Source organism: Diceros bicornis, chromosome 9, assembly GCF_020826845.1.
Source record: "Diceros bicornis minor isolate mBicDic1 chromosome 9, mDicBic1.mat.cur, whole genome shotgun sequence".
Lineage (NCBI taxonomy): Eukaryota > Metazoa > Chordata > Mammalia > Perissodactyla > Rhinocerotidae > Diceros > Diceros bicornis.
Genome location: NC_080748.1, coordinates 39,759,860 through 39,904,038, shown reverse-complemented (window position 1 = coordinate 39,904,038; position 144,179 = coordinate 39,759,860). Strand labels below are relative to the sequence as shown.

Here is a 144,179-nt window from a genome sequence, read left to right as displayed (position 1 = left end):
GTACTCATGTACTCCAACCCTCTCTACTGAGTTACGAGCTACTAACTGGAATAATACCACTAGTTGTTCAAATGTGGTAGGCTATTTGTCATGTTTTACTGTTTTTCGTTAAATTGGGAGACTTCTAACAAACAATGGGTAGAGAAAGTTGGAAAAAAGACACCAAGGAAATGCTAATATTGAATCTACATGATCTTGAAAAACTTGAGTATCCAACAACACATTTCTAGTCAAGTTTATTTGTTAGTAAAATAAATAAAAGACATAATTATTTGGTAAATCTAGTGAGTTTATACAGACACTGTAAATAAATAACCAACATTATTTGCCAATCATTTTCCTTGAAAATACACTAAGAAAAATTATAAAGATTTAAATATATAGACATTTTTTAAATCATTCAAATTGGTTGTTTGCTGTAATGAAGCCAAGCTACTTGGCTGATCATTTGATATTTAAATTTTAACTGTATGCCACTCAAAAACCTGCACATGGATGTTTTAGCAACTTTATTCATAATTGCCAAAACTTGGAAGCAATCTAGAATGCCCTTCAGTAGGTGAATGGGTAAACTGTGGTACATCCAGACAACGGAATATTATTCAGCACTAAAGAGAAATGAGCTATCAAGCCATAAAAAGACACGGAGGAACCTTAAACATATATTACTGAATGAAAGAAGTCAATCTGAAAATACTACAAACTGTATGATTCCAACTATATGACCTTCTGGAAAAGACAAAACTATGAAGAGAGTAAAAAGGTCAGTGGTTGCCAGGGGTTGGGAAGGGGGAGGATGAATAGGTGGAGCACAGATGATTTTTGGGGTGAAAATACTCCATATGACACCATAATGGTGGATATACGTCATTATACATTTGTCAAGACCAATAGAATGTACACCAAGAATGAACTGTAAACTGTGAACTTTGGGTGATTATGAGGTGTCAATATAGGTTCATCAATTGTAACAAAGGTACCTCTCTGGTGGGGAATGTTGATAATGGGGGAGGCTATGCATATGTGGGGGCAGGGAGTATTGGGGATATCTCTGTACCTTCCCATTACTTTTGCTGTGAACCTAAAAGTGATCTAAAAAAATTTATTTTAATTAAAAAAATTTTTAATTGTATCAAGTAGAAGTATTTTTTTCTCAAATGTTTTAATACATTCCCAAGTTAATAGTAAAAATAACATGCTCAATAACATCTGAAGTCTTTAAATTTTTTTAAAATATGATTTCTTTCTTATTTTACTTTGAGGATGAGTAAAATTTGATCACTTCTTATTGAAGATGATTTAATATCTTAGACCTGAAAAAAAGACATAAGAAAGAAAAATAAAACTTGAAGTATATTTTAACCATAAGCCTAATACTTTAATAAGACAATAGTAAGCTTCAAGCCATAGATCTCCTTGGAAGTATTGCATAGGTCCTGAGCATCTCGGAGAACAAGGCAAGATTCATTAGAGTCACAGATTTCAAACTCAGCATTATGGTTTAAGAATTATCCTTTTGACACAAGGCTGAGGAAACAAGGTAGAGAAAGTCTCCAAGGAACAGCCCTTATTCAGCATGTGACAAGCTGGAAGAAAATACATTTATATATTTATCTTTGTATTTGTACACACTATGTTGTACAGATCTAATTCTACCTGATGTGCCCCGAGATGAAAAAGCAAGCAAGCAAACAAAACACACACACTCACTCACACACAAACACATGAAACAAAAATAAGAGGAAAAGAGCCAAAGGATATCACAAAATCCTTCATAATATGATGGTTCTTAGTATTCGTTGTTTTCACTTATACCCTGCTGTCTTTTCAATTTTCCAGATAACAAACTCAGGCTTTTAAATTCTTCTTTTGTAGGGTATAAATGTTCTATTCCTATTGCTTCCTTTTGTCTCCATCTCAAGAGACAACCAGAGAGATGGAAATATGAGTTGTTTGTCTTTTTGATCCTTTCCTCCTTCGAAAAGAAATGTAGACAAGAAATATAAGATAAAAATTCTCCTTATCCATAATAGCATTAAATAAAGATCTCCCATTAACTTATTGCAAATATGATATTTTTGATTTTCTTTTACACATTATGTAATAAATTAATGCATTTATATTTTATATGTGATATGTATTTTTAAATGTTATTAGGATTGGTGATAATTACTCATACATAGAAGATTGATCACATAAGGAATCATGAACCCAATATTCCTGTAAGCATGCACAGCGCATGCACACACACACACGCATACACACACACACACACACACACACACGGAAAAACAACCATTGGTTTATTTGGAACTTCAGCCATAAGTATAGTCGTTGCCTTTCCTTATGTCTGTGCCTCCTTGCCTGTATCTGATTGATTGAAAAAGGAAGTTAGGATTTGCCTAATTTGTTGGCATCCATGGCATCCTAGTTGTTAAAGGTAAAAAACTTAGTAAACTCAATATTTTGTTTCTGATTTCTTTTTTACCTTTTTTTTTAATTTTGTTGACCAGTTCTTTGACTTAGTGATTTAATCAAATAAAAATGAAAGTCACTGCTTATATAGCTATGATCTTAACCAATAAAACTGGGGAATTGGTGGAAAATGCCAACAAATATTTTTGGTTGATTTTCATTGAGCTGGTAATATGAGTTGCTATGTCATTGCAACCTTTATTTCGTTGGCTCTTCACTTATTCCTAGACCCTAACCTTCCATCAAATCCTGCATGATTTCTCGAATTCAACAGAGGTTTAAATTTGCTCAAAAGAAAGTATATTTACTTCTTACCTGTTCACGGAGTGCTCTGTCTGATTAACACAAGTGCATCCTCGTGGTTTCAATTTTGTTTAGTTATTATAGTGAAGAGGGGGAAACACTTTCTTTTTCATGTTGTCCTCAGTTAGAGGATTATAAAGCTATACCACCTTTGTCTCCATCATTTTAGAATTCCAATAGCAACTGCTTTCTCAGAACTTACTATGGACCCAATTCTGGGCTCAGAGACAAATTTGAGTGCTAAACACACCATGTTGGGTTTTTTTTTGTTGTTTTTTTTTTTGTGAGGAAGATCAGCCCTGAGCTAACATCCGAGCTAATCCTCCTCTTTTTGGTGAGGAAGACCGGCTCTGAGCTAACATCCATTGCCTAATCCTCCTCCTTTTTTTCCCCCAAAGCCGCCTAGTAGATAGTTGCACGTCATAGTTGCACATCCTTCTAGTTGCTGTATGTGGGAGGCGGCCTCAGCATGGCTGGAGAAGCGGTGCGTGGGTGCGCGCCGGGATCCCAACCCAGGCCGCCAGTAGCGGAGCACGCGCACTTAACTGCCAAGCCACGGGTCGGCCCCCCCATGTTGTATTTAGAATCACTCCTTTTTAATGAGTGGATTTTTGTTATTCTGATAGCTTTTCTACCTTACCTCTTTCTCTTAGGGAGACTTTTTTTCTAGGTAGAGAAACGCAAAAGTGCTTCTTGTTGGCTTATTCTATAAATCTTCAAGACATGAATAAGCACATTGGATTTGCCTTGGTGGACACAGCTGGACTTCTCTACTACATGTAGCTGAGGTGTTAGATTTCCTAAATAAAGATGATGATCAGGGGCTGGCCTCATGGCGCAGCAGTTATGTGCGTGCACTCTGCTTCAGTGGCCTGGGGTTTGCCAGTTCGGATCCTGGGTGCGCACTGACACACTGCTTGTCAAGCCATGCTGTGGGGCCTCCCATATAAAGTAGAGGAAGATGGGCACAGATGTTAGCCCAGGGCCAATCTTCCTCAGTAAAAAGAGAATGATTGGCATGGATGTTAGCTCAGGGCTGAACTTCCTCACAAAAAAAAAAAAAAAAAAAGAAAGATGATGATCACTTTTTCAAATAAAAGTATAGCAATTTATCCCTCTTCACTTATCTACTCTTTCCACTGGGAAATGTAGTCTCCTCCTGAGTGTAACCAGAACTGACTGGCTTTATCTTACTATTTTCTGCCTGTACTTACTCTTTATTTAGATTATCTCACTTATATTTAATTTATTTTCTCTGGTAGCATTGTATATAATTTATAAGCATTATTAATATAATCCTAGCAAATAAACAAAAGAATGACTAAACACATTTCCTTAATTAATTTAGAAAAGTCATATAATAGTTCAATTTACAAATAGACAATATGTTGTTAATAACAAGAAGATATATAATTAAAATATGATAATACTATTGGTTGGGATTTAAACTTCAATATATAAACATCTCACATGATATAAGTAAATTCTACCAGCAGTATGTCAGTAAATGTTTAATCATTGGTGTAGGGGAGGAAGAAATATTCTTCTACCCTCCTAGGTTCTTCTGGCTGGTCTAAGAATTAAATTGACATGAGACAGAATAACAGGAGAAAATCAAGCAAATTTAATAGCATGCATACATGGGAGACACCCAAGAAAACTGAGTAACTCACCAAAATGGCCAAAGCCACCACCTTAAATACCATCTTCAGCTAAAGACAAAGGAGGATGTTGGGGATAGTGGTTTGGGACTTCAAAGGTGAGGAAACCAATTCACTTGCAGATGGAAAAGCAAATGTTTGGTAAAAAAATGTTTGCCATGCCTTGCAGAAGACAATGGGACATGGAGAGAACTCTGATCAAATGGGCCTTGTTAGGTTCCTCCCTGTCTACCACACCTACTTCATATTGTACTGTAGTTATTTGTGGTGATAGCTCCTTCCTGGAATAGGCCTTCTATCTTAAATTCTTTTAGGAAGTTAGGGAGGGAGGTCAAAGTTTTTTTCTGAGTCTTTTGTTCTTAAAAATAATCAAGCCAAAGAAACACATTTTGGGGTAGCAAATTCTGCTGCCTTACACTGGCTTTTCAGGGGAAAAAAGCCCCGATTTATAACATTTGCCAATTTCCACGGTGTAAATACTCCCACGTGACTGATTTCAAGCTACCGATATGATGTCACTGAACATGCAGTTGAGAAGAAATGTATAAAATCAGCTTTCACACACTAGCTGATGCAAGCCAGTATGAGCCTGTGGCAAAACACTATTGTTTGTTTTTATATATCTTATAATAAGTATTTGTAAAATTTCCATTTCTAAGCTAATGTATTTTTAATTTTGAAGTATAATTCAGTATATTTTAAGGGCTATCATATAATGGCCTTAAAATGTCAATCACTAGGAGCCTACAGTTGCAGATAACAAGAATCCTGTATCCTGGACGTCAAAGATAAATATTTCCATATGTATGATAAGCAAAAATAATGGGGCAAAACTCTGTGAGTCTGTGAGAATCATAATGCATATCATGATGGAAACACATGGGTGGGGGTTTTCCTTAGAAAATCAGTCCAAAATATTTTCCTTAACACATTTAAGAATGGCCTAGATAACAATTACATTGCATAGAAAAGAATTTAATATTGACCTCTGTTCATTTTACAAGAGAAAAAAATTTACACTATGGTTAGTAAAATCTTAAAAACTTCATTGTTCACGAAATTCTGGCTTCAACTTTCACAAAATATATATATTGCAATTTTATGATTCAAGTACAATCTTTCAAATATTTCTGTCAGAGGATCTATAATACATGAGCTAAAGCAATAAACTAGAAACTTTTGTTTCATAGCCTTTGACACTCACTTCCCTCAATAAGTCTATTGTATGATAAGATATAATTGTATAGAACTTAAGGTCTTGAAGAAAGACATCCAAAAAATATTACTGATTTCCATGAAATTTCCATGGATTTCCAAGAAATTCCATGATAGGATCATAGTATCTCAGGTTTAGAAAGGTCATAAATTTAATTTATTACATCTATTCATTTCATATTTAAATAAACTCAACAAAAACCTCTCTTGTTTAAAACACCTCTGTCGACTGGCAACTTTTACTCTATCTTTGGATGGTTTTGACCATCACAAATGTCTCCCATACAATGAACTAAATAGGTGTCCATTTATCATCTTCATTTTGTTCTTAGCTTTATTGAATATGGCAACATAAAACAATACCGTTAGTCTAAATTCTTCAAATACTGTAAACAGCTTAATGTCATTTAGTCTTTCCTCACCTATCTAAACCTACTTTCTTCAGCCATTAGTTACAAAAAATACTTTTGTATTCCTTTAATATCCTGATTACTTTCTTCTAAATGATTTCCAATTTTTGATATTATTTTTAATGATTTGTTTGCAGAACTACAAATAATTTTCCAGAAGTGGTCTTGCCACTGGAGATTAGAAAAGGACTTATATCTTACTTATTATAGACAATCTCTAGCAATTCTGCTCGAGAAAACTAATAGTCTGTAAAGTATATTTTAAGCCCTCATCAGAGACACACACACACACACCCCTCACACATTTGCATTTTTTATGTCTACGACAGCATGCACACCATACCCTTTTCTCTTGAATTGGGACTTTCTAACAAGGAAAATGGTAGTAGAATCAAACCAAAGAGTTGTCGAAGCTAGGAAGAGCAAAATATGAAGAACAAGAATACAGTCAGTCATCTTTCTCCTAGATCCCTCTGTTTTTTCAATATGTTTTTTCTCTCAAATATGAATCTTCCCAGATCCTTCCCAAAGAATGCCAAACACATTTTAAATTTTTACGTCTATACTCATTACTTTCTTTACCCAAGAAACTAAAAAATTGATGATTTCACCATCTCTATGCTAGCTAGCAATTTTACCATGTGCTTATATACATGAAACTATTTTTGAATGGCTCGCTATATTTTAGCAGAGATTATAAAACACAAAATACTGGTCATTGGATTACAGAATATACCATATTTCAAAATATCAGAATGACATCATCATCCTCTTTTCCTTTCCTCCCATTGGCTGTGCTCCTGAGAGGTCAGATACTTGATGTGTGATCAAAAAGGCGAGGTCCTGCTTCTCTCTCCTGCATTTCTCCCTGGGGATTCTTTCCTCTGCTCTATTCTACTGTTACTTCCTTGCTCTGCATATTTCTCTATTCTGTTTTCTATTTAGCCAGGAATATCTAACTTCTACATATCTAGCTTTAATACTATTTAAATGAGACAGCATACTATAATATTCCCCTTACTCATGAGTGTGAGTGAATATAAGGAGAATGACTCACGTGTCTCCTTAATAAGGTTATGTGTGAGATAATTCAAGAATCTTTAAAGATATTAATTGGAAACATCCTATATTCTTTTTCCTACGTGTAGTTTTGTATTTAATATATGGACAATATTATTAAGTGTGAGTTTTCCATTTGCTAAATTAATAATAGATGTGTGAAACCAAAATTGCAAGATTTGTGAATCATTGCTAAGTGGTCTTAAATTTCTACAAATTCCAAGGGGTTTGATTATATTATAAATCTAGGACCTCCTGATTGAAAAGTGAGCCAAGTCATGACCCATTACTTGCACCTAAGAGAAAGAGGTCATACACCAAAACTTTACTCTTTCTCAACACATCCTGGAAATATTTGCTTGTTCTCTTGCCAGTTATCAGCCAAAATTCTATTAAATTACTTCTATGCAATTTATACCATAAAGTAAATCATACAAGAAGTGACAGCAGTGTTATTTCATATATTGATGCCACTCTATGTAAAGATGAGAGTAAAGACGTAAAGATCAAAGTTTATTTTGATAAGTGTTTCTGGCTCAATTAATGGTACCAACTTTTTTTTCTCACGCTTTTAAAATTTTAATTCTGGATTTTTTCTTCATACTCTATTACTTTATTGTTGTCCTGGTTAACCAGTTTTCTGCACTGATCCTGGATAGATATCCTTTGAAAACTGGGAGGTTCGAGGGGAGGGTTAGACGCTAGAACTTCAAAAAGATTTCAAAGAAATGCGGTGCTGCTAATTAGTGTTGAATCTCATGCCTGCATTTATCTCGGTCCTCTATACCGATTTTTATTCTTTGACGTTTGATGCATTCTCCTTACTGTCTTCTCTTTTTCCCTCTTCACTACTATCCTGCCATATTGATTATAAGTGTCAGTTTCAATCATTTCTTTTCCACATTCCTGGTGTTGAAGTTTTCTCACTGTGATCCATGTTAAGCTTCTACCGGCTATATCTTCTGACCCAGGACCCTTCTTTTGCCTCCCTATACACACCAGTCATCTGTTCTGATTTAAGATGACCCAAAAGGGAATACCTACAGAAAAGAATGGGAAAAGTACTGTGACCATCATGCTTAGGTTATTTTATATGGTTATCATAATGTTCATCTTGCTAATGTTTTGACTTTGTTCATGTTTCAGCATCTTTACAAAAATGTTAGGATTGATTAAAAGCAAGAGGGAAGACATGAGACCATTAGGATGAATCCTATATGACAGTGTTCTTATTTCAATTTTGAATTATTTTATAGGTAAAAATTCAACAATTTTCTTTAAAAGAATACCTAGTATGTCAGTTGAGTGTTTTTCTGTACAGGGATGTTTTGGGACTTTATCCTCAATTTGATATATATGAGCCAAAAATAGCCTTTGGCTGGAAAAGAAATTAAGTGTGAAAATTGCATTTGTAAACTGAAAACAATACTGAATATTCTTCCTTCTTTATTTGAAGAGGAGCACTGGTAAAAATTGGGTACTTGAGATTTACCCTCTGCCTTATATTTTTTCCATCATGATCTTTTAGCAGCAGTTGAGTAACGTGGCAAATTTTACTAAAGTAATTCAGCTGTTGGAATGTGCAATCTGCGGGCTTGTTTGTTTTTCTTGCAAGAGTTTAAACAACTCTATGTAGGTAATAGAATTACCTTTACCATCTCCTCACTAGTCTGAAACCTAAAAAAAGAAGAAGAAGCCATAATGGTAAAATGTGGTAAAGAAACCAATTCAAAAAGCCAAGTGAGTTATAACATGTGCCGAAAATATAATATTCTTTGAGCTGATGCAGCTCAAGCAGACCATAATAACCTGTTGAGGTTAGAAGAGTTCATGCCAAAAATGGCTGATTTCCCTAGAGCCAATCAAAATGATGGAAACATTGGTGCAAAATCACAGCTGAGCAGGTTTAGTCCTCTCTTCACTAGCTACAGATGGCATGTAATTTAGGAATGCCCATTTGGTGAAATTTACCAGTTCCTCTAGAGATCACACATACGGGTTTGCATTTAAAAAGCAATTGCACCACGAATAGCTTTTTAAACAACAGATGTACGTATTGACAGTAAGAGGATGTCCAAAAAGCAGTGTCCACATAAGAGAAAAGGGAGCTTGTCTAATACTTTACAGTACTTTAAGTGGCCTTTTAAGTTAAAGAAAAAAAAAGACAGAAAATAATTATGAAATCAATGCATACAATGATTGTCAACCCATGAATTAGATATGAGATTCTGTCTTCACACTATGTTACTTTCCTGTGTTTTACTTCTTTTTTCCACCTTCCTATACTACAACCACACTCTTAGATCCCCAAAGAATACAGAAGAAACGGGAGGAGGTTGAGATCTGTGAGTCAATCTGAGCTCTCTGCTTTTCACAGCACTGTTTTTGTTGTTGTTGTTTGTTTGTTTGATTGATTTTTCCAGGAAGTTCACAATGAATCTGCGAAAACCTCGTCATCATATAAAAATTGAATGCATGTGTGTAAGCATACACACAGGGGGATATTTGTGACTGCAGATGTGTGCGCTAGTCAGTAGAGGATGTTTGTTATAAGTTGTGAGGTTTCCAATTGCCTGTCCTTTATTGCTTCCTTTAAAGAAGGAAATTAATTGTGTGAAATCGCCTTGCCGGTAAAGTGGTACCAGGTTGTAATAGCAGCACTGACCTAATCTAGCAGTAAAGCAGGCAATCACATCCTCAGTGAACACTCATAGAAATACTTGATTTCAGGAGCGGGCAGGACCAAAGTTTCCCTGGAAAAACACGCACATAATTTCTATTCTTGCATTCAAAGGTGGTTCTGTTGTAGAATTCTCCTGTAGAGTGCAAGCTCTCTCTGTTTTTATTGAAGGATAAGCCTTTGTCCCTCACAGCACAATCCCATATGGAAGGAAGCTATAATTAAAAGGTTAGGTCTGGACATCGGGCTTTTGACACTGATTGTTTCTTGATTGAATAAAATTCGATGTTACTTTTTCTCTCATTCTCTGATGCAATGATGCACTGGAATACTAATAGCTATGCAAATGATGACATTAACAGGAAGATTCCATTTTTCTGGCTGCTTATGACTAGCATCAGGTGAAAAATTGTGGGAGATTAGATTGCTTTTGTTTAGAGGTGCAAAGATGGGCAATTGGTACTATCCTAGGAAGCAAAGGAAAATGAAATTGCTTGTACAAAAGGATGAACAGATTCAGATTAGGACTCAAATATTTATGACACCATTAAATGGGTGTAGTGAGGATGCAGAATACGAAATGCCCATAAAGTACGAATTCAAATAAGAGAGCTGTTGTTATCATGCATCTTCTTCCATATTCGGCTTTATTTTTGTACTGAATATTTACAAAGAAACTACAACATTGCCAAAGCTGTATTAAATTTGTGTATTAAATTAATTCAAGTGTTTTCTTATTTCACAGAACAGACTATATTAGAAGTATAAATGCTTGCATATATTACATATATAACCATAAATGCAATTGATTGTTGTATTCCCATAGTGTTCTAACTGCTACTGTGCAGTTAGATAAAGAGCTCTGATTTTAGAAATTTACAATTTGAGAAAACAAACTAAATAAGGCCTTTGCTTTGGATGCAAAATTATCAATCGTTTTCATTAGATATGGAATAATTTACGTGTAATTTCCTGCATACAGGAATGTGCATTATAGCCAGTTTTGAATGAGGAGGATGTCTGCAGAGAGGAAGACAAACTGAAAATTCTAGGCATACAGAAAACTCCAGAGGTGAAACATAGAAACAAATTGCGTGAGTAATGGGGAGAGGGCTGGCAGTGGGGGTAGCTATGAGAGAGTTGCTCCATTGTGTTCTACATGATGCAAGGGGCTTCGTGGAGTATTTGAAGATCTGATTTTTCCTGCACTTCTAATTACTCTAGGCTCTCTCCGTTCCCTAGAGGTGGGCTGTTAAAGCAGACCCTAAAGTGAATACATACATTTTTGGACTTTAGACTTCGAAAGTGGCACTTCAGGTATAAGAAAAGACAGAAGTTTCAAAAGTGGCATTTCATGTAGAGGAAAATACTAGGAAATAGTCAGAGCAAATATTTGCTACCAATCTCCTTTTCTCTACTCCCTGCTCCCCACACAAACATATGACACATATAAGCCATTTGAAAATCATTTCAAATAGAGAATCGAAGGGGAAGGTAAAATTATGTAGGTAGGTGCTCAGGAGTGCCCCTGAGAAGAGATCATGTGTCCACTAACCATGGTGAAGGGGTAACCACGGCCTGGGAGAGTAGAGTATAAGAGAAGGCAGGTATAGGGCAGCATCATGGAATCTGTGCTCCTTAATGGGGAACAAGGAGAGCCCTCTCTTTTTTGTGCCCGAATGTGGCCTGAACTAGCAGACCATGTCCTTTCAGCCGAGATAACAAAACCACGAGGTGTTCACACATCTGCTCCACCCATCCCCAACCAGGTCACATAAATATCTCAGAACCTAGACGAGCTCCTAGACGAGGGAGAAGGTGGGAAGGTGCGGAGCTGCCATTGATCAAATTTACCCTGAAACAGCTGGGGAAACTCTCAAGAAATTGAATTTATTCTGAATTGGTGACATGAAGTTTTCATTACCAGGTAAAATGGCTCCTTACAAAAATTTATTTCAGTTAGAGAAAAAATAAAGTTACATTTTTGCACATCTAAAGGCATGAAGGAAGAATTCATACTTACTATGTAAATTAATCAGTAAATAAGGATTTTGGAAAATTGCTGTGATTCCTAATTAAGATGTTTTGTGGAGATAAAATTGGTGCACATGAGATAATTAGTGAACAATCATTGATGGTATATGAGTAGGTACTAAAGTGTGATGTAGACCACTAGTACTGTAGATGTTTGGAAAAGAGACTAGCGAAGATTGGAGAGGTCACAAATGGTTTTGTGGAAGTTCTGAAAAGATGGCTATAACCTGGTAGAAAGGACATTTGAGGATGGAAGAGAGACGAAACTGTAATCACCACGAGGAAAAAGGTGCTGCCTTCTACTAAACACTGTGTGGTCAATACTCAGTCTGACATATGGTAGATAGTCAATAAATATTGAATTATTGATTGATGCTAAAATATGATCATCATAAATTCCAAATACAATGGGATTAGCCCAGGATTTCTCAATATCTACACTATTGACATTTTGGACCAGGAATTATTTGATGTGTGCAGCTGTAGTGTGCATTGTTGCATATTGAGCACCATCTCTGGCCTCTGCCCACTAGATACAAGTAGCAACCCCCCCTCCCCCAAGTCATGACGACAATCCAAAATGACATTGCCAAATGTCCCTTGGGAGGACAAATGGTCACCCATTGAGAATTGCTAGATTGGCCTGTGCATACCCTGACAAGGAATGAGGAAATGCAGTATGATAGGTAGAGTAACTGAATATATTTTTATAGATATGTTTACATGTTTTATTTGACTGAGTCACTACTTTGTTTCTTTAATATGGCACCATTTATTGAGTTCATAGTCTGTCCAGGCATTGTATTAAGTGCTTTATGGTCATTATTGCAGCTCTGAAATAGGTATTACTATCTTTATTTTGCAGGCAATGAGTTGCCAAAAGTCACACAGTTAAGATTTGAACACAAATCTGTCTGACACAAGAGCCATACTCAACACTAGGCTATACTTTTCCTCTATAGTGCTATAAGCTTATAGTGTAGTCAGATACTTAGATAATATATTTACACACATATGCATGCATATCTATAGAAAGATAGATGATAGATACATACATACATAAGTACACATACATACATATATAAACATATTTGCTCCATGCCTCATGACAGAGAACACATTGATTACTTTGAGGATGAGATTATTTGGAATGAGATGTATATTTTAATTATTACCTGAGCCAATATTAATCTTCCTTTATTCAATCTGAGTACAGTGTTGACTAACACCACTTCAATTAGTTCCAGTTTGCTTAATTTCACACCCCATAAAAGTTACTGCTGGCTGTGTCTACACAGGCAAAGTGAAGATGAAGTGATTATGGCAAAATCCTAAATAGCAAACACACGTTCTGTTACTGAAGAAAGGTAGCCTGATAATCCTGATCTATTCAGACTGGCTTTCTACATTCAGGTCATAATATTAAGAGACAGAAAAAGTTAATTGTCTCTTGGTGGACCTTACTGTGTGTTATATTTACCTTAGTGAAAGAAAGGAGGGTAAAGTGGAGGATTTCCACTCTACTTTACAACTAATCTTAAAGTAACACAATTCCAAATCTCAATTTCAAATGCAAAATCCAGAGGCTGTGAGAAATAAAAATTTGGGGAAGGCTCCCCTGAACTGTATAATTCTGTTTTACTCCTGCTGTTAAATTAAGCAAGATGGCTGCCAACTGCTCCAGTTAGTTTAAAGACTGCCTCCAAGGTCCTCAGGCCTCCCAGGTCAGATGAATTTAGTCTTTTGATGTGGAGTGACCACAATACCCATTTTTGTGTACATGACACGATAGTCATTCACGTTAGAAAGTAACAACATGGTACTGGGCATTGCAGCTCTCCCACTCAAGCTCAGAGGGCTCAGTTACGCCGTCCTTGAGTTCCTCTACTTAATTCTCCAGCTTTGTCTCTAGTCTCCAGTTTTGTCACTTCAAGCAGAGAATCTGATCAGAGTCTGTTCCAACATCCAAAATTTGAAATCTTATTTATCATTTCTCCTTTTATTTGCATTAGTCTAATCTTATATTGCCTCTCCTTCCACAGAGGTAGTAATACAGAGTGGTCAGGAATATGACCTCTACAGTTTCACTGGGTAGATTTGAATTGTGGTTTCACCCTAACTATTTGAATATCCTTGAGTAAGTTATGAAAGCTCTGAACTTCAGTTTACTCATCAATGCAATTAAAGTAATAATAATATATAACTACATAGGAATGTTGTGAGGAATAAAGAGTTGAAAAATGATAAAGCACTTAGTGCCTAATATATAGTAAGCCTTTACTTAACATTTGCTATTTTATATTATATCATAATATTAGAGAAATAGAAGTTCTAGGGCAGAGATACACAGACAGCAGGAGGGTTGTGAGGACAAACATTTCATATTACAAGATTACTACACTTTAAGCACATACATCATCATGTCTGTGTTTCCTATTCCAACAAATATGTGTGTGTAAAACCATTTCATAAACTGTAAATGCTATGAAAGTTGATTCAAAAAAACCAATTATTTTCAATACCCTGGAAAGCATTAGCACCTCATGTTCATTTATAAATCACCACTTTAGTGGCATAAATATACTTCCTTTATGTTTCTCCAAATTCCTTGAGAAGATTTATTTTTTAGGGAAAGTGAATAATACAGGTATTTTGTTAAATAGTAAACTGTTTTTATTTACCAAGTTCTTTTCTTACTCAATTCACTTTTCTCTAAAATCCATTTCTGAAGCAGAAATTACAACTCTTTTTGTCTTTGCATGAAAGTTCCCAAGGTTACTGGTTTCTGTAAAGAAGAAGGAGAAAATTTTCTTATTCGTGAAATAACTACAAGAGGAGCTTTCATAGCACATGGGAATTCAGGTACTAAGTAACTCCAAGTCATGGTTTACATTGTTTGACTACCCTTGTTTCTTGTCTCCAGGCTTCTTAACTGTCTAATCTTTTTCCTCCCACTATGAAATTAAAAAATTTTGAGACAGAAAATTTCAGATAAGTGTATTAAACACCCATATCCCTAGATCCAGTAATTAACATTTTATCTAATTTCCTTAATATCTATCTTGAATCTTTTAAAAATAAATTGCAGACGTCTTAACATTTAATCATAAATACACATCAAATCCAAAACATAATCACATTGCATTTTATTATTTTGTCTCTTTAGCCTCTTTTTGACAGAACATGCTCACTAAATTTTCTTTTTTTTTAAGCAGGATATTGAATTTTAAAGAGACAAGGCCAGTCACCTTTAAATATCCCTTATTCTGAATTTGCCTGATTGTTTCCTTACGGCTTCACTGAATTTATTCCTCTATCTCTGGAATTTTCTGTAAAGTGAATGTTAGTTCTGGGATCTTGGTTTAAATTAAAAAAAATTTTTTTTGGTAAGAATATAGGATACATAATTCTGGGTCCTTTATATTGTATGTATCAAGGGGCACATAATGTCAGATTGTGCTACTGTTAGTGATGCTAAGTTTGATCACTCAATTAAGGTTGTGACCACAAGATCTCTGTTGAAATTTTGCAAGTAGCAAATGATTATTTTTCTGATTATTTAATTGTGGAGATCAGAGTTCAGTTTTTGGATATATTGAGTTTAAAATATCAATTAGACATAGCAAGTAGAGATATCGAGGAAGGAGCTGGATATATGGAACTGGAATGGAGAGAGAGAGGTCGAGGCTACAGCTGTAAATTTAGGAATCATTTGCACATTGACTAAAGCCATGAGACCAGAGGAGACCACTGAAAGAATGCATATAGGTACAGAAGAGAAATGATCCAAAGACTGAATTCTGAGGTGCCCCAAAGTTAAGAGTTTATGGGGAAAAGTGGAAGTCAGCAATGATACTGAAGGATCACTCAGTGTCAGAAAGAAAACCAAGCGAGTCCTGGAATCCATGTAAAGGAATGTATCAATGAAAAAGGAAGAGTGATCAACTGCATGAAATGCTGCTTATGCAATTGACTATTGTATTTAACAACCTGGAATTCAACCTTGGATTCAGCAACCTTGCCGAGAGCAATGTCATAGGAATGAGAGATGGGAGAAAAAGCCTGATGGGATTGGACTTCAGAAAGAATGAGAGGAGAAGAATTGGAGACAGACCATAGACAATTTGTTCAAGGACTTGCATGGTAAGTGGGAGTAACACCAACAACAAAATATGCAATAGCTGGTGGGAGAAGGGGGATCAGGAGAAATGTGTTTGTATATGTGTGTGTTTATAAATAACAGCACATTTGTTTGCTAATCGCAATGCTCAACAGAGAGGTAACTATTGATGATTCAGAAGAGAGTGACAAGAATTGCGTGAAGTCCCTGAGAAAAGGAAAATTGGTGCAGAAATGGGAGAACTGAGGGCTCATCCATGGTGACAGTGAAGGAGGCAAAGCGTGTGAGTGCGTGTACTATTTTCTCTTTTGGTTGCTCCAATTTTCTTATGAAGTAGGAAGCAACATCATGAGATTTGGGAAAGTACTTTGATATCTGTAAAGAACTGTTCAAGTCATTATAATTTCTTATCAGGACAACTGCCTCACCAATTCACTCTAATTGTTACTCTATTGCACATTATGTGCCTGATGGGCAGTTTCAAAAACATTTCATGATCATCTTTGGTATGAAGTACAAACTCATAACAAAGCTTTCAAGGTCATCCAAATCTAGTACAATCTGAACATCACATTCTAGTTCATTCTTCCGTAGTCCATATTCCAATCACGTGAACGTACCTCCCAATATAGTAAAGTATGAAATATCTTCCAAATAATCTGTGAAATATCAGCCATATGTGTCTTTGCTCTTGGTGTTCCCTTCTACAATTTTCTTCCATCTTCCTACCCATTTAATCTCACGATGGTCTAGTTTGAAGAGTATATCCTTTAAAACATGAAGATGTTCCCCAGCCCCTTGTGTGGAATTCACCCAGACAAAGGTAACATATTGGTGAGAAGGCACATATTTCAAAACTGGGCCTTTGTTAGAATCTTGTGTGGATTAACATGTCTAGGTTTCAGTTCTCTTACCCATTAAAAAAGAGATAATGATAATAATATATAACGAAGTATTTATTTTTAAAATTAAATAGGTTAAAATAGGCTAACTTAATTGAAACAAAGTTTCTCTTTTTACCTTCCTTAGTACTTCTATGTTCACTTATTATATAGCTAAGATTCTCATACATTTGCCATCTTTTTATTTTACGCAGGATCTAGCATATTTCTTTAAAGCTCAATAAATGTTTTTTGTTTGGAAGTAACTTCAATAATGAAGGAATTTCTTAATAATCAGCACTACTGTTTAAAAAGAAATTATCATGAACCAGGAACTGTGTTGTATGTATATTATATCATAAACATTATCAATTTTATCTTCACAATAACCTAATGAAGTAGGCATAATCATACAAAGGAAAAACTGTAACAGATAATTTAAATAAATTGCCCAAGTTTACTCAATTTGCAAGAGTTTGAAGTAAATTTGCACATATATCCTTCTGATTTCAAAGCCTGTGCTCTTAATAAAAGATCTCTAATTATATCTCTTATATTTGAAGTGGAGAAACTTTTCAATGATAATAAAAAAAAAGAAAAGAGCATTTTAGGGTTTATTACACAATGAATCTCAAATATATTCATTCTGCTTGATTGCTTCTAGCCCAAGTAATGGACCTGGTGAAAGAAATAAATATAGATATTTACATTGTTCAATATACATAAATAATATAAACTCAGTATTTTTAAACTAATTCTTTGCAAGAGACACAAAATTTAAAATGTGAAGAGCAAACAGAGAACAATGCAACATCTAAAATTCTGTCTCACAAATGAGACCCAGTGGCACTAAGCCAACAATGGCAAAGGTTATGATTTCAATAGCATCAAATATTTGGTAGAAACTCTCACTTAGTGTAATAAAATGCACTAGTTTGGTATAAATATTTTTTTTCCTAAAATGTTCCCTTAGGGACTACCAGATCTGTTGTTCAAACACTGCCACCCACATCCATATGTATCGTCTTCCTTGCCAAGGTTTTTTAGTTAGTTTTTGCTTTGTTTTTTTGCTTTGCTTTTGGCCACCATGTAGGCCTTAAACAGACAATATATATATACACACATATATTATAAGATATATGTGGCACATAGGACATAACTTCAGAAAAAGTACTTTCCATCAAAGTGTAACCGGGGAATGCTTGCCACGCTCAGGACATTTGAATTCATTGCTAGTTACCAAGTTTCCTAACAATATGAAGTACGACCTTCTAGAATTGGGATAATTAATACAAATAGCACATTTGGAAAACATGCCAAATTATCACTTCCTTTTGAAGGAATCACTTATTTCCTTGGAAAAATATCTGTTTTCTTGGAATAACTCTTTCACTCTAGTTTTAGCACATTGCTGCGGCATTTTATTAAAACTTTGTGTAGGAGTCATACAGAATAGTCTAAGTATCTTGTTTTGCTTTAACACTAGATATCTGTTAAAACAGAACAGATCATGATATTCATTCATCATCATTTGCCTGTAAGGCTGCTGTAAGCCAAAAATAGTCAACACTTGTGGAATATATAGTAATTGAGAGCAACAGTAAATTACATTTTAAGGGCTCATCTAGGTAAGAATGAGACACTTCAATGCCACTTCTTGCTTCCTTGTTAGGAACTTTGCCAAAATGAAGAAATATAAAGATTTGTTAAGCAGTGCCTAATGTCATTGACCTTTCTCTGTTTGGAAGATTATGACTTCACCTGAACTCCTTCTCATGTTGTGGCGATTCCCTGGATGGCACTGATATGCTTTTTTCAACTGAATTGTGGATAAGGCCATCAACTCTACTTATATTCATGAAATCAAATACAATTGCTAAAGCTGGATCATGTATTTCATTATATTTCTATGGCACATTCTATTGTATCTCACAGTTTAATGCTTATCTTTTGGAGAAAATATTATGAAGAATAGGATAATGAGAACAAAAAGAATTCGGACTAAAATAACCTCAGGATAATAAAATGACCACAATAAAAAAGTCCTATAACAGTTTCTCTCAGTTGGGACCCATATGCTTTCTGGGATATGCAGCCATATCCTTGACTGTCAGAATATTTTCTACCAGAGCTGTCAAAGTGTAGGTTTTCATTTTTAAAATCACAGAAAAATTTAGTTATTAAATCCAGACCTATATATCACTATGTTTATTGCAGCAGGCTAAAGAGAAAAGAATCGAGACAGAATTAATATGTAAATGAAGCATTCATTCAGAAGACATCAGGGTATATGTTCTAATAAATGTTTTACACTGGGTCACAAAGAGATAAGTGGTAGGAGGTTTGTGTCATTATAAGATGCACAGTAGTTTAGCAAGGCCAAACTTGAAACCACCTGCACTCAGTCCCTAAAAACAGCATTGAGCCATATTCGTATCCATGTTTGAAGTGACAATATAGTTTCAACAAAACACAGTCATTCACTATCTTAAATTAATTGTGACTAATTTGAGTTTTATTGGATTTGTATTCCTCTTTATATATAATTTGTAAATTTATTTTACTTTTTTTGGTTAAGAACTATCAATGTATGGGATTTATATTTAGTTTTGTATTTATTCTTGTACACAATGAACTAACATAATATCACAAATAATTTTTTAATAAATGAAGACTTTTAAATATGTTTTCCTTTAAGGAAGTAGAGGTGCTCTAACGAAATATGGAGAAATCTTCCTCTCTACCATGCTCACCAAGAAATCATTCAAGGGACTGATACTTTTCACAGCAGTCAATCATTCCAGTATAAAGTTTCCTATTAATATAATTTTCTAAACAAGTCATGATCTTTCAGGCATCCAGGTTTTATATGTGCTGCTTCCATTTCCTATAATTCCATTCTTTCCACCAAATTTTTTTTTTTTTGTGAGGAAGATTAACCCTGAGCTAACATCTGTTGCCAATCCTCCTCTTTTTGCTGAGGAAGATTGGCCCTGGGCTAACATCCGTGCCCATCTTCCTCTACTTTATATGTGGGACACCTGCCACAGCATGGCCTGATAAGCGGTGTGTAGGTCCATGCCTGGGGTCTGAACCAGTGAAGCCCAGGCCGCCGAAGCAGAGTTTGCAAGCTTAACCGTTACACCACTGGGTGGGCTCCGCTTCCAGCAACAACTCTTGATGAAGATGTTTGGGAGAATCAACTTATACATGCCTTGGATGCAAAATTAATTCAGGTTACATTTCCCAACATGGTCCTTGACTGTTCTAAACCAAAACTACCATTAAAATAATTGGCCCTGGGCCGGCCCGGTGGCTTAGCGGTTAAGTGTGTGCGCTCTGCTACTGGCAGTTGGGGTTCGGATCCCGGGTGCGCACCGACGCACCGCTTCTCTGGCCATGCTGAGGCCGCCTCCCACATACAGCAACTAGAAGGATGTGCAACTATGACGTACAACTATCTACTGGGGCTTTGGGGAAGGAAAAAAAAAGGAGGAGGATTGGCAATAGATGTTAGCTCAGAGCCAGTCTTCCTCAGCAAAAAGAGGAGGATTAGCACGGATGTTAGCTCAGGGCTGATCTCCCTCACAAAAAAAAAAAAAAAAAAAATTGGCCCTAAGCAGTGACAATGTTATGGTAAACCACTTGCTTTAGTTAGAGTTCTCCAGAAAAACAGAACCAGTAGGATATAGACAGATAGACAGATAAATACATAGATACATAGATAGATAGACAGATGGATAAATAGATATACGGAATTGACACGTAAGATTAAACATCGCACTCCTTTATATGTAACTCAAAATAAAAATATTCTGAAAACAGAACATATTTGTGAGGAGATCCAATAATTATTTAATCTCCCTGTAATCAGTTTGATCCTTTAAAAAATGTCAAATATGAAAATCACTTTAAAACTTTTTCTTCGTTTTTATACCACTGCTTTGCCAATGTTCTTAACGTGGGCATAGTCTACTACTGGGAGATCCAGCATTGAATGTAACATCTCCACCCCCAACGGATCTCCCAAATGTAGATTCATTTAAATATCGAGTAGTTAATATTAAGTTGTGAACTGCATCTCAAATTTAGCTATTGTTCTTGAGATCTCTGAAATGAAATAGTAATGAGAATTGAGCGGGCATAGTTTCCTAAGAAAAGCCTGAGCCAGGAAACTGAAATGGGATAAAGAAAAATAGCAAAGAATCTAACATTTGATGAGAGAGAGTATATAGGCTTTGTAGTCAATGACTTAATGTTGTCAAAGTATTCAGTAGAGTCTACCAGTGGATATTTAAAAGTGCAGTAACGTGCTGGGTCTGTCTTTGTCAGGTGGGGTGTGGAGCTCTGATTCTACTTGGTGACACAATCCTCTCCTCCCCTCCCACAATGTTCAGTAATGCCTAAACGATTTTTGTTTGACAGAGATGAGAGCATTGTAAGAATTAAAGGGGAATATATAGGGAAATATTGGTTTTCTCAGGCGGTCTTTTTTGTTTTTTTTGGAAATCTTGGGACTGATCTTGCAGACACATACGCATTGAGACATTTATTTTTCTGTAAGGATAATTTGGTCTTAAAAGAAATTAAAAGGACTACTTTTATTGAGTAGAAATATTACTAAAAATATGCGTCTCTTAATTCCAAATTATATTTTATATTTTCAGAAGGGTATTATTTATTTATTTATTTATTTCGGTGAGGAAGATTGGCCCTGAGCTAACATCTGTTACCAGTCTTCCTCTTTTTGCTGAGGAAGATGGTCCCTGAGCTAACATCTGTGCCCATCTTCCTCTACTTTGTATATGGGATGCCGCCACAGCATGGCCTGATGAGCGGTGTGTAGGTCCAGGCCCAGGATCCATACTCGGGAACCCCGGGCCGCAGAAGTGGAGCATGTGAACTGAACCACTACGCCACCAGGCAGCCCCAGAAGGTTATTTTTTAATACTTGATATACATTTGTAAAATACTACTGAAAGTGCATGGTCATATTACATTTCGTATTTGGGTTAAAAAAATCTTTCATTTAACTTTTCTTTTTTCTGTCAAGTCCCATATAAATTGCTCCAATGCAAACTGTTACCAAGATATCTTCTTCTGGAACCCTAAAAGTTCAGGTGTGCCAAAAATACAAGAATTTCTTATGGGAATTTTGTTCTTTCTGCATAAGATTATGAGAATATTTTACTTTCCTTTGGAAAACACAATGGAACAGGTGTTAGGTTTCAGGATTTGGGGAAAACGGAAATTAAGTTGCTGTTTCCAGATTAGATCCTGATTTTTTTTAAATAATGCTGACTTTGCCTATGGAAACTTCACTTAATCCTCTGCCATTATTTTATATAGGCATTTAAAAGTGTTTTAATGAGCTTTACTAGAAAAGGAAACTAAACACTAGCAATTTTTTCCTTAAATTTTCCCTCCCTTAGCATCTTTCCTACTTATTTAAAAATAATTTTGTTGACCTCCAAGAAGACTTACTAAGCTTTTTCTTTGGAGCTATTTTTCTTAAAGAATTCAAAATAAAGAACTATTTCTCTTTCTTCTATTAAATTGTCTCTTCCCTATTCATTTTTACCCTCCCTTCTTTTCAATTCTAAGCAAATCTTTTCAAATTCTTCCCACATTTACCACCTCGTTCATTTGTGATCTTGTAATTTCCAGGTACTTGGTTTCATAGGTTGTGTATGCCACACAAAGCTGAAATCATGTATAATCAAATCAGTGGAACACAATTATAAATGATTTTGAGCATAATCTGAGGAAAGGTCAATTTTTTATTTTAAATCAGAAATAGTTGCAATGGTGATATGTATTTTTCTAAAATTCCATTAAAACAATATTCTTTTCTGCCTGTTGATTTGACTTTGAAAAAAAAATCCATACTTTTAACAACTGAGTTACATAACAGAACTCAATTACACCAGGTGGTATTGACTGATGTAGTTAATAACATAATAAAGATGCCAACCATGACAGAATTGGTTAGTTTGATATTAGGGCAAAATGCCATTTCTTCCACGAAGTTGGCTAATACAAAGTATTGCTTACAATGTGATGAGACCTGTCAAGTAAATTTATGGTATGCAAAATTCATAAGCTCTCAAGTACTTCTTTGGGGTTTGGCAGTACAGGAAGTCTACGGTGTGCTCTCTGTTTGCGTAAGAAACAACCAAATTGAATGGAGGGTGAACGGCTAGTAAGCAGTCTATATTACAATTGATTAATTGAAAATATTTCATGTTCTGCATCCATCTATTACCAAGAATGTTCTTCTTTGGAGAGTTCTATATTTCACGTTCAATTTTTATGCTCACTTGCAAGTTTCTCTGGTCTCACAATTCAAAGAGAGTCTGTTGAAGGGGAAATTAGAGGCTGTGATTCAGAATTCAGTGAGTCTAGCCCCTGTAGAAACTTGGCAGAGGATAGAATCAGTTCTTGGGATGCCAAATTTAGTGGCACCAGGCCAGATGCTAATTTTGAATGCATGGCACACATCACTTTGTGTCTCGATTAAGCCATGTCTGTGAATCCCATGCAAGCCCAGCAACAGATTTTATGCAGCACATGTATTATCGTTTAGTGCATCACAGATTTAATTCTGGCTTTAAACCTGACAGAATTACTTCTTTTACATTATAAATTCCACCTCTTTGAAAAAAAATGAATAAGGAATGTTAATTGAATTTTTTTGTCCATGATTCCTCATTTAAACTTTAATATCAATTTTGGTCATTTCTTATAAAGGCATATTCAAGAAGAAAGAACTAATCTTACACAAATGTAAAAATATGATAGGAATAGCGCAAGATTATTTTCCCCCTCTACTTACTTGCTTCTTTAGTATATACTAGATAGAAATGTATCCAGAAATTTGGATTTGTTCATTAAGCTAATTCAGAAGTCTTAGAGAAGACTAATAAAAATTGTGGAGCAAAGGAAACTAAATGTCAATGTATAAAACTAGATTAAAAAATTTTATTTGACTGTCAGTATTTTTGCCGTATTCAAATCATACTGCTGTTTTAGCACCTGGGCACCTAAACAGAATGTTTCTTTGTTTTCTACTTTGGGAAGCTAAAGATTTCAGCTTATGTAAACCTGTAGAAACACGACCCTTTTCATAGAAGTACTTTTGGCGTCGTTCTTGTTTGAAGTCATTTGTAAATATATATAGTATGTATTTTTATGTGTAAAAAAATTTACTAATATAGATTTTTAAAAATGGGAGTTGGAGCCGTTGAGTGATAGAGAGGATTAATGTGCTGTCTTAATGTACTGAAAGTGAACTGTGCCAACTTGCTCTGTTTTCAGCCCAGATTAAAAAGACGAGGATGAATCAGACACAGCTGGCTCTGTGAGTTACAATAAAACATAAGATTCTTGTAAATCTATTATCTGAGAGCTCTACACAAGAGTCTTCTATCTAGACTAATAATTAAAAAAAAAAAAAAATCAACCCATGTGTGAGAAACCCTGACCTTTTGTTCAGAGAAAAAGTCCATTAGTTAAATGATTGATTCTGTGCTTAATTTTTTTTCTCTATAGCATTTTATTTCCTTTCTGTGTTCCTTTTTAGTGTGTTTTATGCAACTCTGAGTATTTAGTCACTGTTGGATACTTAGCAGAGAAAGGAGAGGAAAAGGCAAGGACCAAATTAGAAACTCTTTTTGAATTGTTGGCTCTTATTCCAGCCAATCTTCTTCTGAGTCGGAAATAATGTTGCTTTTTTTGGAATTACTGGGAAAAAAAGATTTCAGTGTAAATTATATCGTTATTTTACAACATGCTTGCATTGGCCTAAGGAAAACACAAATTGAAACAGAAGAAACTTTTGAAGCACAGTACAAAAAATCTTGTTTTTATCCAACGCTGGTTTGACTTTGAGTGGATCTGGTCTAAATTGCGGGTACCATGGTCATAGATAATGGAGATGAGATTGGGGAGGCCTGACATCTCTTAAGTTATTTATTCTACCAGTATAATGCTAGCCACCTCCTGTTTTTATTATACCAATTTAATGCCAGCCATTTCCTGTTTTCATTAGACCATTGTAATGCTAGCCTCCTACTGTTCTCATTAGTGCAGGACTGTGTAATGGCAGCCACCTCATGTTTTCATTATAACAGAGCTGTATGGTGCCAGCTGCCACTTGTTTAACTTTACTGAGAAGCATTTGACCATGGACTACATACTTCTACAAGCTAGTGGCAAACAAGGTAAAGGTGTCCAGGGTTCTGGTGAAATAGTGGTAAGTACGTTAAGTGACTTATTAGCTATTAATGTGAAAGGAATATAGTGGCTCCTAATGGCTGGGAAACTACCATAAACTGAGTAAACTCTTGAACTGTTTTGTTATTATTGTTGTTTTGTTGTGTTTTGCTTTGGAATAATTTGTCTGACCAAGACCTTCAATAAGATTTTGAATTATGTATTGTGGTTATGTGTGGATAGATTTTTTATCTTACTGAGAAGAGTCCGTTTGCAATAATGGATAGCATTCATCAAGAGTTGACTGTGTCCCCCAAAGGCATTGAAGCTTTTTGTGTATTATCTCATTTATTCCTTACAATTACCTTAGAGGTTAATTACTCATTCACATTTTACAGATGGAAAAATTGAAGTATATAGTAGTTATACTAATGCAGGGGCTGGCAAATTTCCTCTGTAAAAGGCTAGATAGTAAATATTTTCTGCTTTGCGGGCCATGTAGTTTTGTCCTAACTACTCAACTCTGCTGTTATACTGGAAAACAGCCATAGACAATATGTAAATGAATTAATGTGACAGGCTTCCAACAAATCTTAATTTACAAAACTAGGCTGGGGGTTGGATTTGGCCCAAAGGCCATAGTTTGCCCATTCCTGCTATAAAGTTACATGCTAGAGAGTGATGGGTGTGAGTCGTGGCTCTAATTGAGGGAGTTCAGCTGCATAGCCTATGACTTTAACTACTATCCTCTACTTCCTCTCTGTAACTCCGTTCCTGAAAATACTTCCCATTCCATTCATTTGAGAACCTTTATTGTGCAATGATTAAAGTTTTCAAAGAGAAAAATGACTTTAAGTGTGTACTTTTATTTTTTTCTGTTTTATTCTCTATATTTTCATAGTTTTGTCTCTAATGCTTTTACTTATGAAGCATCTAATAATTCTTTTGAATAATAACATAAATATGAAATTTATTATTGAAAATAAAAGGAATCTTTTCCTATGGATAAAAAAACAAACTTTCAACTATATTTTGACCTACGTTTTCTTTTCTTTGTGTAAAAAAGTTATGAGAATAAAATTTTTTAAAAATCTAGCCCTTTGTCACCTCAGATTGCTGTATTATTAACTTTACCGAATAGGGTAATTAACAGATGTGTATAAGTTTGTTGAAATGATTAAAAGCTGTTGAGAATTGTAACCTGTCAATGTTCCCTGGGAAACAAAGTCCTATCCATCTGCTAAGGGACTCTCTAAATGACTGTAATGAGTCACCTTTAAAATGGCAGCTGTCACCCTAGGATTTGAACCTTGAAGCATGAAAAAAAATGCATATGTATATAATGATGCATGTGCTTCAACAAAAAGGGAAAATATATCCCCAAATTTCATGCTCTTGATCACAGAAGGAGGTCAGAAAGCAATGCTTTGTTATATTAGGCTGTGACCCATAGTTTGCACCACCGTCTGTCTGAGGCCAATAAACGTCTGACAACCAGGAGTGATGTTGAAGTTCGGTGAGACATTCCATGTCTGCCTGTAACTTCTCACTTGTCTTTAACATTTCTCAAAATGGATATACCCACACAATGAACTTTGCATGGCTCAGCTTCACCTGTGGAAATTACTTTCATTGAACTTCAACAGTAACGACACAGAAAGAGAAGATTGAAACAGAAAGCCAGTGCACTAGTCATGAGGGTAGAAAGCACTGGGGTTTTTCATGCCCTCTCCCAGCTTCTGGGCTCAGTGTTGCCAAGTGGGGGTGGGTAGATGAGAAGTTTCTTATATTCATTCTCTTCTTTAACTGTTTCTATTTTCTTCCTTAGTTTTGGTGTTTTATCTAAAATAGGGCAGGTGGACTTATAACATTTGCTGTGAAATAAAATACAAATTCCACTATGCAAATAGACCATTAGGAAGTAAATTAGCTTGAACCGTGGTGGTATTTTAGCAATTGTATTGCTTTTTAATATAGAAAGATTCCAGCATAAATAAAACCCAGCACGTTTAAGTATGTGCTGGGGAGGTGACTGAGGCCCCACTGGAAGGAGAACGTTTGAGTCTGCGGCTGTGGTTTTCCCTTCTGCCCTCGAATGCATTTCAAAGTGTTCCTGGTCTGTTGGTAACACCATCATTCACTACAGTGTATAATAACTGTATTTTAACACACTTAGTGCATATTTAGTCAAGTTATACCAAATAAAATCTCAAATGTGGTTTGGCTATGGTAATCACTATTTATATTAATTAGCCTGTCAATGTGCAGACTTTCAACTTTGCCACTGGAGTTCCTGTCACCCTTTTAACACATTACCATTATTATTTTTAAACCAGAGTCATTTCAAGTTCAAATTCATAAAATGTGCATTGGAACCACCCACCCTGCATTACAGACGGGTAAAACAGAATATGTGTCAAGAGAAATAAAACTTTTAAGAAACCATTTGCACTCACCTTCCCCTCACCTCATTTAGAAAGTCAATCTGACATTTTTTGGCATTCCGCGTATTACTTTGAAAGAATTAAAATCAGTATTTATGGTAGAAAGATGCCTAAGAGATCAATAGAGACATTCATTCTATAGCCTCTAGGCACATTTATGGTCACTTAGCTTCTGCTTGAATGTTGCCATTCCTTGATCTGCCATGTCCCTACCATCATCACCTTTTCTACCTGGCCCCCACAAACTCCCAATGTCATGGTGGAGACTGAGTCCCCATACACGTTAAGGATAGGTAACTCGAGGTTAGGGGATAAGGTGATCATGCCAATTGACCTCTAAGGCAAAGTAGACTAGACCCTCAAGATAATCCCAGAGGCAGACTCTTTTCCCTCTCTTTATAGCCGGGGAATTTTGTTTTACCTTCTTAGCACTTCTTAGGGAATCAACTTTAGACCACTTCAGGAAGAGTAAACACCCAACCCAAGCAACACCTTTCTCTTTCACTTGATGGAGAGTCTTGTATTGTATGTGTTATTGGTACTGATCAGAGTTTGAGATAATATTCTCAGCTGCAGGAAGACACTGGCACTGCCAATCTCCAGAGCAGAATATACCCACAAGAAGTTGGAGACAAATTCTCGTGCTAAGTAATTTAGAAGAATTTCCAGGACTCCACGTGAAAATCTGGAAGAAAACATGTCAATCCATTTAATAGTCAATGCCCATTATCCAAAGCCCAATGTTGTTCACTCCTCTTTGCTTAACTATATCCTTTCTCTCTAAGGCAGGATTTCTCAATCCTGAGCATTACTGACATTTTTGACGGGATAAACCTTTTTTGGGGAGGATGCTGTACTGTGCATTGAAGGATGTTTAGTAGCTACCAGATGCTGGTAGCCACCCAACTTCTTCACCTCTTGACAACAAAAATTGTCCCCAGATCTACCAAATATCCCTGCGTGGCAAAATTGTCCTCAGTTGGCAACCACTAATCTTAGGTTATTATTCTCTATTTCAGTGCCTAAATAATCAATAATTATGAGCCCTTCTACTGATATGCATAGAACATTAAGGAAGCACTAAGATAGGACACCTATATCAGCTGAGGGGTTCCTGGGACAGTGGACCCAGACAAAAAATTGTTAGGGATGGAATTATTCTGCCTAACAATTCACACAGCAGATACTAGGAGATGCTTGGAGAATCTGGGAATGTTAAAAAAACCACTTTTCCAGGGATGAAAATCATCCACACTCTTGATCTTCTCCTTTCTCTTCTGTCTCTCTTTGCCTCCCAAATCTTCAAACGTGATTACAGATTTCAAAGGAAGCATTATTTCTGGGAAGTGGGAAACATATACATAAATACTCTGCTGAGGGCTTGAAGCTGAGAATTGCAAGATTCAGCAAAGTTGGCATTGCCTCTAGGTAGTTGGACTCAACCCAAGAACAAGGTGCTATTAGACAGAATCTTATAAAGAATGGATCACCAGGCAGCAGCAAGCTGTCCTAGTGTTATTTTCCTGAATTCACATTCAGCTTGGCAAGGCTTTCACAGAGCTCTCCCAGCTAGTGAGCCTAACACAGGTGTCCTTGAGTCTCTTCTTTCTTGGAATAGGCGTTCATGTGACACCCCTTAAGCTCAGCATTCGATACAATTCCCAAGTGGAACTAACCCACCTTTCCAACCCTTTCTAACTTTCTAATCAGAAAATATTCTGACTGTATTTAAATGTTTTTGCACACACTGCCTCACTCTTCTTCCAGAATGCATTTCCTGTACATCTCCGCTGCCAAAATCCTGTCTCACCTTAAATGCACAATTCAAATGACGCTTTTTCCAAGAAGCTGTTACTGATTCCCTCCCCAACTTCTCATTTCCTCAGCTGAAAGCACTTGCTCTACTTTTTTTTTCCCCACTGCAACTTGCGTTTTTCTCATAGTGCCAGCTACAAACCGTATTTGTGTACATGTCCTCATTTCCCAGTATATGTTAAATTCTATAGAGACAGAGACTGCATTTTGTTCATATCTGTATGCTCCATTGTATTAAAAAATACAACACAGCCTCCATAAAGTAGTGTTGAATTGAATTCAGATGTCACATTCTCAGGAAGGAAAATCACTAGAGAAGCCAGATCTGACCCATTCATTGACTTCCTTTCCTCCTCTCGATTATGAGCAGAGAGCAAATTTGAGCAGTTATCCAAAAGGAAAGAAATAATGAAATATGTATAATAGTTGAATTTGAGAGGTGTTTGGGGAAGCAATGCAGATTGAGAAATCACAAACACATAATCTCAGAGGTAAGGGGCTTATCTTCAATCAAAGCCAAACATTTCACACGATGAGGTATCAAAATGAGGATTTCCTAACGTATAGGAACTAGTAATAATAGAGCAAGATGATTCCCTTTCTATCACTTTTTCAACCTTTCAATGAAGTAGCTAGGCACTCTTGCATACAGATTTTAACTAAGATCCTGCATCCTAACCTATTTACTACCTTGTATACCTGTTATATTTTATTATGCACTTTGTCAACTTTAACACTCCATGTAGGTTACATCTAAAAAATGTTGTTAGTTTTCCTATAGTTAATAAAAGCAGTTCTGATATTTTCTACCTGATTTCATAATTGCATGAGACCACTACTTCCATAATTGATCCATAAACATGAAGACATATGGATATATATATGTGTATGAACATATTCAATGGAAAAATAAATAGATGAGAAAGTACATACTAACGATATTGACAGAAATTATGAAATGAAGATGCGAATAAGAGAATAGTCACATGCAAGTCACATCTATATTTAGTAGATACATATAGAATGTTTAATATTATAAATAGATATAAACAAAAATCAGATTTTAAAGGGGAAAGGGTAAAATAAAAGTTTAAAAATCTTATCCTAGGGGCCGGCCCGGTGGCGCAAGCGGTTAAGTGCGCGCGCTCCGCTGCGGCGGCCCGGGGTTCGCTGGTTCGGATCCCGGGCGCGCACCGAAGTACTGCTTGGTAAGCCATGCTGTGGCGGCGTCCCATATAAAGTGGAGGAAGATAGGCACCGATGTTAGCCCAGGGCCGTCTTCCTCAGCAAAGAAAGAGGAGGATTGGCGGATGTTAGCTCAGGGCTGATCTCCTCACAAAAAAAAAAAAAAAAAAAAAAAAAAAAAAAAAAATCTTATCCTAAAGCAAATTATTATATTGAAGACAGTCTTTCAACTGCAATAGTAAGGGAGAATAGTATCAAAATATGACTTAATATTGCTAAAGAGGTTGTACTGAGATATTTGGGAGATAATAAAACAAATAAATGAATGCACATCCCATCTATTTGAATTTAGATTTACAAAACACAAAATAGCTAATTAATGTTAAAAGAGACATTAAAATTTATTTCTGGATCTTTTGGGAATAAGGTTGGTTTTCTGAAAATTGTAAAGAGAGATATTAAACAATGTTTTACACAGTTAAATTCAGGCAGAATCAGAACAACCTCACTTTTGATTAAGCAGCCTGAAAATGACTTCGATAGCAACCGCAATCCCTCTTGTTCATCTGATTATTGAAGAAGGCAATGCTATAATGTGCTATCCAATGTGGATGAGGCAAGTCATAAATAATAAACTGCACTGTTCATCCCTGAGCCATATTGCTACTGCTTAACTCCCCTCTCTCCTTTATCTTGTGATACTGGCTTTTGAATATTTGACTCTCATGCCTTTATATGTGTATATTAATCCATAGGTATGGATTAATAATAAGAACTTATCAGTATTAATTTAGGTTTGTATGTAATAATTTAGGTATGGATGTAATATTTTAAGTGTCTCTTCAACGTTACTAGAGTTTAGGTAATTATTTCTAAGAAGTCAATTTGTAATCCCACCAATTTAGTACATGCAAAACTTCATGATCTAAAGGAATTCAATAAAGTCTGTATGATTTTGCTTCCTGGTGAGAATATACCATATTTAAGGATAAACTTATGTTCCATTATATTCTTCTGGAATATTTTGGAGAACATACCACCAACATTGTGAAACATCTTTATAGATGGCAATAAAAAATAGAGGGCAATCGTAAGAGAAGAACCATTCTTAAGGTGTCTTTTCACTTTCTTGGAGACTACAAGAAACCCTATTCTCTGCTTTTCAAATCATTCAATAATGTCATGAACTATTAACATAGAGATAATCTAAATTATATGATGTGACTTTCAATATAAAGGAGAAGGCATATTACTGGCATTATTTAATTTTTTCAGATGATAGATTTTAGATCCCAGAGAGGCAAGATATTGAATAGGGCAAGATTGCAGAATTCACAAAATCCAGAACAAGTGAAGGAACTGGAATTTACTAAGTGTAGGCTTAAGGCTTCCTAGCTAATTGACCTTGGATAAGTCCATTTACCTCTTTGAGCTTCAGAATTCTTAATTCTGTCTTGTAAATTTGTGAACATGCTCTGTAAATTGGAAAATTATCTATAAACAGAACTTATCAGTATTAATTTAGGTTTGTATAACTATTCTTTTAGTCAGTCTGCCTGATACTGTAAACCTCTAAGAAAGTACGTAGGATTTTCGTATAAGCAGTGCTGAACACTATATTTTCAACAAAACATAATGATAATCTATATAAGGTGAACAGAAAGAAGTTTCCAAATTTGGTTGTTTGTTTTTAAACAATCTTTGAAAAGTATCATGAAATAATTTGAGTAATGTAACTTCAGGAAACTAGACATTTTTTTTTTTTTTTGTGAGGAAGATCAGCCCTGAGCTAACATCCATGCCAATCCTCCTCTTTTTGCTGAGGAAGACCAGCCCTGGGCTAACATCTATTGCCAATCCTTCTCCTTTTTCTCCCCAAAGCCCCAGTAGATAGTTGTATGTCATAGTTGCACATCCTGCTAGTTGCTGTATGTGGGACGCCGCCTCAGCATGGCCCGACAAGCGGTGCGTCGGTGAGCGCCCGGGATCCAAACCCAGGCAGCCAGTAGTGGAGCGCACGCACCCAAACACTAAGCCACTGGCTGGCCCCAGGAAACTAGATTTTTAAATATAAATCATAATCAAATTCAGTTTATTAAAATGCTATACCTAACGTGTGTAAGAAAAAAGGAGTGGAACAAATAATAAGTTGTTCCTCTTGAAGTAAAATATTTCATTTGTAAGGCAAAAAGTAGAATACCTATCTTGATCTAATGGGTGGTAAGTCAACCTATGTGATACACAATTTGTAAAAGCTTTCTGAAATCTTCCCTCTCTGTTTCAATCCTTGCATGAGATACTCATTACTATTTAAAATAGTTTGAAAAAACTAAGTTATTTCTTGATAACTTTCTGAAATATTAAAAAGTGGGATCAGTAAAAGAAGCTGCATCCTTTTTAAAAAATACTGAGAATTGAATCCCTAATGTACAATGAGTGTCCAGTTTAGTAGTGTAAAATGTCTAAATGATAGTCTAAAATGAATAGAAAATGATATACTTCCTTGGTGAACCACGTGAAACGATCTCCACAAGCATGTTATGAAGAGATTGAAGATGGCCTATTGACTTGCTAATCTATTTCTATGTTCTGTATTGATGCTATAGTGACCTTTAATCATTTGTTCTCTGCACATCCTACAAAGAATTGTTCTCTATGATTGTCAAATAATTATATCTTGCAGACATAACTACCTAAAAAAACATAATTTGAGGGGCTTTAATGACATGCAGGAAGCCTGTAATATATGACCCATCATGACTTCCTCCTAATTGCAGTGTGGCCAGGTAGGGTTCTTCATTGGAATAACTCGGTGCTCCCTCAACCCTGGTCAGATGGTTCAGGTGAGTCAATCAACAGGTTGCTCTACTCTTACACTTGAAAGCAGTGAATGGTATGGTAGACATAAGGCTTTTGCTATTCTTAAAAGTGAAGTTATTTTCATTATAGAAAGGTAATAGCGTCAAGGCAACATAAGTCAGTTCCCATGTTAGTGTATATCACTTAGGCACAAACTATAAGTACCCTGAGGGCAGAATATACTTGGCTTAGTTCTTCATATCTTAGGATCCTTGTAGAGCACCTGACACCTAAGTGGTGCTCAGTGAAAAGAAGCAGACAAGTTAACAAATCAATGAGCAAAAGAATGAATAGATAAGCCATTTAGTCTATCCCAATAGGTCTAAGTCATAAAGATCTTCTTCAATATGGAAAAACAATGCACTCTTCTTGATATCTGCTATACTGTCAGAAGAAAAGTAAAATTAAAAAAGAATCTAAATGGGCAGAATATTATGTAAGTTTGTAATTTAAGAGATGCCACTCACTGAGAGTGAGATGGCAGAAATGTGGGATGTATGAAGTAACTGAGGAAAAATGCAAACAAACCCAATTTATAAAGAGGAGTGTGTATTAGAACTTACCAATTTGTTTCTCCCACCAGACTGTGACCCAGGCACCATCCGTGTTTACTGTTTACTCCTGGGACATAGTAGCCCAGGGCAAACACACAGTGGGAATTCGGTAGATGTTTGTTGATTGAGTAGAAAGAGAGGCTCATTATTTTAAGAAGCCATGGTAAACATGTATTTACTTTAAAATGCCATTTAAAAATATGTGTTTTCATCAGTCATGTAGGACTATGAGAGGGCTTATAAAGATGACTTTTATGAAGTCCTTTAGGATCTTGTACCAAACTATCTTCAAACCAATTCTAAGTATTAAAAGCCACAAGTATGATTAGGCTATGACTCCATGGTGATTATTTGACTAGCCCACTTATCTAAGCTATTGGAAATATCGTTAACCCATTCCCATTGAGAAGCTAGTGACATTATTGTTAAATAAATTTTTTAAAAACCTTATTTAACTAGCAAACAAATAACTAGCAAAAACAGTTGTGATGCCACAGTTGCTTTCCAAAATAATTTCAGGGTCCCTGTGGTATGCAGTGTGTAACACATCACTTGTGTGTTAATGAATTCAAGGGAAAGCAATGCCACTATTAGTAATAGCTTTTTATTCGGAGTCCTCATTTTCCAGATAGGTCACATTAAACACAGCCATTAAACAATAGCATTGAGATAAATCCATACAATGTATGCTGCTTTTGTTGTTGTTGTCCTTGTTCACCAATCACTTGGTGCAGCTAAGAACTTTATGGAGTAATGGGGCTGATAAATGGGAATAGCCAACCTGCAAAACACTGGGGCCAAGAAAGTCAGACTTTAATCAGGTCTCTTTCAATTATGTTTTGAATCAACATATCTTGATAGCCAAAACTCTCATTTGAATTAATGCCTGATAAATGCTGTCTGTTGTCAAAAGAATATAATTAGACAATAATGAGTGGGCATATATTATGCCAGATATCAGTCTACTTGTTGACCTCAGCAACTTCTACTCCATTAGGCAACAAACAGCTTTTAACCTGGTTCTAATAAAGCATACTGCTCTCTTAATACATGACTATTTTTTTTTATGGTGTCATTTTTTAAATTGAGCAGTGCCTAGATCCTTTAAAGGGAAGTCATGTTTTACAAGATCTCAGCTAATTTAGGAAAACAAAACAAGTCAATTTCCCAACCAGGAATTCAATTAACTTATGGAATAGTGAGCCAATCTTTGTATATTGCCTGCAATAAGGTTAAGTATGTCAGATTAAGAAATAAAATGAAAGCATTTTTTGAAATTACATGATATGTCTCTTTAATGTTTACTTTGGTATAGTTATAACTAACACTGATTCTCACTACTTTTAGCTTTCATGAAAAAATCTTTCGTTATTAACATTTAATGAAAAGACTGTTTTGTTACTGATTTTTTTGAGTTCATCAGTAAACAATTTTTAGAGCTTTGACTTTCTTATGAAAATTTCTATAAATTCTTTTTCTGTGCTTGACTTCAGTTACTTAAGGACCTAAAAGATAAAGTATTATCAAACTATTCATTTTGAATGCGTGGGATTTTTCTGAGGGGTTAGTATTTGGAGGATGTGAATTAAGACAATTTTTTTGCACTCTGAATTATGCTGAAACCCCTTGAAATATCACTGTTTGATCATGCATCACCCCTTAGAGCAAGTTGTTCCCCAAAGGGGTGATTTTGGCATCTCATAGACTTCCATGGAAGCCAAGCACCAGAGGTCTGTGATAAAGGCAGTTGCCAGCCAAGTGAACAAAAGCAAAATTCCCTCAACTCAACCATAAAAGCTTCGAGTCCTGACTGCTGAATTACCACCAACTTGTAAATAAATAATCTCTACTAAATACAGATAATGTGTTAAACAGCTAACACTAGTAAATCACTGGTGACAGAGAGCCTAAAGATAAATCCCTCACACATTGGCACAACCAATTCTTAAAATCTTATAGTGTTTTAATGTCTTCATATAATAAATTGAACAACTGGTTACTCAGTGTTAAGAATGTTTTTAAAAATAAATCCTACTCTCTTGGTTGATTTCACTTACATACTGCCTTAGATTTTTACTAAGTGGCTATCCGTCTAGTAAGAGAGGGGCAACACTTGGTAAGACTAAATGGAAATCAGTTTTCCATCAAATTTCAGCTATCAAGCTAAATCAGTCTGTAGTCTCCTGGCAAAAAATAACATCATATAACAGAGACAACACATTTCAGTTACATAAATTGTCCAAAATATAGAGAGTCAATTAGGTTTCACATGTACAAGATCCCTTCTTTGCTAATTTAAACATTTACAAATAATAAAAACCAAGAGTAGAGCTTTGGAAAGGCTGTTACTAGGAACCAAATACAGTTCTCAAGAGAATAAGGCTGATGGGAGATGTCCACTCTTTCCTTTCGAAGCAGTTTTGCAAAAGAGGTACAGTCTAAAATCTTGACGGCATTTGATGGAAATATTTTCAGTTGAATTTTTTTGAGGTTTAAAATTACAAAACTTAATTCAGTTCAATACTTGTTTTTGCTTTTGTTTGTGTTTTTTGATATAAGGATGTTATGACATTTATGCTGTTTCTACACTGGCTTGGTGGCCAGAAAAGAAGGCACAGAATTCTCCACCAGTTTGTAAATAACGCATTTTTCTGCTCCAGTGCACAAACAGCCTTTATTTAACTCAGCACCACATTTTCTAAGGTATGGGCTGGAAACTGTTTGTCATGAAGCTGTAAAATGCCAAAAAATTTAAACGCTGAAGGAAAATGTCAATCAAGGCATTTTCCCATCTGCTGTTACTTCTGCAAGTGCTAATTTTATTTTTCCCAATTCTTGAAATTCGAGGTTTCCTAGTCTCATATGGAAGTAAGTTTGAAACTTGCTAAATGTCACAAGAAAAGATGTGACCAAATGAAGGAGTATAAGGTGTATTGTTCTCAAAGGACACCAGTATAAAGAAGCAGAAAAGCATTGAGAAAAAGGAAATACATTTTAAGACCCAGACCTCTTGAAAAACACTACACAATGTAAGTAACCAGTGCTGGTACCACACATGCATGAAAGCATTGTTCATGGTTTTGAAATATAATGGGAACGCACATCTTGAACCACTTAAGATACTTTTGAGAACCAATCAACAGCATGATATCTACATAGGCAGAAGCTGTATGTTATTGAAAAAACATGAAAAAGTTTCAGATATTAGTACAAATGTAATTCTTGTGATTTAGCATGACTTTAATAAAAGCTTCTACAAGGACTTGCACATAACCATGACTGACGGATGTATTTTTTGACCTTTCAGTTAGCTCCATCAGCTCACTCAAACACATTTTGAACAGATTATGTACTGTAGTACTTGGTAGACTATACATTAAACAAGAGACTTTGCTCTGAGGCACTGCTTCCCACACTCCATGGGGAAAAGGAAGCAGGAAAAAACAAAACTCATAGAGTTCGACAGCTACCGAGGCAACACTTGCCATTTACAATATAAGCCCAAATATTTTTGCAACACAACTATATATTAATTTAATAAAATACACAATATAGCTCTTATACACTCAACAATTTGGCTCATATGCACTGAATCTGCAATAAATCAATAAAAATATGTCATTTGATGTAAACACATTGAATCTTCTTACATTTGCACATTTAAATGGTCACGTGATTTGTGTATGTCTAAGACATTTTCACTTTCCTGAGCTATTTTAGTGTCCACCAATGAATAAAACATATTAATCATGTCAATTTTCTCTGAATATTATCACTCAATGGAAACTATTTTTTCAGAACTTTTCTAAACCAAATTTAAAACATAGCCATCATTATTTATATGTTTGTTGGACACTAAAATGCTAACGAGGCATTTAAACCCTTTAAATTTTCTTCTCCACTCATGAAGTGAATTAGTCTACGTGTGTGCAGGACAAAATGGACTTTATCTTTTTACATTTAACTTTTATACGACATGAGGTGTCTTACAAATGACCAAGTTTTTAAAATTTTTTCGACTAATGATATGGAATGTTCTTTGTGTTTATATGTGTGGCAGGTCACTTTATACAGAAATGTTTACCACAAATATGTGTTAATGTTTGGTGTAGCTTGGACTACTGCAAGGTCTTTTTGGGACTTTCAGTAGAAGCCTATGATGACTGCTAGAAATCCACCACAGATCACAAATTATGACCCTGCTTTGTATGGGGTTTATAGGTAAACAGTTAAGTCAGCATCAATCACGGAGGACAGTCTTAGAGCGATCAGAAATACTTCAATTCTCACACTGCATACCTTCCTAACAGATTGTCAAAAGGTAACTCGCCTCCTCATCCTCCTTTTTCTTCTCTCCTTCTTCTTTTTTTCTTTTCTCTTTGAGCATCATTAATTCTGTCCTAATATAAGTTTGGTCAAAACAAAACCATTGTTATCTCTGAAAAAGAAACAGCAGTGAAAAGAACATACTTGTGGGCACTTCAGATGGTCACTAAAAGCCTTAAAGCAGCATTGGTCTTTCTTCATCCCTGTAAAATGGGTTGTCACCAGGAGGGATCATTTTTAAATCAACAGAAGAGACAAGAAAATGCCAATGCCTTTTTTTTTTTCATTTTCTCACAGCCACAGGGTCATTTCCCCGGCAGTCCTGCAAAAGCTTATCAATTTCTCTCACGACTTCCTCTGCATCCACCGACTCTCTGCCCAGATCCCTGTTGGGGTGGTCAAGCTGCTCGAGAACAGCACCCATCTCACTGGAATCCCGGCTGGCTCTAGAATGCACATCCGCGAAGACCCTTGCCATCTGATCAGAAGCTATGAAGGAAGGGTCTCTTGGTTGCTTACTGGGCGACAGATACTGACTGTCATTGGGCAAGTACTGGCTACTTGCTTCTGCCAGGGCTCCTGGTTTTGCTTCGCAACCATCCAGAGAGCCTTTTGTTGAGGTGCAAGGCTCAATGCATGCCTTGGTTGGGCTGCTTGATGCTGAGGGGACCTCTTGGAGGAGAGGGCTCAGGGCACGTTTGGCTTTTAAATAAGGTTTAACATTGGCAATGAGAATAGTGTGCTCTCGCTTGTCTTTTCCAAATGTACAAAAAGTCTTTTTCCCAGTGGGATTCACAGTTTCGTAAGTCTCATTCTCAACGTTAGCTTCAACTGTGGGTACAAAGAGATTTGTGCGGTAATCTGCATTTTCAGCTTGATTGGCTGCAGGGAACTGTGGCATCCAACACCTGTCAGAATGACCAAGCACTCGGCATTCATCTGTGCAATTAACACACTCTTCTGGTTCTGCAAAACAAAAGAGAAAACAGCAAATCCAATCATTAAGGTTGCCTTTAAATTTCTACTGAGGCTGCGATCAGCTCTCAGTGGGCTTGCTTGACCTCTGGTCTCTTAATTAAAAAGGAAAAGAAAACAATAATTAAAACATTTCAGGATGGTTGCATAAACCTGCTGGTTGAGACAATGGTTTTATTTAAGTCTATTCTCTAGATATTAACGAATTCCCATAGCCCGGGAAAAAGTATAAAGTGGTCATTGGAGAATCATTCCCAGTAGAATACAACATCACTGTAAGCTAATCTCCTGGGTATATCAGTTAGTCTTTGTTCTGTATAACTCATCCTGGAAACAGTGAACATCAAAAAGGATTACCAGGATTAATTTTTCAAATCAAATAACAGGGCAAAAACTGGATTTCAAACTTCCACGACAAGTCCTAAGCTGCTCTTTTTTTTCATGCTTTATTCCTATTTTGCTTGTAATTGTTATTTTGGTGATAGTCATGAAATAAAAGGTTTCCTTTAAAAGCCTACGTTTCCTACTGAGAGTACCAAATGGAATTTTCTATCAGAATGTGTTCTGAATAAGCTTGTCAAAAAGTGCACATTCCTATTTTATTAGATATGTGTATGGATCATGTACTCAGTTTTCTTCACTTCAGCTTTTGGTTTTTGGTGTAAGTAGGTGAAAATGGATTTAGTCAACAGATATAGTTGAGAATGAATGACAAATCATGATTTCCTATTTTAAAAGATAATGCTTTCTGTGAGAATTTTTGCTTCTTCTTGTCAATAGGCATATAGAGAATCTAAATAAAGCATTCTTTAATGATCCCTATTTCAAAGATGCTGAACAAGAAAATATGAAAGAAAATTCCTTCATTGTGACAACAGCTGCATACTTCCATGACCCCGATATTTTAAACTGTAACTTTGAACTACATCTTCCCAGTTGTCCCTTTCGTCTACAAATGGTTGTTCCCCTTATGTTTAATGATCCTTTTTTAAATCAGGGACTCTTTTTTTTTCAGGAGAGGATATTTACAATTACATCTATGTGGTGGGAATAGAATTCCCTACACATTTAGGAACACTTGGGACTGCCTTTTAATTGATGCAAGAGGATCTCTACAGATTTAGAGTGTCCTGTGCAAGGAAAAAAGTCCACAGGAAAGATATTTAAAACAGAAAGCAGCGAATTTAATAGCATTAACAAATTTATACAGTTACTTTTTAAAGTCATATATAAAATCTGAATTTATATTTAAAACACATAAATAATTCCTTATCCAAAAAGAAAAAATAAATCACAACCTATTTTAGCTTGAAAGGTTTTAGGATAAAATAATTTCCCATGAGACTAAAAGTTTTTAGAAAGGAATCAAAATGGTGTCTTGACAGAAAGAAAATATTGTGGTATTTCATAGCATGTATCATTCACACTTGTGAAATGTTAAAAAAGTATATAGATAATTTGCCTCTATTTTAAATTTGTCATGTTTTAAAAAATGTATTTACCTATGAGGGAATGAAATATGTTAAGTTTATTATGTAATGCAGGCAAGAATTCTGAAATGTACTCTCAAACTGAGCTATCCACCCACAGACTCAAATACATACTATCTGTGAGTTGAAAGGTTGTTGACAGATGGGCCCAACAGCAGCAGAAGAAGCTAGGCATATAAAATTTTCTAGGAAGGCTTCCTGTATGGATTTAAAGTACAGCAGAGATTAAAAAACCAAAAAGGATATCAGAAAAGTTTAATGTCAGGTATCCGTTTCCTTTACTTATTCTGAATGGGAATCATAATATTACCTCTCTATCTGTGTCAGTAACTCTTAGAAAAAAATAATATGTATCATTTCATTCAATCAATTTTATCTTTCAAAAAGACAGTAGAAAACTTTACTATCTATTTCACTCGGTAGTACTTTTCTATCTTATAGAATTGTGATTTTTAAAAAATTCATTTACAACCCATACACTCTCTTTGAAATATGCTCACATAGTTTTCTATTCCGATATTGACTGGCCCTCCATTTCAGCAATTTGGATAGCCTAGCACTGAATAAATTCAATGTGAATTTAAGAAGAGAGTGAAAGAGAGAATAATGCAGATGTATGAAAGTGTAAATCGACCTTGAATTTGAAACCATCAACATAGAATGACTGTTTGCACTTCACTGCTGAAAATCTGCAGCGTTTTGCTCGACTTCTTTATGTCACATCCTAGGGAGCAAATTTGGAGCATTGATTATGATACATTATAAGCTGTTCACCTGGAGATTAGACTGTAATTCTGATGGCAGCAGTTCACAGACAGCGAAGAAAATCGAATGACACTTTTGTACAAGCAGCAGAAACTGTGAGCACAAAGTGAACTATAACTACCAAGAGTCAAATAAGGATTTATGGGAGAGTGGAATTATTTCTGAAGTAACACAAATAAATGGATAAGCAGCTAGGTACATGAAAGAGACATAGGTAGTATATAACGAATGACTAGCTAGACAAAAAAAAAAAAAAAATAGACAAAATGAAAAAAATAGAAGAGAAAAGAGAGAAGGAAAGCTACATGACTGGAGAGAGGGAAGCAGAGAGGGAGGAGGGATGGGAGATGGTTTTAAGAAAAGGGGAGTTATATTGGTAGGATTTCTGCCATCTGTGCCTCCTAGTATGTGTTTTTAAAATCCCCTCAATAAACTAAGAGTGTATAATAAAGAATAATAGTGTGGAGTATTTTCTCAAGTCCCAGAGCTATAAAGCTGGATAATCAAACTTCTTTCTGTACCTCAGGGAAAATGGATCCAGAATAGATATGTTGAATTATAAGCTATAGAAATTAAAAAGAAGCAAATTATACAAACAGCCACTATTTGCATAGATTAGATATCTGTATCAGAAAACAAATTCAGAAACCCTGGACAGAAGAAATCAAAGCAAAAATAATTGATCCAACATTCGTTTTTTTTCTTCTGGTCCAATCTGGGATAACAAAGAAATTATTTACCATCATTTTCATCCTTTCCTCAATATAACGTGATTACCCTTTCACAGAATGTGCCCTTTGCCAAGAAAGATGACATAATCCAAATGGTGGGCAGATGAGAGAAACTGAGAGATAGGCACGTTTATGTTGCAAAGAGAAAACAATTCTAAAGTTCAACAGCTGGAATTCAGGGCAGTTCTGCCTATAGGGAAAGTTTATAGTGTTTAATTTTTAATTTTTAAATGATTCCCTGAAGGATCATATGACTATCAGATAAATTTAAATACTCGTTTAGTATTAAGAATCATTTTCTATACTCCTATAGCTACATCTATTACACAAGCATCCAAAGGGAGGGATCTAAACACAGTCATCTTCGCTAGTTAAATTTTTCATCTTAATTTGTGTGATAATTTCTGCAAAAGATATAAAGTCATTCAAACGACTATGGTACTTGCAGTTCAGCTGCACCATAAACCATACACCCACACGTCTACAGATCTTTATTTCTATGTGTTTGTGTGATAAACTAGAGCTTTCTCCAGGTATAGTCAAAACAAAATTTAAAAACTCAAATGCATATCCAATGCATTCCTGAAAATTAACCATCAGTAATTGCCATAAGAGAAATAAAATGAATCAATAAAATGCACAGGGAAGTTCTAGATTCATAATATAAGGGATAACATAAATATATATAAACATATATAAACATATTTTTACAGATAATGTACATGTATGTGTATAAATCTCTTTATTTAACATCTCCAATAAACAACATTTTGATCTTTCCCTTTGCCCTACTACTGTGGGTGTGAAATCTGTGCTTGGATCAACAACTTGACTACCTCTGATTTTAGAATTTTTATATTATTCACACTGATTTAGACATAATGATGTCTGAAATCTGCATATTCATATTGGCTGACATATCTGAAAGCTCCCTCTCTTTTTTTTTAACCTAGACTAAGTAGTTTAATAACTTAATCTTAGAGATATTAGGCAAGGAATTGTTTTGTGCCAAAATATACCTTCAAAGACACTGTCACGGTGGAAGTTACACTATGTGAGGAAAAAAATATTTAGGTAAAACATCAAATTATCTGCCCTTAAATTATTGGACTTTAGCAATCTTCCATAAAGATTACCTTAACGTTTACAATGTGATTTTAATGTGATGTTACTATACATCTTTAGGAGTGAAAAGCCATTTCAACGATGGGTAAAAGGTGCTAACAATTACTTTGCGTAAGATTAAAATTTGAAGCCAAAACACTATTTAAGCCAGCAAGGATTAACAAAGATTAAGGGGGCCTCTGTTGAACATAGTTATTTTGAGAAAAGTCAGAGGAAAAATCCTTGCATGTTATGACTCAGTGGTGTTCACTGCAGAGGAAACACGTCGAGGAACCAGTCCATAAAATTTCTTACTTCAGAGTAAATCTATCTCTGTATTCTAATCTGTCTCACTTTCCAGCAGGAATTTATCACAAATCAGCAGTTAAGCTTATTTTCCCATCTTCAAAGCACTATACCGTGCCACTCAAAGAGAGATACTTGGTAGCTAATTTGTTACCACTTAGGGAAATATTAGAAAACATAAAAGGATTTCCTCCTCTTAGTTTCAAACTTGCCTGCTGCCTCAGGAGACCACATATTTGTACATCTGAAAACATGCATATAGTTTCTAGAATAACAGTTTCAGATACACATCTGATTTAATTTTTTATAATGAATAAATAAATGTCTATGTCTTAGAAATCTGAAAAACCAAATCTGTGAGTCAGGGCATCAATGAGGAAGTTCTAAAGTGCTGTGGCCATGAGGGAAGGATATCTGAGACAGAGTTTTCTCTGAGTTATGACTGTCAACAAAATGGTTTTATTTCTGCTTTGTAAATAGCTTTAAATAGGAATAGTGCTCTTCTGTTAGTGCAGTGGTTGCTACTGTTTCTAACAGCATCTTAAAATTAGAGTTGTTTCCAAGTAGACAACTCTATAAATGGAAGTCCACTTTTTATTTGTTCTCATTTTTCTTTTTTATTTCTAATTTACCTTCTTTCACCAACGTAAGCTTTCATAACACCTAATTAGGTGTCTGGAAAAGCAGAGAGCAGACACGAATCTCTATTTATGGCTGACACAAGTGTTCTGCAGATTAACTCCACAGAATCTAAACTAGGCATCCATCACAGACTATCTACCAGCAAACAATGACAAGCCAAGACCTTAGACTGGCAGTTCACGAGTACCAGTTTTCTACTGAAAAGTTTTAATGGTATAACAACAGCTTGCTTTTACCATCTTTTTCTTTCTTCAGCACACTCACACAATTTCACACAGGCACACACACTTCTCTATGAGCACAACACATTACAATTTATCCAAATATATTCTAACATATGAGAGAAACAATATCAGTACTAAAATAGAAATCTTGTCAGAATACAGTCCAACAAACCAGTAATAAAATTTTTCTTTCAGTAAATTAGCATAATTTGCAACATCCTGACCTTTTCTAACATAAACAGTTCTCTTTTTTTTTTTGGCAATATTGATTATTATTCATTTACTTCCCTTTACCATCCTATAACCCCTTACACTTATGATGATTGGATGAGTCATTCCATATAAATGGCACCGTAACAATGTATATTCATTCAAATCATTTCCATTTATAATTTCTACGTCCCATTTACTAGGATATTAGTTAAAAATAAACTCTGATTTCACTCTATGAGAGGGGTAAAAATTTCACTTTCAATATTATTTCTAGAGACAGTGCTGGAAAGTTATCTCAAAACTTTTATTCCTTGTGTCAGAATAAAGAAAGGAATATTCTAATATTACAGTTTTATCACATGCTTTTTTTTTCTGCTAGTGTTCACATAACTACCAGACTTAATTTTAGCAAAATTTTTAATAAGCTTAGTGTATCTCTTAAGCAGGGAAGAATAAGGAAAAATGTGGCATCAGAGAACCAATCACTTAACATTTTAGCTAAATGATCTTTCGTCTACTGCATTGTATTTCTCATGTTTCTTACTTGTGCATGGGGATCTGTGTCGTTTTACTAATCAAGTAACTGATACACCAATACACAGATGTGGAATATGTTTTCACTTCTTTTATTTTTTAATGTAAGGAGGATCATGTATCCTGTTACCATATGCTCATTTGCTCATTTCATGAGGATGCCTGTTCAAATGTTGGCAGTGATATAATGATGAAACACTAGGTATAGAACTCCAGGAACTTAAATTATTTCCTAATAATTGGCTATAAGGAATCAGAATTTAGAAACATAATTCACATAATAAAAATACTAAGAGAGAATTGTGTGTATTTTTAAGTGGATGCACCGCCAATCTGGCTTCCAGATTTTACCTCCATTGTGAAAAGCCATTCTATCTGCTTTTGATAGGCAGAGAGCATATTTTGAAGTGAAGTTATTATAATACTATCAAACAGTCAAAGCGTGGCAGCTTTGAAGTACTAGTCTTCTAGCAAGCACCTGCAGCACACGATGCTCCTGAACATATTGCCATGGCTGCATTCAGACACCAGAAACCACTGGCCTATATCATTTTCAACTGACTTCAATTGCAGCTGCATATCTGGAGCACTTGGAGCATCTGCACTTACTATTCAGGGCACCTGCACACCTTCAGTTTTGGTTTTAAGTGGTTGTGACCCTTTGGACATAATAGCATGTCTACCAGAGTGAATTTTCTGGCATATATATTAACAACACATAGATAACGCTCTGAAATGAAGAAAATAAATTAAATGGAAACTTATGTTAAAGAATGAAAGCCAAAGGATATGAGGAAATTTGATATGGAAGTACCAGGAATATAAACAAATGAAAATCTAAACCATGCTTTGGGAATCTATGGCACAAATATAATTGTGTCCCATGGCACACTGCTCTGAGATTAACATTCAAAATTTAGCCACCCACCTCCCCCAATTCCATACTGTAGGCACAGCCATCACGTGGCGCAGCAGCTCATGCTTGGAAGTGAAGGCACAGATAAATGGGACCATCTCTTTCTTAAGAGGTACTCAGGAGAACTGGCTCTGAAGCTTGATGCTATACTAGTGGAGCAAGTTTTTATATATTTTTTTTCCAAGTAAATGACTCTGACAGAACCCCTCAAGGAAAAACAATCCAACTCAAATGCCCCACCAGAGTAAAGACAGCTCAAATTCAGCGGGTGCATTAGACGTGTAGATGGTTGTAGTTTAGCAGTTAGTTTAAAGAAGTTATACTCAATCATTCGTAAGGTAAGAATGAATGAAACACCAACTTTGCGCCTAGGCGTTGGAAGGTTTCAAGCAAAGGAATGTTGAATAAGAATGTTGTAGAACAGGTGTTACGTCAAGTAAATGTTTGTGGTAAATATACCTATGTCTATCCACCTCTAAAATTCTCCAGTCTATAAGACTATATCTCTTCATCAAGGAGTTTACACCTTGACTGGAAACTAGAAACTAGATTTGAAACCATCATGGGGAAATAATTCATGATCAATTATATTTTAAACTATGTCATACCAATGTCAAGCAACAGAAATATAGAGAAAAGCGCAGACGGTAATAAAATGAAAGGCTTTGTACAAAAGTGGCGCTTAATCTGCAATTCAAAGGATGATCACGGTTTCAACAAATAGTGGAGAGCAGGGAGAAGGTGATCCAGGTGAGGAGATTAGAAAGTGAAATGATCACCACATAGGAGTGGGCATTTCGCAGGAGAGTAAGAAAGCAGCTTTATAAGTCAAAGGATGTACATTGCAATGCCAAAAAATAAAATAATTAATAACATAGAGAAAATTGGCTAGGATTTAAAAGAAAATAGAAAAGCTCCAAGTAAAAGACCAAATTCAATCTAGCAGGCAATGGAGCACTAATATAGATTTGAGCAGTTTATTGTATATCTCAGAAGATTCTTGAAATATTTAGATGCTTGATTACAAAAAGTATTGGACAACATTTATGAACATAAGGGCACAGGGCAAGTAGCATTCAAATCAGCATCACTTCTGGAAACAGATACCTAGAGTTTTGGCCCGGACCAGGATATCTCCAACAGAGCACAATAGGCCTGGGCATGATTCACCGGCAAAGTCATTCCGACCCTAATGCACCTCCATTCTGCTTGTATCTCATCCCACTTCTCCTAAACTAAAGACATGTATGTTCATTCAACTGGTATTTTATATTAACAGTATAAATCTTGTCTTTTCATAATTCTGCACTAGAAAAATACTTCACCTTCCTACATCTACTTTCTCTCTCTTCCCTCTTTCTCTAATTTGTTATTATTATTAACCAGCCATAAGATTGCATATGATCACATATCTGAAAGATTAAAGGATTCTTTTAGAAAGTCAGAAAAGAGAAAGTCTGGAAGAAAGAAGATCCTTATAGGTATCTAGGAGAGAGTTAATAAATACTCCTACAAGGCAAGGAGAATGGCCACAAATAAGGTAAATGTTGACTCTCAGAAACCTTTCAAAATTGATTCTGGATATTCAAGAATAAATAATTACAGAGAATTCCTGAAAATGTTCTCCAAAATAAGCATTTCTATTTTGGACGAAGATAATGCCACCATTTTCCCACTGAATTATATATCCTAGCATTGCTGCCTAACTCATTATTTTTTAATCTTTTTGCCTCATTGAGATCCTTATACCTTTTGAGATCAAGACACTGATACCATGGTATATTCTTTCATGCTTTATTCCTTGAGTACACAGAACATAATATTCACACTTCTGAATTTGAACAGAATGCTGTCATTGATGTAAACAAAGATTAAATTAAAAAGGTATCAAATGTTGGTAATCTATAATAGGAGTGACTACTCCTTACAAATTACTCAATCCAAAGCCATTCATTTATGAGGCTGTAACATCACTTTTCAGAATGATCCCAGGACCTAAACGAAGTTATACATAATAGCTCTCTTTTGCTATGAGATATACAGTATTTAGTGTAAATTCAGATCTGTCTGTTAAATACTATGCTTACAAAAAAAATCCAAAGTTCTCTATTATTGAGGGTACCATTTTAAATAAGATAAATAAATCCTGCCTGACATATATCCACGGAAACATGGAGGTCGGAATATTTTCCCCTTAGCGAATTTTTTAAACCAGTGACTCTCCTATTGAAATTATAGCTTATATTTAAATAATCACCTCTTTATAATTTTAAATTATGGAAAACAGTTAGTATCCTGAAAACCTACACCTCAGCATCTATAAGTTTCTTTCTACTCTCCTAGGTTTCTCCTTTTGTCCTTTTTTGACTCTATGGCATTGTCATGTCAAATGTGCCAGTTCCTCGCTTTTAAGTTAGCTGCCACCGTATCTTATACTTTATCTGAAGCTATCATCAACATATGAATTAATTAATGAGTCCTTGTAATTTTAGAGTCTTGAAAGGGTTAATGCAGCTTCCAAAAGAACCTGATTTATATGCAGTGAGAAACCTATGCTCTGGCATGCAATAGTTAGTAAAAGCTGTTTGGTTTACAAGGACAAATTTAAAATTCTAGCAACTTAATACTGTGAGTTTCAGACCCAAGACTGTTTAAATACGCTACTCTTCTTCATCTTTAGAGAGGATGTTTTCCTCAAGCTGTTATTACCTTTGTAAGCTAACCCCATCTCTGATGATAACATCATTTTTGATGGAATGGATGAATGCATCGAAAATTCAAGTCATCCTCCTAGCAAAGTGGTAATCCTGTACGGAAGGTCAATGAAAACATGCCTATTAAGCCAAACTCTTTGTAAGAAGCAAGCAAGATAGTCTTATTAGTGTTTTTCTCTCATGCCTGCTATCTGATTTCTGCTGGGATATACATCTATTTACTGCTTTAAATCCGTTGTTCATCTTGTCTCTCGCACTTGTTTGTTTTCAATTGCTAGAGACAAGCAAACAGAATCGGGTATCATTTTTAGTGTTCTCAGAAAACAGAGTTAATTCGTAAGCGGCTAATCTTCTGCTTCTTATTTAGTAATCAACGCCTGCCAATAGGATTTGGGAGTCCCAGAAGATAGATTTTTATGAAAGATTTTAATATTTCTATGTTTTTAATGACATTCTAGTCTCCAAAAGCTATTCATTAAATTCATAGAACTCTACTCTAGAGATAGAAAGTTTCAATTAAGTTACATGAAATTAGACGGACATGGTTCCAAAAGAACAGATGGGTGCTTTGCTACGATCAGTATTTTAAGAATGTTTTTAAAGAAAAAAGTAATACGAAAGATGTTTTCTTTTAAGATTTAAAGCAGTGGGAAATATATATGAAACCATACTTCTCCATAAATAATTTCTACAAAAATTACTTATATTACAATAATTAAAAAATTAACTGAAGCTAAAGGTCTTCAATGTGCATGCATGTATGCATATGCATTATAATAACCATGTATTTTCACCAAAAAATGCTTCCTGTGAAATGAAGTCTTTCTGAAAGAACTATTAAAATGATAGTATCCCAAAGGTAACTTTAGAATAAAATACAGGCCATTTGAGCCTACACATTTTGGCCTTGATCTTACTAAAACAACAACTCCTACCACCCAGCTGCTAATACCACCACTATTATTGCTACTATTATTCTCTGATTACAGATAATTTAAAAATATACAAAGAGTAGGAAAGGAAAGATAATTGACATTTTAAATACAGCCTGTTCTTGGAATTACTTCTCTAAAACCATTCTGTTCTTATTACCTTTAGTGAGCTGTAAGTTTATTGGAAGCTGATGTTTTTTATTCTGTATGATTGGGTCATCCCAAGAATGAAAATTTAAGCAAAATCAATACACTCAATATCCATATTCTAGAGTAAATATACAGAAGTGTTTCTTATAATGGAATTTACTGGCAATGACAAGCCATTTTTCTAGTAACAGCTTTAATATTTTGTAATCATTAAAACACACTGAAGCAATGAAGATATTGGGAAAAGAGGTCGGTAAACTCACATATAGAAAGATAGGAGATGTGGCCCTCTGGATCACCCTGCTCTGTAATCAAATCGAAGGTCAAAAAGCTACTGGAGAAGGCTATCCTTGAATCAAAGCAAAGGTAAAAATGTGTTTCTAAAGGCTATGCAAGTCTATCCATACCTAATGCAGTATATACATCAAAAGGTGTCTACAGTGGTGTTTTAAATACTTTCTTATCTAGGAGAGTACTTTCTGTGATTTAATTGATAATCAACCATACCTGGAGCAAAGAACAGATGATAAAAATGAAATGCACTCCCCATGAGTAAAAATAACAGAAAAATAAATATAAATATATGAGAACTTATTTTGTTTTCAGACTTGTAATCTAAATCTAATCTAAAAGGAAATTCATTTTGACATCACAGGGAGAATTCACTGAGACAGTCTTTTTTTAATTCAGGCATGCTATATTTGAGTTTTTCCCTTTAAAACTATGTCTGTTCAATTTTAGAAAGAGGTGATCCTTTGCGCTGCCCACGCTATTTTTAAGTAGCTGCTTAATGACCCCCATGGTCATTACTGAAAAAGGTTATAATCTGAACTACTCAGTTTGGGGTTCAAAGCCCTCCATAATCTGTTCCAAATAAATTCTTTACGCAATTCTATCATTAAAGAAAAATAAACTTAAATTCTAACGAGTCAAATTTTTACACTTCCTTTTACAGCAAATCTCTTTGTAATCTTTCAGAAAATGGTAGCATAACTGAACACTAAAATTTCTTTATAATGTTGTAATTGCTCAAGTCAATTGAAGAATGTGAAGCCGGCATTTGAGTCTACTCAAAAGAGAGAACTACTTGAATTTGAGAAAGTGTCACTTTAACCTTAAATTTTTAGGCAACTTATTTTAATTTTTTAGGTTCAGGTGAGTTTTTTACTTGATCTAAAGTTATCCAGTATTAAAATACAAGTTCCACTCAGAAATGGAATAGAATTTAACTATTTGATTTGGCAAATTTCAAATAAAATACTTATTTCAATGTTTATTCATTGAACTGATAAAAATACATGATCACAAAAGAAAATTATCTCGCTAATTATTATTGTAAATATGGTCATTGTGCTAAATATTATTACATAATGGAAAAATTATTGTAAGAAGTACTTGGGAAATAGAAATGTCTTATCTATTGGGTACGGTTGTTTTATTATTAAAACCATGTATATCTGCAAATAACTTTGCATAAAAGGCAAAATATAAATGATGCGTTGTGAGATTAGGCATTTATTTAAAAAGTACACAGTCTAACATATATAACTCATTGATTTACTTATTACCCATAAACATAAGGGTTGTATCTGTATGAACTATATATTTGGGAAATAATAGTGATTTAAACAAAAAGAAAAAGATACAGTTATTCTGATTATTTTATAACATACATAAAATTATTATATTACACATAAAAATTCTGGTATAATAATAAAGAAATATATATTTTCAAAAATAGAAAAATATTATATTCAGTAGGCTCCAATAATTGAGTTCTAAATTCAAGAGTTTTATTATAGCCTATATGTTACTGGAAAATATTCACAAGCTTCACTATCTTGATACTTTAAGTGAAGAAAATATTTAGTTTTGAAATGATAACTTCAAATATGTCAGATAACTATCAACAAAAAAATACAACTAAAAAACAAGCATGCATATCCTTACATATGCACCCTTTGTACACGTGATAAAAAAATCACATTCCTATACCAGATGGAAATGAACAGAAGGAGCCTTGCCTAAGGGTAAAAATCTTCTAGAACCATTTAGTAGATATAAAAATAAAGGCCTAATCCACCTAATAACAGCTTCTGGTTTTCCTGGTGCTCAGTCATAGCTCCTAGATTGCTCTGTGTTTCAAGTTGGTAGACGACCATGGCAAAGCACAGGTGTGTACATGTACACATATGCATAGGCACCAGGGAGCAGGTACATGTACAAGAGCAGAAAATGGATGCCAGATCAAGAGAAAGAGATTTTTAAGAAATAATAAAATAATGTATAGAAATTTACATTCTAAAAGCTAAAATGCTTTATAGGTATAAATGTTATCTTTAAATTTAATCTTTACAGAATTGAAAAATAAAACTCTTTCTGAATTGATTATAATTTAGTGAATGTGAAACCACAACTATTTAAGGGTAACAAGGAATATTTTAGATAGATGTGTGTGTCTGTGTGTATGTGCACGCAGGCATGTTGTCTAACTTCCCTACCTCAACCGCTAAAATCATGTTATCTGTTTAAGACCTTTGCTTGCATTTTCTCTCCAATTTCCACTCATTTACATATAGAAAATAATGCAACCTCTTCTCTTTTTCTGGCATGACTAATGCAACACAAATAAATATAACAGTGATTGTGAGATTGCTGCAACATACGTGTATAGTTTTCAAGAATAGCAACAATCTGATATAATAATTTTCTCCACTGGTTTATTTCCCTTATGTAGAGATTAAACTACTCAGAAACCAATCAAATCTCTCAAAAGCATTCAAATGACTCAAAGACGTGGACTATGTGCAATCCAGACATAGAAAACTATAAGGTGGTGAGCTGAAATTTCACCGAGGACAGACACTCCTTCCTGCTTTTCACTTAATCTGTCCAGCTATTTCCAACGTTAAGGTTTTTCCCCAGATTATCTGAGTCACATATTTAGAGCATACTTAGAGATTAAAATAGTTGGTAAAATTTATTGAGTTCAGGGGATTTTAATAGTGAGCTCCATTAGCTGTTGTAAAATTTATATGGTTTTGCTCTGCCTTTAGGAATCTATATTAGGGTGATATGTAAAGATTGTACAAAGTAATGTGTAAAGAAGCTTTTAATATATTTCCACAAAATAACACTTATCTAATATGGAATGTAATTGCCTGTTCGAAAAGAAAGAAGAATTTGGAGATCCAGTTTCTCAGGTGAAACACAGTTCTTCTTCAGGCTGTAAAGTGAAGCAGCTTGATCTACACCCACGACTAACATCCAAGGAAAATAATCAATCCCCTTCTCTATACCAGACCACTTTTTATTCTATCAGTTTCTTCCCTTCCCATTTTCTACATTATCTCCGATGTGGAATTAGTATAAGTGGTAGGTTTTTTATATCGAATAATTAAGAATTGGACCACTTAAATTTACTTAAGAATAATAAATATGAAAAACCCCGATATAAATGAATATTTAGATTCTCTTTTCAGCCCTTAATTTTACACAGCTTTTCCTGAAATACTACTAGTATCAATGCAGATATAATAGGAGAAATTACTTACTTACTATGCTATTTTCCTTTAAAGAAGGAAAGTCTACAAGTTCTGCACATATATATGCGTGCATACATATATATATAAATATAACATTTATGTGTGTATAGTCTTATGAGTGCCATCATCTAACAAGTAAAATTCAGATCACAGAGAAGAAAGCCAGCAGATGAAGAAATTGCTCACCTGGAGGAAGCTGATCAACAGACTGAAGTCTACTTGTGATGGTGTGTAGGGTGAGGATAGCAAAGGAAAGCAAAGTCGGGAATGCTTGAAAAATAAAATATTTTTAGTTAACAAATAGAAAAACCAAGTGGGTAAAAAGGGCCCATTGAATCACGAATCTTTTTTTATTGATCTCAATTTTAATATTAAAATTATTTAGATTGGCTAGTCCCTAAAAGATATGGTCATTGGTATTTCCCCAGATACATAAGACTTAGTTTTATTGGAAGAAAATTATTTTTTGGTGTGTTCAGTTTAGATGAGATAGAAACAGTGCAAAGTAACTATACGAATGCCCAGGTCAATGGGAAAAATACTCTCGTGATGACAATGGATTGATTTATGCTACATAAAATAAATACTTTTCTGCCAAGGTGGCTAGGTAGAAGATGTAAACAAGCAAGCCACCAAGATTAAAGTTGCAAACTGTCTATTTTTTAATATCCCTAGAGAGCAGGGTTTTAATAAAAATTTTTACTGCATCTTAATGTTAGTTATACAATGTATACTATCTAGAACTTAAAACAACAGAATATTTGTAATTTAGCTCGTTACTCAGTCACCTAGAAACCTTCAATTTTTAAAAGCTTATTGACTTTAGTAATGACAAAATATATATATATATATATTTCTGTAACAATTTATACTCTTTTTTACCTGACAGGAAACATTTATGTAATACGAAATTAAAAAAATGCTGTCTTTTTTTGTTTTTATTTTCCTTTTTTGAACCTCTAACAGGTATACTATGGATGTGCATAATTGATCAATTTCTTAGACTAAAAAAAAGAAAGAACACTTTGTTTGCATTAATGTTATTGAAATGTGCAGTGAATATAAGAAATCAATTGCTGTCTAAAGGTTCTGCCAAAAATATGCTTGTCGGTGAGCAAAAGTAGCTTTATTTTTTAAATAGTCTCATTTTCTTATTTTCAATTTTTATTCAACATCTGTTGTTTGCCCCTCCCCTGGAACGTAATTATGCAGGATTCCAATGTAAAACAGGTTGAGTAGTTAATAACAGGCAGCTCAAGCATTTTTTCACACTGTTGCCCTGCAGATGTTTCTTTCATTTTTTTTTCTTTTTTCCCCTAGCTTCGTGTTTAATTTGTCTATATTTCTCTCCTATTCTTATAGTATATTCCCACAACAGATGGAAACACCGGAAAATAAGTCTGCCTCATGCACATGTTTAAATGATGCCTATTGTGATATTTAACAAAGGGAATACAGAATATTTGTTTAGGGGAAAGAAAATAATTAATCCGTAAGTCACCTTGTTACTATGTTCAATTGCCTCTGAAGAGGCAATCTAGTTCTCGTCAAAGATGTACGAGGAAAAGTTTACAGTCTACAACCTTCATTTGCTCTTATTTTGTTACCAGACTCGTTTGTCTTTTTTGCATTTGATACAATTTTCTTAAATTTTCATTCCCACCAGAAATTGCACTTTTTTTAATTCACTCACCATTTTACTATGTAAAAGGCATTTACATTCACTTGACAATAATCCAAACTCTGTAAGCAATATGTAACATATTTTAGATTTATTGAAAATATGTCATATATTTTTTAAATCATATAACCAGAGTCACATAAGGGATAGAACTCCTTTATTCAGAAAAATATATCTCATCCAAAGAAGAAACAACAGGTATAGGCTGTGCACTGGGTTAGATACTGTCCCTCCAATATTCATGTCCACCTGGAACATCGAAATACGACCTTATTTGGAAATACAGTCCTTGCAAATGTAATTACTTAAGATGAGGTCATACAGGATTAGAGTGGGCCCTAATCCAAAGTCTGGTGTCCTTATAAGAAGAGAAAACTGAGACACAGAGAGTCACACAGAAAGAATGCCATGTGAAGATGGAATGAGAGATGGGAGTGTCGTCTCTAGGATTGCTGGCAAGCACCAGAAGCTAGATAGAGGCAAGGAAGAATCCTCTTCTAGAGCCATCAGAGCGCACGGCCCTGCCGATACCCTTATTTTGGACTTTTAACATCCAGAACTGTGAGAGAATAAATTTCTGTTATTTCAAGCCTTCCAGTTTATGATATTTTGTTAGGACAGTCCTAGGAAGCCAATACTGATTTTGGAACCGGGAAGTAACATGCTACTGTAACAAATACTTAAAAAGGTGGAAGTGACTTTGGAATTGGGTAATGAGTAAAAACTGGAAGAATTTTGAGATGCATGGTTTATAAAAGCCTGGATTGCCTTGAGGAGACTACTGGAAGAAATAAGAACATGAAAGGTAATTCTGATGAGGGCTCAGACAGAAGTGAAGAGAGCTGTAGAGAAAGCTTCTATCATCTTAGAGGATACATATATGGTTATATCATTATGAACAGAACGTAGATAGAAATAAATGGTGAAGGTGTTTCTCATGAGGTCCCATACAGAAATGCTATGGGACACTGAAAGGCAATCGCTATTATAAACTGGCAGAAAACTCGGCCAAAGTGTTGGGTGGAAAGTAGAACTCGTAAGTGATAAACTCGAATATATAGCAGAAGAGATTTCTAAGCAAAGTGTGGTGGGTGTGGCCCAGTTTCTCTTTGCTGGTTATAACAAAATGTGAGAGGAAAGAGATTAATTGAGGAATGAAATTTTAAGCAAAAAAGAACAAGCTTGATTTGGAAAAGTTTCTGCCTATCCAGATGGAATGCTCTGGAAACAAGGACAGGGTTGTGACTGGACAGTCATTTGCTGTAGAGATTAGCCACGTGATGTATGGATCCAATCAACCATCTCAAGCCGAGTCAGGATTGGAGATGGGGTTATCAAGGAAGGATCTATGGAGGACAGTTTTGTCTAATGGTATGGACGGCCTCAACATCCACAGAAGACAAATTTTTGAGAATTTTATACTAGCAGGAACACGGTTAACTTGGACTGAAAGTGGCAGAGATAGGACAAATGAAGGGAAAATGATTCCAAGGGTACAGCCACAGATACAGGGACCACAAAGAGTAGGCTACTTCCCCAGAGGGTCAAGAGGACTTAAAGGCAGATTATTAAGACACAGAGGATTACTTTCAGGCCTTGAAACCCACTGGAATTTGCCCTGCTGCACTGCCAACTTCCTTTAGACTAGCAACCTCTTTATTCCTTCAATTTTCTCCCTTTCAGAATGGAACGTCTATCCTATACCAGTTCCACCATTGTATTTTGGAAGCAGGTGACTTGTTTCCTAGTTTGACAGGTCTGTGAAAGGAAAGGAATGTTGCCCCTGAATGGACCATACCCAGAGTTTCACCCACACCTGATGTCGATGCAGAGACTGTAGACTTTCTGAGTTGGTATTTAGAGGAGATTTGGAACTTAGAGTTCAAGCTGGAAAGGGTTAAGATATTTGGATGATTTTGGAAGTGGGTGAATGGATTTTATAAATGTTACAAATGTGAATTTGGGGGGGCCAGAGGGTAGACTGGGTTGAATAGTGTCTCCCCAAAATTTATGTTCACCCAGAAAATCAGAACGTGACAATGGAAATAGGGTCTTTTCAGATTTAATTATGTAAGATGAAGGCAGTTAATATTAGGATGGGTCCTAATCTAATGACTGGTGTCCCTATAAGAAGAGAAACAAGAGACACAGAGACAGTCATACAAGGAGAACGCCACAGGACCATGGAGCAGAGATGGGAGTGATGGGTCTAGAATTGCTGGCAGCCACGAGAAGCTAGGATTAGGCAAGGAAGGATCATCTCCTAGAGCTGTAAGAGAGCAGAGCCCTGTGGATACCTTGATTTTGGACTTCCAGTCACTGGAACTGAGACAATAAATTTCTGCTTTTTCTTAAGCCACCCAGTTAGTTGTATTTTGTTATAGTAGCCCTAGGAAACTAATACAGACTGTCAAAAAAAAAAAAACCCTAAAAATATAAATACCCAGAATACAAAAAAATTGCTGTCGGGAATGACAACGGGACCAATTAAAAAGTAGAGTCTAGAAAAGTAAAACAAGATTGATTGATATGACTAAATTAAAATGTTGTCTTCTATATATATATTATGGTTCATAAATAAACTAAATTTGGCATAAGATATAAGTATATATGCCAGTAACATTGATATTGCCGAGTATAAGACTGAACTGAAATCACCAAGGAAAAAGGCGTGTGTGTGCATGTGTGTGTGTGTAAGATTGTTCCAAATCTTACCAAATACTTTGAAATAGAATATTTTCTTAAAATGCCTGTAAATGAATAGTTCTTTGTGCTTAATTTCTAAGATTGTTAAGACTTCTTTTCTCAGTTTGTATGACTTGATTTTTATGTGTACTAATCACATTTTTTGTACTGTCTGCATGGCAACTCTGCTTAAAATTTGCATGTATATCAGCGGGTTATTAAATAAAATGTGTGACTGTATTGAATGTACACATATGTGCATCAGTATTTAGATTAACAATAAAAAAGAGAGAGTTTCTTGTAAGGAGAAAATATATCTTCATATTTGTAAATATGGCTTCAAACACATGCATGTTTTTAGTTAGAAACTTACTATAGATAGCATGGACAGATGATTCAAATTCACAGATACTCAGCATTATCTCAAAGCATATATTAATAAATTTTTCTACTTCTTTGGAAAATGAATATATAAACGTTAAAATATTCAATTTTTATATATTTATTGTGAGGTATTTGACCACATTGTTTATTTAAATGGAAAAAATAAGGCAGAAATATATTTCCCTTAAGAAATATGATGCTAAATTTCACCAAAATATACTGTACATTAGCAATAGTTATATGCGTTATTCACAAAGGCATTTCTTATTAAGTTAATTTAGTACAAACATTGTGTTTCTTTTGGGCTTTGAGTCCCAATTTATTTATATTAAATCATCTTTTTTCTGTAAGACACTTGTTTTAGTCCATTTACGCTGCTATAACAAACTACCATAGACTGGGTGCTTATAAACATCAGAAATTTATTGCTCACAGTTCTGGAGGCTGACAAAATGTCCAAGATCAAGGCACCTGCAGATTCAGTGTCTGGAGAGAACCCGCTTCCTTATTCATGGAAGGCTATTTTTACCCTGCGTTCTCACATGGTGGAAGGGGGCCTCTTTTATTAGAGCACTAATCCCATTCGTGAGGGCTCCATCCTCATGACCTGATCACCTCCCACAGGCTATACCTCCAAATACCATCACTTTGGGGATTAGGTCTCAACATATGAATTTTGGAGGGACACAAACATTCGGTCTATAGCAGTACTGTACTTCATGAAAGAAAATAAGTATCGTGGGAGGGGAGAAGACTAAATGTCATATAGCTCTAAAAACAAATTGAGCCAAATCTCACAACCAGTCTGTTGTGGAACTACTTAGGAATAAAAAAAAAAAAAACCCTGCTACATTTTATATGCATATGTGTATACGTATACATACACATACACATGTTAGTTATTGAGTATTCATGTGCCCTTTCCAAGTGCAAAGCCTAAAAATCAATCCATCCAAGTTATATAGTATCTCTCACAGTGATTGCATCTAGCAGTGTGTAAAAACTGACATCAGTATCTTACACACAAATGCAAGAATATATCTCATTGTTTTGTGATATTGTACACATGATGTTATTTCAGTTGCTGTAAATGAAAAATCAATGCATGCTTTACTGTAGCAGAGCAAATTACCCCCTGTCACTTTGTTTCAAATAATGTCTTCTAAGTACCATACTCACATCTTAGGTTTCAGGGGGTCCTTAGTAGTGATTTGAATCACCAAGCCAGGCTTTACAATAGGGAATAGCTATTAAATTAATTTTTTCCTGATATTTGGCTCTCAATCATTATGTTGATCCAGAAAAATAATACAAAGCTAGATTTTAAAAACTAATTTATATTATCAGAATTATAATCAAAGAGAAAGAAATGCTCCATACACTTTGGGTTTTCTACAAAATTTCTGCTGACTACCAAACTGCTTTAGTGAGCAGATTTTGTAATCCATAATGCCTACCAAAGAGTCACGAAGGCATAATAAGCCACGTAATCATCATTATCGTTGACGATGGCTACAGAGAAGAAGGAAATCATTTAATCCATACTACTTTGATGTCAAAACAAAATAGCACACTGACAGGTACAGGCCAGGTTGTCATTCAATTTCAGAGATTACAAACCTACATAGCTGAATTCTCATTCATTTTAGTCTTGAAATCAGAGGACAGGTATCGAAGAGCATTAAAATATCCAGCTAAGATAGAAATAAATCTTATCTGAAAATTTCTCTGTGAATTTCCCTAACTTAAAAACAGTAACAATGACTGTAAAAAGAAAAAGATGAGTCAACATTCTTATTATGACAGAAAGCAAACATCACTAGTGCACATCCCTGCAATCAAAAATATTGAGCTTATATATATTCCACAATTACAAATGAGTTATGTTCTGAAAGTTTATTCATTATTCTGACTTTGGGAATTGAAAATGTATTTTACTACATAAAAAAGTCACAGAGATTCTTAGTTTAGTTTACAAAAACCTACTAAACTCCTAGGGTAGCTGAACTATAGTGCTATGAATTCTAACTCTGGCTTTAATCTGAAGTCCTAGCAACAGGGAACAATAAAACATAATAGGAAGTGGGAGAGAAACAGCTAGCTCCCTCCTTCCTAGCCACAGAAGTGATTCTACAAAGATATATGGAATAAAAAGTTTGTTTCACTCCAATCTCCTTTGCTCTCCTTTCCTTATCTTACATCCACTTAACACTCTTTCTCCCATCCCTAAATTTATTAGACTTCCTGTATTTTCCCAATTGGGAAATATCACTTTGGCTAATTTACTCCCCTCATAAATTCACTATGCCCCCAAATTACCTACAGATTTTTATTCTCGCCAGAAAATTTTATTTCACACCAAGCAGTTTGTACCTGGTGTACGTCATACCTAAAAGCAAGCTGATTAAATTATATCCAAATTCATGTGACTTAATAAACCTATAACTCTCTTAAATTTTAGAGAAAAATAAGGCACCTTTTATAAACTTTTTAATGAACTTCTTGGCCGAAAAGACTATGTTTTTACAAAAATGGGAACATTTACAAAACTAGTTAACTGTCTGGTTTGTGAAAGTTTAATAGATGTAAACTGGTGATACAAAAAAATAATCAAGACAGAACACAAATGCACATATGTACCTGCACACACACGTACATACACACTCTTGCAGAGACACAGAAAGGCCAGTGTCACATGGGATCCTGCCAGCATCCCGAGCTGTGCCTGCTTCTAATAGCAGTTTCCTTTTCCCGCTTTTTGAGGCACAGTCAGCAGAAGGGGTTCACAATGTGGCAAAGACAATAAGGAAGGGAGAGTGTCCTGCATATGTGCGTCATTATAAGTCAGCCACTGCCTGTCTTGTTACCCACAACTACATATTATACTGCCGAGCTCTTTCAGTACTCAGAGAGCACAATGGAGGCCGTAAGAGAGTAGCCATGCCATTCTTTGACTCTAGCTACCTCCTCTGTTTGGGGAGTTGAAAATTTCAATCTCTAGAGCTGGACTGTTACAAATATAATGTGTGGCAGTTGGACAACTGGGGAAGGGCAAGCGTCAATTTGACAAATCCTATAGCTGCATCTAAAGTCTCATTACGTGTGTTCTGGGTCAAATCTCTTAACTTCTATATTCTTTCACTGCCTCATCTGTAAAATGAGGGTATCCTCATAGGCTAACTGGGGGATTAAAGGAGCAGATGCATGCGAAGCACTTAGAGCAGTTCACGAAAATGACTCAATGAATGCTGCTATTACTATAAAGCTAGGGCAGGATGGACAAGTCAAGGAAAGTACAATACAATGTGGACACAAACAGCTTCAATGCGGAGCCTCTTGCAAGGGAAAGCCATTCATTTTGGGACCCTATGTTTTAGCATCACAAAGCAAAACACACAGTTATTGTTGTTTTTGATACGCTTAGTATAATACCTCTCACACCAAATTTAAGCATATAATGAGTAATACACATAATCTCTTGGGATAAATCTACAGTTGAGGTGAAAAGGTCATAAATATAGGATTCTTTCCCTCTAGGTCATTTTTGTCATGAATGGAATCAGAATTCCAGAGCCAATGATGATCTATCTCTGTGTTTCTCTAATAGGAAGGTATGTTACAGATACAGAAAACCAAAATACGCAAGATACACAAAACTAAAAATAGACCAGACAGGTTTCTCTGAAGAAGAAAATTACTAGACAGAAAATAATTTAAATCATTACTTCTCTGTTAAAACAAATATTATAAAACAGAAAGCAAAGTATGGGTATTTCTAACAGTTGTTAGAAGACTCAAAAGTATGCATTACCTATCCTCTGCCGTTAGGGATCCTTTCGTGGAAAAATTTGAGAAATACCAGCAAGGTAAAAGACTTTGACCTGAGCTGCACACAAGAAGCAGATTGGAAGTTAGAACACATGTCCCATGTCTCCCATACAAGTTCTTTTTCCACCCTCGAGTTCTACAATTTATGTAACAAAAATCAGGGAGTCAAAAGAGAAAAAGTAATACTGTGACAAGGTAATTTGATAAACTATAAAAAGTGATGCTAACTTTTGTCTTTCTTTGATTTTTTTGTAAACTAAATTCCATTTTTAACAATTCTTTTCCACCAGATCTTAATATTGGAAGAGAATAATAAAGAAGGTTTATTTTTAGTTTGGCCATATATTCATTATTTATATATGGCTCATTGACATTAAAAGAAATGGTGACACAAAAAAAGTTTATCTCATTTAACTCTTAATTTAACATTGTGGAAAGAACCCTATTTTCAGAATTGCTTGGCCTTAACTTTTCTTGGGGCCTAGTTCAGGTTTCCATGTGTATGACTGACTGCTCAGATACAGAATGATGTTATATTAATAAATTTATTTTATATTTTTCAAGAGATATTTGGACAATATCAACGTAGCTTCAAATAAATGAAAGCAAATGTTGATGTCTACAATCAGACCGTCTCTTAAATCAAGTATATCCATCTAAGCTTCTTTTCTTGCAATTTGTTTATATGCATACACAATCGTCATGTAGTTTGAATCTCAAAGGAGAAATAATTATGTGTGAATATTTATATTTTAGGGATGAGAGGAAGTCTAGAGATCATGCCATAAAATATCTTTATTTTCCAGGTAAGAAAATTGAAGTTCAAAATAGTGGCAAAACAAAAATTATCCTCCTGATCCCAGCTACAGTTGTCTTCCCACACTATATCTCCATATTTTTCTTTTTATGTTGTTTTGTTGTAGTCACCCATAACAGGGTGACCATATAATGTACTGTCCAAACAAGGGTATTTTTGAAATTGCTAGTGGCCACTATTAATAATTATGCCTGGACAACAGGTGTAGACAGATTTTTCTGAATAAACTATGACAAATGACAATCTACCCAGAAAGTAAAGAAAGATCAAGTTTAGCATCCTTTGATTTGTTCTGAAAAGGCCATTTAGAAAATAAAACAAATAAAAATGTCATTTGGGATCAATAATCTTAAAATTTTTTGAAGAAAATAATATGAATTTTTACCCTTTAGAATTGGAAAACAATTTTACATTTACTGACTGAACTAAAATATGTTTCATCTGTGTTCATAGAAAAATGCAGTAGAAAATCTTTACTGCTTTTGTGAGAAACAATAGACACCACCATGAACAAAAATAGAGGAATGTTAGGGAAATTCATATAAAATATTAAGTTAATCAAAAACCTTTAAACCAAATTAAGAGTTATAAAAAGTAGTAACAGGGGGCCAGCCCAGTGGCGCAGTGGTTAAGTGTGTGTGCTCAGCTTTGGCGACCCAGGGTTCGCAGGTTCAGATCCCAGGTGCGCAGACCGAGGCGCCGCTTGTCAAGCCATGCTATGGTAGTGTCCCATATAAAGTAGAGGAAGATGGGCATGGATGTCAGCCCAGGGCCAATCTTCCTCAGCAAAAAAAACGAAGATTGGCATCGGATGTTAGTTCAGGGCTGATCTTCCTCACAAAAAAAAAAAAGTAGTAACAAAAACATGCCTTATAAAAAATCTAATAGATAAAGCAGCTAGTAAAGAACGACATATAAAAATAAAAGGATAAGAAGGCATTAGATCCGAATGAAAATGCAAGTATGCAAAGAGACTATGTGAATTAATCATACAAAACAGAAGGGAGAAATATAATGTGCAAATTTGATGAAGGGATTCTGGCGGTGCTCACTTTAGCAATCAAAGAATGAAAGATCAATAATTAAAATTAGAAAGATAACTGAGAGAATAGTCTCTTAAAAATTCAGGAAATTAATAGAAAAGAATTTTCACTTTTTTTTTTAAATTTGGGGAAGAAATATACCAGAGATATGAATTATTTCATACACACACACAAACCTTAAAAACACAAATCAATGAAACATAACTAAATATAGGCCTTCTAATATCTCTCTTGACACAACATCAATGCCTACAAGGGAATGTACACATCACAGTAATACAAGCCGAAACCATTCAGATGTACCACGGCTAGTAATTATCTAGGACACTAAAAGATCCGGGCAAAAGTTAATCTAATAAATCTGCCATTATCTCTAAAACTTCAAATCTGTGCCTAGAGCTAAACAGTTGTCAAGATGGAGCTCTGTTTACATAGAACTGAATCAGAATGAGGGAAAACAAGATGTCAAGGCTTCTCTAATAATTTTTTTTTCCTTTCAGTTGTTGATATGAAATAGTTAGCAGGTATATTTTATTCTGATTTTCCACAAGTTGCCAAAGATTACTTATTTTTTCCTCATAAATATGTGCTACATAACATGAAGGTGACTGCTCATTTGAGTTCTTGAGCTCTGAAAGCCAGCTTTGGCAGTGTTCAAGGCCATTATACAAGACAACTTCTCTGATTATTATATCTCTATGGCCTGAATGAATCAGCTTCAGAGTAAGAAACAATATGTTAGAATATTTTTTGAGGGAGTCACATTGTTCAATGATGTCTGTAAAAGAGGTAAATTCATTTCACTAAAGAGTGCTCGAAATTAGTACTTGAAATTGTGAAAAACACAATATGCTGATCTTCTGTGTTTTCAGTAACACGAGCATGAATAATTGCTTGAACTCTACAATCAGCCTCTGTTTCTCAGGAATATTAAGAGAAAGCAGTATGATCTTTAGAAACCACTGGAGACCAATATTTGAACACTGATTTTACTCCAAAACTGTGACTATGCAGCTATCTGCTCTGTAGTCTCAATTTCTCCATCAGGACAACAAGAAAAGTTTATTCCCATGAATGTGTCCAGTAATGGCACTTAAAATAAGCCTATGAATGGAGGATTTTGTGTTACTAAAAAAATAAAATAAAACAAACAAAAAAACACTCTTCTCCATCTATATGTATCCCTCTATATATTTTCTGTATTTATATACAAAAATGCAGTCAATTCAATCAATTCAGAATATTTTATAAGTCTACAATGCCACAAAATACATAAAGTCAAGGTAAAAATCCACTTGATGATATCTCTGTACACTGTTATACCAAAATATACATTTTACTGCCTTATCCAGGTTATGGATGCTCACTGTCATTGAGTTCAGCTGCCCCACAGCTATGACTTGGTTATCCATAGAAGGAACTAAAGAATATCTAGGATACTAAAGTATATTTGAATATATTTGAAACAATGACAGAAACCCAAAGTAGAATTATGATCTATTCAATCTCATATAATAAAAATAATTTAAATTCATTTAATTTGAAGTACACTGGACGTGGAGTTTTGGTTCTGTTTTGGTTCTGACCTTCTTTCCAATTTTATCTGTAGCCTTAAAAAAAAAATCACTTTTGTTTTGAGCTGTAGCATGAGGATGCTAAACATGTAGACTCTATGTTTTAGTTCATTATTAGTATTCTATGATCTTTAAAAATAAATTCTAGAAGATCTGAATTTTGACTCTATATACAAAGTATATAAAGACAGTCATTCTTATCCAAGTGGTATGATTTGGTAACAGGAGGTTCACAGTTCACTTTTGGTAGAAACATGTTATAATAAACCTAAACAGCAGATCACGTGATAACAGAGCTATTCATGTTAACATCATTTTCCCTATTTTGCTTATTTGGCAAGATCTTTGCGTTTTTTTTTCTGTATCAGTTGTGTACAGTAGATGTTAAACATATTAACATAAATCTAAAAGGATAGCTTAAAAAAACTAGTGTCTCTTCAGGAATAAAGTCATCTTAAATTTCTAGCATGAAACATGCAAAAATTTGCTAAATCCCTGTTCTGCAATATGGCTAATATGCATAAAAATCATTTTATTTTCTTAATAAATAAGAACTACTTTGTATAGCCATGAAGTCTAGAAAGAGTAGAAAACCAGCCTGAATTCATGGAGTTTTCAACTTCATGAAAACACACGCATACAGCTCTATGGAGAGAGGCACGTCTGAAAACATACGCAGGTGCCTAAATGAACAGAAGACTGTCTCCATAAAAGATGGAGCTCCTACAGTAAAAAAAGCAATTATTGCTCTAAAAAAGTAAAGTTTTAATAACAAGTAAATAAAAGATAAAAGACAAAAAAGCACACAAACATTTCCATTTGATTCAAGTATTTCCTAATGATTTCTTCAAGTCTACTTAAAAATCCCCCAAAAATTAAGAATTATTTAAAACAAATCAAGTGGGCAATTATCAGTTTGTTGAGAGTGTCAATCAACTGTGTATGTGGGAGGAATTTAAGTAGATAAAAGCACTGCCAACCTTCATATTTGACTCCTTTCTTCTACTAACACAGATAAAAACTTGAGCAGTTTCACCGCCATTTAGAAGAAAAAACGATTTTTCCCTCATTGTGAACTTCAATTTATAATTCCTTTCTAATCTCTATTGTTAATACTCAAAATGTGTAAAATCTCATACCTTGCTTAGAAAAGAGAACCACTAACTTCTTTTATCCAGTGTAAATGGTAAAAATAAATTTTAATCTCACTACTAATGCTTTGAAATATGTAATATATTTTGCTGGATACAGTTTTAAGATAGAGTGCAAAGAGTTAATTCTAAGGCATTTAAAAACCATCCAATTATTTTCCTCATTTTTTTGTTTGCAAAAAAGTATATATCTGCATTTTTCCTTTGCTAAAATAATCTGTTTGAAGTAATATTGATATTTTCTATCAATATTCTATTTTAATGTATTTCTCTATTCATTTAATAGAGTTTTAATATGGTTTTCTTTCTTAAAGTGTTAGGGCTAAATACAATTAGTTTATATGAAATTTTAAATCCTCTTCTTTGAAGATTTACAAAATAAAGAGGATTTGGCTGTGTAAAACTAAAGATTAAAATAATTTTATACCAACTGCAGTTTTTCTTTTGTATTCCAGAATCAAGACAGTATTTTCATAAAATGTTGTCATTTGAAAGTTAAAATAATGGTTTGGAAAATCAAGGGATTAATTAAAAATAAAATATAAAGATCAACCGTCTACTCCTACTTCTTGTTAAAAACAAATGTTATAATAATATCATATATGCATAGAGTTATAGAGTTTACACATTGTGTTCACATATATCAATACACTTGAACTTCATTTCAAAGAAGATGAGGCAGGTGTTATGAGTTCTGGGTTTCAAAAGAGGATCCTGAAATCCAGAATTAAAGGGACAAGTGGTAAACCAGAACCCAGGTTTTCTACATCACGTCTACTTCTACATGAAACAACAAGATCCCTTCGATAGAGCAGACTTAATGCACAAGAATAATTGCTGAGCTATAATCTAAATTACAAAGGTTTTTATCTGTGAGGACAATGATGATGTAAAGGATTAGACACAAAGGAGAGATGTGGTAAATGGCAGATACATATTCCACTGCACCGTTCCATAATTCTTAAATTTGGCCTAATTTTCCTATCCAAAATTAACTTTACTTCAAAAAAGCTTAGTTTTTTGGGGAAAAATGATAATCAGCAGACTACAACTTAAAAATGGATTGATTTTCGTTGAAATAATGGAAGTAAATACAATTTCTGCTGAAGATATAATTTACCTTTAGAAACCAATCTTTTCCCCTCCTTCGTCTCCCTCCCTCCCTCCCCCACTCTCCCTCTCTCTTTCACTCTCCTTCCTTCCTTTCTTCCTTCCTCTTTCCTTCCCTCCCTCTCTCTTTCTTTCTTTTCTCTTTCTTTCTAATTTGCAATCTCAATTTTATCTTGTATGTTTTTATATGAAAGCCCTGTTTCTGGCAGCATCTCAAAACTGAGGAATTAAGCTAGAATTGGTGAATAAGAGCCAATAATTTACAAACAAACTAAACATGATCATGTCCCTCCTTTTTTGAGAATTACTTAATTTTTTAAGATGTAAATTATCAACATACTTGGAGCCACTGTTCTATACCAGGTAGTCTACATGGAAAAAAAGTGGACTTTTTTTCAACTTTCCCTTCTTTTCCATACACTTGATTTTAATTTACTTGGAAAGGAAAAACATGGTTGATTTCATTTCTTGCAGGCAATGGGAAACGTATAAAAATTATATTCAATTGGACAATAAGACTTTCACTTACTGGAATAAAAGTGCGTCCTACGTAGCAGGTACACTGAACAGCAGTCGAGTGGTTAATAAAATACAAAACACTAAAGTCCAAATAGCACAAAAGGCCAATATCTTTCTACTCCTCATCAGGGAATTATTGAAACACCCTGACCCAGCTCTTTGGACACACAGGAGTTGCCATCCTGATTCAGATCCTTGATTAATATACTCTAGGATGATACATCTGGCAATGGCCTACATAGGATCTCTCTCAGGACTGGGGAAAAAATAGACTCTACTAAAATGGAACAATTATACTACCATATTATACTACGATCGTTTTTTGGTTTGCAGGAAATTAAAACAAAACAAAACAAAGTTAAATTTTTTTAAATAATCAAGTGCTGCTCAAGAGAAGAGACTTCACTTCAGGATAGTGAAAAAAAAAAAGGTAAAATTTACCTTCATATAGTTTGTTTTAGAGACCGAAACTAGTATTAGGTGTGTTTATTCAACAATAAATGAATTCATACAGATTTCATTTTGAAGGTTAAAACTCTGCCTCTAACTTCTAAGTTAGCTAATGCTTCTTAACGCTTTTCCTAATACTGAACATGTACTTCCACAGGATAGATCCCTGCATGTAAGAGGATGACTGAACAGGAGGATAGTCCTTCATTCTCATTGAAACCTTTTCACATTCATTACTTATTGGATTCTAACAATTGCTCTCTATGGCGAGTTATGCAAGGCATTGCTGACATAATTTTGCAGATAAAAAGGTAGCTATTATAATGTAGCAATTACATTGTGTTCCAAAAACTATTGCAGATACAACTCCTCTCCATCAGGTATTTTTAACAACAAACACCTTTGGCTGAAAAAACATAGCATAAGACTCATACACTTGGATGGGTTTACCTACTTCTAGATTTCAAATCTTGATAACTGAGCCCAGATTCAACTTTTGCCACATCAGGGTAGGATTGATTTCATTCTGCATCTAACTTGATCCAGAAAGAAAAGATAAAACTTGGCTATAAAATATCCAAGATGTGTTGCCATCAATTATCTGGACCTTTCTGATATGCCATTTTTTATGTGGTTTGCCTTTAAAAAATACCTCAATGAAAGTTGCAATATGATCTCTAAAATTTATGTATCGACTTTATAACTTGAAAGTATTCTTACAAACTACTTTGACTTTAATTGTTCTCTGAAGACATGGCTTCAAGTGTTATAAAAAGAATATAGGATATGAAACTCTAAAAACTTAAGAGTTTTTAGATTTTCTTCTTAAATCAGAGATTTATAAAACTTTGTTAGTTGTTTTCTGACAATGTGTATACCCTCCAAAGACAATAAAAGATCATAAAATGTGAGAAAAGTAACATAAAAAGCCTTATATAATTAAGAAAACTACCATTTGACTGGAGTGAAGTGCTGTGTATAATAATTTAACCCTTCTTTTAAAAGGCTATTTCTGTGTAGCAGAAAATTAAAAAATAAAGCATTGAATGTTGAATTATTGTGTCCCCCACCATAATATTTGAAATAATAATATCCAAATGATTTTAAGCAATTTGATTTCATTCACCATTGCCAAATAAAATATATAGGATCCACCTCCACTCTGATCTACTTGCAATTCCTCTAATAATACGCTGAAATTTTAAAAATAAAATACGAAAAAGCAATGCAAAATTTTTTAGTAGATCTGAATCTAAAAATTTGAGTATTGTTTGAGAAAATATATTTTGTGTCCTAACTCCTTGATTTACCTCTGATATTTACATATCAGGCTCCTTTTTTTAAATTTATACTTCAAATACTATTGCAATTCACCATGTGTTATTACATTGCAATAGAGAAAAGGTTGATCTGCATTCAAGTGTTCACCTTTCCTACTTCAAGAACACCAGCTGTCTTGGTATTTGAAAATTGTGAAAATATCTTAAATGGAAGTACTGACAACAGGCACATCCCTTGAGAAGAGGAGTCAGGAATTGTATCCTCCAACGCAAGTGACATCATGGTTTCTTTTTTGGCTATGGGAAAGCTGAGACACTCCAATGTCTCTTTTCTTCAGTTGAAGAAATTCTTAAACCTCTTAAAAGTCTATTTGTTTATTTATGAGAGAAATGGACATAAAAGAATTTGATTATAAAAGAAGCTCATATAAATTCAAAGACTATATCATATAGATCATCTTACTGCCAAACACATATGCTTGTTTTTTAATTGAAATGGTCATTTTTGAAAATGAGATTCACTATTACAAGCTGAGCTGGAAAAATTAAACAATTTCTTCCTCCTTTTCGAAAAGGATGGATTGAAAAGGGGGCTAAAAAAGAAAAGAAAACAGAAAGAAAGAAAGAAAAGTAATGATCTAGACTAAGCGAATGAGATTATATTAGTTCATCTAATATTGCCACTTTTAGAGATGTGTTCCAATAATGGATATGAAACATATATAGCATTTTAGAATTCCCAGATGTAAGTCTTTTATATTACATATAATATTTGACTTACTATAGAAGTAGCTGAACTAATTTATGGTACATCTTAACTCGTTTTAATAAAAGGCTTTAAAAGTCTTATTTCAATGTAAATAAGATTGCCAAATATCAGCCCAGTTAATCTCAAAACATATTATAATATTAAAAAAGTGAAAAGTAAAAGTAAACTAATACAGATATAATTAACTGTTGATAAATCAAGAGAGCAGCTACTTAAAATAACATTCAATTGATGTATGGAAATGAAGATTGCCAGTATGCTTCCTGGGCATGGCTGAGAAATGGAGACTCTTTCATTTATTTATCCATAAAATTGCAGACAATTTAGTAATAAGCATGGAACAGTTATTCAAAGCATGAAAATGCTAAATACCAATGTCTGGATACTAGAAAATAAAGGACGAAAAGAAATGGCAAGAGAAAATTTTATCAGTCTGCACCATGAAACATTCTCAAGTTGAAATTATCTTCCTGAATTTTATAAGCCTTTTAACTTCCTGTTCTCACCGGCATTTATTAAACCATAAGTCACCTTAAATTGGTTTACTTGTATTAAAATTTAATAAGCTCTAGTATACATTCAAAATAGAAAGACATAGTCTGATATGTATTCAAATATAGGTTTGGCTTTAATTTAAAAATAAATTACCTTTATTAGTTGGCATAATATTAATATGTTTATTGACTCGGGCAAAGGCAAAATATGTAAGGATGATATGCTTTCACTTTGGTAGCAACTAAAATTATTCTAGATAGGCCATTTTATCTATGAATTAAATTTAAATAATTTTCTTTCTCATAGATTCCCTTTCAAACCACCCATTTCCCCTTCTAAATACTGCAGGGAGATATGTAAAGCTATTTGCAAAGCTATTAAACCTTTAATTGATGTGTACACATACTACATGTATGAGTAACAAAAATAGCTTGCATTCTTTTTAAAAATTAAAATGCAAATGTTAAAAGCTTTAATATTAAAAAATAATCACAGAGGAGCCAAACAGAACAATGCTAATTTTTACTGTTCACTTTTTATCTCTTCATTGTACTTATATTTTGGTTTTCCTGCACAATCGCTGTTTATCCATTATTTTAAAAATCCCTATATATTAGGCTGACCATAGGTTCCAATTTGCCCTGAAAAATCTGTTTCAATGAAAGTATTGAAAGTGTCCCTGTCACCCTAAAGAATGAGCCCTTTTGGATAATAAATCATATGGTTATCTTACTAAATATTCTCATTAAGTGCTATTAAAATGGTTATGAATTAATGAGTGAATGAAATTCATTTAAACTGAAAAAAAGTTTGCTTCATTTCTCTATTTTTTTCACTTAATAGAATTTCGGCTGAAACAATTAAATATTTGTCCATAATTTCTTCATACTCAATTCAGGGAAATACTTTTGACAAATGAATTGGTAAATAGTAGCCAAAGAATTATTAACTTATTAAACTTCCAATCACCAAGAGCAGATGAAAAGAAAATATTGCATTTTTCAGAAGATGTAATTTTTAACTCAAATGCATGTAACTTAAATGCTTGCAAAACGATTCTGCCAAAATGTTGATGCTGCATTTTAAAATCACAAGGGATACCATTTTAAAGGTTATATAGTTAGACTGTCAAATGAAAGGCATACAATATAGCTAGTTAGAATAATGCAATTAGTGAACATGCTGTGGTTAGATTATTTTGAATATTGTACCTGGCACAAGGTAAAGACTACACAATTTACACATCACACATCATCACACATAAATGATACTATAAAGGATTTGTATTATGGCTCATGCACTGAATTGTCTTTTTTTCTACCCATGAAAATTTTCAGTTTTATTCAGAAGTCATATTCTCTGATCATAAGTACATACTAAATACATTATTTCACCTGGTAAAAATTCATGATTTTGCTCATTTTCACCTTTTCCATTCAGTTTCAGTTGCATAATTTGATAAAACAAGGTATATACCTTCGCGAATATTGTGGTAATAATTTTAGGTTTTCTAAACTGCTCTAAAAACTGAACTCTCTTGTTTCATTAAATGATCTCTTTACGTTCTAATTGAATAAAGAACCTTTGAACACAATTTTCTAAACTCTTTATTATGTTAAACTAATATTATAGTAAATCTTAAAACTAATTTGTGAAAACATTTTTGCCCAAATACTGTCAACAATATAATAAAAACCCAGCATGAAAGTGGTTAGGGTGCTGGTCTAAAAATTAAAATAATTGTTTTTTCATACATGATTTCTGAAACCTAATTAAATATGAAATATGAAAAACCAATTATATTTCCTTCTTAAGAATATTTCTGTATGAATATTATGGATACTAGCCTGGTTTTGCATGTGAAAATTTTAAGGAATCTATAGCCTATTAATTCTAATTTAAATTCCTTTGGAGTTTTAGCTTTTATCAAGAACCTTTAAAAATATTCACATTCTTTAAAACAGTAATTGTGCTCCTAGGATTGCTTCTTAAGGAAATAGTAAGATATATTATTGTAAAAGATATCTTCAACAGTATATTGTCTGTAAGAGTAATTAGAATAGGCCATTATTTATTAAAATAATTATGAAATATGTATACGTGTAGTATATGTAATTTTCCCAAAATAGAGGCATGCTTCAATAAAATATTCTTCAAGCACAGTTTTGAATACTGAATTTGAATAGTGAGTTGAATAAGACTAATGTTTTTGAAGAAATTTAGGGATGAGAGATTTGCTTAAGATATAATGCTAACTGTTAAGGGAAGTGCACAAATTATATTCTTGGGATAAATCCAATTGTGATATATATATATATATATACATACACACACATATGTATGTGTATATATATATGCATACACACAGATACATTCAAAGACACCTAATAAGGAAACGTGCAAACATGTTTACAAAGGTTCTCTCTCAGCAGGTTTGATTATAATCCACAATTCCCTTGAAAGTTTGGTATTTTACTGTAAGAGAACCCTATTTAGATGATTCTTTCAATAAAGAGATCACAAGCATCATCAATAAGATAATAACTAGAAATTGAGTCCTTTCCATTTTCTATGACTATATGGTCATATACTATCCAACTACCACCTTCTGCCTTCCCTATCTGACACCTCCTTCTACCTCAATCTCACCTCCTCTGCCTCAGCCATGCTGGACCAGCCATGCTGGACTTCATGCTTTTTATTCAACATGCCAGACAAGCAGAGACTGCACTGGTCATTCTCTCTGTTTGGAACTGTCTTCCCCAGGGAGCTACCTGGCTGTAGTTCCTCACTGCCTTCACACATTGACTAGAATGCCATACTCTCCGTGAGGACTCCTGTCTATACTTTCTACAATGTATCTGGCTTATTGTAGGCACTCGTAAACAAATGTTAAGTGAATGAACTTTATTGCTCAGAAATATTTTTAATTATTAATATATCATCATTATCCTTATCACTAGCAACAGCAGAATTGCTGAACATTTGGAACAGCACAAATGAATTCCCTCTCTAACAAATTCTTAGTTACTGATATTACCCATGGAGACTTAATCAAAGCTTTTTCTATACTGAGAAAATAATTGGTAGAATTCTAGTAGAGGCTGCCAAATCAGTCTTATGATGGCAAAACTTTTCAGTTTCCATATATCTGTACATATAGAGCATTATAAGGTGGTGAAGCATATTAGAGATAATCTAGTTTGGTCCCTTCACTTATGGATAAGGCATTTAAGACTCAGCAAGTTAAGGTCACAGCCAAAGATATAGATACGCAACTAGTATTACTACTCAGTTCCAATACTGAACTGAGTCTACTAATTCCTGATGTAACATGTGCTACCATGATGTGAAAGTTTTGACTTCTGTGTATTTCATAATACACTAAAGCAATTTTATTTAATATATGGTATTTCTGCAAATACTCATGCAACTGTAGCTGATACATGTGTCAATACACATGTATAAAAAAACCAAAAACAAAAATAAATGTTGAATTAAGGGGAAAGAACAGCCTCAGATGTAATAGTCATTAACTTTGCATTTTTCTGACCAAAAAAAATTTTTAATTGCATTAGTATGTGTTGATTAGTATAAAAATGGATATTTTATTGTACTTGCTATATACACACATAACTTTTCCCAAAGAATTTTTAAATGCACTGACTACCTAACTATCTGAAGAGAAAAGCCCATAACCTCTAAAGATTTCAGAGAAATTAGGGTAGGGGTAAGAGGATGATTGGATTAAGCTTATTCAGTGGAGGAAAACTTTCCCAAGACGTTTGTAGCTCATTGCACTAGGAGTAATCTAAATGAACAGTCTCTCTCCACGTATCCTGACCAAATACTCTCACAGGATTCCAACCATCCTGAAAATATTTGCACCTGATGGGAGAAAATAATCCATCATGTTCCAGGACTTTGCTCCCCTGAGAGAGCTTCCTTCATAGCTTCAGCCTTAGACATAGTAAGGTACGAGAGAACAGTTAATGTTCATCACAGGAAAGTTTGTGGTATCCATCCTCTTGTATGGACAAAAATTCCATTATTCTTTTCAGGTATTCATGGTCAAATCTGGGGTCAAATGTACACATCTTTTATCCATTTTAATCATAAAATTTTGTCAGACTTTACTGAATCCAAATGAAAAGCACTGTACAGATCAACAATGAACGTGAGTCCCCACTCCCCCACCCAGAGAACTACTTCATAGCTATTCTTTCAATGACGTAATTTTAGAATTTTTTTAAATGAAGAGTTGGTTTTTTTAATAAGAATGACCCTAAAGAGTCGGTAAAATCTATAAAATATAAATTTAAATCCAATTAAGATTGTGTTTAATCTAACAGGTATTTCTAATTTGAACACTTCAAATTGCCTACAAATTCCTATTCTAGGAACCTCCATTGACATCAAGGGGACTGTTACACACAGTAGGAATGTTTCAGTTCTCTCTCTCAAGTCATTAATGGTGTTTTGTGGGTCACTTTCAAATTTGATAATTCCAACCATTTACCCGTCTTTATAAGTTTCAGAAGTAATTTATTTTCCACTTGTGAAATACAGAACATAAAATTACTTTTAATTATCAAAAGTAGAAATGTAAATGAGAATAAAATAAAACTTAACTACCTAAAATTTCATTTTATCAGATGAATCTGGAATTGTAGCAATGTACCATTTTTAAACTTCTATTATAACCATTAATTAATATTCTGAATACATAGTAAAGATTACTGATTAAGTGATAGTCTGGCAGCTGGAAATTTTCCTATTTTACTCCTAATTCTTAGCTTATGCATTAAGAGGGTATGGCTCACTACACACTTATGATAAAAATATTAATATTTCAAATAAGACAATCATTATAACAAAAAGATTGTGAAACAGACCATAGTGACATTCTAGGCTCAGAAATTCCAAACATCCCTTGTTCACTGCTCAAAAAGTTTCAAATTATTTAATCATAGGACATTCCTGGAGGAAATGATTAACTGAATTGGCCTTGGGAACTCAAATATATCTCATTTTACCCTATCTAATTTAACACCAACAGCAACTGTAGTTTCTAAATCTAAAATTATATATTACTTTCCTATTCTATATCTAGTATATTATGTTATAAATCTCTTTTCTAAATCACCCAGACTTTGTTTCTCCAATAGACTTCATATCCAATAAATTACCAAATACTGTTACTCATTTGTACTGTGTCAAATCTTTATCTCTCCATTCACACTGACCATCACATGAATTCTGGTCTTTATCACTTTATATGGAAGTTATTGAATCAGATTGGTCTCCTTGATGCCACTTTCCATTCCTACAATTTGTCTGTGCAGTCATAGAAAAAGTTTCCCTAAATGAGTGCATTAATTATATTATACTCTTGCCTGTGCATTTTCAATAGCTTCCTACTGATCATTAAAAATGCTCAGATTCTGAAGTTAACATCTAAAGTTCTGCACAATTTGCTCTCCTCAATTTTTTTTCTGCCAAAGTTAATAATTTTTGAAATAAACTTTTAGGGGGCCGCCCTGTGATTTAACGGTTGGGTGCACGCGCTCCGCTACTGGTGGCCCGGGTTCGCATCCCAGGTGCGCACCCGTGAGTGGCTTGTCCAGCCATGCTGAGGCCGCGTCCCACGTGCAACAACTGGAGGGATGTGCAACTATGGCATGTAACTGTCTGCTGGGGCTTTGGGGAGAAAAGGGGGGAAAAAAAGGAGGAGGATTGGCAATAGATGTTAGCTCAGGGCCAGTCTTTCTCAGCAAAAAGAGGAGGATTGGCATGGATGGTAGCTCAGAGCCAATTTTCCTCAAAATAAATAAATAAATAAATAAATAAATAAATAAATAAATAATCTTTTAAATTTTAGAATAGTTTTAGATTTACCGAAAAATTGAAAGGATACTACAGAGAGTTCCATGTACCTCACACCCAATTGGCCCTATTATTAACATCTTACACTCATAAAGTACATTTGTCACAATTAGTGAACCAATATTGGTACATTATTATTAACTAAAGTCCATACTTTATTCAGATTTACTTAGTTTTTACCTATGTCTGCTTTATGTTCAAAGATTTCATGTAGGATATCATCCCTCAATATTTTTATCTATATGAAGGGGATAAAAATTCCATCCTACAACATCCACAGCTGCAGATAAGGTAAATTTTTACCCCACCCAATTTTTAAAGTTAACTCTCACGTATTTGTTGATTTTTACATGGTAGACCTAAGGTGTGTTTCTCAGACTGGTATGCTTCACTAACAAAAAGTCAAATTAGATATTGTTCCAAGAGCTTTGAATAACACAAACATCTACTGGGGTAAACTACAAGAGATCAGGACTTGCGTTTATTTTGTGCATAATTCCATTTCTTAGTGCCTTAAACAGTGTCTGGCACAAGTAAATGTTGAATCATTTAATGAAAACTATATTTGATGAGATAGAAAAGAATGTATGACATTTTGAAGCATCAGAATGTTTTATTCATCAGTATAATTGTTACTAGCTAGATTTTTTACCTTGTCCAATATTTTTATTAAATATTGCACATTAAGAGCATAAACATAATTATAAAGGGATACTTATAGTACTAAGAGAACAAGCTACTTTTAATCTCCCTCAAATAAATTCGAAGCAAATTATAAATAACATACTAATTACTATCTATCATATCTATTCATCTTTGAAGATCTTAATAAGGATTTATATGGCAACATATATGGATTCAATTTGAATTTCAGCATGTCTTTGAATCAAAGCAAAACAGAAATCTGACTTCTTTTTAAAATAATTCATGATGCAGATAGGTCCCCCCAGATAGAGATAATGACTGTGCTGTACTATTAAAGTTAATTTGAATAGTTTAACATTATTGAACTGATATCCCAGAAAAATTGGTTACATCTAAAGAAAATGATTTGGCGTATCACAGAAACATTGATGGTATTAACAAATGTATCCAGAGTGTTCAAATGAACTGATGATATGTAAGTAATAAATATACTTAAATGAATGTACATATTTATATTCATAACACACAGTTCCAAAAACTAATTAGGCAAAATATACAACCCCTATTCATAAAAACATATTACTCATAACCTAAAACAACTTGCCCCATGACTTTTAAAAAGCTGCTTCTTTCATTCTTTTCAACATTCAAAGTTCTTTTAAATGATGGTTAATAAAATATTGTCATGTGAACACAAAAATACATAGGTTGTTAAGGGGTTTTGAATACTTTTTTGCTAATATATTTATGAGAAAATACATGATTATATATTGTTTATACTGTTGTGACTTCAAGGACGAGTCTCTAGTAATCTGGTATAACTTCCAGGCACAACTACAATATATTTGAGAAGGTAAAGATATTCTAGTGGAGGTAGGCTAAATGCAATGAAAAAAAATTTAAGAAGCTTTTGCCACTCAAATTTTGAAGATAACCATATATGCATGCACAAACTCATGTATGTTTTCATGCATATATGTGTATGTATAAAACAGAAAATAGGTTTAGTAATCAAATATAGAAAGTCAAAGTTATGTCTCATAAAAACAAATCTAGTAGGAGATGTATTTCCTAACCTCTGGAGTTTTAAGAAGCCTAGTTTTTTAAAATGTCATTATTTTTAGAAGAAAAGAGGGAGCAGAAACATAGCATTGGTATCCTCAGTAAAAAGTAAGGAAGAAATCTAGAAAACTTTGGCTTCTAGAGTGTTGCTTCTTTAATCTTTATTATTTTAAAAATATGTTCTTCTAAAGTATAAACTCAAGGTGATGTCACATCTTGCCCTGAAGAGGTCCACTATCCTTCTCTTTAGAAATTGTTCAATAAATGAGCACTTTCCTGCTATTCCTTTTCTTAGTGTTGCCTATTATCCTTTTTGAAAAATTTTTCATTTTCACCACTCCTCTATCACTTTAGATGGACTTATCTAAATTGATGGTTTTTAAAATCAGTACATGTATCAACTGTATCGGTATTTCACAAATAAATGAACACTACTTTCTGGGTATTCAAACTTAATTATTTCATTGTAAATGTGGCTTCTGGATCCAGTAATATGAAGGACCACTTCTGAGCCCTGTGGAATCTTTACCTGCCTCACCTAAGGTTCTATATTGCATTTACTCACAAGATAAGCTTTCATTTTACTGATTTGTCGCCTGTGTTTCATAGTAGCAATTTGATTTACTATCTTCCTGAACGTGTCAGTTTATCCACCTGCTCTAATTTCTGTATACACTTTATAGTCCAATATTAGTAATAGACACTCAAAAGCTAACCCAATTTACCCATCTTTCCCTCAATATTACAGTGTATTCTGAGTGTCTGCAGTCAGATATTTCAAATAGATTGTACTCACTTTTTGCATTGTCCCATTTCTCTTTTCACCCATTCCTATTGCACCATATGCTTTCTCTGTGCATTGCTTTAGCCAGCTAATGCTATTCAACAGCCCAACAGTGTTGTTAAGACCTGATGGAAGTTTTAAATATTGAAAAATTTGATGACTCTCTCTTACTCCCTACCAAGATGTTCAGGTCTTTATTCTCCAAATATTGTCATCCCAATGACTGCCTCTTATTTTCACTATCATCTAGACTGGTTAGAACTTTGTTATTTCCCATGAGGATGTTATTGCCACTGTAAAATGTTAAAAAGACCCATGAAATTAGAATCAGATACCCTAGGCTAAAATTTTGGCTCAGCCACATAAAAAATCGATGACCTCAGATTCGTCATTTCTTCTACTCAGAATGGAAATGGCAATGTCTATCTTACACAATTACTGAAAATCGTGTATATTAAATGAGATAATTTAAGTAAATGTGCGTAATTCAGTTCTTTAAAGTCATTCAGTGCTTGTTGGATTTGTTTCCAACTGCAACAGAGCCAGCTTCCCTAAAGATTAATTCAATATCATGTCATTTACCAGATCAAGATCCTTTAATTTTACCCAATAACTTCAAGTTCTCTAAAATCTTCTTCTTAATCTGTGGTTCTGGTCCCCAATAACCCCCTCTTTTCTTTTAACTAAACATTGGGGATACATTGGAGAATAAAGGAAGTATCTTCTTCACACATGGAGCATGCAGACTACTGAGGGAGACAAGCTGGTGCAAAAAAGGTCTCTCTAGAAGAAGCCTCTTTCTTGAGAAAGAAAAGAAGAAACTGAAGGAAAGACTTCTACAGCTGATGTGGAGAGTGACACAAGAGGAGGATTTAAAGGCCAAAGTTAAAAGTCCAGATTTGTTTTTCAAGTACTCTGTGAAGGCCACTAATGAGTTTTAATTGGAGTGAAATCATTGAATTTATATCTCAAACAGGACATCAAGGGAAGCAGGTGACCAAAAAGGGTGTTGTGGTGAGAAAGAGAGGTAGCCTCCAGTGGGTAAAAATACAGGAGGTAAGTGAACGAACAAATATCAAGTAGAATTGGCTGGTGGTAACAATAGAACCTAATGCTACATGCTGGGACAAGGAAGAGAAAGGAAATAAGAGGAGTTCCTTTATTCTGACTGGAGTGACTAGGTAGATGGTGCTACCTTTTACTGAGATTAGAAGGGAGCTGGCTGGGGAGGACTTGAGAAAGTGGAGAGAAAGTGCTGGCAGGTTAGGAATGGAGGAAAAAAACGAGGTAAATGGAATTTATTCAATTTTTTTTTGCTCTATTTTAATTGTACAAAAACTTTGATCAAATGCCTGGAGAACTGTGAAATATCTTAAGAATATACCCGGGCTACAATGTCTTTCAAATTATATAAATTTATATATACATTAAAAATAAAGCAGAATAAAATTTGTGTACATGATAGATATCTCTGAGTAGTCTGTCATAGTTCTAAAAATAACACTAATGCTAAAGCTTAATATATGAAGCATTTAAAAAACAAAACTTATTTTATTTATTGCTCAAAAATAGCAGAAGTACAATTTTGTCAAACTTAAGAGACAATGAATGGGGAGGTGAAACATATATCTAAAATTGCCTTGTATGCTATTTTTACCAGTGATTACATATTACTAAGTTAACCTTCATTTAGGAAGGTGACTTTTAGGAGTATATGGAAATTAAATTATTTTTGAAATGGTATCAATGTTTTCACATGGAAAGTTTTGTGCTTTTTGTCCATTTTTAATAAGATTGACGAGAGTCAACTACAGAATCTGTACCAATGAAATAAAGGTTATTCTAGGTAAAGGCAACTAGTCTACACAAGAACCAAAAAACAATAGTCTCAGTACTAGATGCTGCTGCATAATCAAAATAATAATAACAAGAATAGTACAATCAGGGCAATTCCTCAGATGACTGTATGTGGTATTTAAGAACTTTCATAACTCTACACACTTAGGCATAAAGAATCAGATTTAACTCTACTTTCAAAAGAAAGATACCCTATTTTCAGCTTAGAAATACTAGTATAAATGCCCTGGGAACTCTCCTTTGCACATTATTATTGAAGACTGTAAATAAGCAAAAGGAACTAGAGTGGAAAGAGCACAGATATGGCATGAGACAGACAAATGCTCCACTGCTAAGGGCATCAACCATGGGCAAGTTACTCTAGTTCTCTGAGGATCAGATTTTTCATCTCTTAAAGGTTAAAGCCATCTCATCAGCTTGCCATGAGACAAATTTGTTTAAAAGTGCTTGGTGCAGTGCTTCACATATAGTAGATGTTCAATAAATGTTTTCTTTTTCTTTTTAATTCCCTGTTACTACTAGCTGATCTTTTGTTATCTGATTGAATAAGTTCACATAGTTGGTCATATATTTATAATCTTTTAATGGTTTTGTTAGGATTTATATTTAAGGTAGTGTTGTCAGCTCTGCTGTAAAATAAAAATGAAAGGGAAAATCAACTTTGATCAATATGGACAAATATAAATAGATGGTAATTTGATTTGAGTAACCTTTCTTTTGAGTTATATTTATTGCTCAGAATGATTTCAATAAAAACTCTTGGGCACAGCAATTAAATTACATGACATTATGATATACAAAAATTAGAAAATATTAAACAAGCCCCTGACCTTTTGAAACTTGATGAATGATCAGTTTGGCCATTGAGCTCCTTGCATTTCCAACTCTACTCTGGCCTACTATTGATTGATCATTCTGAAACAAAAATCTGATCAGTAACTCTACTCAAAATAAAGTTTTTAATGGCCTATAGAATCAGATTCAAACTCCTTAGTAGAGCATTCAGGGTCTTTCATAATCTGACCTTAACCCATTCATTTGGTCCAATTTCTCTCCATTATAACTCTACACCCCATATTCCAATAAAAATATCTCTATTTATTTGCTATTCATGGATTATACTATGACTTGCCACATCTCTAAATCTTTGATCGTGCTATTATCCCAGCTTCAAATATTCAATTCACCCTGTATCTTGCAGTCCTACTCTACTTTCAAGACCCTATTAAATGCACATCTAATTTGTGAAGTAGTTCCCTATTCATTTCTCTAGCAGAATTAATTTTATTTATACATATATCACAGTATTTAACTACTGGAATTACAGCTAGATGTAGAGAGGACCGACATCCTCAAAGACTAAATACCTTCAAGGCAGAGTGTCATATACATGAGTACTGAAATAATATTTATTGAATTAATTTATACATGTCTTAATTAATGGCAATGAGATCTGCTCCTGAGCAAGAATCAAAATATAATTCTATGAACTAAAAAAAAAAAAAAACTATCAGATATCCTATTTACTTAAGATGCAATCTATTGTCTATTGTTTTCCAACAGTGTAGAGTAGAGCTTGTGTACTTCACGAAGTCATTCTGCATGTATTAAAATTTTCTAAAGTTTTCTTGTCATCCTTCTCTTAAAAGTCTTTAAAAATGTTAGCTTGTAGGGGTAGAAGGTCAGATGTCTATATAAAGGATATTATGTAATAAACACAATAATTAAAATTAGGAAGGAAATGACTCAGGACAGAAACAAAACCAAACAATTTCATCCCTCAATATGAATTTTCAAAACCTCAAAGAGAATAAAATCCAAGGCAGACAAATCAATCTCCATGAAATATGTATTTTGTTTCAAAAATATACCCTGTATTGAGGTAAGGGTGTATTTGTTATCTGTCTGAAAATCCTAAAAGTACTACCCAAAATGAGCTTATGATGTGATTAAACATTTAAATGTTCCAGGATTACTTTTTAGCTTCCCAAAGTAAATATTTATCACATTAAAAGTATTACAGGGATGATAGACTATTTTTTCTATATTTGTTCTGAAGCAAGATTCCAATTGCACATTTCTATTACGATTTAGTAAGAAACTGAATTAAATAATTTCTCTAGATGGTAGATAATATTTCTTTTCATTATGTTACTATTGGAATCATCATCAGTATAATTAGTTGTCAAGAATTTAAGAAAGCAAAAGCCCAGCATGCAAATTAAATATAAGTCCTTGTCCATAATTTTGAAATCTAAAAAAATTTCAAATCTGGAAGTTATTTTGTTACATGGTGGTAAAAACTGACTTGAATTGCCATGGGCTATTTATATTATTCATTTATTCCATTTAGTGTGACTAGTCTGACTTTTCACTACAAAATTGTTAATGTGTTTGATTGTGAGTACTGGCACAGATCCCAGTGGGGATGTTACATAATATATGGTATATGCATTACATCACCTTTCTAAAATCTGAAAAATGCTTAATTCTAGACAATATCTGGATTGTAGGACTTCATATCAAAATACCAGCTTTCAAAAATTCATGCGAGTTATGAAACTGAAAAGTATAGGAGTTAACTTGAATATGTTAATATATTTGGTTTGCTATATTATAGGTTCCTATTTCTTGTTTTTAATAATTATAAATATGAAATGATGGTCATATCTGTTTTTGACAGATGTGCACCTTATTGTAGAATAACTCAGTAATTTCCTAAGCTCTCTGGCTCTTCACAAATCTGAGCGTCATTTACGTAAGTCCTTAAGAGAAATAAGGATATTGATGAATTTTATAGAGAAGTTTATAGAGAAGATTGGAGCCACCTATTATGAGGTCCCTTTAATTATTTTCCCTTTATCTCTACATTGTTATTTACCTTTTCAAATTTATTTCTCCTTTCTTTCCTTTACAGAAAAAGAGTTTATCTTTAAAGTTAGCATCCCCATTATGCTCCAAGGAATATCCTCTATCTAGTCTAATCCTTCAATAATTCCTTCTAATTGGATCATTTGCCTCAGTATATTGATACTTAATTACCTTGAATAAGTAAAGCATTTTCATCCATAATACTATCTTCCTTAGCTACTTTTCTCTCTTTTTTTCTCTTATTCCATTATCTGGTAGTCTTTTTGAAATAACAGGGAAATTGCTGTCTCCAATTCCTAACCATACTTCCCTGGTATATCTTTTTGAAATCTCTTTTCCTTTTTCATTACTCCATCATAACTCCTCTCCTGGAAATCAAGAGTGACCTGTCAGTTATCAGACAGCATAGGCATTCCTTGAGTCTCATTTTCTTGAATTTCTCTAAAGAATCAACATGTTTCTTCTTGTCTGTCTTTGGCTACCAAGACACTGTGGCTTCCTGCTTCCTCTCTTCATTAGTGACCACCTCTTTCCTGTTTTCTGGCATCTTTTGTTCTTCCTTTTGTCCATTCTCCTCTGGACACACTGAATTATTCATTTTCCTCCAAGTATTATATACACTTTCCATGTCCCATGACTGTGATTATGTATTTGCTGTGTTTCTTCTATCTCTCAAAGTAAAGACTGTTCATTCCTTAAGTCTTAGCTCAAATTTCAAGTCTTCCTTGAATGACTCAGTATTCTATCCCTCCTTTTGAAACTCTCAGACCCTTTTATTTATACATAATCAATAGTACATTATTTTCTACATTTTATTATATTTTTACACTATAAGTTCTGTAGAAATGGCTTTCATGAGTCTCAAGAGTGTTCACTTGAGAATTTCACCTTCACTCGACTGTAAGCTCCTTGTGAGCAGGAATATTTGTATCGCTACCTACTCAATTCTCCTCACGTGGAGAAGTGCTTGGCGCATACCAGAAACTGAACAAATATTTATTGAACAAATATTCAACATAGCACCTAAGATAATGCCATACACATAATAGATATTATGCAAAGAGTTACTGAATTACGTTAAAAATTAAAAGTATATGATTCCTAGTGAATGTTTCTTCCTTCAAAATAGTGAGCTTTGGAAGTTATACATTTATGCCAGTGATGCCAGATCATGTATTTAGGACTGTTTACAGAACTAGTTTGTGAACCATAAAATAGAACCACCTCAGTATTACTTTGTTTTAAACAAAAACAGCATTATCCAGCTTTACTTAATGAATTGATTTAATTTGGCTCTCAATTATATTGGCTGGAAATGAAATCTAAAAACTCTAGGCTTCAGTCAAATAACTCATCTAGGGGGTCTCCAGATTTTGGAATGTCACAGAACGTGAATATGTTTCTTAGCAAGTTGAACAATTATTGGACTCTTCCTCTTCTCAACTTCCAAATGTTGTGTTCTGCAGGATTCTGTCCTGGACCCTATTCTCTTTTGTCCCAATAATCTTTCTCATCAATTTACTTTAAGTATGATCCTATATCAGTGGCTTCCAAATTTATACCTTCTGACCTCTCCTCCGATTGCCAAACTTTAATTTCCAGTCGCCTCTTCCGATACTCATCTAAGCTCTTCTTTTTACTTCCCAAATGTTGTCCCATGGTGATCTCACCCTATCTTCACCACTTCAGCAAACTGAACTAGGTTACCCAAGTCATAATCCTAAGATTCATTATCATACCAACTTTTATACTACCTCATTGCTCTCTGAAAGTCCTCTCGAAGATCTGGTTAACTGAAGTGTTGTCCCCCCCTAGCATCTTTGAATGGTAGTTTCTTTATTAAGCCAATTCCAGTATACAAATAAGCACTGGTTATTTAGAGAAAACGCTATAAGTTTCAAACATTTATGTGTTTATTTAATCTATGTGGTATATATTACATAAAAAACTTACTTAAAGGCATTAAATAATTCAAGTGATATCCCATTTACTTGGGCATCAAATGATTTTTTTCCTTTAGAAACTGTTATATCAAAATCAATTTCAAATGAGTACTAAGCAATTCATTATAATCATAAAAGTAGTAGCATATACTAAAAGAAATTTTTAATCTCTCGCTTTGTTCTATTTCTGCTACCTCTTAACTACTCTGCGCCTCATTTTGCCTTGCCTTGGATTACTTCTCCAGCGTCCTAATGGTATCCCCATCTCCTGAGTCACTGCCATAAAAATTATCTCTTTAAAATGAAAGTTTGAACTGTTACTTCCTGAACCTCCAAGGGTTCCCTATCAGTCATCCCATCATTGGGCTTCTACTCACCTCCCCAGTCTCATACTCGCCATTCTTAGCCTCACACATTACGACTTACATGCATCTAAAAGCAACTTGCCACGCACTGCTTCATTTCGTCTGCATTTCTGAGAGTGCCCTGTCATCTTCCCTCCCCCAACTTCACTCTACCAAGCGAGCTAAACATTTTCTGAAGGGTCAACTCAGATGCCTTCTCCAGGAATTTTCTTTGGTTGCTCAAATCTGGGCAGAGATTTTTACATATTACTGGATAAAATATTCCCCAACTATGAGCATTAACACTCGGAACATATCTCTCACTGCACCAACCTCATAGTTTGTGCGTCAAATTCTCTTACTACAGTGTGAGCTCCTTGAGGACCTAGCCTGTGCTTTAGTTCATCTCTGTATCCCTGGCACAGTTGTTTATTAAAAGAAAAAACAAGTGATTGAATGAATGAATGAAAATCCCTCCTGGAAAACCATTCCTTAGTGCACTAAAAAATATCAGGGACCCACAGTTAGGAGAGATGTAGGTATTGTGCCCAGATTGAAGAAATATATACATCCTTGTGCTTGGTGACAAATAACACAGTAGTGTCAATGTCCAATATCTGGAATGATGCATTTTATTGACCTTTAGGAGCTTTTATTCATTATATATATAAAATATATGAATATATGAAAAATTTATTCAATATATATGAAAGAATTAAGAATCGAGCTCTCAAGCATGGCTGCTGACATCTTCAGATTAATAAGGAAATAAAGTGTGATGACAACTCTGAAGTACCTGCTTGCAGACTTTGAGATCTCTATTAGTTACAGGAATGGCATAGAAGGATGGAAAAACCTCTAGACAGAAAATTATAAACCTAAAGCTAGTACTACCTCTGCCACAAACTTGAAGACTCTATGGAAGTCACTTAATCTGTCTGTTTTCTCACCTACAAAATAGGGGAGTTATACTACAAGGATTCTCCTTACTCTAATGCTTTGTAATATGGCTTTCAAAAGAACAGAAAACATGCAATATTAGAATATGCTATTAAAATGAAATAGAAAATTGTTAGGAGAAGTTTTAGGCCTATTAACATTATTTTCTTGTAGTTCTTAATTAACAGATGAGCTCATAACCGTTCTAGATTTTCATAGTTTGTGGACATACTCCTACTTTCATAAAAGTGTGTGTAATATTAGTATAGAATTTTACTTATAAAAATGAAAAAAATATTGTCATTATAAGAAACTACAAAAAGTGAAATCCTCTGGTTTTGGGGGAGTATTTGAGAGACACAATAATTCTAAGGCCGAGGAGGGTGCCCCTGCCCACAGTACAAAGCAAAATGAGTTTTGAAAGTTTGGGAAATACTGTCCCAACATTCCCTAACTGGAATGTCTTAGCAAAAGTCGTTACTGTGCTTACTAAAAGCAAGAGAATCTCAAAGTCACATTGAGACTATAGTAAATCATGCAACACTTGTTAGAGAGGCTTTACAATGAGCAACAAATGTGAGGGTGATAAAATCTGTCTATTTTCATGATACCAGCTGCTGGATTCTAGAAGCAAATGTTTGCACACGAGAAAAAGAGATGTCATGGAAACTTTTAAAGTTAGATGAACTGTGGGACAGTTTCAAAGTTTGGTAAGCAAAAATAAACTGAAGCTGCTCACAGTTTGGGAATATTTTATCCAGTAATATGTAAGACCAGAGGAATTCTGAAAGTTCTAAGAGATAGCACAGGATGGTGGAGAAATTGATATTAAGCTGCTCTTTGATACACACAGTCTAATAAAAACAGGGCTTGAAAATAATATGAGTTCTTGACAAATAATACAGGTTTATAAATGCCACATGTGTGAATCGTAAAGCAGCAGTGCTTTTAAAAATTCGTAAACAGGGGCCTGCCCAGTGGCGTGGAGGTTCAGTTCACACACTCTGCTTTGGCAGCCCAGGGTTCACTAGTTCAGATCCTGAGCGCAGACCTACACACCACTCATCAAGCCATGCTGAAGTGGTGTCTCACATCGAGCAACTAGAAGGATGTACAACTATGACATACAACTATCTACTGGGGCTTTGGGGAGAAAAAAGGAAAAAAGGAGGCAGATTAGCAACAGATGTTAGCTAAGGGCCAATCTTCCTCAAAAAAAAAATGAGTAAATGATTTCTTTCTGGCATTAAATATCCAAGAGTTCTTTCGCGTCCCCCACATATGGCAATAATTTTCCATTTCCTTCCTAAGACAAATTTACTATTAATAACTTTATAGCAGCATTTCTTTTAAAAATTATTTTCAGAGCTTGCCAGATGGCTGCTGAGAGGATGGACATAGTCATCACCTTCATGTTCTTGCTTATGTAGAAGTGGACTTGCTGTTGCCTGTTATGGGAGGGTCTGGGAAAAGGCATTGCTAAATTGGAAGGGTGAGAACTACAGTCACCATAATGCAGAATAGAAAACAGAATGGAAGCTTGAGGATATAAAAGTACTATCCTAGTACTTTTCTATGGAGGGTCAGTTCTAGGGGAAACTGCAAAGTAGGTCAAGTTTGTGTTCAGCGTCCTAATCCTCTTTCTCAATAACCTCCTCCCAATTCCTGAATGTGTGGGGTTCCATCCTCACGCCAGTGAACAAGAGCCTCAATCTCTATCCTCCCATTTTCCAGCTACTGCTTTTTTTAAATAGCTCCTTCACAGTTAAGAGTAGGTAGTGAAAACCTTAAACTATTACCTTTCCAGACATAATTAGAAACAGTGAAATTGCAGTCATTAAGCAGTGAATTAAGGAAGATGATTTGAAAGAATGGGGCTCAGAGCCTCGCCAAAGTTGTAAATCATATAACAAATACTGTAGTCATTTAAACTAGCCTAATCCTGTTTTGAATATGGGGTCCATAAGCAAAATTCAAGCACTGACTTAAAGAAAAAAAGGAACAACAACAAAAATCCATTAGCTTTAGTTTTTGTAGTTTGCTAGAATGTCCTCTGGGAAGTTCCTCTAGGAAGGCAACTCTTAAGAATGTAATTTAGTTTTAAAACTGAACTCACTGGAGCGAAGCTGGCTTATTTGGTATTTCTATTATTCTCAACTTTTTACTGATTTTATTTTATTTTATTCATTTTGTGTGTGTGTGAGGAAGATCAGCCATGAGCTAACATCTGATGCCAATCCTCCTCTTTTTTGCTGAGGAAGATTGGCCCTGGGCTAACATCTGTGCCCATCTTCCTCTGCTTTATATGGGACACCACCACAACACGGCCTGACAAGCGGTGCGTTGGTGCATGCCCTGGATCCGAACCTGTGAACCCTGGCCCACCAAAGCAGATAGCAGGAACTTAACCGCTGCACCACCGGGCCAGCTCCCTGATTTTATTTTTATTAGATGTTAATCAGGGATTCCATTGTGAAATATTTTGAACCCAGAATGTAATTTAAGAAGTCAGATTTTCTAGCAGTAGAAAGAGGATAGTGGAGCCACAGAGTTGAATAGGAAAAAAAAAAGATTATAAAGCAACTAAATAAAACAAAAAATGAGAAAGAATTTGAATGGAGCAACTCCTGAGGATCAAAAAAGTCCTGGAATCCAGTTATAGGGGAAGAGACCGATAGCTGGCCATCCAACAGGGGTGTCAGATGCCATGACGGTGACGTTTCCACTGCAATCCTGGCACAGGTGTCAACACTTGCCATGTAGAGTGCTATTCCACTCACTTCACGCTTCATTTCAAGAACTTGGTTTCAGTCAGTTGTAAAGATAGCAGAAGACTGATTATCCTTGGAAAACTGAGAACAGTCACTGAGTTATCAATAAGGATCTCAGAGAAATCACCAGTCAGCATTTATGAAAACAGCACGTTTATTATTTGGGAATCAATAGAGACTGTTGAGTTTTAGGGAAAGCTTATTAAATCTTTTTAAGGAAGAAACAGTTATTGCTAATAATCAAAATACTTTACAGGGCTTGTAGTGGATAGAAATTCAAAGGTACAGTATTTCCTTAAAGAAGTCAAAGTATGAATAATATTCTGAGGCATAAAAAGTAAGTAACCTTCAAAAATTTTTGAAAGCGTTTTATTCTTTATAAAACTGTTTGTGACTCTTCTTTACAGAATAACATTATATGTATTTTTATTAGTTCTTGATGTAAATCAGTTTTTCTTATTCCAAAATATAAAATCAGTAAAATAGGATCAACTGTGTTTTGATCAACTTTCTCTGTCATTTTCTGATAAACAATGGCTTATTAGATAGACATATAAATATGTTTGAGGGCTTTGAGCGGTTAACTTTGAGCAGTTAAGTGCGTGCGCTCCGCTGCTGGTGGCCCAGGTTCGGATCCCGGGCGCGCACCGACGCACCACTTCTCTGGCCTCAGCGTGGCTGCGTCCCACATACAGCAACTAGAAGGATGTGCAACTATGACATACAACTATCTACTGGGGCTTTGGGGAAAAAAAGGAGGAGGATTGGCAATAGATGTTAGCTCAGAGCCGGTCTTCCTCAGCAAAAAAAAGAGGAGGATTAGCACCGATGTTAGCTCAGGGCTGATCTTCCTCACACACAAAAAAAATAAATAAATAAATAAATAAATAAATATATATATATACATATATTTGACTTTCTAACTAAGTAATGTGCTACTATGGTACCGTATAAATTCTAAAATATTTGGATTGTTTTATCTATCTATTTACCTATTTACCTACAAAATTTGATGACAGGAGTATGGAGAAAATCTAATTGACAGATAGAGAGGCAGGGCACAAAAATGCAATTTAACAGAAAGAAACTAAGTACATTCTTTGAGATTTCTTTTTTAATCACACTAAGGGAAACTAAAATAACCTCTTTCTATTGGAGAGTTTATTAACATATAGTACCTTAAAGCTATCTTCAGCTGTAGTGCAGTACAGCACACCTTCAACTAACTACTGAACTCTTTCAAATATTTATGCTAAAATAATGGGCAACATATACTAGGGCTGTATATTTCGGATGATTAAACTGATGGTAGCAAAAATACACAAACATCAGGAACAGAACAAATGGAAAAAATCTAACTGCACAAAAGAGAAGAAAAAAAGTGACCTTTGAGCTAACAAAATAAAATTTCAAAAGGCCTAAGTCATTTGCAAAGGAAAACCATTATTGCCATAGAAAGTTCCATTGAATATGTGAAGATTTTTTTGAAATTGATTTTAATTTCTAAGTTAAAGAAATATTTCAATTTAGAGATAGAACATTATTTTTCTTAATAGAGATAGTTGAAACAGGGAAAGAAGCCAACTAAACTAATACAAAAAAATGTGAAATATAATAGGCTACTGATTTTTAATTGAAATCTGTTAAGGTACTATTACAAATTTTTAGGAAAAGAAAAAGACTGATAAACATATTTCTTTATCTTCTAGTTTCTTTCTCTTAAGAGGAAATTTACTTTTGCTTTTTAGGAGATTTTTAAAAGTATTAAAAATTAAGTGTTAATATTTAAAATCTGACATGAGATAATTATTTGAATACAGCTGTCATCATCTTCCATCTGTAAAGAAAATTATTCTTTACAGTTGTGCATTGACTTAATTTGGTGTTGCCTCATGATGCTTTTCAAATAAATTAACAGAGTACATTGACCAAGACAATGGCTGATTGCTTCTTCAAACATTTTTAAATTATTTCTGAGTAAGCCATTCATTAGATGAATAGTATAAAGCATTGGTTAAGAGGGCGGGCTCTGAAGGCATGTTATTTTATTTCTAAGGCTGACTTCACTATTTATAGCTGCAGAACATTTAGAAAGTTTCTTAACATCTATTAAATGTGAGAGTAACAGTACTTACCTACCTATAAATGCAATACAAACTACATAGGATAATAACTTTTAAGTACTGAATAATTCATTCAATGCATATGAGCTATTTTGATGTTCTCCCTTGAGGTTTGCAGGCATGAACTCAGGTTTTAACTTGCTCTTCAATGTTTATTTGATGTCTAGTTACCACAATGCATCAGAATGTCTCTTTGAGTAAATTCTCCCATTTGGAGACAAAGTTGTGTAGAAAAGACACAAGTTTGGGCCGTAACTAGACCTAGGATAAAACTCCAACCTGCTGTTCAGGTTAATACACTTCCCATAAGCTCAATTTTTTTATATGTAAGATAAAAATGATAACTGTTTTACAGTTTGCAGATTAACTAAGCTAATGTTGAAATGAAGCTACTACAGTTTATTGTAAGTAGTAAGAACTCAATAAATGCTAGTCTCCTTCTCTGAATCTAGATAGGTGGATAGATAGATATAAACAGTGATGCATAGACAGAGGAAAGAAAGGAAGGAAGAGAAATAAAAGAAAGCCAAAAGATGATTGTAGATGATGGAGAGAGAGAGATAGTTGGGAGGTAGATACGGATAGATAGGGAGACAAATAGATGACAGACAGAGGTAATTGAGAGAGGAGAGAGAAACAGAGACATCTCCCATTTCTATTAGTTACATACAGTTTCTTGAAGGCAGGCTCCAAGTCAAATTTATTTTTGATGTTCTTGAAGAATCTAATTTTCTTTACATATTGAAAGCATTTAATAGATATTTATTAAATAAATGAATTAATGAATCAAATTAATCAACCAATCAATCAACAAAATACTATTTTAGCTAATCCTTCAAAATCATTTTTTAAAGTAGAAGTCAGTCTCTCTCCTATATAATTCACAGGTTGCCTAAGTGTGGCTTTCAGATTCACAATCACTTTCCCATATTTATTAATAAGGATGTGTAAAAACTACATGTTTTACAGGAGACATTTCCTATTGGTATTCTCACTCTTAGACTAGTAATTATTCTACATGCAATATTAATTAAAATACTGTATGTGCCAAATATTTGTTCGTTTAAGAATAGCCACCTTTCTAAGATATTACTTTTTGATATCAAAATTGAAAAAACAGCTTTTTATAATAAAATTACATTTTCTGACATAAATGAAACCACTTCCTCTTTCTATAGAGGTCTTTCTTCATTCCCATCAAATACATTGCTCAGTTAGTGGATAGAAAGAAATTAAAGTTAGTGTGAGCAGCAAGTTATTTTTATTTTTTTTTGGATTAATGAAGTTTCTCATGAAGATATAACAATAAATGCAAACTCTTTACTTACTCTATGCAGCTTTACAAATAGTAGCCAATGAATTATCTGTCAATCACTGTCAGTCACACACATAGATGAGTCTATGTTAAGCTATGCATTCACATATCAAGATCCAACAACCTATTATTTAAAATGTGTCAAAAAGATTCACATATTATAATATCATGTAGTCAAAACCCATCAAGACCATTCAAGTCCCTTCAAGTAAACATTCAAATTTGCAGGAGCTGTGAATATTAGATAAGTATTCAAATAGCTTTTGTTAAAAATAATTTAAAAAACAATATTGCATTGTTACACTGAAAGTTGCTATGGTATATTTGGCACTTGTTACTTAGAAAAGAAGGCATTTTGGGAAGTCAACCTTAAAATAAATCCAGCATAATTATATTCAGTGCAGAAATAGTGTTATACATATATATATATTAAACTGAATATATATACTTATTTCTGTATTGAAGGTATATATATGTATGTATGTATGTTTGTACTGAAATTTCAACATGATTAGAGAAATTAATAAGCATTATATCTGGTGATGTATGTGTGACAGGACAGGCTGTACCACAGGTAAAAATTTACTTTCTATGAATTACCAATCAGTAAATGATTTAGAAGAATAAAGGACTATGTCTATATAGTCTAAATGTAGTTTCTCATTAAAATACCTAAAACAATAAATATTAAATATGCTTAAATACTACTATTTTGAAAACTAACATTAAGTAATATAACATGCATTTGTAATTCTGAAATCTGATTTATACAGCACTTCTTTCTATTATAATTGGACATAAAAAAACCTATGCACAGTGTCTAAGTCTTTAAATGTACAAGTAGCTCAATTCTCTTTGGGTGAATCATTAGCAAATATTCCGTTATATTTGGAACAATAAAAACATCAAAATTAATAAAAAGCCATGTCAAACGAATAAATTGAAGGTAGACATTTAGAAAAAAATATATGTATTTATTAAGAAGTATTTCTTTTTCATCTCTATCAGGGTAAACAAGTTCATGTTTATTGGATATCCATGAAGACTTAGATATAAATCAAAAGGAGCCAAACTCTGACTTAGCTGTTATTTGATTATTGAAAAACTACTTTGAAGCTAAAATTCACACTAAAAATAAACCAACACTGCTAAGAACTATAAAATTGCAATCAAGTTTTTATTTCACCTAAAAGTGTTGAATTTACTAATTTTAATGCTGTAAATTAGTATATTAAGATATGCATATCTAGCTAATATATGCCATATTTTCCTTGTTAGTAAAATGCAACATAGGAAAGGTTAGGAAATATCCATAAAGATAAAAACAATGTAGTGACTTTGGTCAAGTTCTCATTTTAAGAAGATTACAGACTAATATCCATGGCCTTCCTTTTTCTGTTGTTACGGAAGTAGTGAATAGTTGCTTTTTGTCTGGGACAATCTTGGGATTTGCTATTTATTTTGATACATTATCAACGGTCCATTTCACCACGATAACCTGCAACTCTAGAACTAATAGGTTGATAATGATTTACACTTTGTAAGCATTGGAAGGCTTCACTCACCTTGTTCAAGTGGTTGGCTTTTAGTTGAAGTAGTTTTCATCTTGAGTGCCTCCCTAACAGACATGTCACAGCAGGAGCCTTTGTTAGTGTCTTGGTCACTGTCAGCCTGATCACTGTCCCCGTGCCCACTGTCTCTCAGGCTGGCTCTTTCTGGATCCTTAAACGTGGAACTACTGAAATACATATAAAGAAAAAGAAGAGAAACTGTTGTCTCTACAAGTTTGAATCTGAAGTGTAGTCTCTTGCAAAGCAATTTTGACACGAATGCAAATGGGGAAGCTGAGAAAGTTATTTAATAGGCCTTACCTTTGAACAAACTGCTGCCTGCTGCCCATGTAATTGGGCTCTGCGGGAAAATTGTCTGTCTGCGAAAGAGAAGGAAAAAAATACGTATAGTTGTACACTGGACAAATCTCCTGCAGAGCAACAAGATTTCCTAGTGGAAAAATGATTAATCATTCAAAAATTCCCTTAATCTTCAGATTTGTGCATTTTAATTAAATTGGAAATTGCTGACATGTAATTATGTACTCAGAACAATTAAATGATTCCGGTCCACAAATTACCTGTTAAAGTAAACAATGAGCTTGTCATAACTGGCGTTCTCTGTTAGTACCAGGATGGAGAACACTGTCTGTGTTGTTTCATTACTGAGATACCAACATTGAATATTTGTGGGAGGAGTGGAAAAATGACCTAATTTCCCCATATTAAAAGTGTGAATTATTTAATAATACTCATTTTTAAACATAATTACATCATCTGCTGGGATTCTATGCCCTCCTTGAAATAATATCATTTAAAGTCATCCACTCCTAAATTAAAAAATACAGGGCCTTTCCTTCAAATTTTGCCAGTAACAAATACAGCATGGTACATATGGTTGAACCCATCTCTATAATTCATTCTCATCTGCATCCCTACTATGGAAACTGTACTCAAACAATACAGAGGAAATGGTTATTAAAAACAAAGTAAAATAAAAATGAGAAATAAATGTTACTTTAAACACTGAGAGTAAAGACATTGAGAAACTAGGCTTGTTTTTGTGGTTGTTTTTACTGCTTTCCAAACTGACGTGGAGGTCTGCCAAAAAGAACTGAATTCTCCTTGTATCATGGAACAAAGTCTTTTCGGCGAAAGAGACTGGATCTTTCATAGATCTCCCTATACTGTACATTCATACACGTTACTGCTTCTTGCAGCTGACTCAGCGACAAAGGTTCTCCTGTTTTCTGCATCACTTCATATCACACCATTGTGCTCTGAAGGAGCTATGGGTTTTACAAGATCACCCAGCATGCACGTATCGGTGACAGAGGAGCATGCACTTCATGAAGCAGAGGGCCCAAGGTAAGGCTTAATGTAGTGCAAGGTGTGTTTTCTTTATAAATAAGGCTAATTTGAACTAACAGTACTCTTTTTTCTTCCCATATATTAATTTAAATTATTTGACTTTTTAAACTATTACTGGAAAAAAAAAAAGGCATGTTAAGAGTAATAGCTTCAAGTATTATCTAAGTTTCACCATCTGTTAAAAGTTTGTGGACAGAAACACCCTCACAAATTTCTTAATCTATAATTTCTTTTTTGTTGTTCAAATGACCTTTATCATATTAAATGCAAAGGTAAAGGTAAACAAGGGAGATTCATTTCTTACTCCTAATCCTCTTAATCTAGTAGTTGGTAACAGACATTTTTCATTAGCATGTTGTAATAGTTTCTACATTCTGTGAAGCACCTTCATTTTGGTTTCCATAATGACAAATTATCAATTTTTAAGGATAACTTGATCTTCTAGTAAAAATAATAGCAGTAACTAATACCAAGGGCAAAAATGTTTGCAAAAGAATTTTGCTAATTTTTAAAACTATTATTACTTAGAAATTCCACATTTTAATAAAACTAGTCCATCTTTTGCAATGGTCAAAAACATATGTCCATCCCACTATTGCTGTCAGTTAAAAGCTAAGAATGAGCATCTTAAAACACTTAGAACACCAAGAAAAACAGAATCCTGGGTATTAAGGAGAAAGTAAAATGAAAAGTAGAAGTGGAAACTTGAGTTAGAAAATATAAGTACTAATATAAGTAGTCTTGTGATTTTAATGGCTTTAATCAGGTGGAGCCTCATAAGATGTGGATCCCTATTCAGTTAGACACAAAGAGATTAGGAAAACTTTTCGTCACCTGTTCTGATAAGGACAGTATCTAAAAATGTTTGCATATTATTTAAGTTCTAAGCAATTCTAATAAAATTAAAGACTTAAATAAGAAATAAAATACATTTTCCCATTGAGTGAAGAGCTGTTTTTAAATTATATGTATGTGCACGCATGTGTGTGTGTGTGTGTGTGTGTATGTATCAGAGAGTTAGATGAACACTGAGCAATGGTGTTGATACCAAATATTGTTTTGATGAAAATAGAAAAACAAGAGGAAATTAGAAAAGAAGGGATTTTGGAAGGGAAAGAAAGAGAAGAAAAATAAAAGCAGGGAAAAAGTCAAGAAAAAAATAGAGGACAAAAAAGGAGGAAGAGAGAAACAAAAACATCTATGAAGGAGGAGGAATGAGGGTGGAAAGAGGTAAAAAGTCATGTAAAAAAAATAGAAAGAACTTGATTTATTATTGTAAATTTCACAAACTACAATTTTAAAAGTTTATAACTTAATCAGTAGCAGAGAATCAGAAGTTTTATTAATAATGTTGCATTCATCCACTAATAGGTAAGAATGTGAGAGATTGTGTGTGCATTTATAATTACCATAGTGAAATAGTCATTTGGCCTTTAACAAACATATAACTAATTCAGTATAAAAATCACACTGGTTTTAATATAGAAAATAACATTTTCATTATTCAGGCTCCAAAGGTGTCTGAAAACTCATTTAAAATAATCTGAATGTAAAATAACAGTATTTGCATAGAAAAATGACAACTAGAGAAAAAAGCCCATATATATCACAGCATCATTTAATTTAGAAGTAGTTAGAAGTAGAAGAGCTTTCAGATGTTTTCCAACACTGTACTCTAAAAATTGACTTCCACCTTGTATATTTATAAATCTTAATTTTTAAGTCTAGGAAGAAAGAAAAATTTGAAGTCAGACACTTGTAGCTTTTTAGGTCTCAGCAAAGTAATTAAATATGAATATTCATAACTCCTGAAAACTTTATCTTCTTCCATACAAACTAATCACTAGAATGTGTTCCCCTCAAACGCAACTTGAATGCAGTGACTTAACTATTATTTTTAAAATATAAAAGCCATTTATTTATTATTATAAAAAGAGTACCCTGAATTGGTGGGTAGTTACAGAAAAGTTCTTAAGTAGACACTTTAGATATGATGATCTTTTTTATGTATTCTAAGGTCAGGATAAAAAGACATGGGTTTTGATGTTTTTGTTATTTGCTCATAACAGATCGGAAATAACATAAAACTGAGTATGCTCTCCTAGTTTGATGTTTTGTTTCTTGTTATTTTGTTTGATGAAGATAAAAATTTAGATATTCTTAACTTTCATTTGTACAGAAAACACAAACAAAGAAATAAACAAGTAATCAAGTAAACAAACACACAAAGTGGATAAAGTCTGCATGATGTGAACGGTTTCTTTGATTATTTGCCTTTATGCAATTCTCTACTAGTGCTCAGCAAATTGTAATAAATTTATAAAAGATATTGATACTATTAAAATAGTAAAAATAGAAATTTTAAAAATATATCAAGCATTTGACAAAATTCAATATCTATTAATGACAAAAATTCTCAGCAAAATAGGAGTAGAAGGAAACTTCCTCAACTGTAGAGAAGAGCATCTACAAAAGAAAAGCAACGTATGGGCTCAGCCCCGTGGCCGAGTGGTTAAAGTTCCTCGTGCTCCGCTTCTGTGGCCTGGGTTCTCAAGTTCACATCCCAGGCGTGGACCTACTCCACTCTCTACCCATGCTGTGGAGATGCACCACATACAAAATGGAGGCATATTGGCACAGATGTTAGCTCAGGGCTGGTCTTCCTCAAGCGAAAAAAAGAGGAGGATTGGCAACAGATGTTAGCTCAGGGTGAATCTTTCACCCTAGCCCTCAGTACTTCCATTCACCATTGTACTGAAATCCTACTAAGTTCAATAAGGCAAGAAAAATAAATAAAGGACATACAAATTGGAAAGGAAGAGAAAAAAAATCTTCACAATGTTACTGTATTCACAGATAATGTTGTTTAGGAAGAAAATAAGAAAGAATCAAAACAAACAAATAAAAACAAACAAACAAAACTTTATAGAACTAATAAATAAGTTAAGCAAGGTTGTCACATTCAAGGTCACCACGCAAAAATCAATCAATCATATTTCTATATTCTAGCAATAAACTATTGGAAACAAAAATTTCAAAAGCAATACATTTATAGTAGTTCCCTAAAAATCAAGTACTTAGCAAATAAATATTTTTTAAAAACAAGTACAGAATCTGTATGCTGAACATTACAAAAACTGATGAAATAAATCAAAGAAGACCTACATAAATGGAGAGATATATCATCTTTATGGGTTGGAAGACGCAACATGGAAAAGATGTCAATGCCCCTCAAATAATCTACATATGTAACATAATTCCATTCATATTCCCAGCATGATTTTCTGTTGACATAGACATGAGGATTCTAAAATTTATATGGAAAAACAAAGGAACTATAATAGCCAAAATAATTTTGAAAAAGAAGAATAAAGTGAACAAATTACACCACCCTATTTTAAGAGTTACTATGGGGCCAGCTCTGATGGCCTGGTGGTTAAAATTCGGCGCACTCTGCTTTGGCAGCCCGGGTTTGATTCCCAGGCACAGAACCACACCACTCGTCTGTCAGTAGCCATGTGGTGGCTGCAGCTCACATGGAAGAACTAGAAAGACTTACAACTAGAATATACGACTATGTACTAGGGCTTTGGGGAGGGAAAAAAGAAAGAGAGAGCAAGATTGGCAACAGATGTCAGCTCAGGGTGAATCTTTCCCAGCAAAAAAAAAAAGAGTTACTATGAAGCTACACTAATCAAGATAGAGTAGTATTGTCAATGGAAAAGACACATAGATCAATGGAACAGAAGAGACTATTCAGAAGTAGCCCACACAAATACAGCCAATTGATTTTTGAGAACGTTACGAAAGGCAATTCCATGGATAATTAAAAAGAAATGAAATTCAACCTACACCTCACACTTTGTTAAAAAAAAAAAAGTGTATCATAGATCTAAATGTAAAATATAAAACTGTAAAACTTTAGAAGAAAACCTAGCAGAAAAATCTTTGTGACCTAGCATTAGACAGAGTTCTTAGACATCTTACCAAAAGCACGATCTGTAGAAAAACAAAGACCCAAATTGACCCAGCAATTTGGTATTTACCTCAAAGAAATGAAAGCTATGCTTACACAAATATTTGTACATGAATATTCACAGGCACTCTCTTTGCCAAAACTGGAATCAGCCCAGATATCTTTCAACAGGTGAATAGATAAATAGATGTGGTTCATACATACAATGGAAAACTACTTAGCAATAAAAAAATGAACTATTGATGCAACAACTTGGATGAATCTCAAAAGCATTATGTTGAGTGAAAGAAACCAGTCTCAAAAAGTAGCAAACTGTATGATTCCAATTATAAGACTTCTCAAAAAAGCAAAAACTATTATGATAAAGAACAGATCAGTGGTTGCCAGGGGTTAAAGTCGACTATAGAGATATAGCATGAGGAAGCTTTTTGGGTGATGGAACTGTTTAATATCCTGTTTGTGGTGGTGTTTCATGAAGCTATACATGAATAAAAATACGTAGAACTCTACACTCAAAAAACGTTCATTTTACTGTATGCCAATAAAAGGTAATCCTAAAAATATATCTACAGTGATCATCTGCATCTCATATATGCTGAGGATTCTTCTGTCTCATTGAGAATTATAAAACTACAAGTTCTTTCATTAAATATTCTCAATAAAGAGTGTTTCTGAACTTGGCCTTTTAAAATTATACTGAGCTAACTTTTAAAACCTGTGTAGAAATCCCATATTCATTTGTACAGACTACAAATTGATTTGGGATATAAAGATCTATTTAGCCACACTAGCAAACCCAAGCAACAGCTCTATAAGACAGTCACTTTAAATATTTAAATATGAATTCTTTAACTCAGTTTTCATTTCTTTCAAATATGTTTTTCTTCTGTGCAGTTCCCATTTACCCAGCCATAAAAGAAATACTTTAAATAAAGACTTAGGACTGCATTTATTGCAAAGGAGTAGATTTTCCTTTCAATACAGGAAACAAACATGGCTATATCATGAAAAACTAGGATCCATTCTCAGAAATGGTGAGGGGTTTTTTGTTTTTTGCTGAAGAAGAGTCACCCTGAGTTAACATCCATTGCCAATCCAGCTCTTTTTTTGCTTAAGGAAGATTAGCCCTGAGCCAACATCTGTGCCAATCTTCCTCTATTTTTTTGTATGTGGGATACCTGACAACATGGCTGGTGAGTGGAGTAGGTCCGCGCCTGGGATCTGAACCCGCAAATATGAGCTGCCAAAGCAGAGTGCATGGAACTTTAACCACTCAGCCATGCGGCTGGGCCCCAGAAATGGTGAGTTTTTGAATTTGAAAATACCTCTTAAAATTGATTCTATTCATAGAATATCTTTTAAAGACTCTAAAGAAATTTAATATGAAATGATTAGCATCTAAGATGTACCAAAGTGTATGCAAAATATTGTACAAAATGTATGCAGGGGCCTGGCCCCATGGTGTAGTGGTTAAGTTCAGCACACTCCGCTTCGGCAGCCTGGGTCTGTGGGTTTGGATCCCAGGCGTGGACCTACACCACTCATCAGCCATGCTGTGGCAGTGACCCACATACAAAATAGGGGAAGATTGGCACAGATGTTAGCTCAGGGCAAATCTTCCTCAGCAAAAAAAAAAAAATGTGTGCAAAATAATTTTACAACTTTGGTGGTAAAATTAAGATAACACTATCTAAAATGTGTAGATAAGTGCTAGTGTAAAATACTTTAGTGTAAGAAATGTGTAGTTTTATGTTTTATATGAGATAATATATGAAATTTTCTTAGTTATATAACACAATTCCTGTTATAACTTTTTAATTATTTAAAATCCTACATGCAGCACTGTAATAATCATGAAATAATGATAACTGGATTAAAGTCTGGTGAATTTTAAAGCAATACTTAGATATCTGGAAAATGAGACAACTGTAGGATGAGAAAAATAAAGACCTCATCATTTTGAGTCTTATTTCAAATAAATTTCTAAGAAAAAATATCAGAATGCTGTTCTCCAAATGTATCCCTGAAAAAGGAAGAGAGAATAACATGAGCATTAGGAAACTGGATTCTGTGGTTAGTTTTCATCATCATAGATACTATATAAGTAAATGTTGCTAGAATTCAATCTGTGATTAGTACAATCACTATCCGACAACTAAATATAAAAGCAATACCTTGGTGCTAATTTGCCAGTATTATCTTATATTTCCCATTATGGAGTCATGGGATAGTCAGGAAATTTCCTATGGAGAGAACAATTTTGACAAACCAAACAGCTCTAGCATTTCCAGAATCTCTCATGTAGAAATACAGGAGGCAGTGGTTTACAAACTTCTGGCTTTCCTGATTTTTTTTTTTTTTTCCCTTTCTTTGTCAGTTTCTTCACCAAAGAGGAGACCTTTGGGACAGAGGCCCAATGGATAAATTCACTCCATAAACATACGTTTAGCTCAGACCATAAGCAATACAAAAAGTACAGCATTCAGCAATGTAAAATTCACAAAATCTGAGATCCAGTCAGGAATACAAGGCATGCAATAAACCAGGAAAATATAATCCATATCTAGGAGAAAAATCAATCAATAAAAACAGATCTAGGCATGAAAGAGATGATGAAATTAACCAATAAGGACCTTAAAAATCTATTAGAATATTAAAAATACGGTCAAGAATGTAAAAACATGACCCTGAGCATAAGAGCCTCCTTAAATTTTGAGCTCTAAGCACCTCTCTGCCTCATCTTGATTTTGAGCCTGAAAGAAAGAAACAGATGATATAAAAAAGACCCAAATGGAACTTTTAAAAATAAAAACTACAATATTTGAAATTAAAAATACACTGGATGGAACAGACAGCAGATTAGACACTGAGGAAGAAAAGATGCAACACTTCGCGCCAGGTTCTAGAAGCATTTGCCTCAATAATTATATATAACATTAAAATATTTTTTGCATTTATCTGTATAAACTTTATATATTTGTGTCAAAGGTGTCTTTATAAATTTGTAATATACTAGAGAGTAAAGACAGGTATGTCAAATACCAAGAGGATCTCCCAAAACTTGCAACACAAATATGAAGAAAGTTTTAATTCCAGAGGTATTGATCTAAAACAGGAATTATTAAAGAAAAATGAAAGTATGTCTTTGACTCTTTAAAGTCATTATTAAGAGAGCAACTTACCTCTCACAAACTAATTTGGGGTTGGATGTGCAAGTATGGTTGTAAATCACATCTTTAGAGCTCGGTTCTACTTAGATGATCAGTGTTTTCCTAATCCAGGGATACAAGGGACGTATGGTGATAAATCACATCTTTATAGCTCAGCTATATTTAGATGATCAGTGTTCTCCTAATCCAGGGATACAAGAGAGTGGAATTTTGAAAATTCCTTTGAATTAGGGACATAAGGTTGATTGCACATATTGATGCCATTGGTTGAAAACAAAAAACAAGTTGAACTTTTCCCTTAATTCAAAGGCACTGCTTTTCACATTGATAACAAGCATTCTCTTTGCAGCAGACTGAACACAAAGGAGTGTTAAGAGGTGAATAATTCACTTAAGCCTTTTCATACCGACATTGCTTCTGATAGCTTTGCCTTCAACAGAATATATGGTGTGGCTCTTTCTACATTGCTGAAGTAAGCAACCGCATTTTAAGCCACTACTTATAAAGTTATCTGACAGCACCTACCGCTTTGGAATTTTTAAAGTGCATAAAGTATGGCAATAACTATATTTATCAGTGATTTTCAAAATAATACATTTTATATAAGTATAGTGTGGTTGACATTTCTGTTTTGTTACTAAAGGCATAATAAAAACAAGAGAAATTCGTACCACATTTAGCAAAAACTAGCATAACTAGAAAAGAAAAATGAGAGGACAAGAACAGTTACATCCTGTAGGGAAGAATTTTAAGTCTACTGCTCAATTAGGATGACTTAGATGATTTTTTTAAAGTGATGTGGCTGTACGTTAAAAATTCTTGCAAATGTTACCTCTTTTATAAATGACGTTGATAACCTTAATAATAACTTATTGCTAGAATTTAATTATGTAATTTATGAATCTTGAAGAAAATCATCTTTGACAAGAAAGAAGAAAATTGAGATAATCGAAAGGTAAGGAGCGCTATTTGTTATCCATGAAAGCACACAAAATAGAGAAGGCTGCACATTCTCTTCATGTACTTCTGAAGCTTGGGGCTCAGAGGCCACCAAGGTGCCACTGAATGCTAGATGTACTTTCTCATTGGCAATGGCATAGCGTTATGCCACGAACTGATGTCTTTGGAAAAAATCCAAATTTACTTCAGGATTGCTAACTTTAAGATCCTCCAATTAAACCATTCTCTTCAGTAGAGTCAGCCTCTCCATCTCAACTCTATCCAATATCCAGTCTTTCCTTTTTCTTCCAGTGGTGATGGTGTCAAGGTGAGTTTGGAGTTCTTTTCTTTTCTGGTTTTGCTCTTTCTCAGCCAGACATTTCATCCTGGGAGACTCTCCTCTGCTTTCCTCCCATCATGCTCTTTCCATCTCTATTAAGAATACGGAAGGATCTTTCCATTGGAGAGAATATCTAAAACTACATCCTCTGCAATCAGGCCTCAAAAACCAAGACCTCAAAGCTTATATATAGTCAATGAAAATTCATTACAAGTCTGAACTTCTAGAATTCTCGACTTAAGAGAGCAAAATAGAAAAAGGAGGGAGGCAAATTGGTGACATTATTTTACTTATTATCGCTATGAATGCTGAGTCTTCTGCAAGGTACATTTCCTCAAAATCTTATTTTATTAATTTTAAGGAACTTGCTAATAAGCAAAAGGAAATTTTTACAAATGGAATTATTTAGATGCAAACCAGTTTTTAGTCTAATTCATTTAGCTAATATAGACGTGCTTTGAAACGATACTGCATTGAATCTAAATGTATGTAAATAGTGTCATTGTGTACATTCTGTGCTAGGAGATTTGGAGTATGCTGTCCTTTATTAGGATCTACAAAACAGTATTATTGATATTTATGATTCATTCTTCTCAATTGTCCTAGGATACACAGTAGTGTCATTATCCACGTTTCTTTTTTTAACAGAGAAACTCCAGGTAAGTGACTTGCATAGAGCTGCCCATCATAGACCCAATTTATTGTAGAACAATAACACTTGCCAGAGACTGCCAGGACAAGTTGGTTGCTGTACTGCCTCTCTGAGAAATAGAGAAAAATAATGATCCATCCCAATATTTTTAGAAATAAGTAAATGATAAATTAATGTAACTTGCTTTGAAAATGCTTTTAAAAATTGTTCCATACTAAGTAAAAATAGTGCTACTATAACCTCTAATAACGAGAGCTCTTTGAAAGAGTCTGCACTTCTACCTTTCTGTATTTCCATGTAAAATTATTTTAATATGCTGAACATTATAAATAACTCCAATAACTTGATTTTTCCTAGAGCTAAACTAGATTTAGATAATAATGGCCATTTATTATTAAATATTCTAATGTATGCAGTAGGCTTAACTATATGTTTACTTACCATCATTACAGTCATATATTGTCAAAATAGGCACTTCTGAACACTTACCTTTTAAAGTGCAGAAGAAATTTAAGATATTACGTTTAGTCAATCTTTATGTAAAATTCCCAAATAACTAATTTAAAAGATGAACCGAACTGTATGTCTGTTATCCATTTCTTAAGTTAATTTTTTCACACTACACTAATATTAAAAATTTTATGAATGAAATAATTTTGGTAAACATAATTCACCCGTCTTGCTCCTAAAAATATTACATTGTCAATCAGAAGGTAGTGTCAATTATTATTTATATAATAGGATATATTTTGCAAATGAAAGAAAAAATTATCAACAAGATCAGTCTCCTGTCTGATTGTGCGTCAGCTTTTCAAGTCATCACCTGTATAGGTGCATTCCAATTCCTAATAGCAGAAAAAAAAAATAGGAGGAATTCAAGGTGAAATTGAATGATGCAACACTTTTCTAATTTTTTCCTTCCTCTAACTCTTGAGAGGCATAGATAATTTTTAACTCTATAATTATAAGCAATAATTCAGTCAACCTGCTTATCAACCAATACATTTTACAAGGAATTAATTAATACTTTTGGGGAATTTTTAAGTCCTCAACTTTTTGCATGGGTTTCAAAGATAATTTACTAACCCCTTCCAAAAAGCAAAAATTATGTAAAAACTTAAATTTCCAAAAAAATTTGCCCATTGGATTTGAATTTTTGGTTTGAAAACAAAATAGTAAGTTGAGAGCACAATTATGGAATTTTAGGTGATAACATACATGTGATTTGGACGACTTGTCCTCAGAAATACTGTTACAAAGGAAAAGGCATTCCTAAATTTGAGGAAAAATTATTAATCAAAGTTATAAGTATCAGATTCCAGAATATTTATCATTTTCTCTCTGAAATACAAGAATAACTATCACATTTAAAATGTATTATTCAGGGGCCGGCCTGGTGGCGTAGTGGTTAAGTGCTGATGCATCACTGCGGCAGCCCGGGGTTTGCAGGTTCCGATGCCAGGCACACACTGAGGCACCGCTTGTCAAGCCATGCTGTGGCAGGTGTACCATATATAAAGTAGAGGAAGATGGGCACAGATGTTATCCCAGGGCCACTCTTCCTTGGCAAAAAGAAGAGGATTGGCAACAGGTGTTAGCTCAGGGCTGATCTTCCTCACAAAAAAAAAAAAAGAAGAAATAAAATGTATGATTCAATGGAAATAGTCCATTTTAGGCTGGTGTTCATACCTGAAATTTAAATAAAGCTAAGTGTCTTTACTAACATTAACATATCTTTAATTAAACATTAGCATGAAATGAAATGAAGTATCTCTGCTCTTTATCAGACGATCACTTAATACCTAATTCAAACATCCCCAGCTCTTTCTTTGCTTGAGGACTTTAATTCCAAGAATTTTTCTCCTCTAGTGAAAGAAGCAATCTTATCTAGACAATCACCTCCTGAGACAATAGCTCTGTCCTCTTCCATTTCTAGTTTTGAAGTAACAGACAATCATTTTGATTTTTTTAGAAACTGTTTATAACCTACATGGTAGTTTTTTAACAAACATACAAATGGTAAAAAATTAAGAAATATTGTTAACAGTTAGTAAACAGTTAAAACAGTGGTTGGTAAAGTCTGGCCCATGGGCCACTATCTGTTTTTTTTTTGTGAGGAAGATCAGCCCTGAGCTAACATCCGTGCTAATCCTCCTCTTTTTGCTGAGGAAGACCGGCTCTGAGCTAACATCTATTGGAAATCCTCCTCCTTTTTTTTTCCCCCCAAAGCCCCAGTAGATAGTTGTATGTCATAGTTGCACATCCTTCTAGTTGCTGTATGTGGGACGCGGCCTCAGCGTGGCCGGAGAAGCGGTGCGTTGGTGCGCGCCCGGGATCAGAACCCGGGCCGCCAGCAGCGGAGCGTGCACACTTAACCGCAAAGCCACGGGTCCGGCCCCCCACTATCTGTTTTTAAAAATAAAGTTTTGTTGGAACTTAGCTATGGTCTTTCATTGATATGTTATTTATGGCTGCTTTCGTGCTTCAGCGGCAGAGTTGAGTAGTTATGACTGAGATCGTATGGCCCACAAATCCTAAAATATTTACTATCAGGCCCTAAAGAGCAAAAGCTGCCGGCTTCTGGCTTGAAAGGACAAAGTCTCAGCTCTTAACCATATGATTAAATTTTTTACTATACTCATTCCTGTAGATAAAATACTAATGGGGCATTTTCACATATGCACTACGCTCACTGAGGTTACAGTTTAGAAAAAAACACAAGCCATTTTCATCCTCTGTAGGACACAGATTCCCCTCACAGAGTATGCATTTGGAAGGCATCTGATTGAAAAATTGTTCATATTTTTTTAAGTGGATTTCAGTGTTAGGTGATTTGTAGCATGTTTATATTCAATTGCAAACTCTTAAAACTGTGGAAACAGCACCATCATGGGAACACCTGAAAACAAAATGCACTTAGACGCATGAAGTTTCCTGAAGTGTATTACAAGTTCCTCTAGAGTGTACTTAGAGTACGAGTGAGTAACCCGTTCTTTCCCAGGGGAAAGTACTCTTCCGTTCTTAGTCCTTTGTCTCCTGTGCTTCTTTACACATTTTACAGGGTTATCTCGTCACTGTGTTTCAACCTTTCCAAATCTATTATTTCCTTTCAACCTCACCAGCTGGGGCCATTATAATTATTTCTATTATGTGGATGGAGAAATTGAGGCCTGTGGAACTCATGAAAGACGAGCTGGAGGTTCCAATATGAGTAAGTAATATGAAAAAGTTTCGTTTGACTCAAAATTTTGGAACTCTTTCAAATAAAAAACCTGCAAGTACTTGATGATTCGCCTTGCTTTTGTGTGTTTTGTGCTTTTCTTTCTATTCTATTCTATTTATCATTGTCTGACGCATTTTACAGATTTATCATTTTCATTCTAATAATGTTTGTTCATCAATGCTCCCTACAGAGTTGTAACACTAGGTCACACCCCCTTGAATGGCTTTGTCCCTATGACTATTCAGCTCTGAATTAGATTAAATACAAATAAAAGCAATGAGGTCTACTGGACAATGTTGATTAGAATAAAAGAATCAAAGCCAGTTCTATGATCAAATCTGAGACTCCTTGGCTGCTTCTGGAGTCGCCAAAATCTGGAAATATTTACACTATATAAGACCAAGCTAGAGAACCTCTTGAAACTACTGCTGGTTTCCCATTTGAAAGACCTTGTACAATGTATTGTACATCAATCCCAGAAGACTTTTTCATGCTTAATATGTGGAGGTCTTAGAGGATTCTCTTCCAAATTAACATGCAATCTATGAACTAAGTTGCAGTACTTAATAGCAATTATTCATGCTATAAGATGTTCTCATACTCCATAGACACCTCAATATAAATGTATATTAAACATGATATCCCAACTGGTGTAGGAGCAAAAACCCTCAACTCTGAGTCAGATGACATTCGGTCTCTATTCCTAGCCAGTTTATGTACTTGGGTAGCATTTCTGTGCTTCAATTTTCTCACATGAAAAGAAGTGTAAATAAAATCAAGTGCTATCATATGTCTCTAACTTTCTAGTATTCGTTGCCTTATGATAATTCCTTTGTGAAAACTTCTCTTCAGTTTCTACCTGGTGTGAGCTTTTCTTCCCACAAAGTCTTCCTGCATAAAAAGCACAGTTCTTAAGGAAGATAACATCTTTCCACTTCAGAGCTCATTTTCATAGTTTAAGAAGTTTAATATATCCAGAAACCAATTTTTGCAAGATAGTCCATCAAAAATGGGTCACTTTTTAAAAGGTCTACTTAACATTAAAACAAAAGTGACCAATCATGGTTTAGAGAGGTCAAAATGGAAATTTCCAATAAAATAAATTATCATTCCAGTAAAATTACTTTTTTATAATCATAAATTCTCTGGAGTAAAATTGTACTCTCATACAATTGCTAACATTTAGGTCAACTGAAATGTTATTTTTACAGAGAATATGTCTTCATATCAGTACCCTAAAGTTTAATTGCTCCAGAATGTTTCATGTCATTTGCTGTTAACAACAATAATAATATGTGTTAATATTTACTCAGCATGTAGTGTTGATCATATTCTTTATATGCATAATCATATTTCATCTTTAATTCTTATGACAGCTCTATGAGTAGCAAATATTATTAAACTTGATAAGAAAACAGAAAAAAAGAGTTAAGCAATTTTCTCTGGACTGAAAGCTAATTTTTTTTTTAAAAAGAACCTTGGGAATAAGATTTCAGTGTAAAGAATCTGCCAATCACACTATAACTGATCAGATGAATATATCATTAAATTGACCCAGAATTCCACAGTTGTTAAGATAATATGATACTACATCATTGACATGGAAAGATGTCTATGATATATTTATATAATTTTAAGCAAAAAGCAGCTTAATTTATTATGTTTACTATATACCACTTTTTGTAAAAAATCTAGTACTGTGTGCATGCGTGCACATGCACATATGCGCATACGGGGATGGGAAGATATACAGGTTCACAATCCCTTATTCAAAACCTTTGCACCCAGACATATTTTGTAATCTTTAACTCTTCCATATTTCAGAATGATATTTTGTTGTATATGTCAAATATTAACCATCCCAGCAGGGACTGGTACAGCATCTCAGAATTGAACGTATTAATATTTCTTCAGTAAAAAAATGTGATATTAACATTACGTGGAACAAATAAAGATTAAAAATAGCCTTAAATCAGTTCAGGTCTGAGTCCTTTGGATTTTGTAATTAGAGAAGAGATTGTGGATCCAAACAACAAAAGGTTAGCAATAGCTACCTTTGAGTACGAGATTATAAGCAATTAGAACTTTTTAAAGCAACTTTCTCTAATTTCAGTCCACAAGTACATAATGAGTACTATACACCAGTCACTGTTTTAGGTATGTTTTTTTAATAGTATATTTGCAGTTAGTAAGAATTTCCCTTAAAATTAGAAAAAAAAATGTAGTCATTTAATTTTGCAAAAAATGAAAAAAAAAGGAGCTCAAAGACCAATATACTGGAAAACAACTTGAAATTATTTGAATGCAAAAATTTGGATTTTTGCAATCAGCGTTTTGCAATAGTTGTTTTTCCTATGAGGAAAGTCTCTTCTAGGGAAACTATAGACTCTAAAAATCGAACAGGAAAGGAGAAACTGGCCCTGCAGTCAAATATAGCCAATTCATCCCTGGAGGCTGACTACAAATTTTCAGTTCAATATAGAGTAGTTGAAATCCAAAAGGCACTAGACTAGCAGTGCCTGAATCTCAACTCCACAGGTCTAGAGGCACAGTCTCAGTAGAGTGGCTTCATCTTTGGAATATCTGCTATGGAATAAAAAAATCCAGGGTCCAAAAATCTCATATACTTACAACTCAATTGTCCTTGAAGAACTCTTCCTTATAGATTACCTAATTCCATGCTTTTAAAAAATACTATATCTTCTTATCGGTGCATTAGACACATTTTTGTATAGATATATATTTTATATATATATAAAACACAAACTAAATAATTTTCACCAAAAAGAAATGAAAAAGCAGAATTGTTCTCTTTGCTCACAGCCTGCTTTCTCCTTCCTTCTTTTCAAAACAGGGAATCAGGTTATCATACATAGTTTGAAAAACAGGTTTTTCCTCTCTCTGAGTTTATTCAAGCAGAGTCAGGTAGTTTATAAAAGCTATACACTTAATATAAAAAAAGCCAAAGTATAAAACTCTTCCCTTAGTCTAATTTGATTTAAGGATCCTGATACCCTTTTTCTTGAGAGGACAGAACATCACAAATCTGAAATGGAGCACCTCGTAGCATAGCGCATAAATAGCTCAAGCTGAAAGCATAACAATAAGTTCTCCGTCTATTATTGCAGAACCAATAAATAAGCTTAATGAAAATCATGACACATTATTACATTACTCTGGCTTGCCTCTATTCATTAAAAAAAAAAAGATGAGTGCATTTAAAATAATTTCACATGTCAAATGAGAATAAGCCTTTCAATTGAAATGATGCTGAAAAGAATATTTCTAAAGGGCAGATGCATGGTCTTATGTGGCTTATATCAAGATTACGATAGAAGTAGGAAGAATCTGAGCAGTAACTGCTTCACACCAGTGTTGTAGTAGCATAGTATCCAAAACATTTACATCATTCACTCATGCCATGTGTGTTTTGGAATTATGAAGTCAATAAAAAAACATTAAAAAGCTTTAGAACAAGCTTCTCTGTCAATTAGCCCTTAGATGGATTCTACTTTTTCAGTTTTCCTGTTGATTACTAGATTATACTAACAGCACTGGCTTGTAAATAAGGAAGATCTGAATCCTATTAATGGAGATATGCTGCCAAAATAATCAGCTTCATACTTAACAAGTTTCCAAGTATTTAGAAAAGCTGTGAAATGGGATTATAAGGTTAAGCTGTGTACATCTGGCTCATCACTACATAAATATTTCAGAAATTTGATCTCGTAGGCTGAAGAAACACCTGTCTAATCATGACTCTTTTCCAATTTACACGAACTTTAGTGAGCAGAGCAATACACAAATGCTGACAAGAGATCGTGATCAATTTACATAATGTACTTCTTATGTTAGGCATATAATTTTATCATATATCACCCTTCTGAGTGAAGACATAAGAAACATCTTAGGAAGTGGTATCATACTTATGTGGGCAAAAGGAGTTGGGGGGGGGTGCCAAAATTTTTGAAATTCACGATAACCCCCTGAAATACTAAATACTGTTTCTTTTTCTTATGTCATGGTATGTAATTTTAGTGTAATTGGATGTTGTAAGTATGAATATAGTGTAATATGGACCCAGAGAATAATTAATGAGAAGCAGTACTTAGCACATAAAATAACAGTAAAAAGTTCAGCAGTCCCTCTAGTTAATCGAAACCTTAATGAAGTCGAACATTAGTTGCTTTAACCAGATCCAGCATTATATAACTATGCTGATTCTTTGTCAAATATACACCTGTCCATTAAGCCTGATTTTATTTTTTCAAATTTTGTTCGAAAAGGTAATTGGGTTAAAAATGTACTGAATATAACTCTTATCGAATTAACTTCAAATGTCCAACTGGAAAACAGATTTTGAAACTAGTGTCCAAAATGGCAGCTAAAGGTCAATGAATCAAATTTCCAGTTATATTTCCTGGGAGCAGATGGGTGCAATGAAACCTAATGATTGAATTTTAAATGCTTTCGTGCACCTTTTATCTGTTTCCCAACATGTTGATTCTACCTTAATGCTCTAACAAGATAATAGGTTTATTACAATTAACCAGCTGAAATGATATCTCCATTTTCCAATTATTTATATCATATTACCCGGGGATATTGAATCAGAGATCCTTTCTTTCTCCCACTCCTAGAGCCTTTCCATTACCATGCCACACTTCCAGCAAATAAAACCCAAACTATAGTATCATTAAATAACAGATGTGTCTTGGAGATTTGATTTCTCTAGTGAAATGATGAGTATTTAAAATAAAGTTCATGTTCACCGAGGCTCAACGGGAAATTTCAAATGAAAATAATTTTAAGGAATTTATTGACTAAGTTTAACTATAAATTTCCTTTCCTTATCTTATGAACTGATATGTTAGTCTATTTCTCTGACCTGCATAGGTATAAACAAATAAAGATGGTTTATCAAGAGATAAAAAAATTAAACTTTCTATTTTCAGGAGTGGCAGATGGAGGGTTTTATCTCTACTATATCTCAGTAGAGCATACTCTTGCCTGAAAAACAGAAAGAGGGAATCCTATGGACAGGTTTATTTTATACCTTTTATATAAAAGAAAAATCAACATTTTACCTCTTAAAATATGTACTCAAGTCTAGATTAAAGGAAATCCAAGAAGCTTTTTATTTTAAGAAACAAAAGTTTCTTGTCTATTAAATGCATTCTAATGCTGCTAAACATAATACTATTCACTCATTTCAAATCCATCCCACCCCTATATAGCTCCACTATGTAAAATCAACTATATGAATCTTGGGCCCAAATGTACAAATAGGTAAACATAAAACTGGTGATAAACACCACCAAGGTCTCATCAACATATATATCCAAATGTTTAAAAAATATTTGCATTGGATATAAATATAAAAGGTTCTTAAGGTATCCCTGTAAAAGTATATTTTCTGAATGGATATCACAGAAAAGAGACCAGATGACAAGGATAAGAAGAAAAGAATTAGAATAGGTCAGTATAAGACATAATTAGTAATTCCTTTCCTTTTACTTCCCTCCAATTATGTGTTGTGATACTTTTCAAATAAGCAACTTTTTTAAGTTTTTAAACAACGACATATGTTTTTAGATTATATGGTTTTAGGTGAAGGCTAACATAAATCATGGAAATGTGTATTTACAAAACATTCACTTTTTTGTGTGTGTGTGAGAAAGATCAGCCCTGAGCTAACATTCGTGCTAATCCTCCTCTTTTTGCTGAGGAAGACCGGCTCTGAGCTAACATCTATTGCCAATCCTCCTCCTTTTTTTTTTTCTCTCCCCAAAACCCCAGTAGATAGTTGTATGTCATAGTTGCACATCCTTCTAGTTGCCAAAACATTCACATTTTTACCAACATTGTTTGGAAGTCACATTTCCAGCAGATTTCTAAGCTGTATTCTTTAAAAGAAAGCATGTATGATAGTTCAAGAAACAGCACATTCAGAGAAATGAGTAAAATTCTGACAGATTATGGAATATTACAGGCCCACCTTCTGATCGACTGTCTGAGAGAATATTTGCTCCCGGTCCTTAGGCCTCTTGGAGTGACATGAAACCAAGACCCAGGTGGGCATTCTATCTGGAGAGAGCAGCAGCACTGATGGCTGCCTTCTTTCCCAAAATGCCAAATATTCCAGGGTGAATTTATAGATGAACTTGAACTATAATGTTTAGATAATTATGGATATAAATGTCCCCTTTGAGAACTTATTATTTGTGGTCGAATCTTATGTAATATTTTAACACTATTAGTTTAATCTTTCAGAAAGTCTTTCTCTGCTTTATGAATGTTAATTGACAATGAATCCTAAACTTCTTAAATTTATATTTCTATGCTCTTTCCTAGTATTTTTTCCCTTCATTTTGTATCTTAGCTTCTCTGGCAAATGGGGATAATTAAATTTTTAATACAGCTTGAAAGCTCATTCTCCTTGAAGCCTTTATTCTACCAAATTTCCTTATTGTTAGATATGGATTTTGCAATTAAAATTTAAAACTCAAATAAATAGTAATTAAGTCCTGGAATAGCTTAAAAGTAGTAAGTTATTTCAGCTAAGAGCTTTTAAAAGTTTTCATTATTTATTAATTGAATTAATGATTATGAATTGAACCACACTGCAGGTTGTAGATTATTTTAAATAACAATACTGAAATGGGCAACATACTGTTTATATGAATGCTTAGCTTATTTTTCCTCAATATGTACATGAAAATTCCATACCACCTACACAAGATAAATTCTGAAATTTTAAGAAAAGTTTTGTAAGTTTGGTTATTATTACTACATACATTTGATAATTGCCCATGGTGATTTTTTTTTTCCCATTATCAGATGGCAAATGGTTGATATCAAAGTGATGAAATCATAAATTATATAGCAACAAATACAAATAAGTGTAATCCCAAAATTAGTATTTATGCTTTATCTATAATGTCATTTCATTAAAAAATTGTATGGAAAGCAAATTATTCACATATTATGGAAAGTCTCTATAAATACAAACATCTTAAATTTAATTAAAATATAGAAAAAAGGATCACATTAGTTTCTTAATAATTTATTAAAGTTGTGTCATCTTTAAAGCCTTAACAAATAGATATAATATCAGAATTGCATAGTTTTAGTACTTTATAAACCATACCAAGAAACAGGATGAAAGATGAATTTTTCATCTTGAAACATCATGAAAGATGTTTTTTTCCATAAACTTGTAATATTATCAATAGAATTGAATAGAAATTTTCATTGTAGTTATTAAAAAAGTAACAACTATAAACAAAAATTATCAAAATATGCCTCCTTCAAATAAATTATTTACCAGCAGGTCATTATTTCAGCATGTTTATATAAATAATAACTTAGACTTTAGCTTTAGTAATTTCTAGGTTTGAATCCAAGCTCCAGCTCGTATCTGATCAGTGATCATAGGAAATTGCAAAGAATTCATATATTTTTAAGTGCTTACTATGTACTAGGAACCATGCTAGTTTCTCTCAACTACAGTGACAAACAAGATGGATGTGGTCCCTGTCCTCAAGTATTCTATCTAGACCACTTTGTGACAAGTTAACTTTACAAACAACGAGTTACAACATTGATCCAGAGGTTCAAAACTGTTCAGACTTAATAACATTCATTATTTTGTGTGTAGATCAATGAGATCTTTATTAAGAATAGAGTTTAGAGACCACAACCAAAAGAAGGAATGAATGGAAATTGGTCAAGTGTTAAATCTCCTGTTAGCCATCAGTCTCCACATCTGTATTACGGCTCTTTAAAATTCTTACACATTAAGTAGCTTTAGGATCAAGCATAGAATAAAAATACTTCCATTGACTTCTGCTGATTAGATATTATTTTATAGTTCAAAAGACTGCATTTTTCTTTTTACCTGCTCGTCTAAGTCCTGTTTTCTCAACACTGCCAGTGGTTTTACTACCATTTACTTCAAACTTAACCAGGCAACAGAGGAGCATATTGGAAAATATTATCTCTTCCTTTGTTGAAACGTTACATGTCAACTTTTTGCCTAAGGCAAAATTTAATGGCTGACTTGAGGATCTTCATTTCTAGAGATTTACTATGGAAACACTGACATAACCTTTAACCAGAGCAAACAGAGCCACTCTAATAAGCAGGCGACACCAAACCTAAAAATGCAAGAGGAACAGAAAGATCCTGGCAGGAATTAATCTGCCATTTTCACACATCTGCCCAAGGGAGGTATTGTAATTGCAAAAATTTACTCTAAGACTGCTGAGACTCATAGTAATTATGTTTCTTTCTTTCTTTTTTTTTAATAGAAATAGCCACAGGTGGTAACAAATTGGGTTTTGAGATGGGGAACTGGGCATGCATTCTAACCCAAATTACTCTGTAATTGTCTTGATTATAAAAAAAATTGTGGAAAGTCTATTGCTCAAAATCAGGAAAAATAAGTCTCCTTGAATGTATTCCTTGTCTTTTAGTTTCTCTTCACTTAGGCATATTGCTTCATTTGTTGGTATTGGCACATCTGACATTAGGGCTACACTATAGGATAGGCTAGAATAGGCTTTTGCCAATAACCCTTATAAATTCCTGTGAGTGGAATTTTTTTAATAGGATAGTTCTCTTATTTCCTGCCTTATTATCATCTAGGTAATGCCTTATTATCATCTAGGTATTATCATCTAGGTAACATTCTAGCTTTCCTAGAAGGTCAGGATCTGGAAATTTAGCTGCTAATTACTACCATGTGTGCATCTGCCAACACGAAAAGTGCAAAGTTATCGACTTTTTTTCCAATCTATGCATTGTATTAAAATGTTTGCTATTTTTCATATATTTATATATTTGCCTTAATAATCCTCCATCTTACCCTACACTTAGGTTCATGCATTAGCATCAATATATTTTCACTGTTTTTTAAAATTACAAACATACTCCAGGCAAACAATGCCAAGTAAGAGTCAATTGTATCACCAAACTGTTTTTAAATCAGGAAATTCTGATTTAATCAACCAAGAATAAAATAAGAGTCTAGGCATTGGTTTAAAACTAAGAAAAAAACAATTCATTAAGGTAACAAGAGGTCACACAAAGCTTAAAATAATGATAAAAATAAAGCAATCAAGTGTCTTGCCTTGAAACTATGTAAAGGTAAGTTTGTATGTAATCTTTAATTCTATCTTAACGATAATGATAATAAAGATAGATAATTGATTTTTCTTTTGTTTTGCATGACATATAACTGCTCTTATTCACATTCTTAATGTCATAAGTTGACTTGGGATAAACTATTTCAAAATAGATGCAATACTGCAAAAGCAAAATAGAAAGCAAGAGTTTTGTGCCCCAAGAAGACATTACTATAGAATTCATCAATATTTAGACAATATTCTGTTTTTCTCTGAACTACAGAAATCAAAGTAAGTTATTGTTAAAGTTGCTCAGCAAGTTTTTATGACAAATACATTATATAAAGATGTATCAGTAAGCAATTATTAGATTTTAGCTAGAAAATATCCCTTTTTGAAACTAATTCTTTTTTTTCCAAAATACTAAGTGATAACATTTTTTCTTAGTATATTTTGCTAAGATTTTAAGCATATTATTTCTCAAACCTTCTAATTTCTTACTGTCATCTCATCTACCGAAATGAGGATATGAGTGAAAAACGAATACCGGTCACTTGACACTGTGGTTGGATAATCCTTCTCATGGTAATCAGAGCTGAATTACATTTATAAGTATCAGTTCTGCTTATGCAATTGCTCTGGTGAAATAGCAAAAGATCTATGGAGTATTCAGTCATAAAATAGTCTCAGTATATTTTGGTAAAATATGCTGTATGAAAAATAAAATGAACGGCTTTAAGCCAAGGTATTTACATTGGAGTCTGTGAATTGAAAAAGAATATTCTATCTTAACGGTGAAAACTCTAGTTTTAGGTTTCAAAACAGATGCAAATGCTTGTACTGTAAATAAATAAAAATTTAAGAACTTATCTAAGATATTGTTAGTCTAAAATCGGGTTATAAAAATAAGAGGTATTTGGACTCCTGTGACCATTTCTGCCTACAGTAAAATACTTGCTGCATTTCTGCTTTATAAAATTAAGCTATTGGAATTTAGGATATACTTGTATATTTCAATTTGAGTTTTATTGGATTGGAGGACATGAAAATTTAGGTATAAGTATAATCTAATCATTGCTTTGCAATGATTATTAAGGATTCAAGTAGAATTATTATAAAGAAGTATATCAATTTATGATTTATGCCTACATTACATTTTTTAAAAGTTATCACGAAAAGAAGCTGAAGAAAATATATCTAAAGCACCACAGTTGTTGGAAAGAAATTAGTTATTTAGTCATATTGTAAGCTAAATCTGTTATTTAAAAATACATATGCTACCAAAATAGCATTAGAACCTTCCTGAATATAAAGTCATTATCCCCATCATGCAATTTACAAAGATGTACCCATTGTCTCTTAAAAACAGTATATATCTACAGAACAATTATGAATGTATAGCTTTGAAAACTTGAAATAGAATTGTAATACTCTCGCTTTCAAGTTCCACAAAGGCTGCTTCTAGCTGATAAAGAGAGTAAACAAGAAATTGTCCTTTAAATGGTCCCTTTAATGTGTTCCACTAATTAAGAGTCAATCGAAAACATTACAAGTTTAAAAAATAATAAATATTGTTCAGGCAGGGTGTATTCCAGAACCAAACAGAAGCTTATAAGATTGTATTTATCTTTACCTTGCCCATTTTTCATCCAACATAAATATGGTTCATGACTATATTATTGAATAGAAACATAATGAAAATAACATAGGTCTTTAAATATTTCAAAATGACTGAAATAAAATGCATTTCTAATACTATTAAATTATTTTAATATATTCCATTCCTCTAATCAGACCAAACTCTATTTATGTAGATTAGTTACATCTAAAGTCTCATTTATCCAACCTGTATTTATCTTTTGATCACAAAGCTTGTTAACTTAAATGGTCTTTTATTGTTATGATTCGTTTTCCCGTAATTATGCTGTTTAACTGCCTTATTTTTTGAATAAATATATGCAAACGTGCCAATCATATTCAGCACAGTTATGCTAGATGCTCAATGAACTGTATGAGCCATTTCACTACAATAAAACTGCCTGGAATAGATCCAGGGCAAGGCCTACAAATACCAGTAATCAGAATGTCACTAGGACCAGCACAGACAAATAGAAGCGTGTCACATGTATATCAATAGATTCTCTCAAACGCTGTCTGAAACCAATTTTACAATCTATCACTGGAGGAACTTGGTGCATACAAGCGACAGATGTCACCCACACAGCCACGATTTTGTATCTGTGTTTTGTTCTGAATCTTTTTTTTTTTTGCTTTACCTTAAAAATATCAAACTTATACTTCTGCAGTAGCAAGGAAGCACAAGCAAGCTTCTGCTTAGTCACAGCAGGACATGTTGATGTCATTAAGGACTTCTTTATTATATGTAATTTATTTCAGGCGACCAAAGGATAGCAATATATCACTGTCAAAGCTGGTGGTGAAAGCTATGACTAACTGTAAAATACTGTGTGCCATTGAAGGAAATTCTTGTCCACGGTTCCTTTACTAAAATAGGTTGACAATAGATCAGTATAGGTCTGATGAACTTTAAAAGTGTTTTGTAGGTGGGTGGCAGAAGTCACACTGTCTTCAAATTGATACATCAAAATGAACTTTATGCTATTCTCTAACAAATATACAAGTCATTGGTTGAAGGAATTCGGTACCAAAAAAAAATCCTTCCCTAATAGCTTTACTAAAATATGACTTTAAGATAAAGCCCTGTGGGATTTATTAAACAGATGTATCACTGAAGGGAATACATTCTGGAGCAATGACTAATATCATAATTAACAGGTGCATTTGTAAGAATTTACCCACTATTGAGTGTATTGCAAGACTTCTCAGCATAAGGGAGTTAAGTTTTACTTCCTAACCGGCATGAGCCCAGTTCTAGTGGCTTCATCTTCCTCCTGTTGTGTCATCATCAGGCTCACATGGCATATTCTCACAATGTCTCCAGCCATCCTACCAACCTCCCAGAAGAATCAGAAACAAATGAGACTTTTTTTCCTCTTAATCTGCATAAACTCCAACCTATTGTCCACTGAAGGCCAACTGATCCTTAACTTCTTCTCTGCTCTACAATGACTGGTTCTACTCTAAGGAACTTCAAAATGTTTGAAGTTTTAAAACAGTAAAATCATCAAATTCCAACATATTTTCAAAGAAAAATAAAGGTTTGAGTTCATCCTTAAAAAGAGAATTGCCTTTGAACTAAAAAAGTATAAAAATAGGCTAATATTTGTGCTTGAGTATACATACATTATACTGAAAATACAAAGACATATATACATGTATGCACATACTTTAATTTTGCCAAGAAGTTTTATTGTTCACGTTTTCATAAATATAGGCAGAGCCAACCTTCACTGCAATAAATGCATGTAAACCTTTATTAATCTTAAAAAACATAAAATAATTTCTTAATTTACTTTTATTTTTATAGATATATTTCTATTGCATTATACTACACAAGCAGCAATAACAGTGAAAAATTTGAAACCTAACAATGGTAGTGAAACACTATAAATTATAAATATTATATTTTTAAATAGTATTAAATAATTATCTGGAGATTTTGAAGATTTCTTTTCTTTTAAAATATGTATATTTCTTAGTCCTTTAATACAGATGATATTTGAGATTATTTCAAGAATAATTAATATATTTTAACCTCATATGTAAACCTGTATCTATGCCCTGTAAAAAAGTGAATAATATGTATTATAACATCAACTTGATAGAGAAAAGTTTCTGGAAAATGTGTTTTTTTGTTTTTTTAATATTATTTTTTGGCCTGGCTTGATCAATATAGTCACAGGCGATAATGTTTTAGAACATGTAAATTTTTTTTTTACTAAAAAGTATGTTCAAGCAGTTGAGATAGAAATTTTAGGGCGTACTTTTCTACGATCTGATGCCTTTCATGATCACACACAGCCTTAAATAACATGAAGATGTCAAGTATAAAATTCCAAAATCCTTCGTGTAGACTTTGTATGATAATATTTGTTGAAATAGAACTCACTCATAGAACTCAAGTAAAATTACAGAATTCACTCATGGAACTCAAGTAAAATTATAGAACTCAAATAAAATTAAAAATTATCTTACTCCTACATTTTTAAAAGAATGATGAATTATCACCTCAGTGTAAGGATGATTAAAGTATTACCTAGCCCGTATTTTGAAAATTCTATTGAAAACTAAAAACTAATAGATAAAAAAGTTATTACTGTATGAGTAGTTATATCAACTAATATTAAAAATAAGATTCTCAAGTTTCTAGTTCACATAATAAAAATTATACTCTTTGTGTTTTCATTAAAACATTCTCTATAAAATAGAGAATGCACACAGATTTACGTTGGGGTAGATTTTCATGGGTGCACACAAAACAGAATAAAAGTAACAATATGTTAAGAATGATGATAATTTGGATTTTAAACTCTTCTCCAAAGAAACTCAAAACACCTCAATGGCTGATGATCTTCTTAAGTTTATTTGTACTACTTTTAATGTATGGTAAAACAGAAAAAAATATTTTATGACTGTATACTTATGTTAATTTAAAGTAGGGATTAATCCTTCTATCTTCTAAAAATCTTTTAAAAAGAGACAAGTGTACAAGACACTCCTGGAGGCAGTAAGAAAGGGACATTCTCTTCCTACTCAGCCCACCATAACACCTATAAATAGAGATGTATATAAAGTTAATGGAAATGAATGCATGTAAGTAACCAAATTGTGCCATCTTAGAATAACATTGCAGAAAAATATCTTCAAAATTATAAACGAAGAAAGAAACTGTTCACACCCTTTGTACTTGTTCCTGAAGTCACTAACACACTAGAGTATGAAGTTTTGAAGACCATGATCTTGGGAACTCATCTGAGTCCCTATAGTCAAGAATCTCTTGTAATAGAGAAGTGGAAATAAAGGCAGACAGTGGATAGTGTTGCCCATAAAGATATTCTTTTTCTTTCACCTTTCCATTCTAAAATACTGATTTATTGTCTACACTATGATACTTTAGTCTTCTATGCCTCAATCTCATTTTTATATATTTTGGATTGAGTGTAAGTATTTACCATGTGTTTAATTCCCTTTTATTGAAAAGGCCATGCATGTATATAAAAAGGATTTTCTCTTCCAGCATAAAGAGTCTCAACTCAATCCTAATGTGAATCTTTTAAAATTGAACTGTAAAACACTGTGTAAGAATGTATTCCTTTAAAAAATTTATTTTGGTAGAACTTATTCTGCTGGCTCAATATATTTTCTTCTGTGACAGCATATTAAAATGACTTGTCGTCGTGCTACAAAAAAAAAGCTGAAAACACAGATGTTCAAACAAGACTGGAAATTCTCCCACCAGTGAGAAGTCCCCAGCCTCTTTGCCTCTTCTCAGCCAGGCCTACATTGAAAACACCTGTTGAGCAGTTACCCTGAGATTTAACAAATAATTCTTGATAAGCCACGATTAGCAGTTACCTGTGACAATTAGTAATGATCTCTACTTGATTTTAGATTCTCATATTAACATATGAAATAACTCACATGGAAATTGCTCTTATGAAAAGTGCTTTTTATACATTTGTATAACAATCTATCTGCCTTACCTACCACAAAATCTGTTCTTATTTTTCAAAATCAGTTTCAAGCTTTAAAATGAATAAAATATTTCACTCTGACAATGCTGTGTTATGATTCGCACTACTAAGGATATTTTAATGATTATTCTATTGTTTAAAAACTTCATAGACTGACTTTACTTCCGCTGAGGACCTTGAGGACCTGAAATAAAATCTCTTCCCACAAACCACTCTTTCTACACCAGCTTACATGATTGTTCTGCATCCATATTCAACAGAAATACTCTTATGCCCAAGAACCTACAGATCTTAACCTTAGAATTTTAAACTCTGTGACCCACACAAAATCTTTTCATACTTAAATCTTAATTTGAGCTGAAACATGTCTCATAAATTCTAAAGTTTCTCAATTTCTTATCAACTCTCTTTACCAGTGTATCTCAAAACAATTATGAAATTCTTTTCATTCCATCAACAGAAATACACTGTGCACCTTCTAAACAGCACACAAGATGCTGGAAAATAAAGATACACCAGACCTAGTTGCTGCTAGTCCAAGTGCACTCTGTGGATTAAAATTCTTCCTTCAGATATACATGTGAGATTAATAGTGTGTTTCATCAGCAGGCTGTGTTACACACACACAGTAATAAACGCACTTGAAACAAGATTATGGGATACCTGCACACTTTAATTTAAGCATGTCACTTCAGCACAAGTGTTTGCAGCACACTAGTTTAAAATGAAAGAAAAAAGGACAGTCACTGTAGTCAATTTACTCAGTATTCCCTAATAGGTATTGAGAAAAACCTGATACATTTAAAAAGCAATTAACATATTAGGAATTTACAAAGTATCCCTTATAGGATTGCAAAAACTCAGTAGGAAAAAAAAAAAAAGAGCCTGTTTTAACAAATTGTACTGAGGATATTTCCAGGGTAGGAGCAATATGGGAAATTGAGCCACTTTGGAAAAAATTTCAAGAACTTTAATTTTTTCTGTGTCTTTATAGCATAGATTAAGATTGTAGAAGAAAGGGAATGACAATGAAGTTTGTCCTTTGTTTTCTGTCTAAACTATTTCTCCCTCTCTCTTCCCGGGTGTGTGTGCGATTTGCTTTAGCTCAAGTTTTACCTCTAATGAGAGGAATCATCATCCTCATCACCATCATCCCTTGAGCAATGACCAGCTTCAAGAACAGCATGGTGTAAATATGCACCCCTGTCCCTCAAAACCTTCTGGATACTTCCATCCAAGACTGTTCCTCACTAATCTGACCAAGGAATCAGGCTTACTGAGAATTCTACTGCACCACCTTCATTTTTACGGGACCCTAAATAAGAATTCAACTCATAGCACTTGAACTGAAAGATTAAGCATTAACCCTCTGTGATGTCTCTGTAAGGGTCAATGGTAAAAAATATAAGAAAGGTATATAATATATGCGTACTTATAAAATGCCTGCAGAAGATCTATCGATATATATTTTCACATATCTCCCTCTAAAGAAATTGATTATCATAAATACCAGTTTTACACAGTCACTGAAAGACTTTCATAGAAACCACAATTTTTTTAAGGGAGGAATTTCTTGTTTAGTTTTATATAAACCTCAAAATAAAAATCATGATTATTGGTATAGAATAAACACTGTAAAAAGTGGGCTTTAATACTACAATTGATATTTTAGTATTCAGTAGCATGAAGTACAAGAGTCTGGTTTGCAAGGACATTATGCTATTATAAGAAAAATATTTTGCCAAGTTTTAGTATCTTTTACACTTACATTAGAGAGGATAAGATTATGAAATTTTACTACTCTATTTTAATAATAAAACCATTACTGAGTCAAGTGTCTTTAAAAGGTATTTGCTTTTCAAAGCATAAAATGATGAACAAATTATTTTCATTTGCCCCAAACTAATCTTCCTCCCAAATGTCACTTTTAGTTCAACTCAATTTTGAATTTCAAGTACTGCTCATCCAGAGTAATTTGTAGCAACATGAATTCATAATAAGCAAGAATTAAGTTTTTCTGTGACACAACTCAATAGTGGATTAAAGAAACTAGGCAGTGACTAGACACAGTATGGTCACTTGCTGTTAGAATCCATGCCCATGCTAAGTCAGTTAGTTTTTTTCTTATACCAATAACTTTGAACTATACTGTCTAATATATATTAAATATCGCTTAGATATACTGAAAACACACCGTATGCAAACTAAATGCATCCTGGAATTCTTTTTGGCACAAATGCCTTTAGTGCAACTTTGTCTCCTGTTTTCAACAGCACAAAATTAGTCTGTGACCCTCTGATGTTCTCTGTTCATTCTTCAATGACTCCAAGAAACGGATCAGGAAAACCACAGGACAAAATAAATATAAACTTTTCCTAGATAGTTACTAGTCATTATCCAGAGCCTATATTTATTCAAACTTTTGAAAGATCTTCAGAGCACAGATTTCCAAAGCTTAAGCTACACAACGCGTTACGCTGCAGTTTCAGCTGAAGAATAAATGAGATTCACGTCCTTTAAAACGCTTTTTAAATATAAAGCTGACTTTTTTGGGGGTAAAAACTTAGCTCTAACTGATTTAGGCTCTGGAATTCTGACTGGTTGCTATGTTGTACTTCAAGTAGGTAACTTCTTAATATTTGGGTGTACATTTCTTTCATTTTTGGCATCAGGTTTGTAAAAACGGAATTAAAAACTTTTAGAGTGAGCTAACTAAAACAATTTTTTTTCTATTCTGAGAATCCTTTGTTATGGAAAGAAATGTAGACCAAGAAATAAAAATAAAGTAAAATAAACTTTGAATACTGAGCATTGCTAACATTTTTCAACCTATAAAAATAAACTTTAAAAATGCAACAAAAGTAGGACATTTACATCTTGTAGATTTTGGACCATTTACATGGGAGGGGTTATGTATAGAATATGTGGTACACAGAGTGGCAAAGTGTAAACCATTTTCATTAAAAAAAAAATTTCCCCTCTCACTGCTGTTGGCCGTGTGGCTTGTCCTGTTTCAAAGGTTTCAGGACAGCTCCAAAACCAGCCATCAAGTGAAGTCCCAGTTATGCTAAAAGTCTCCTACCTGAATTATGGACATCCGAGTGGCCGGGGTCTCGCTCGCATTAGTCCCTTGTCCAGTGAAGCTGGTGTGGCAGCCCGCGTGCCCCTGAGGGACAGTCAGGTTGTTGGAGGCCGGTTTGAGATACATCACCTCCGACCGGGGCGAGCTGAGGGGCAGGCGGGTCTGGTAGTCGAAGTACATGGGGGAGGTGGCCAGGGAGGGGCTGCTCACCACGTTCATGACGTTCATGGCGTTCCTCTCCTCCACCTCGCTCTGCACCAGCATGATATCATTTTTGTTGATCTTCTTCTTCTTGCCCTTGCCCCCACCCAGCTGCGGGTGGCTGTACTCCGCGATGCGGCAGTTGTAAGTGCGGATCTCCTTGTTCTCGCGCTTGCACTTGACGGCGATGGTGATCATGGCCGCTAGGAGGATGATGGAGATAGTGCTGAGAGTCACGATGAGCGGCAGCGACATGTCCCAGTGGTGCTGCTCGCCGTTCACCCGGGGAACCCCCTCGGGCAGGGAGCCGCTCACCGCGCGGATGATGAGCTTGGCCACAGCGGACAGGGTGGGCTTGCCATGGTCGGTCACCTTCACTACCAGCTCCACCACAGGCGTCACATCCTCCCAGAAAGGGTGCAACGTGCGGATCTCGCCGCTGGATGGATCGATTTCAAACAGGTGGTCGTCGTTACCGTCTACGATCTCATATGTGAGGCGCCCGCTCTCGCCGAAGTCGCTGTCAAGGGCGCGCACGGTGCTCACCAGGTAGCCCAGGCCAGCGTTGCGCGGTACCTGAAGCTCAGCCGTGTCGTTCTGCAGCGTGGGCAGCACGATCACCGGCGCGTTGTCATTCACGTCTAGTACTGTCACCCTCACAGTGGCGTTGCTCTCCAAATGCGCGGGCGCCCCCGAGTCTTTAGCAAGCACCTTGAACTCAAAAGCCTTGGTCTGCTCGTAGTTAAAGGAGCGCAGGGCGTAGATGGCCCCGTTAGTGGGGTTCACAGACACATAGGTGTAGATGGACACGTCGCCGATGTGCGAGGGCAGGATGGAGTAGGACACTGTGCCGTTTTGGCCCAAGTCGGGGTCCTGGGCCAGAACCGAGCCCAGATACTCTCCTGGGATGTTATTCTCGTGCACCTGCAGCACGTAGAGTCCCTTGGTGAAACGAGGCGGATTGTCATTCTCGTCCAGAATCTTGACGGCGAACGACTTGGTGGAGTTGAGTGGAGGTGAGCCCCCGTCCCGCGCCACGATTGTCACGTTATACTCGTCCTGTGTCTCGCGGTCCAGCGGGCGGTCAGTCACCACCGTGTAAAAGTTGTCATAGTTCTCCTCAAGCTTGAAGGGCACAGAACCTCCCGACCCGCCCAGACCGCCTGCGCCAGTTCCCCCTCCACCCAGGACCCGGCACTGCAGCTGTCCGTTCTTGCCGGAGTCGCGGTCAGTCACCCGCACCAGGGCGATGACGGTGCCGGGCGGGGCGGCCTCGCTCAGCGCCCCCTGGCGCACGGAGACGAAACCGATGGACGGCGCGTTGTCGTTGCGGTCGATGAGCTTGACAGTGACCTTACAGTGGGCCGGGATGGGGTTGGGTCCCAGGTCTCGGGCCTGCACGTCGATCTCCAGCATCCCATTCTCTTCATAGTCCAGGTTGCCCTTGACACGGATCAGGCCTGTCTTGGGGTCGATGGAGAAGAGCTCCCGCACGCGGTCAGGCACATAGCTGCTGAAGGAGTAGAGCACTTCGCCGTTGGGACCCTCGTCGGCGTCGGTGGCGTTCAGATCAATGACCACGGTGCCCAGCGGGGCGTTCTCGGGCAGCTCCACCAGGTAGGAGGGCGCCTCGAAGACCGGGCTGTTGTCGTTAGAGTCGATCACCTTCACATTGATCTGCACGGTGGCCGAGCGCGGCGGCTCGCCGCCATCCAGGGCGGTCAGTACCAGCGTGTGGTGGTTCTGCTGCTCGCGGTCCAGTGCCTTCTGGATAACCAGCTCTGGGAACTTGGTGCCGTCGCCACGGGACTTGACGTCCAGCGCGAAGAGGCCGTGGTCGTCGCGCGTGAGCAGATAGGTGCGGAGCCCGTTCTCGCCGGCGTCGGGGTCGTGAGCACTGGTGAGAGGGAAGCGGGTGCCGGGGGCCGCGTTCTCTGAGATGTCCATCTCAATCTGGTCCGAGGGGAAGGAGGGCGCATTGTCGTTAACGTCCTGGATCTCCACCTTGATCATGCAGATCTCCTTGTCGTTGGCGAACACCTCGAGGGACAGCTGGCACTTGGCGTTGTGGCGGCACAGGGACTCGCGGTCGATGCGCTGCTTGGTGTAGAGGAGCCCGCTGTCGGCGTCCACGTCCAGCAGGTACGGAGCCGAGTTCTCCAGCACCCGGTAGCTACCCGACTTGCTGCGCCCGCCGCCGCCACCGCCGCCGCGCTCTGCGGGTGGAAGCCCTGGCTGCAGTCGAGCATCCTTGCCGATGTTGCCGATCACTGTGCCGGCCCCTTGCTCCTCCGGCACGGAATAGTTGAGGTTTTTGAGCGTCAGGGCAGGGGCCCATAGAAGGAAACAGCAACAGATGGAAAGGTACATCCCAGACCGGTGGGGTGGGGGCAGGAGCCGGACTGGAGGGGCGAGCGGATGGGTGCGCGCCAGCCTGGAGCCCGGGCGCAGCGTGCGCGCGGGAGTCACAAGTCTTTGGGTCCTTCCTTAGCTCCGCTCCCGGGCTGCGGCACCGGGCGGTCTCTCCTTATTCCGCTCAAGTTCCCCGAACCTGTTGATCTACAGCATCCGCACTGGGCGAGAAGCAGCGGCGCAGCGGAGCTGCAGGGGCACGGAGCAAGGCGGCGGCTCCCTGCGGCTGGGGGCGAGCCTGGGGCTTTGTCTCTCCCGCCGGGACTTCGGGCGACTCAAACTTGAGCGATGAGGCCGGCGATAAGAAGGAAATCGCGCCTAGGAGGGATGATAATGAGCTAAAGAATCCGTTGGTTTTCCTCGCTCCCGCTAGGGCGCTGCAAATCCACTCCCGCCCGTAGCGTCTGGAATACTCTTCACATTGGGTGGGGGAGGGAGCGGGGAGGTGTGTCTCTAGGCAGATCGGAAAGTGAAATCCTTACTTGTTTCTCGTCTCCTGTGATGAAATTGATGGGGATGAGGAGCAACGAAGAGAGAGTCAGATATATTTGAAGCTTTCCCGGAGCCTTGTGAAATGTCTGCTTGCTTGGCGGGCTGGTCTGTTTTCAGGCAGTGTTTTGCTGCATTTGGAGATCTAATCTCGCATTGCTGGCTGAGGCAGCGGCGGCGGCGGACTGCATCTCCCAGCCAAGCGTATTTTTTTTTTTTTTCTCCTTTCCGAGCAGCCAAAGGGAGGGGAGGAAATGCAGCGCAAAGAACTAGTGTCCCGATTTGTAGTTTCCTCCCTCCGCCAGGCTCCTCCCTCTCTTCCTAGGAAAAGGCTCTCCCCCGAAGTCAAAGCTACAGCCCGATCAGCGTATGCGGTGTGAGTCTATTGGGAGGGGGAAATTTATAGCTATCTCTCCGCCTCTGCTCGTAGAGCACACACTCTGTGATTTCTCTACGCCAAGCTAGTAGCCGCCGCTACCATCCCATTCTCTCCCCGAGAGCAAGGACTTCTCTCGATGCAGTTTAATTCCAGTTTGCTTTTCTTCCCAGGCGAAAGGAAATCAACAGGCAACTCATGGTTGGATGTGCAGGTTTGAAGCTGGAGGGGGAGGCGGAATGAAAAAGAAGGGGGGGCCACCCTCCCAGTCCTCGCGCACACACTCTCCCTGTCTCTCGCTAGAAGGGAAACAGTCTCTGCATTCACAGGGCTGGGCTGTCAAGTGCCTCTCTTTTCTTTCTATTCAGCATCTCCTTCCAATGGCCCTGCCTGCCAGTCCTCTTCATCTAGAAACGAAAACCTTGGCGAGGAATAAAAGTGGTGAATATTTGAAGCGAATAAAGTGCGGTTTTTCTTTTTCCTTCAATTTTTTTTAAAGTAGGAGGAGTGGGCTGGATAAAAGAAACACATCAAGGTTTGGCGTGATGCATTCTGCAGTCTCGCTCTCACAGTCTCTCTGGGCGACTCGGGGAGGGCAGGGGGTGAGGAGCTGCGGCCGCGGCGGTCCAGCCAGGAGACCCACCCCGGGGAGCTACCTCCGAGGGGGTGTTAGGCACAGGTCTGTCTACACGTTATTTCGGGTTCTCCAGGCGCCTCGACATACGGGAATGACACATCCAGAAATGCAGGTGTTCCGATCTGCCCGATGAGTCAGAAGCAGCGGAACGAATCGTATTCACTCTCGCCTCACGGTCCTCCCTTCACAGATATTAGTTGCGGCTTCCTCCTAACGCTTTCTCTGACTCACTCTCTAGAAAGAAAAGCCAGATTCATGTTTTGGAGAAAAAGAAAAAGCAAGGGAAAGGGAAGCAGGGCAAGAGGAAGGTGGAGCTGAATCCAGCAGCACTTTTACTCTACCTCTGTCTGCCGGCGTCCGAGGCTCTGGAAAACAAGGCGTCTGTTTTGCTAGGTATATTTATTTATTTATTTATTTATTTATTTTAAAAAACCTTTCCTTTTGGTTAAGGCGTGAGGAACCCCAAAATCTTTCAGAGTCTTGGAAAGAAAAGAAAACAATCAGGATTCCAGGGACTGTTCACAGCTTAGCCCCGCATCATAGTCCACGATGTTCCTCTCAATGCTCTCTATTCACAAAGTCTAGCACCGGTGTGCATAGTTAATTGTGCAGTCCGTTGTGGAGGGTTTTTTTTTTTTTTCCTCCTTTTCTGTCACGGGTGGTCTCTTTCAATCTGGTGCCTGTCAGGATCAGCTCACAGTCTGCGAAAGACGTGCAGATTTCAAAGCAAGTAAATCCATCTCCGCAAGCAAAGCATCCGAGGAAATGAAAGGCGAAAATTCAACTCAACAGTTGGAGTAGCGTCTCCCCAGCCGCCCTCCGCCGCTGCCGCATCCGCGGGGCTCGCAGTCCCTGCTCTCTCCCCAGCGCCTCTTGCTGACTGACTCTATTCACCTCACGCCGCCGCTTAAACATTGATACTGATTCCCTGCCAGCCAATCCGCGTGAGGAGCAAGGCCCTGCCTCTTCGGCCCGCGCCCAATGGGAGGAGGAGAAGAAACTGGCGGGGGCGGAGCCAGAAGCGCCACTGCTTCAGAGTCATTGATTAGATCAGTTAGATGGGAGAGCAGCGGTGCTAGCTGAGCCCAGCGCTCCGCTGTGGCGGAGGAGCCCAGAGCCTCGCCGCCGGGCTCCTAAGTGTTTAACTATCAGGAGGAGCTCCTCCGTCGCAATCCTCTGGAAAAGTGAGAATTAAAAGGAGAAAAAAGTTTGACAGCGATTTATTTATTTATTTATTTTTTGTCTGGTGTACACAGGAATCGGAATTGCAGCGTGCTTGAAGAATAACGTAGCTGCGGTCTTCCGGATGGGTTTCCGCACACACACACACACACACACACACACACACACAGGCACACACTGGCACCATACACACACCCATGACACGGGAGGCACAAATCTTCTGCCTGCTCCTGGACCCATCTGAATGAGATGCAGAGGGATGTGTGTATGTGTGTGTGTGTGTGTGTGTGTGTGTGTGTGTGTGTGTGTGTTCGGGGGGAGGACAGTGATGTGTATTTCAGTCAGTGTGTGTGAATGCGAGGGCGCTCGCGCGCCCGCTTCTGCCCGCGCTGGTGCAAACACACCGCGAGCAACAGCAATCAATATGTAACTTTCTTTATCCTCTGAGAAAAATCAGCTGTCCCCAGGCACTCATGCAAGGAAAGCCACTTGATTATGAAAGTGTTTCAGAAGAAAAACAGAAGGCCAGTGAAAGAGAGGCCGAGTATCCCCAGAGGAAAAACGCCTCTCCTTTAAGGAGAAAGACTCGCTGTCAATTCAAGCTTTGTAGCTTGTTAAAACTCAAATCTGGCTAAATAATACTTAGGGCTCTACCCTTTTCAGTCACCCGAATCTCAGCCGAGAGTTAAGGTAAGACAGACATCCACCCACCCAACCACAACAGTTTTGGTGTTTTGTTCACCTCCATCTTCTTATTAAAGTTCCATATGGCCATTTCAATTTTATCTCTTTAATATCAAATGTGTTGATAACCACATTGCTAAAGCTCCTATGTGTAGAAGCGGAACCGAAACGTGAAGGCAAATCAGTGGGAGATCTGTTAGGATTCATGTTTTGTAAGCAATGCCACCACCACCACACACAGAGAGAGAGAGAGAGAGAGAGAGAGACAGAGAGAGAGAGAGAGAGAGAGAGACAGAGAGAGAGAGAGACAGAGAGAGAGACAGAGAGAGAGAGAGAGGAGAGGCTCCTGATTCTTTTACTTCTCCGTCTCCAGTTCCTAATCTCAGAGATTCTTTCTTCTCAAACTATTATCACAAACATCCGCAAGCAAGGACTGGTTTGTTCGTGTTCGAGTCATCGTTCTGGGAAAGAATTAAGAACAAAAAAGAAAATTGAAGTATAGAAATAGAAAATGTGAGTGTTGTGATTGCTAGAGTATTGATTGCAATTCATAAATACTAAAGTTAAGTTGCTGTTTATAAATTGTGAATGACTAACATACAAGTCTGTAACATGAATCATTCAGGATTCAAAGAAAATCAAATCCAGGGCAATTACAAGAAAGTTCTGATGATTGTTGATGGGATAATTGCTAAAAGATTCAGGTAAAGAAGCTATTTATTTCCCAGAGGACTCCATGAGATAACCTAGAGTCTGAATGCTGATCTGGATCCACATTCACCATTCCCTTAAGAGACTGTCTTTAACAGTTTAAAAACTCAAAAGAGGAGCTCTTTACAGACAGACTTGCAGATCCTGAAATATCTTTGTATTTTCTAAAGAGGTAGTTTGTCACACATATACCTTTGCTAAACAGGGGAGCGAGAGCTTTGTAGAAATCTGGATTGTTTTGCTGAGTGGGTGCCTAACCATGCTGCCTTGTGAAACCTCACCTTTACATCTCTTTGGAGTTAGTACCTCTGTCTCAACACATGTACCTCGGAAGTTAAGGCTTTGAGGCTTTAAAAGCAGCAGCTAACTTAAAGAAAGAGTGGTGATGACACACATTTATTAATCATTACTTTTTTAATACGACAAATCTATGGCTATTTTGCATTGCCCACTAATTCAAGGAAAGTCATAAAATATCCTTACTTGAGGTTTGTGATAAGGCAAAAACAAGAGAATGAAAATATTCCAAGGAGGGCCGGCCCTGTGGCTTAGCGGTTAAGTGCCTGCGCTCCGCTACTGGTGGCCGGGGTTCGGATCCCGGGCGTGCACCAATGCACCGCTTCTCCGGCCATGCTGAGGCCACATCCCACATACAGCAACTAGAAGGATGTGCAACTATGACATATAACTATCTACTGGGGCTTTGGGGGAAAAAAAAAAAAAGGAGAAGGATTGGCAATAGATGTTAGTTCAGAGCCAGTCTTCCTCAGCAAAAAAAAAAAAAGAGGAGTATTGGCATAGATGTTAGCTCAGGACTGATCTTCCTCACAAAAAAAAAAAGAAAATATTTCAAGGAAAAGGTAATACGGTTTATTGATTAGCCTTAAGTGTGCTGTTATGCAAATGAGGGGAAGAACACAATATCTAAGAGAACAGTGATAGGAAATAAATCTTTGTAGACATCAACTTGCCCACCACCCCTCCAGAGTAATTATGTCATACCTCCCCCTAGTGTATAGAAAGAGAACTACCAAGCTTATGGTGAAGACCACAGGGCATCTGCCAAAGGGAGCAAAATAGAACTATATCGGATATCTTATTTGTAGTACATATTGAGTTCTGTTGTTAAAGACTGACATGTACCTAAAGTAATTAATTTTCATCCTATGTCTCATCCCTATTTTATTTTTGAAGGAAATAGAATCAACTAATATTTCCAATTGTTTGCCTTCTCTTTAGCCAGAGGCAATTTTTTAAACTATAATCACTTCTAATTTTTAACCATCTCATAAGTTCTATCTTTTTTCCCCAAATATTTTTTTATACTTATGATATAGTTAATGAGGAATTTCTTTTTAACTATGCTTAAAATATTGAACTCAATTTTTTAAAAAAGAGTGGATATAAATATGGTTAAACAGTTCAAAATCCTATTGGTTTTTGTACCATAGTAGGCTATGGACACATGAGATGTAGTTGAGGAATCTAGAAGAGAGTAGTCTTGTGCATAACTAAAGACACCTACAATCTCACATTTCTCAAGGAGAGACTGGTTGATAATCATGATTTATAATGACAAATGACAGTCTCAACCTTAAACCAAAATTATATTATTCCTTTTTTATTACACATACATTGAACATCCAAAGATCCCATGATGTTTAATTAAAATATATATGTGTGCACATTCGTTGAGAAAAAGTACTTGGAAAGATTTATATAAACATAACATTTATTAATAAGATGTTATGCTAGTCTAGGTGAATTTTAAAATAAATTGATCATTATGTTGGAATAGCTTCAAACAGAGGAGTATTAAGGTCTGTTTTTATAGACTGATAAAGACTGATTAATACTGCTACATTAAATTGATAATTGAATTAATATCATTATTATTAAGGAATAATCTTAAAGATGCTTTTTTGTGAAATTTTATGTTAAGTTACTTAATTTTGCCTCTTAGAGACTCTTTAAAATTCGTATTTATTACAATATTAAAAAACTACATTTGTTTATTCATGCAGCCATAATCGCAGCAGTTATAACATTCTTCAAAAACTTGTTCTACTTGCTGTGTTCGTGTTCAATAAGGTACGGTTCTTAAGAGAAACTATTTTTTTTTTTTTGTGAGGAAGATCAGCCCTGAGCTAACATCCATGCCAATCCTCCTCTTTTTTTTTTTTTGGTGAAGAAGACTGGCCCTGGGCTAACATCCATGCCCATCTTCCTCCACTTTATATGGAATGCCACCACAGCATGGCCTGACAAGTGGTGCATCGGTGCGCGCCCGGGATCTGAACCCTGGCAGCCAGCAACAGAGGGTAGGCACTTAACCACTATACCACGGGGCCGGCCCCTTAAGAGAAGCTTTTGATGCTGATATTTTCAACACAGTCAGTGTTAATATGAATGAAAAATTCTCTCTCTGTTATTTCCTTCTCTATCACTTTTACCATTATTTCACTACCTGGTTTCAAATATTTTTATCTGTTAACAGACAATTTTCAGAAATAAACTTAACTAAACTGTTTTAGATATAATAATTATCAGAAGTTTCCATATACTATTTAAATACTAAAATGAATGATAGTATTTCATTCATAGCTGGTTCTCCTAATTTCCATTGTCTTTACAGATATCTGCGGCTCATATCTAACACAGCTATTGGCTATTTGCTGACTTTTAATCAAAGCTTTACCTTGTAACAAATGACAGATTCATACTACTAATAGGACAACCACTAAAACATATCTTTTTCCATTATGATAAATATGAATTATAATAAAGCAAATTAACTATAATTTTCAAGCTTCAGGGAAAATATTTTATAATTTTAAAAGTTTTTAAGAACTCAATCTCTCCTTCGTAACAATAAAATAAGTGTAAAATAGCTCCACAAATAATTAGTATTTTAAATTGGTTATTAATTTTTTCTAATTTTTATTAGAATTATTAAATCTTGCTTTTGGAAAAATATTTGTCAGGTTTTTTCTAAATTATATGTATATGTTATGTTACCATATGATAACATATACATATATATGTGCCATCCTCCCGCACATAGGAAGTGCATTCCCAATGAACAGTCAAAAATAAAGTTACAAGATTAACCCAATGAAAACATGCAGTTCTATTAATTTGAAATTCACACAATAAATGAAACAAATTTACAACTGGTGTCCATGTATTTTACGTATACTCAAGTATGTAAGTCGGAAGGAAATATTCATAAATTAGCTGCCAGTGATCAACCTTTGAAGAGTGACACGTATCAGGACGTTTATTTTAAAGTATTGAGACAAAATAAAAGGTAACTTAAGATTTTTATATTTAATTTTTACAACTGAAGGTTATTTCACATGGTTTAAATTAACTGTGTTGTGTATAGAGTACTTGAGAGAGAAACCATATAGAAACAAGGATTGTCGGATGAAAAAATATATCTTACATTATATCCAATGGATTAGCATATATTAAAAAATGGGAGTTGGATTACACTGTGCAAAATGCAATTCTGAGAAAAATTGTCTTGAGCTTCATAAATTCCAAATGACATATTTATGTCTTCTACTGACTTAGCCAGAAATAAAAGGGTTCAGCTAATTTTGAAACCTCAACTCTCCTGCCCCATGAGAAGTTACATGCTAGCTCCCCCTTGTGGGCACTTTCACAACAAAGAGACACATTCAGACATTTGTTTTGGAAATTTCCTTCATAAGAAAATTAGGTTTGTTCTATTTTTGTATACCACTTTTTAAAACGAATGAAAAGCTTATGAATGAAATAGTTAATTTATAGATGTGTCTGCTAGATCGTTAAGATAAAGTGGCTGAAGCTGGAGACACAAAGATAATAAATATTTCATGCATGGTGCAGAAATCCCATTAGTTCTTATAGTTTAAACCTGTTAGGACAATTCTAAAGCTGCGAGACCAGCCCTTGGAGGGAACCTGGGAAATTTGATTCAGTAGGTGGCACTCTTTCCTCAGAGTCAGTTTTGCTATGATGACCTGAAATGTTTCAAAAAGCTGTGTCACTGGAGGTCCTGCCTTTCAGGTGAGGCAAAACCCAAAAGCTTATAATCACTTATGGTTATAACAGGTCACACATTTCTTCCCATCATTCTGAGCTATTTAAATGTCCTGTTATGTAGCTATCTCCCAGAGATCAACGTGAATATACGGGAAGTACACTGAGCTCTTTAGAAAGCAAATAAATGCTCTACAAATCCTTTGTATTTTAATTATCATCATAATCATTAACCCTCCCAAGTCTCAGCGACAAGGTCTTACTTGGATAATTATGTTCTACTTATGTAAATTCCTCTTTTCAGTGAGCTAGGCATATTATTTCCTCTTATCTTTTAAAAATTCGGAGCAGTTGAATTGAAAACCAAGTGCTGTTAAACAGCTATTGTCTGTCACCCCGGAAATAGCACACTTTTGTTTTAGGTAAAGCACTTTTGTTTAGTTTTTCCCCCCTAAACATACATAAACAAGTACACATCCAATAAAATTATTTCTGTTCTTACTGAAGTGATGTTTTTGAAATCACGTTAAATGTTAAATAAAGAGAATCACTGGAATGAATCATCTTTAAAATTATCATGGTTGGATTGATTTGTGGAGCTACTGAAACCTAATTTCTAACCTCAGACTCTTAGAGAGTGTCCACAGGTTTCTGAATCAGTGTCACATGTTTCTAGAAAAGATGAGAGCAGAATATGCAGAAAAAAGGCCATGGTCATTTACAAATTGCCAATACTAAAATAGAAATAAATGACATAATATTTTAATTAAACATTAAAGAACGTAAGTCTAACTTTGGTAGTAAATGAGTGACATATCTTGATTTCTCACCAAAAGCGGTTATTGTAGTATACATTGGATATGTGACAACCATAAATATGGTATTAAACAAAAAGAATGTAGATGCTTGAGCGCTTATTTATATATTGGCCAAGTCATCTTAGAAAAACAGATTAAATTCTGAAACATATTGGCTATAATAATTAGATGAGTTGGGAAGATCTATTTTCACCTTCTAAATGATTTGATTGAGGCATAGGAATCAAATAAAAACATAGAAAAGGAAGAACTTAAAATTTATTGTACTGCTCAGCCACTTATATAAATATAAATTAACAATATTCTGAAGGTATATCAATATGGAACAGTGGTAATTAAACTCTTTTGTGATAAGGATCCTTTCAAGAATCTGCTGAATGCTACAGAACCCCTTTCCAATAAATTTGATGGTGATCTATAAATTCAGTTTGTACAAATATTTTCATGAACACTTGTAAGAATTGTATATACTTGATTAGCATACTCACTGTGTACAAACATTGAAGTAACTCTGTTTTGGAAAATTATCAAAAAACAGCTTTGCTCTGCTAATATTAAATTTTTAAGAGAAGTGAGATGAATTTGTGTGATGTACTGCACTACATGAGATATATTTTAATAATTGAAAAACCCATTTTTTAAAAGAAAAAGCTTCCTGTACTTTGATCAGAAGCTTCATTTGCAGTGGGAAGCCTAATTGATTATAATTATCGCGATACAAGTGAATTTCACAACCATCAGGGAAGTAAAAGATTGCCCAGGGAGCAGCCTTCTCACTTACTATTCAGGTTTAGCAGCAACAAGTCCATTGAGAGACAGAGATCTTTCTCACTCTGACTGGTGAAAGATGGACATAAAATTCTGTCTAGTTAGAAGTAAAGGGCACTGCTGATGTGCAGACAAGAGCAGTCAGAGAAGGGCATAAAAATGGTGAGGATTAAAAAGTTTATTTTATGGCTCAGCCATTTGAACAAGTATAAATTAACAGTATTCTAAAAGGGATAACTAGACTCTTGAGTCATGGCTCCTTCCAAGAATCTGCAGAATGCTTTGAAACTTATTTCCAATACATTTGCATATAAAAACATACATTTAAAATATTACATAGTTTTTAAGGAAGGATTTGTGAAGAAGCAACCTGTGGAAACCCTTGTGCTCCATGGACTCCCCATTAGAAGAATCTTGAGCACTCTGGTTAGCATAGCACCCCACTCAAGTAGTGTAGGGAAGGAATAAAAACATTTAAGAAAAGGAAACTGAAATACTTGGTTTTAAATACATACATTAAAAGAAATAAATAGTTACAATTAACTAAAGTCTAAAATCTTGTCATAGTTTCAAAGTGAATTGGTGATGTGTAAATGTCACTTATTCCTCCCTTCCCTCAAATCTTGCTAAATTGTCACTGAAAATATCATTAGAGGGCCAGCCCTTGGTGGCCTAGTGGTTAAGTTTGGTGCTCTCTGCTTTGGTAGCCTGGGTTCGGATCCCGAGCATGAACCTACACCGCTCGTCTGTTAGCGGCCATGCTGTGGCAGTGGCCCACATGAAAAAAAGAAAGGAAAAAAGAGGAAGATTGGCAATGGATGTTAGCTCAGGGTGAATCTTCCTCAGCAAAAAAGAGAAAATATCACTAGAAAAATAAAGAAAATTGTGCATTATTTTGGAAAGAACAATAAGGATATATTTGAATAATTAAAGTTATTTTATAGATATAGTTGAGTTTGGACTAGATTGAAGGAAACTTCTCAAGTCTTAACTCCCCAGATCCACTTTCCTGGGAATAAGAGGAAGAGATCTAGAAAAATGTAAATCTCATGTACCCTAAAGAGAAGAAGCCAGAAGAGCAGTCTGTGGGGAGAGGGTGGTTGCATATTTTGTTTTATCAGGAGTTCTGGGAAGTGCACCAGATGACTGAACCTTTACTTTTGTCTGGATCTGATCAAAATCTGCACAGTCTCTCACGGAAACTGCCTACCTTCAATGATCTCCCAGTGTGAAGATAAACAGGGTAAATGTATCATTCTGAAAAATAGGTACTGCAGATGAGGATTTCAGGACCACATGGAGGAAACAAAGAATTTATTCTCTTGTGAAATGGAATTAATGCAGAAACAGAGGAAAGTCTTTCCAAAATTCTGGTTCATGTTCTCAAAAATATTTTTGGAGATAGTGAATCCAAGAAACTTGAAGAGGTGGCCATGAAAAGGAAATAATATAAAGTTTAAAAACTCATGACTGTGAAATGCAAAACTACAGTAGGTGCAGTCAATAGCAGAAAACTTAGAGAAATACACGAAAAAGTTTAGCTATTTTCCTATAACTGAGAGCAAAGGGGCAAGTTTAGAGGTAAACAAAATCAGAGAAAAAGAAACACAATGACAGGTGCAGGATATCCATTAATAGAACATAGTAATAAATAATAGAAATTATGAAAAACAGAGAACCAAATAGAATGAGGAAAATTTATAACCATAAAAATATGAGTAAAAAATTTGGGGGGATGAAAAAGGCCTAGGTTTGTTAATTAAAATAGCTCGTTGATTACCAGGCAACATGTAAAAACCAGCACAGAAATAGTCCCTTGATTTTTGAATTTCAAGGATGATGAAAAAGCATTGTTAAATGTTAACTCCAAGTTATGCTCCCCAGTTCTGCTCTGGGTATGTTGCACCCAGTGGGCAGAGAAAGCAGGATGGCAGCAGCCTGTTATGTTTGTTCAAGTCCCAAACCCACTGGTCAGCATAAAAGTGGGCTTCTACCATTTCCAGGACAAATCACATTTTCAGGGAGTAATGCTGATGGGAAGAAGAGCAAGACAGTATGGAAACTAAATTGCTTGACTTGTAGGCAAACCACTGTGCCTAAACCACAGAAGAAACCACAGTTCTACAGTCTCCAGAAGCTCTGCAGGATATGGACTCAATTTAAGTTTTTATGAGTAATACACATTTCTCCTCTCATGACTTCATTTGTGGCACAAACTCATTCTACACTCCTCCCTGGAACCAGGAGTGGTGCTTTAGTCGTTTTTTTTTTTTGCTGAGGAAGATTTTCCCTGAGCCAACATCTTTTGCCAATCTACCTCTTTTTGCGTGAGGAGGATTCGCCCTAAGCTAACATCTGTGCCAATCTTCCTTCATTTTGTATGTGGGTTGCCACCACACATGGCCACCGACGAGTGGTGTAGGTCCATACCCAGGAACCAAACCCCAGCCACCAAAGTGAAGCATGCCATACTGAATCACTAGGCCATGCGGCTGGTCCTTGGTGCTTTAGTCTTCAATAAAACCTTGACTCCGTGTACTCAAAGTCCTTCTGTATTCTTGGTTCTTTCCAGTCCTGCACCAGAGTAATGGACCATTTCCACAGTTCTGCGTGTTGCTTCTCCCTATTCTGTTTCTCTTTCCGTAGGATTAGTCGAACAATATAGTGTTTTCCTGATTTTACTGAATTAATTCTTTTTATTTCTAGTAACTCACTTTGGTGCATTCCTTTCCTCTTATAAAATAGATTCCTCTTCTAAATTTCTCATCCTAACAATACTACAAATTTAATACAGAACTTGTAACTCTTACAAATCAAGAAAAATGAACTCATGTCTCAAGAAACAGCAACAAAAAACTGTACAAGTGATATTAAAGAATGATCTACAAAAGCAGAAATATAATTCATTCATTCATTGATTTAGCAAACGAGATGTACATTTTAGGTTCTGGAATTATAATAGTGAACAGGCAGACAAGAAAGGCCTTCATCCTTGATCCAGGCTTGTTGGCCAAATTCAGTTTTGTGTGACTGGAGGAAGGAGATCTGATTTCCTTGCTGGTTGTCAGCCACAAGATTTTCTCAGCTTTTTAAGGCTGTCTGCGTTCCTTGTCATGTTGTCCTCTCCATCTTCAATCCGGCAAAGGCGGCTCCTTCGTAAACGGCATCTCTCTGCATTCCCCTTCTGCTGCATCTCTTTTGCCTCCACTGGGGAAAATTCTCTGCTTTTAAGGTCTCATGTTATTAGATCGGGTCCACTTAGATAACTCAGGAGAATCTCCCTAAATTAAAGTCTGTAACCTCATTTCTAGCCAGCCCTGGTGGTCTAGTGGTTAAGATTCACTGCCCTTACTGCCATGGCCCGTGTTCTTTTCCCTGTCAGGGAAACACGCTACCCGTCTGTCGATGGTCAGACTGTGTTGCATCTTGTTGTGATGCTGAAAGCTATGCCATTGGTATTTTGCATACTGGTGGGGTCACCCATGGTGGACCAGTTTCAGCAGAGCTTCCAGACTAAGACAGAGAAAGAAGGACCTGACCACCCACTTCTGAAAAAATTGGCCAGGAAAACCCTATGAAGAGCAGCGGAGCACTGTCTGATAGAGCATCGGAAGGTGAGAGGATGGTGCAAAAAACCAGGCAAGGTTCTGCTCTGCTGTCCACAGGGTCACTAGGAGTTGGAATTGATTTGGCAGGCACTAACAACAGCTTTATTTACATCTGTGAGGTCCCTTTTTTCACGTACTGTAACATGTTTGCAGATTCCAGGGATTAGGATGTGGACATTTTTGGGGGCAGCATTCTGCCTATCATTAAGGGATTGGATAAATAAGGTTTAGAAGAGCTATATGTTAGTATTCTGTCCAAATGTTAATATAAGAAAAATGCATATAATGGAAAATATTATAAAATTTACATTAAAAAGTATTTAATAAAAGCAGAGTATGCAATATTAGAACTTTCTTATAACTTGTGTATTCACATTTGTACATAAAAAAAGAAGCCGGGAGATGAGCATCAAGCATTTATGAGGATATACCATAAGCATTTATGTCTCAGTGGCAGGGTGGTAGGTGACTTCTTAATATCTTCAATTTTGCAAATTTTCTATTATGAACACACAATAATTTATGCTAAAGAAAATAACCTAGTAGTACCATTTCTTCTCGCCAATACCTTCATTTCAATCACTTCACTATTTCTCACATAAGCAATATTAATTTCCATGTTTGTTTTTGTTCTTCCTTCCTCTGGGCAAGTCTCTTTTTCATAAAGATCACTTAGGTTTTTAAAGCACTAGAGTTCCACAAGAAACAATTCATTGCTTATAACTACTTTCTCTTGTTTTCCGTTGTTACATTTGTAGTAAATACTTTATCCCCGAAGTAAAATAGCAGAGTCCTTGGTGTAGTCCATGACTAACATTCTTTTTTATTGTGGTGCATTGTTGGGAAACCAGTCAATGCTAAAGTGAGGAAATAATTTATAGGTAAATGAAATAAGAGCTCATTGACTTGGTATACTGTAACTTAATATTTCAAATGAAAATATTTATTAGTACTTCCTACATTTATTTACGAGACTTAACTCTTTAGATAAGGCATACTAAATTGCTATGTTTCAATATTGTTGTATATGTAGGGTTCAATATCTGACAATATCTGATGGGTTTCTTTAGTGAATCAATCAGTTTAGTGCCATATTAATGAAATACTATCATTCGCATTAAAGTGTGGATTAACTCAAACTCACAGTTGACTTCATTTCTGTCCAAATGAATACAGTTATCATTCATCCTAATAGATTTAAGATATCTATGACACAAGAACTAAACAAACCTAATTGGTTTATGTGGACTTAGCATTTTCAACAAAAGCATTAGTAAATTTATTCAACAAAGCATATATAATCATAGTATATAATAAAATGCATAGGATTATTGGCAGTCTTAATTGTGCTAAAAGTTTCTGGCAGTTTTGGTGTGGGGCAAGAGTAGGCTGTTCAAGATAGGAGGTATCTTCAAT

At 35.0% G+C, this 144,179-nt stretch overlaps 1 protein-coding gene across 1 annotated transcript; it reads right to left on the bottom strand.

The window, feature by feature from the left end:
• Window positions 1–34,513: 34,513 nt before the first annotated feature.
• On the bottom strand, window positions 34,514–131,701 carry PCDH17 (protocadherin 17). Its single transcript, XM_058548274.1, has 4 exons — window positions 126,849–131,701; window positions 95,674–95,732; window positions 95,368–95,540; window positions 34,514–39,201 (listed from the first exon to the last, which is right to left on the bottom strand). The coding sequence occupies exons 1-4, from the start codon at window positions 129,417–129,419 to the stop codon at window positions 38,519–38,521; spliced, it is 3,486 nt and encodes a 1,161-aa protein (XP_058404257.1). The 5' UTR covers window positions 129,420–131,701; the 3' UTR covers window positions 34,514–38,518.
• Between the last annotated feature and the right edge of the window lie 12,478 nt (window positions 131,702–144,179).

Bases quoted from the DNA above. Each gene is read 5' to 3' on its own strand.
- PCDH17 (XM_058548274.1), bottom strand. From the start codon at position 129,419: ATGTACCTTTCCATCTGTTGCTGTTTCCTTCTATGGGCCCCTGCCCTG. The intron at 95,733-126,848 runs GTAGGAGACTTT...TCTCTTTCGCAG, and splicing joins CTCGGATGTCCATAATTCAG to ACAGACAATTTTCCCGCAGA. The intron at 95,541-95,673 runs GTAAGGCCTATT...TATGTATTTCAG, and splicing joins AGGCAGCAGTTTGTTCAAAG to TAGTTCCACGTTTAAGGATC.